This window comes from Panthera tigris, chromosome E3, assembly GCF_018350195.1.
Source record: "Panthera tigris isolate Pti1 chromosome E3, P.tigris_Pti1_mat1.1, whole genome shotgun sequence".
NCBI classification, from domain to species: Eukaryota; Metazoa; Chordata; class Mammalia; order Carnivora; family Felidae; genus Panthera; species Panthera tigris.
The window spans coordinates 18,115,514-18,247,541 of record NC_056675.1 but is presented as its reverse complement, the minus strand read 5'-3'; the positions used below and the strand labels follow the sequence as shown (position 1 = coordinate 18,247,541).

General features: G+C 51.7%; 13 protein-coding genes across 53 annotated transcripts in view; 6 read left to right on the top strand and 7 right to left on the bottom strand.

The window, feature by feature from the left end:
- GDPD3 (glycerophosphodiester phosphodiesterase domain containing 3) overlaps positions 1 to 2,283 on the top strand; it is a 5,319-nt gene extending 3,036 nt beyond the window's left edge. Inside the window, exons 8-10 of one of the 3 annotated variants that reach the window (XM_007093463.3) lie at positions 216 to 275; positions 377 to 428; positions 2,086 to 2,283. In XM_007093463.3, the coding sequence (XP_007093525.2) occupies positions 216 to 275; positions 377 to 428; positions 2,086 to 2,223 (250 nt within the window). In that variant the 3' untranslated portion in view covers positions 2,224 to 2,283. Of the gene's footprint in view, positions 1 to 215; positions 276 to 376; positions 429 to 780 lie in introns of all 3 variants that reach the window. The other 2 variants (XM_042971549.1, XM_042971548.1) reach the window with 2 other exon arrangements.
- Positions 2,284 to 3,761: 1,478 nt separating this feature from the next.
- On the top strand, positions 3,762 to 6,949 carry YPEL3 (yippee like 3). Of its 2 annotated transcripts, XM_042972124.1 has the most exons (5): positions 3,762 to 3,819; positions 4,400 to 4,582; positions 4,675 to 4,718; positions 4,935 to 5,043; positions 6,465 to 6,949. In XM_042972124.1, exons 2-5 carry the CDS (start codon positions 4,466 to 4,468, stop codon positions 6,552 to 6,554), a joined length of 360 nt encoding a protein of 119 aa, XP_042828058.1. In that variant the 5' UTR covers positions 3,762 to 3,819; positions 4,400 to 4,465; the 3' UTR covers positions 6,555 to 6,949. The 2 variants fall into 2 exon arrangements, with proteins under 2 accessions (XP_042828058.1, XP_007093526.2); XM_007093464.3 differs by lacking the exon at positions 3,762 to 3,819 and having other exon boundaries at positions 3,895 to 4,582.
- A 979-nt stretch (positions 6,950 to 7,928) lies between these two features.
- TBX6 (T-box transcription factor 6) lies at positions 7,929 to 12,242 on the top strand. The gene is made up of 8 exons (XM_007093465.3): positions 7,929 to 8,229; positions 8,312 to 8,546; positions 9,440 to 9,707; positions 9,786 to 9,932; positions 10,009 to 10,079; positions 11,229 to 11,302; positions 11,385 to 11,568; positions 11,652 to 12,242. Exons 1-8 carry the CDS (start codon positions 8,112 to 8,114, stop codon positions 11,863 to 11,865), a joined length of 1,311 nt encoding a protein of 436 aa, XP_007093527.2. The 5' UTR covers positions 7,929 to 8,111; the 3' UTR covers positions 11,866 to 12,242.
- A 495-nt stretch (positions 12,243 to 12,737) lies between these two features.
- PPP4C (protein phosphatase 4 catalytic subunit) lies at positions 12,738 to 20,021 on the bottom strand. The gene is made up of 9 exons (XM_007093466.3): positions 19,966 to 20,021; positions 19,556 to 19,723; positions 16,101 to 16,152; positions 15,473 to 15,523; positions 15,153 to 15,254; positions 14,422 to 14,595; positions 14,202 to 14,328; positions 13,185 to 13,374; positions 12,738 to 13,092 (listed from the first exon to the last, which is right to left on the bottom strand). The coding sequence occupies exons 2-9, from the start codon at positions 19,651 to 19,653 to the stop codon at positions 12,963 to 12,965; spliced, it is 924 nt and encodes a 307-aa protein (XP_007093528.1). The 5' UTR covers positions 19,654 to 19,723; positions 19,966 to 20,021; the 3' UTR covers positions 12,738 to 12,962.
- Positions 20,022 to 22,022: 2,001 nt separating this feature from the next.
- Positions 22,023 to 27,487, bottom strand: ALDOA (aldolase, fructose-bisphosphate A). Of its 4 annotated transcripts, none has more exons than XM_007093467.3 (9): positions 27,441 to 27,487; positions 24,750 to 24,876; positions 24,458 to 24,669; positions 23,799 to 23,853; positions 23,507 to 23,667; positions 23,068 to 23,151; positions 22,775 to 22,949; positions 22,413 to 22,612; positions 22,023 to 22,327 (listed from the first exon to the last, which is right to left on the bottom strand). In XM_007093467.3, exons 2-9 carry the CDS (start codon positions 24,859 to 24,861, stop codon positions 22,232 to 22,234), a joined length of 1,095 nt encoding a protein of 364 aa, XP_007093529.1. In that variant the 5' UTR covers positions 24,862 to 24,876; positions 27,441 to 27,487; the 3' UTR covers positions 22,023 to 22,231. The 4 variants fall into 4 exon arrangements, with proteins under 4 accessions (XP_007093529.1, XP_007093530.1, XP_042827124.1 ...); XM_007093468.2 differs by lacking the exon at positions 27,441 to 27,487 and adding an exon at positions 26,198 to 26,389; XM_042971190.1 differs by lacking the exon at positions 27,441 to 27,487 and adding an exon at positions 25,076 to 25,231.
- Positions 27,488 to 27,729: 242 nt separating this feature from the next.
- On the bottom strand, positions 27,730 to 35,352 carry LOC107180655 (keratin-associated protein 10-2). 2 transcript variants are annotated; one of them, XR_006212311.1, is made up of 6 exons: positions 35,302 to 35,352; positions 35,026 to 35,061; positions 34,056 to 34,199; positions 33,708 to 33,863; positions 27,968 to 28,496; positions 27,730 to 27,814 (listed from the first exon to the last, which is right to left on the bottom strand). XR_006212311.1 is itself a non-coding variant. In XM_042971191.1 (5 exons), the coding sequence occupies exons 2-5, from the start codon at positions 35,029 to 35,031 to the stop codon at positions 28,383 to 28,385; spliced, it is 420 nt and encodes a 139-aa protein (XP_042827125.1). In that variant the 5' UTR covers positions 35,032 to 35,061; positions 35,302 to 35,352; the 3' UTR covers positions 27,954 to 28,382. The 2 variants fall into 2 exon arrangements, 1 of the variants encoding a protein (XP_042827125.1); XM_042971191.1 differs by lacking the exon at positions 27,730 to 27,814 and having other exon boundaries at positions 27,954 to 28,496.
- A 6,811-nt stretch (positions 35,353 to 42,163) lies between these two features.
- On the top strand, positions 42,164 to 52,258 carry TLCD3B (TLC domain containing 3B). Of its 6 annotated transcripts, none has more exons than XM_042972233.1 (6): positions 42,164 to 42,285; positions 42,979 to 43,105; positions 47,570 to 47,653; positions 50,198 to 50,432; positions 50,865 to 50,960; positions 51,124 to 52,258. In XM_042972233.1, exons 2-6 carry the CDS (start codon positions 42,981 to 42,983, stop codon positions 51,409 to 51,411), a joined length of 828 nt encoding a protein of 275 aa, XP_042828167.1. In that variant the 5' UTR covers positions 42,164 to 42,285; positions 42,979 to 42,980; the 3' UTR covers positions 51,412 to 52,258. The 6 variants fall into 6 exon arrangements, with proteins under 6 accessions (XP_042828167.1, XP_042828165.1, XP_042828168.1 ...); XM_042972231.1 differs by having other exon boundaries at positions 42,164 to 42,506; XM_042972232.1 differs by lacking the exon at positions 42,164 to 42,285 and having other exon boundaries at positions 42,775 to 43,105.
- On the bottom strand, positions 50,641 to 54,048 carry CE3H16orf92 (chromosome E3 C16orf92 homolog). 5 transcript variants are annotated; one of them, XM_042972238.1, is made up of 5 exons: positions 53,772 to 53,858; positions 53,271 to 53,479; positions 52,812 to 52,970; positions 52,609 to 52,696; positions 50,641 to 50,702 (listed from the first exon to the last, which is right to left on the bottom strand). In XM_042972238.1, the coding sequence occupies exons 2-5, from the start codon at positions 53,332 to 53,334 to the stop codon at positions 50,699 to 50,701; spliced, it is 315 nt and encodes a 104-aa protein (XP_042828172.1). In that variant the 5' UTR covers positions 53,335 to 53,479; positions 53,772 to 53,858; the 3' UTR covers positions 50,641 to 50,698. The 5 variants fall into 5 exon arrangements, with proteins under 5 accessions (XP_042828172.1, XP_007093532.1, XP_042828171.1 ...); XM_007093470.3 differs by lacking the exon at positions 50,641 to 50,702 and adding an exon at positions 52,363 to 52,477; XM_042972237.1 differs by lacking the exons at positions 50,641 to 50,702; positions 52,609 to 52,696; positions 53,772 to 53,858 and adding exons at positions 52,363 to 52,477; positions 53,971 to 54,048 and having other exon boundaries at positions 52,737 to 52,970.
- Positions 54,049 to 59,108: 5,060 nt separating this feature from the next.
- On the top strand, positions 59,109 to 64,301 carry DOC2A (double C2 domain alpha). 2 transcript variants are annotated; one of them, XM_042971449.1, is made up of 11 exons: positions 59,109 to 59,254; positions 59,972 to 60,249; positions 60,618 to 60,697; positions 60,922 to 60,996; positions 61,119 to 61,228; positions 62,765 to 62,891; positions 62,976 to 63,035; positions 63,112 to 63,275; positions 63,383 to 63,464; positions 63,555 to 63,651; positions 63,753 to 64,301. In XM_042971449.1, exons 2-11 carry the CDS (start codon positions 59,985 to 59,987, stop codon positions 63,896 to 63,898), a joined length of 1,206 nt encoding a protein of 401 aa, XP_042827383.1. In that variant the 5' UTR covers positions 59,109 to 59,254; positions 59,972 to 59,984; the 3' UTR covers positions 63,899 to 64,301. The 2 variants fall into 2 exon arrangements, with proteins under 2 accessions (XP_042827383.1, XP_042827382.1); XM_042971448.1 differs by having other exon boundaries at positions 63,383 to 63,651.
- On the bottom strand, positions 64,285 to 73,199 carry INO80E (INO80 complex subunit E). 13 transcript variants are annotated; one of them, XM_042971457.1, is made up of 9 exons: positions 72,536 to 72,832; positions 72,308 to 72,378; positions 72,026 to 72,078; positions 69,375 to 69,453; positions 69,162 to 69,297; positions 68,662 to 68,778; positions 66,651 to 66,749; positions 65,489 to 65,594; positions 64,803 to 64,888 (listed from the first exon to the last, which is right to left on the bottom strand). In XM_042971457.1, exons 1-8 carry the CDS (start codon positions 72,614 to 72,616, stop codon positions 65,529 to 65,531), a joined length of 702 nt encoding a protein of 233 aa, XP_042827391.1. In that variant the 5' UTR covers positions 72,617 to 72,832; the 3' UTR covers positions 64,803 to 64,888; positions 65,489 to 65,528. The 13 variants fall into 13 exon arrangements, with proteins under 13 accessions (XP_042827384.1, XP_042827386.1, XP_042827385.1 ...); XM_042971455.1 differs by having other exon boundaries at positions 65,489 to 65,581; XM_042971450.1 differs by lacking the exon at positions 65,489 to 65,594 and having other exon boundaries at positions 64,285 to 64,888.
- An 11-nt stretch (positions 73,200 to 73,210) lies between these two features.
- On the top strand, positions 73,211 to 75,964 carry HIRIP3 (HIRA interacting protein 3). The gene is made up of 7 exons (XM_007093471.2): positions 73,211 to 73,395; positions 73,473 to 73,593; positions 73,709 to 73,823; positions 74,058 to 75,046; positions 75,147 to 75,315; positions 75,399 to 75,497; positions 75,581 to 75,964. The coding sequence occupies exons 1-7, from the start codon at positions 73,331 to 73,333 to the stop codon at positions 75,742 to 75,744; spliced, it is 1,722 nt and encodes a 573-aa protein (XP_007093533.2). The 5' UTR covers positions 73,211 to 73,330; the 3' UTR covers positions 75,745 to 75,964.
- A 1,030-nt stretch (positions 75,965 to 76,994) lies between these two features.
- Positions 76,995 to 95,284, bottom strand: TAOK2 (TAO kinase 2). Of its 8 annotated transcripts, none has more exons than XM_042972538.1 (19): positions 94,448 to 95,273; positions 91,229 to 91,395; positions 90,970 to 91,041; positions 90,770 to 90,871; positions 90,227 to 90,272; positions 89,998 to 90,094; positions 89,736 to 89,849; positions 89,539 to 89,630; positions 87,397 to 87,490; positions 87,216 to 87,297; positions 86,284 to 86,451; positions 85,847 to 86,125; positions 85,518 to 85,679; positions 83,662 to 84,027; positions 83,376 to 83,579; positions 82,846 to 83,085; positions 79,507 to 79,719; positions 78,357 to 78,539; positions 76,995 to 78,264 (listed from the first exon to the last, which is right to left on the bottom strand). In XM_042972538.1, exons 2-19 carry the CDS (start codon positions 91,358 to 91,360, stop codon positions 77,743 to 77,745), a joined length of 3,168 nt encoding a protein of 1,055 aa, XP_042828472.1. In that variant the 5' UTR covers positions 91,361 to 91,395; positions 94,448 to 95,273; the 3' UTR covers positions 76,995 to 77,742. The 8 variants fall into 8 exon arrangements, with proteins under 8 accessions (XP_042828472.1, XP_042828474.1, XP_042828475.1 ...); XM_042972540.1 differs by having other exon boundaries at positions 85,847 to 86,107; positions 94,448 to 95,272; XM_015542595.2 differs by lacking the exon at positions 76,995 to 78,264 and adding an exon at positions 78,677 to 78,784 and having other exon boundaries at positions 78,448 to 78,539; positions 94,448 to 95,270.
- Positions 95,285 to 96,043: 759 nt separating this feature from the next.
- On the bottom strand, positions 96,044 to 107,183 carry TMEM219 (transmembrane protein 219). Of its 5 annotated transcripts, none has more exons than XM_042972544.1 (6): positions 107,079 to 107,183; positions 105,806 to 106,028; positions 105,539 to 105,728; positions 98,753 to 98,982; positions 97,175 to 97,344; positions 96,044 to 96,143 (listed from the first exon to the last, which is right to left on the bottom strand). In XM_042972544.1, the coding sequence occupies exons 2-5, from the start codon at positions 105,968 to 105,970 to the stop codon at positions 97,207 to 97,209; spliced, it is 723 nt and encodes a 240-aa protein (XP_042828478.1). In that variant the 5' UTR covers positions 105,971 to 106,028; positions 107,079 to 107,183; the 3' UTR covers positions 96,044 to 96,143; positions 97,175 to 97,206. The 5 variants fall into 5 exon arrangements, with proteins under 5 accessions (XP_042828478.1, XP_042828477.1, XP_042828479.1 ...); XM_042972543.1 differs by having other exon boundaries at positions 105,806 to 106,004; positions 107,079 to 107,165; XM_042972545.1 differs by having other exon boundaries at positions 105,806 to 106,007; positions 107,079 to 107,162.
- Between the last annotated feature and the right edge of the window lie 24,845 nt (positions 107,184 to 132,028).

Here is a 132,028-nt window from a genome sequence, read left to right as displayed (position 1 = left end):
ACTGAGTTTCCTCCTCTGTACAACAGCGAGGGAGGGCACACTCTCAAAGTATGGAGGCACAGATGTGCACATAGAAGAATCTCACTAAACAACAGGTGACTTTTTCATATGGGCTTCTAGAGGCGCCAGGGTAACACCGGTCAGGGGTCACTACCACCCCACTCCTGTGACAGAGTGAGACGCAGGGGGCTGATCATGATTCCACCTCTCTGCAGGACCTACTTCCCGTTTTCCTGCTCTGGGCTGAACCAGCTGGCAGCTGTGATTTCCAAATGGTGAGGGGGTGAGGATGCTGGGTGGCGTGTCCCCGTGGAGACCTGCCACTGCCCTTCTTAGGCCCCTCTCATCGTGGCCTTTGCCACCCTCTCCCCACTAGGTTAATCATGAGGAAAAGTCTGATCCACCACCTGGAGCAGCGAGGAGTGCAGGTGAGGCTTGACCTCCACGCCCTCAGCAAGTGGGTGATTCACAGTGTGGGCCTAGCACAGCGTTCCAGTGAACAGCTCTGCTACCAACTAACTGGGTCCCCTGGGCAGGTCACCTTCGGAGTCTCAGTCTCTTGATTTGTGAAATGGGGGTGATGGTACATTTAACTGGTACTTAGTAATGGCTTGACAAGTGTAGCCATTATCGCGATGATGCTGCATTGAACCTACTGTCCTGATTCCTGAGGAGGGGGTGAGTGGGGCTGGGAAAAAAAAACCGGCCCGGCCCCTCCCCTGAGCATCCACTTTGATCATTTAATTAGCAAACCTTTGTTGAGAATGGACTACATTCCAGGCACTGTGGTACCAGGGATGGAGCAGGGAGTCAAATCAGGGGCAGAGGAAGGAAACGGGCACTCACAGGCACCAAGTGGACGGAAAGGAAACAGCACTGTGGTCTGTGGGGTCACAGGAGGCCCTCTGGAAGAAATGAGGAGCTGGCTCGCACGGAGGGGGAAAGGAGAGCATCTCAGGCAGGCTCCGCCTGTGGGAAAGCTGCGGGGAGCAAGAGGCCACGGCAGGAGGAGGAGCTGAGAGAGGTTCCACCAGGCCGCTGTGTGGGGCGAGGGGAGCCGGAGGAGGCGGCTGAGGCTGAGGCAGGCGGCCTGTGAACCTCAGTAAGGAACCTGGACTTCAGCCTGGAGGACGGGAAGCTTTGGAGGGCCTGAAGCAGGGCAGAGACCTGATCCAGTGGAGTCTGGGATTAAGGGTCACTCCGGCCACCGATGTGGACAAGCGATCATGGGCGCCAGGGTAGGAGCAGAGAATCTTAGGAGGCAGATGCCGGCGCTGACTGGTCCTGGGCTGCGGCGGCAGCAGTGGGATGGGTGGACCAGCTGGCTGACGGGCCGGCAGCACTCCACAGCCCGGAGGTGGGGGTGAGTGAGGCATGGGGAGGACGCGCCTCTTTCAGATTAGCGCCTCCACAGCGCCTCCACTCCGTGGGCCTTCACCACGACTCTGGAGGTTGGCCCATCGTTCCCATTTGTCACGTCAAGAAACCCAAAGGTCCAGTGACTTGCCCAGGGTACAGACACCATCTCTACCTACCGCCATGCCCGCGAAAGAGGATTCAGGCGGCAGGACAGACACAGAGCAGCAGCAGACACGGGCAGGCCTGGAGATCTCACAGCCGGCTTTCCAGGGGAGGGGGAACAAAATGCTCTGATTTGAGCAATAGACGATTTATTTCCCTGGTTGTGCATCCTCTCACCTTGTCCGATTTCAGGCCACCAACATGAAGTCACTGAGCACAGAGTTGGGTAGTAGTTCCACCTTACACATTCAGCAGATGCGAACAGCCGCCAGAGCGTAGGTAACAGTAAAATGTAGTAAAATCATTAGGAAGTGATGAGTTTTGAGTATTTATAACCTTCATTTTTAAAGTAATTTATTGAATTACACGTTTATATAATTTAATACTTAATAATGGCTGTGTTTAATAACCAGTTTGCACAAAAATCCAGACTAACAATCCACTCCAGCCAGCATCCCGCTGCTGGGAGGTCTCCACAGAGGAGGAGAGCTCCCACCATCTGGATTCAAGGGGAAAGTCCAGGTAAAGTTGTTTGAAACTATGAGCCCCTCCCTCCCCACGCAGGTGGTCTTTTGGTGCCTTAACGAAGAGTCGGATTTTGAAGTGGCCTATGGCCTGGGGGCCAGTGGCGTCATGACAGATTACCCCACAGCCCTGAGGCGCTACCTGGACAACCATGGAGGAGCTGCCCAGGCCTCCTAACAGCCCGGAGGCCCTCACCCTCTCCTCTATTTCTCTTCTTCAATAAATATTTTCTTTTCAGTCATGTGGTGGTGTTTGGGGGGCATGGGTGGGAGGAGGTCCTAGCAGACTGCAGAGGGCAACCTAGGGCAGAAGAGGCCAGCCTAGGGTCAGAGTCTGGGGCCCTGACCACCTTGACCCACTGGTTCCACCACATTCCAGGCCGAGTAATGCCACACCCTGTGCCAACCTGGCCTCCACTCTCCTCAGGAATGTCCCTTGCAGGAAGGAGCAAGGCTCCTGCCCCTTCAGGGCCACAGGTTCCATTCTCTTGAGGCTATGAAGAGCCTTAAGACACAGGCACAGGACAAGGGACTTCATCTGCCCCTGTGCCTCCTCATGGCGCCGCAGATGGTGGACATGGCCTCGGAGGCTGAGTTTAGGGTTTGCTCATCTGCTGCTTCAGCCTTTCCAACCTTCACTTCCAGATCTACTCCAGAAGTTCCCCAAACTCCTCAACCCTCTCCAACCCTAGAACCTTATGCATTGAATGAATCACATGTTTCACAAACCTTTGTTGACTCCTCTAGGCCAGGCTTGGTACTGGGGCCACTGCAGGGAACAAGACAAGTCTCCTAGGGCAGATGCACACATTTTCCCGTTCAGAGTCACGTGAGAAGCCCACAGCAGACACCTAACTCAGCCTGCAGAGGCTGGGGCATCAGAGGAGGCTGCCTGGAAGAGGTGATGCTCAGCAGTAGGAACCGGCTTGTTCCCAGGCTCTGGCTCCCAGAGATCTAACACAGACGGACGGGCACCGTTAGCTCTTCCGTTCCAAGAGCCTGTCCCGGGTGCTATGGCAAAGACGGTGGAATCGGACCAAAGTGAGAATTCCAACTTTGCCTCTTCCCGGCTGGATAACCTCGGGAGCGTAGCTAGACCTCTTTGACCTCTGTTCCCTGTAAAATGGGGAACAAAAGCTGCCTCATAGGATTGCTGCGGGGATTAAGAGAGTGGGGCACGGGGTGGTTAAATGCAGATAATTATGGCTATTATCTCCCCGGGGACGTGCGTCCAGACACCTAACCCCGAGCCAGGTCTGGCACCGCAGATCCTCGCCCCTTCAAGGACCGCGGGAGGCCAGAAGGGCGACGAGACCCGGGCCGCGGGGTTGTCTGGCTGGCTTGCGGGCCGCAGCCGCATTTCCGGGCCGGCCGGAGCCCGGAGCAGGGGGAAGGGCAGCCGAGGCCTGCGCTGGCCGCGGTGTGACGCGCCCCCTCATTTGCATGCGCCGCGCCGATTGGCCACGGCGGCCGCCGGGACCAGAGGCCGGCCCCCTCCCCCTCCCGCCGCAGCGGCGGCAGCAGCTGGTCTCGGTGTAAACAAGTCGCGGCGGCTGCGAACCCGGGCCGGGGGGGACGGCGCCCACCAGGAGCGCCCCCCACTCCCAGGCCAGGCCACCTCGGCGGACCGGGCCCCCGCGCGCCCAGGCGAGGTGAGGCCCGCATCGTCAGGGCTGCGCGTCGCCCCGAGCCCCCGCCCCGCCAGCGAGGACTGCCCCCTTCCCCCGGCGCCCGCCCCCCACCCCCGCGCCCCAGGTGAGCCCCGGGGTCTCAGGTAAGGCTCCGCGATGCAGGTAAGAGCCCCTCGGCATAGACAGGGCCTCTGCGCCCCCCACCCCCCCGCCCCACGTAAGAGCCCCTCCCCTCCTAGGTGACCCTGCACCTTCAGTGAGGGCCTCTGCCTCTTCCAGGTGAGGGACCCTCTCCCCAGGTGAACTCCCTTGTACCTCAAGTGGAGCTGCTAACCCCCCACCCCGCCCCGCCCCGCCCTTGGCAGTTCAGGTGAGGTCCTAAGGACCCTCCAGCTCCTAACCCCTCCATACTCCCCCTAAATGAGAACTGACAGCTCATCCACGCCAGAGCCCCTTCCTCCAGCTTCAACTGCCAGGTCCGCAGGGGTGAGGCCGGAATTAGATGAGTGACTCACCTCAGGCTTCTCCAAGCCTCAGTTTCCCCGTGATGCAACTTGAGGCCTCCTCAGTGAGTCAAAACTGAGCCGGTTCCGGCCCCTGGAGAAGCTGCTGCCTCTGGGGAGAGGAGACAGCAGCCAAGTGTGATGGAGAGAGTCCCCATGGCCCTGGGTGTGCCTGCGTATGTGTGGCCCTGGTCCTGACAGCCCACTCCCTCCCCGGCAGGCACTGGGCTCCCTCTGCTCCCCGTGGGCCGCTCCCCGGGTGGGGCCACTGCCCCCGGCCCCCGCCATGGTGCGTATTTCAAAGCCCAAGACGTTTCAGGCCTACTTGGATGATTGTCACCGGAGGTATAGCTGTGCCCACTGCCGCGCTCACCTGGCCAACCACGACGACCTCATCTCCAAGGTAACCAGGTCCCAGTTGGAGGCGAGAGGGGCTACCTGGCAGCTCTCCCACCAATGGCCCTGACTCCCTTCCTTTCTCCCTCCACACTTTAGTCCTTCCAGGGCAGTCAGGGGCGTGCCTACCTCTTCAACTCTGTGTGAGTATTTGGTCCCCCTTCTTTCTTTCCCTCACCTCTGTTGTGACCTGTGCCCCCTGGCATCGTGCTGAGACTCCCAGAGTCCCCTGATTCAGGTTGGAAGCTGATGTGATCGCCCTTCCCTTGGATGCTAAGAACAGACACAGTTGGATACAAGCTAGCGGGGGGCTTTGTGATGGCGGGACCCTCCCTGGGACTGCCCCCATGTCCCTGCAGGGTGAACGTGGGCTGCGGGCCAGCCGAGGAACGGGTACTGCTGACAGGCCTCCATGCTGTGGCTGACATCCACTGCGAGAACTGCAAGACGACTTTGGGCTGGAAATATGTGAGTCCGTGACCCCTGACCCCAGGCAAGCCTTTGACTCAACCTCACTTCACCTCCTCCTCACAAGCAGTCATCTGGTAACCTTCCGGAGCGTACAGGCCCAGCTCACTCAAGTCAGACTGTCTTTTCATCCCCTGACCATGTCCTCTTCTGTCACATCTTGCAAGGGCTTTTAGAATTTTTCTCTCCACCCATCCCTCACGTGCACATGCGTCCCATTTTAGAGATGAGGCGATCAGCAGAATGACCATTTATTGAATGCTTTCGTGCCACGCACTGTTATGTGCTTGGCATATATTATCTCATTTCATTGTTACAACAATCCTGTGGGTAGAGTCTGTAATTATCTCCACTTTACAGAAGAAAGGAAGGCCCAGAGATGGTAGGTAACTTTCCCAAGGTCACACCACGGGTAAGGAACAGAACAGGTACCAGAATCCTGGTTGCGTGTTTTGTTGTCTGTCTGTTTTTAACTCCAGATCCTCGGCCACCGGCTTCCATTGTCATTCAGAGGTTCAGAGAAGTTGCCCCAGACCCCACAGTGACATGGAACTTGGGTCCATGAGCTTCCTTTTCACTGCCCTCATGGCCACAGCTGCTATCCGGGGTCTGATTTCACTACCTGAGTCTCATTTCCTTATCTGGCTGTGGAGGATGAAGCCACCACCTGGCACCCAAAATTGTCATGGGGATCAGATTGGATGCAGCAAAAAAGATGCTCTTGGGAAACTGTAGGGGACATGGTTGGTTCCTCAGGCTTCACTTGGAGTTTTGGTGCCTCTGAGAGGTGGATGCCCCCAGCAGAGGCAGGCATCCCGCCCTCATGTGAGTTCACCCCGGCCTTGCCACAGATTTGTGCTTTGTGTCCCCGGACAGGTGGCTTGGCCTCTCTGGACGTCTGTAAAATAAAGAGATGGCCTAATCCAGATGTCAAAAACTCAAGGGTTTGCAGGGCCAAGCGCATACTGTGGGTCTGCAAAAGAGGCACCATAGATCTGGGGTAGTGGGGGAGGAGGGTCTGTAGCAAACTGGAGTAAGCATGGCCTGCCTATATCCTAGTATTTTAAAGTTATTTTTACTAAACTCTCTGATGGCCAAATAAAACACCTGCGTAGGCCAAAACTGCCCTTCAGGCTACCAGTTTGTAATCCCCGGATCTTTTAGAAACTTCCATATCCTCTCTGTTGGAGCCAACATTAGTACTTAAAAAGTACCGGTGATTCAGAGAGCTCTGTCTGTCCCATTCGTGAGAAACCTGGCTCTGTCATTTACCAGCTGTGTGTCTTGTGGGCAGGTGGTTTGGCTTCTCTGCATGACAGTTTCCTTATATGTAAAATGGGGCCAGTCATATCTATTCCCCAACCCGATCCCTTTTGGTAAAGCCCTTGCTCCAGAGATGCCGTCCTCTCCCCTCTTTTCAGGAACAGGCCTTCGAGAGCAGCCAGAAGTACAAAGAGGGGAAGTACATCATTGAACTCAACCACATGATCAAAGACAACGGCTGGGACTGACCCCTGCTCCTGCCGCATGTGGCTCGAGCCCGGCCTGACCGCCAGGGGGCGCCACTGGCTTCCCTCCACGGGAAGGGAGCTCTGGACCCTCAGGGCTCCTGCAGAGGACGGATCCAGCTCCTGTACATATATTTTATTGCATGCACTGTGACCTTGGGGGGAGCTCAGAAGGAGGACGACACCCCCGCACTTCCCTGCGATCTGGCTGGCTTGGATCTCGTTTTTAACCCCTTCCTGCCCCGCCTGCCCTATAGATATGGCCTGTGTGCTGCTCTCCTGGCCCCAGTGCACCGTCTGCCCTGTGAACTTCTCCCACCGGGCCCCTTTTACCCCACGCGTGTCTGCTCCCCTTGTTCTGTAGCGTTTGTACATAATAAAACAATGGAGTGGAGACAGCCCCAGGCTCACGTGGAATCCGGGAAAGGGGGACTCAAATGCAGATTCCTTCCTCCGTCGACCTGTTCTTTTCTGGGCCCCCACAAGGCATGGAGTAGGCGCTGCGGTCAAAGCTGGGAGTCTGCCCTCCGGAGACTCAGCCATCTGAGACCCGGGACCGATCTCACTGTCCGTGCAGATTCCCGAGCCCACTCTGGCTCCCTAGGCCTTGACCTCGGCTGATCTGCGCCTTCTCAGCTTTAGCGTTTTGCCGCCGCCTAGGGGCGAGCTCTCCTGGGAGGCAACCGCGCAGCCGGCTTCACCGCCCCTCTCGCCGCCACTACAACTTCCAGCGGCCCCAGCCGCGTCCGTCCGTCTCCTCCGCACCGAGTCTCGGCGCTGCGCCTGCTGGGAAGCGTAGTTCCGAGGGTTCCCCAGCGCGGGACCTTCTGGGAAACCCAGGCGCCAGCCGTCAGAGGCTGTCGAGCGGTGGGTGCTTCGGCACCTCGGAGGCTCGGCGGAGGGTGGAGGTTTTTCAGAATGGGAAGCAGGAAGCACTACAGGGTTCAGGCCTCGGAGTCCTCGAGGTCCCCAGTGCCCCGCGTGACAATAAGCTCAGGCCGCGTCCCTCCAGCCCTGCTCTTTCCCTCAGGTCATGCTTCATCCCCTCCAAGCTCTGGCCTCCAAGAGAAGGGGGATGGCGGGGGGGTGGGGGGGTGGGGGGGGGTCACCTGCTAGAAAAGTGTGGGGCGCCAAGGTCTGCCCCGGGACTCTATGGACTCCATCCCAGGGTCCAGGCCCCGCCCCTCAGTAGCTTATCCCTAGCCGGGGCTCCCCCCGTGGGAACGGGGACCAGCTGGCCGGAAGCGCCAAACTGCGTCCCTGTCGAGCCCCGGGGATCAATCAGGCCGAGGAGTTAATTATGTAATGAGGGGGCAGGGGGTCGGGGCTAATGAAGCCTGGGGTGGGGGGAGAGAAGGGGAGGGTACCCAGGTATCCGGCCCCCTCTTGGACCCCTTCCAGGCCCCAGGGGTCTCCACCCAGCCCAACTCCAGGGCCCCAAATAGGGGAGGGGCTGTGATCCTGGGTCTGGAAGGGGCTGAGCTGTGAGCTATAAAGGGGGCATCTCTCAGCACCCGGGGACTCTAGGCAGCGTGACCTGAGGCCAGACAGGACTACTCCATGTACCATCCACGAGAGTTGTACCCCTCCCTGGGGACAGGCTACCGCCTTGGGCCCCCCCAGCCGGGAGCAGATTCCAGCTTCCCGCCTGCTCTGGCAGAGGGCTACCGCTACCCTGGTGAGCATGGGGGCCAGCTCCGGTGTAGAGGCCGTGGGGGGCTGTGGCCCTCTGCTGGCTCTCATTCCTCCCCCATCTCCAGATCTGGACACTCCCAAATTGGATTGCTTCCTCTCCGGGATTGAGGCTGCTCCCTGCACCTTGGCCGCTCCCCCACCCCTGCCCCCGCTGCCCCCAGCCCTGGGCACTGAGCCGGCCCCCCCAGCCCCAGACGCCCTTCATTCGCTCCCTGGAGTCAGCCTGAGCCTGGAGAACCGGGAGCTGTGGAAAGAGTTCAATTCCGTGGGAACAGAGATGATCATCACCAAAGCTGGGAGGTGAGGGGCTGGGCCAGGGTCAAAGGGCCCAGTGTGCTCCTGGTGGGGGTCTTTTGGGAAAGGCAGAGTTCCTGGTGAAGGGGCTAGGTTTGGGGGTTCCTAGAGGGTCTAGAGCACTGCCTAAGTTCAGGGTGTGATTGTGGCCTGGGTCACAGGTTACTCTACGGCAGGATCAGGGGTCATTCTGTGGCAAAGGTCAAGGGTCAGTCTGTGGAATCTGTAGCTGGTTTAAGGACCAACCTACGGCAAGGGTCTTAGGTCAGTCTGGGCCTGGGTCAGAAAGTCCGGCTGGGTTACAGTAAATTCATATGTGGCCCAGATCAGGGGTCAGTCTGTGACTGGAGCCAGGGTTCAGGCTACGATTGGAGTCAAGGGCCAGCCAGTGACCAGCATTCAGAGTAATCTGGCCAGGATCAGGGTCAGTAGGTGACTAGGTCTGGGGTCGCCCTGGAGGCATGGCGTGTGGCCTGTGAGCCAGGAGCTCGGGCCTGAGCGTGGTAAGTCCTCGGTCCCGCTGAAGGCAGGACACTGTTTTCCTGAAGCAGGTGTGTCCGGCAGTGTAGACTGTGGTGCTGGAGACTAGGTGAGGAGACCAGAGTGGGGAGCAGTAGGCTCTTGGCAAGACTTTAGGGACAGAAGCGTGTCACCACTGCTTCTGCAGATGGAGTTTGAGGGTTTAGGAGTCCAGAGTCTGACTCTGCTCCTAATCTGTGTGACCCTGGTCAGATCACCTGTCTGTCCCATCACTTCCGGCTCAAAGACCCTGCCCTCTGGATTCTAATTCCACCTCTCTCAACGTTTCTCTGACGAAACCGGGTGAGCGCCGGTGGTGGCTGCGCCCACCCCTGGCCAGTGGGTCGCGCCAGGCCTCTCCCATCCCCTCCCCTGTCCAGGCGCATGTTCCCTGCTTGCCGAATATCAGTCACTGGGCTGGACCCCGAGGCCCGCTACCTGTTTCTCCTGGATGTGGTTCCAGTGGATGGGGCTCGCTACCGCTGGCAGGGCCGGCGCTGGGAGCCCAGTGGCAAGGCCGAGCCCCGCCTGCCTGACCGCGTCTACATTCACCCTGACTCTCCTGCCACTGGTGCCCACTGGATGCGGCAGCCCGTGTCTTTCCATCGTGTCAAGCTCACCAACAGCACGCTGGACCCCCATGGCCATGTGAGGCCCTGGCTGGGACAGGCTGGGGGTTGGGGGTGGGACCCCAGGCGGGGAGTCATCTCGTTTCTTCCCTCTCAGCTGATCTTGCACTCCATGCACAAGTACCAGCCCCGCATACACCTGGTGCGGGCAGCCCAGCTTTGCAGCCAACACTGGGGGGGCGTCGCCTCCTTCCGCTTCCCCGAGACCACATTCATCTCTGTGACAGCCTATCAGAACCCGCGGGTAAGTGACCCTGCTGGAGGGGGTGGTGGGCCCCACCCAGGCCGTGGGAGCTCTGACCCCGAATGTGTGTCCCCAGATCACACAACTGAAGATCGCAGCCAATCCCTTTGCCAAGGGCTTCCGGGAGAATGGCAGAAACTGTAAGAGGTGGGCATTGCTCATTCATTCACTCGTTCCTTCAGCAAACGGCCCACTGTGTGTCTGGCACTGTGCTGGAAGCCAGGAACACAACAGTAAGGAAAAACACTTATTCGCTCGATGGTCCCACAGATACTTGTCTTAGCACCTGCTGTGTGCCGGGCACAGTTCCAGGCACTGGAGATCCATCATGAAGAAAAGAAATGAAGCCCCTGCCCTTATGGGACTGACACTCTAGTGGGCAGAGTAGACAAGTAAACACGAGAAATAAGTAAAATATAATGTGTTAGGGATAAGTTCTGAAGAGGAAAGAAAGAAAGGAAGACAGGAAAGACTGGAGTGGGGTATTTATTAGATGAGAAGCCTGTTCCAGGTCCTGAAGGGAGTATGGGAGGAAAAAGTCCTGAAGGAAGTGGATATCTGAGGAACAGCGTGCCAAGAAGTGGGAACAGCATGGGCAAGGGCCCTGAGGTAGGAGCACACCTGCGGTGTGGCTGGAGTGGAAGAGGCGAAGAGGCAAGTGAGAGGCAAAGAGGAGCCAGGCTTTGTTGGACAGTGAAGGTTTATTTAGGACTTTGGCTTCTGTTCTGAGTGGAGCTCTCTCAGTCGAGCTGTTCCTTGCCCTCAAGGGGTGTACAGTCAGGCAGAAGAGACAGCCGTTAATCAAAGGGTCACCCTAACAAACACACAGCAGAACAGTTGACAGATGCTATGAGGGTGGTGGTGTAGTGCCGTGGGAAGTCAGAGGACTTCCTTGAGGAAGTGAGACGAGAGCGTGAACTGAGCCAGGGATGAGGTGAACAGGTGAGCAGGGGCAGACGAGAGGATTCCAGAGGATGGCTGCCAGGCAGCCGGTGATGGGGAGGTGGCCTCAGCCCACGTCCTGGCCTTCTAGCTTGGGAAGGAGTTTCCCAAATGCAATGGAGGCAATAGGAAACCACTGGAAAGGTTTAAGTGGAAGATACTTTGCCCTTTCTAGTCCCTTAATTCTCTGGCCTTGAGTTCCTTCATCTGTAAAATGGGTATAATAATGGCACTTCCCTAACAAGGTCCCTGGGAGGGTGAAAGGCCTGGCACCTGGTAAGTGCCATTATTACCACCATCATCATCATCATCACTATCATCATCATCATCATCATCATTGTCACTGTCCTCTAGGGAGCGAGATGCCCGTGTGAAGAGGAAACTGAGGGGCCCAGAGCCAGTGGCCACAGAGGCCTATGGGAGTGGAGGTGAGCGTAGTCTCAATGGTGATGGGGGCCAGTCCTCAGATGCTGTTCCTCCTCAGCCCGACCTCTCTTCTGTCTTCCCCAGATGCACCGGGGGGCCCCTGTGATTCCACACTGGGGGGGGACGTCCGTGAGTCAGATCCCGAGCAGGTCCCAGCCCCCCGCGAAGCGGCCCAGGCCCCGGCTCCTCCGTGTGGCGGCTCCAGTGCCGAAGCCTACCTTCTGCACCCTGCCGCTTTCCACGGGGCTCCCAGTCACCTTCCAACCAGGCGAGTGGGACGAGGGCGCAGAGTTGGGCTGTTTCAGGTCGGGGAGCCCTGCGTCCTGTCCTGACACCTCCTCTTTACTTCAGGAACCCCAGCTTCCCTGAGGCTGCGGACTCTGGGCGCCCGGCCCCCTACTCGGCCGCATTCCTGGAGCTGCAGCCTGGGCCCGGGGGCTCAGGATACCCAGCAGCTGCACCCCCAGCCCCCTTCGCCTCGCACTTCCTCCAGGGGGGGCCCTTCCCCCTTCCCTACCCCGGCCCTGGGGCTTACCTGGACGTGGGCTCCAAACCTATGTACTGAGCTCTTGCTGGGCCCCTCTGCCTCCCTCCCTGTCCTCGGTCCCAGACCTCCGCCGCCCTTCCCCCAGGCCTGCAGCCCCATCACTTCCACTGGCCCCATCCCCCACACCAAATGGCGGCCCGGGGGGGCCTCCCCCACCCCACTTCACACTTTGATTTCACTCCCACCCACCCTGGCTTCAAAGCTCTGGCTAAGCTGCTGGGAGTCCAGCTGGGGCCAGCTTCCCCTTCCAGGCTCTCACCTCGGTGTGAATGGAGGGAGGCTCTGCCTGGCCAAATGGGGCCACTGCCCAGCACCCCCTCCTCCTGGGCCTCAGCCTTGGGCTCTGCAAGTTCTACCCCCTCGCCCCAGGACAACCCACACCAGTTTGTTCTCAGGACCGGAGTATTTTTGTTAATAAAACTCAAAAGACCTCAGTGCTCTGGAAACATTGGCTAATGGTGTTTAGCCCTGGGCAGGGCTGGGTGAGCAAAGGTTTTGTGGGGAGACCCGAGCCCCAATTTACACTTGCCAGTTTCCGGCTGCATGACCTCGTGCATGTAAATCAACCGGCTTTGGTGCTGTTTCCTCTTCAGGGAAGTGGGGAAACGTGAATGTCCTGACCCTCACTGTTTTGAGAATTAAATAAGGCTGCTTCTGAGAACCCAGCCCTCTGCCTGGCATGGCGGAAGCCTTCCCGGAAGTCACTGTCACTGGATGCAGACCAGGAGGCTCTGGGGCAGTCAAGGTCCTCAGGTCTGCCCCAGGCCCCAAGGCCGGCATCGCTGCTCAATACCAATCGAGTCTGACACAAACCCAAAGACCATTTTTCTCCTTTTATTAGAATTTTTCTTTCTCTCAAAATTTTTTTATCTAAAAACAAACAAAAAAAAAAGGAAAAAAGAAAAACAAAAAATTATTGGAAACATCATGGTTCAAGTGGGGAGAAAGGAGAGAAGCGTGGAGCGGAAGCTCCAAGCGTCTCCAGAGAAAGTCCTCACCCTCGAAGTGCCCTCTCTGGGGGGAGAGCAGAGCCGAGACAGCCCCCCAACACCCGGCCTCCGTCTGGAGAAGAGGGCAGAGTCACAGTGGTCCGAGGGCCAGAGGGGCTGGAGGGATCACAGGAAGTAATCGGCCACGGGTTTCTTGGAGGGGATGCCCCGGGTCTCTTGGGGCGCAGCCTCGAAGATGATGAAATCTTTCTGGAGATGCTCATCTAGCTCCAAGATGGCTGCCACATTCCCACAGCTAGAAGCGGAGGGCAGTGGTGTGAGAGGAGTGGCTCAGCCGGGGCCCCGGGGCCCCACCCCCACCCCCTCCTCCTGGCCCAGGCAGCTCACCGGTAGCAGTAGTTGGGAGCCGACCACACAGTGAGCACAGTCTCATTGAAGTGCCACTTATAACCTTCCATCACCAGTTGGTGGGCGCGACAGATCATGTCAATGTCGTTGGCTGCATTAAACTGGGCCACCACGTCACTGCCAAACAGGTAGCCAGCCCCACGGGGGCTCACGCCCCAGCCTGTCGTGTCTGAGGCAAAGGAAGGTAGGGATGGGGGGAGAGGGTGTCCTCGAGGTTTCTCTGGTGCCCACCGCCCTTCGAAAGAGACCATCCTGTCCCCCTCTCTCAATCAAGCCCCATGGGGCCAGAGCACACGGCCTGTGTTCTGGGGGATCCTGGAGACAGGACAGCAAATGCTGGAGAAAATCAGCTCCAAAGGAGAAAGAATTTTCTGACGGTTGGAGCTACCCCACAACCAGAGTGACCATGTGACTTACAGGCCAAACAGGTGCACACAAAAGCGAGAGAAGACACTTATAATGACCACATTGGTCCAGCAGGTGACAACAAGGGCTGTCCTGGCCGCCCTGGGAGCAGTGGCCAGGCAGGCGGGCACGGCAGTGAGGGGGCGGAGGCTGTGCGTGTTACAGCAGGAGCTCTGGACTGGTACTTGGGAGACTCGGCGTTCAGTCTTGGCTCTGCTCTGTACCAGCTGGGGAGCCCCACAAAATGAGGGACGTTCGTGGGGCCGTCGTTCTCGGAGTGTGAACTCTGCAGAAGCCCCTTCAGGTTCAGGGGGCCAATGATTTTGTCCCAAACAGGCCTCTGAGCGATGAAATACACACCCATCCCCTCTCCGAGCTCACGAGCACCAGCTGCCCACACTCCTCCTCCTCTTTGAGGGTGCCAGGGGGCAAGCCGGCCAAGTGCAGACGCCAGTGAAGACCAGCTCCGCTCTGCTCTTCCCTAAGCCCGCCTGGCCTGTCTCTTCAAGGCGCTTGCTTTAGCTACAAGACCCCCTCAGTCTCCTGCCACACTAAGGGTAGAGCCACCCTGCCCTGCCTGCCTGCCCTCACCTTCAGGGTCAGACCAGAGCAGGTCACACATGGGCCCGTCATGGGGCACTTCTTGCTTTCGGTCAATCGTCCGGATCTGGTCCAGGGTCTGGATAGAGGGGGAGAGGCCCCCATGCACGCAGAAGATCTACAGGGGGACAAGAAAGGAGTCAAGGCCGGCTGAGCCCAGCGCCTCTTCCCCCGCGAGTCCGATCCCCGCGGGACCCGGTAGCCGGCCCACCTTGCCATCGATGATGGCCGACAGGCTGAGGTAGTCAAAGATCTCAGTGCAGTAGCGCCACACGGTCACCGAGCCATATTTGCGCAGACACTCGTCGTAGAAGCCGTAGACCTGGGTGATCTGGCGGCTTTCGTGGTTGCCCCGGATCAGGGTGATTCGGTCAGGATAGCGAACCTGGAGGGGGCCACCGATCCAGGGCTGGGGGCTGGGCTCTGTCCCTCCCTCACAGCCCCACCGGCCCTTCCCAGATCTCCTCATACTTGCCCACCCTGTCGCCTCATCACTACCCCAGCCCAGAGTCATGCCATCTCTTGCCAACCTCGCAGGCCCCGGTCCCTCCTCCAGGGGATTTGAGGCTGACCCCTCCCCATCAACTACAACCTATCGGTTCCCCTTTCACCACTAAGTCCTTACCGAGACCCTCAGGTGCTCTGTCATCTGGCCTACCAACGGATACCGCACCCAGGTGAACTCAACACCCTGCCACTTTCCGAGCACGGGGAGCCTCCATTCCCTCCCCTCCAATGCCGCAGCTCCGCCTTCTCCTCCAGGAACCCCATCAGATGCCCCCGAGCCAAGGAAAGCTGCTCTGCCCATCCCCGGGCAAGCTGAACACCAGCAGGACGGCTCAGAGCTGGGGGTGGATGGAGAAGGAGACGAGGGCAGGAAGGACACAGACAGGTCAGGCCGGAGGCGGCCCGGGTGTGGGCACCGGAAGCCCGGGTTCCCACCTTAAGTGCCAGCAGCAGGAGGAACGTTTCGACGCTGTAGAAACCACGATCCACAAAGTCCCCCATGAAGAGGTAGTTGGTCTCAGGGACGTCGCCACCCACCTGGGGAGGGAGGAGTGGGGGGAGAAGGGTTTGCTCGATCCTCGCCTGTCCCCCGCTGCGGCAGCCCATGTGCCGGTCAAGTTGAGGCCCTTCTTTCACGGAGGGCCCACCAAACAGGAGGCCTCTCGCTCACCCAAGTCAAAGCTTCCACTCTTAAAATTAAAGGCGTCTTCCAGTCACCCCCCAGGTCACCTGTCCCAGAGTCTCCCCACACTCACTCTGAACAGCTCCTTGAGGTCATAGAATTGCCCGTGGATGTCGCCGCATACCTAGGAAGTGAGGAGAGCTGGGTGGGAACTCGCACAGCCGGAGAGCCTTCGCCTCCAGGGGCTGGCCTTCGGAACACCCGGCGCGTTAGTAGCTCCTTATCGCTCCCGGCTAAACCCCAACTTCTCAGGGCCACCAATCTACTGTCCTACCCAGACTTTGTCTGCTCTGGCATCGCCCCCCATCCCGCACTGAGTGCCAGCTGTTCTGTGGGCAAGAGCTAAAACTAGGGTCTCTCAAGCCAGGCCTGTAGCTTCTGGAGGACCTGGCCCCCTCCTCTCCGTGTTTCCCTCAAGGAACCCGGAATAAAGCTACTAATGACACGGAATACACAGAAATGTGTGGGGTAGAATCACTCACCAGATTCAGAGTCCTTCTGCCCTGACCAAGAGTATCCCCCCATCAGCTCAAAAGACCCTTCCCGTAACATCCATTTCATATAGCAAGGCTCCCTTGAAGATGGGAGAGGGATACACGGGACTTTCCGGGCTCTCAGGGATGAGGGGCAGACCTCTGTAGCCCACAAGATTAAGGGGAACGGCCATGTGCCTAGGCTCTGGAAGGACACGCGGTACTCACTGTGACTGGCGAGTCCACCCTCTGTACGTTGCTCTCCTCTACCAAGATCTCTCTGGGGACGGGAGAAGACCAGGGTCACCACGGCCAGGCCAGCCCAGCTCAGCCCAGCCCAGTTCCCCATCTTTTGGAAGGGAGGATCTGAGGTGGGCCTTGAACCTCTAGGGGGAAGGAGTGAGGTGTGCAATAACATCCCCAGGATGGGCTGACCGCAGGCCTCCCCAAGGCCAAGAGGCCAGAGCCCAAACTCTTGCTGCGGCATTCAAAGCCTTTCCAAGGAGACAGTGGCCTTTCAAGCCCTGACCCTCCCTGTTGCCCTCTTTCCCACATCCAGTGCTCGTTCCAGAGAACAGACCCGCTCGCCACACAGAGCTCTCTGCTCACGCTGCTCCCTTGGCCTGGAGCGCTCCGAGACCGTGCCCCCGGCTGAGCCTCCTCTCCGCCCGGCACGGAGGCTTTCCCCACACGGTCCGAAGGCACCCAGTGATCAAACACACCATCAAAGCGATGCGCTTTTGCCTTATTTAGAGGGAGTGACAACTTTGTTCTTTCGTTCCTCCCTGCAGTGGAGTCTACTACTACTCAAGAGCGCGTGACGTGAAACCACTCTGTCAGCTACACACACACAGCGAAGTAAGCGGTGCCACGTTTCCAGATTTCGCCCTTGGTGATGACGGCAGCGGTGACCACTCCAGTTCACGCCACACCCCAGGACTGTAGTAAGAGCTTGGTGTCGATGACACAAACCCAACGGCCACCCCCCAAGGCGGGCACTGTGATGACACCCGCTGCTCAGGCGAATAAACTGGCCACGGTCATACAGGTGGGATTTAATTCAGGCAGCCTGGCGCTGCCACCTAGTTACTCTGGTGTGGGGGGCGCCCAGGCACTGGCCTTTTTCTGCCAGCCTCCTCCTAGGAGACAAGCAGCTCCCTGAGCTCCGAGAACGGATGCTTTCACCTATGGCCCTGAAGATGCTCTCTATGAAAAAGGTGGCTCGAGGGAAGTGCGCTTGCTTGGCTTTCTGGGAATGGGGGGACGTTCGGGGGAAGGCACCGGCAGTGATCGAGCGGCCATCCAACAACCAGGCCCTCCCGCTAGGAACGCATCTGGCGTGAAACACTGTTCCACATCAACTGCTTATGATGACCTCCCCAATGGACTCAGGGAGGTTCTTTTCCTCCTCGACAGAAAAACCAAGGCTTAGAGAAAAAAGGGGGGCAGGATCACGGTCACGAAGCTGGAGAGTGAATGAACTGAACTCAGGAGCCCAATCTCCTATGAATCTGTGCCGGCCTCATCCACAGATTCCGGGCCCAGCCTCCAAGCCCAGCTCTGTCACTCACAGCACATCATCCGCCCTCTCAGGGGTCACACCCGCCCACCTTTACTTCCACATCGAATGCTACCTTTAGAAAAAGCCTGCCAAAGTGCCAGCCCCTGTCCCTACAGATGCAGAATCTCATCTGAGCTCCGTAAGGACTTCAAAGACTTGGAGAGATGGAGAGACTTGACCAGGATTACATTGTTTATAGGTGATGAAGCTGGGACTCGTATTGAAAAGCACCGGATTCAAACCCTCTTCTCTTTTCCTGTACTGGTATTTTTAGTAGGACTGAGTTCAGTCCACACACTTCACGCCTCTCTAGTTCCAAGAGTTTGAGACTATGTACCCTGTGAGCAAGGGGAGGTTCCTGACACTTTCAGCCTTGGCTGGGCCCCTGGTGGGTCTCCAGGAGGCCATGGCCAGGTGCAAGAGTTGTTCCCCCTTCAGAATGGGCCCAAGATAATACTGGCCAACTTGGGCCTCAGCCCAGTACCTCCCAGCCCCTTCTCAGTTTCAGCTGGATGGGACTCTCCCACTCCTCAGTCCTCTATAGCTCCCCAGTGCTTTGTACACAGTTTAAGTGTCTCTGCTTGGCTGTCAATGAGCATGGAGTACAGTGAAAGATCTGGATCCAAAATGAACCTCCCCTCCAACGAGCTGTGAAACTTCAGGCAAGACATTATCTTTTCAGAGACTCAGTTTCCTCTTCTGCGAAACACTCACGCTTGACCTGACGAAGCCACAGGGCTGCTGCCAAGAGCAATGGAGACGGAATAAATTACCTCTCTGTTATTCTGAAAACTCCACCGTGCTATTCGAGCATTAGCTATCCTCACCACCGAATCAATTCAGGCCCTCTGGGCAAGATGAGTCTAACAGGAAAAAGAACAGTGCCAGGCAACAGTTGGTTTAAGTTCCTAAAAATGCCACTCAAGACAGAGAGAACAGGGATGACTAAAAACATCTTGGGGCTCGTCCAGTCAGGGAAATTTTCTTCAAACGGCAAACACAGTCACAGACAAAAAAGGGCCTTGCCTGTTCACCAAACAGGCCTCATCTCGCTGCTATGAGTCTGTCTGTGTGAAGTAAAACCAAGCAAGAGTCTGAGAGCCACAAGTTCAGAACCTAGCTCCGCCACGTTCTCTCTGGGTGACCTCAGTCATCAGGCCTCCAGGAGTCACGTTAAATGGAGCAAATAGTCCTGACCTCACAAAACTGCTGTGAGGAAGACGGAAGTTCCTTGCCAGTACAAGGCCTGTTGTGGAACCGTGGGCCTGCTGTTCAACAAACATACGGTGGTTCTCCTGGCTCTTTCCCTACAATTCTCCGGCACGGTGCAAGCTTCAAACAGTACCTTAGGGGAGGCAGGTTTAAGTGGTCTCCTTGCTGGTGCCCACACATCTCGGGGCCTCCACTCCTGCCCTCATCCTAGTACGAATGTCCTTCCTCCCTGGCCCTGCTCCCATCAGCCAGCCAAATGATTTTCATCCTTCCAGGCCACCTTCTCTTAGAAGCCTTCCCTGATGACTTCAGTCCCTATCAGCAATGCCCTCTTCCTACACGGTAACAACAGTAACACCTAAGGATCAGTGAGCACTTACATTGTACCCAGGAACTATGCTAAGCCTCAATGCTAAGATGGCTGTGACGAGTCAATAAGTTGGTGCGTGGGGTGGTGAGGTCCCTGACAGTTTCTTCATTTGTAGACTGGGGACCTCAAGATCACCAACACAGCCAGTAAGTGGCAGAGCTCACCTCCCAACCTAGAACCATCACATTCCAAAGCCTGAGCTCCTAACCACTACATCATCCTACTTCCCACAGAACTCAAGGGTTGGGCTTATCCCCAGAGTTCAGCTCCTCCAAGAAACCTCTGTTCCTCCCGCAGGTAAAGTTGTTTCCATGAGCTTCCTAAGTATCTTATGACTCTCTAACGCCACTGAAAACGCGTCACTTCATACTTTCGGTGTCTTTATCCAGGTCTGTCTTCTCCCAACAGGCTGGTTGCTCGAGGGAAGTGGCCCTATTCTGCTCCTCTCTGGGAAAGATGCCAGGATGATCCAGGCCCCAAGTTCTCACTGGCTTTGCCCTAGACCGGAACCCCCTTGGGCAGAGGGACCACCAGGCTCACCTGGCCTTAGCGCACAGGGCCTTGACTTCGCTCTCTTTGATGAGCTCGCAGCGCCGCAGTTGCTCGATCTGCCGGTCCAGGTCGCTGATCTCCGCCATGGCCCACCACCCGCCCCCGGCGCGGGTCAGAGCCGGGGCCGCCGCCCCCTCCGCACCGCACAGGGGTCTCCTGAGGAACGAGAAGACGAGTCCGTGGATCAGAGCGTCCGTAGGGGGAGCGGGGGTGGGAGGGTGTGGGTGGGGAGGCAACTAAATTCTGGAGCTTGCCCGGCCCCCCCCCACCCCCGCCTCCCCTCACATCGGCCCCGGGACCCCCAGCGTCCCACGGCCCTGGCCGTTCCCCGCTAACTCCCGCCGAACCCCGCGATCCCGCGCTCGGGACGGTGGCCTAGAGGGGTCTCAGCCTATTACCGCCGCCGCGACTCCGGCTCCGGCTCCCGGACTCCCTGCCTGCCTTCCTCCTTCCCTCCGCTTTGGGCCGCCGCCACCGCCGCTTCTACTTCCGGCCCCGCCGCGGAAGCAAAGGGAGATCAGTTCCGCCGCGCGCCGGATGTGGCGTCATACACACCTTCCCCCTCGCGCGCCGCGCCCTTGCCCCCACCTCTCGGAGCAGAGGAGCGGGGATGAGCCGAAGGAAGCGGATGTGGGCAGCGTGCGGGCGGAGGTCACCGGGGGCCCGGCGGACCCGCCTCTTGCGAGCTGATGGACGCCTCAGTCCGCCCCACTCCCATCTCCGTTAGGGAAGCAAGCTGAGCCGCGGGGCCGCCGTGTAATTTTGTGACACGCTTTTATTTACCTGTTTGAGTCGGCCTACCCATCCCTGAGGGTCACCCTTGCAGCCCTGGTGCTTAGAACGAGGCCTGGCACAGTAGGCATACCTAAACATTTGTTCAGTGGCTGGAAGAATCCTGTCCAAATCTCTTTCCATGGCCCCAGAGAAATCTCTGCCGTAGAGGACCTCCGAAGTTAGAGGCAGAAAGGAGTCCACCTTGCCCACACCGAGTCTGGGCCTCGGTCAAAATGACCTCCCCGATTCCAGAACAGTACCCCCCGACACCCCTCAGTTGCTTCCTGTTGCCTGCAAGTTTTATTTTATTTTATTTATTTTTTTTTTTTAAGGAATCGGTTCTAGTATCTCCACCTATCACACGTTCTGGAATTCACTGTTAGTATAAAAAGCCCACCCCCCACCACTGGAATTTGGGGAAGTGACTGGTCTGTGAGCATACTTGGTGTCTGAGGCTTTGCACATGCTGCTCCCTTTTGAAAACTCCTTTTTGCTATCTTCTGTTGACCTTCAATTTTTATTTGCTTTAAGACTTTGTTTCAGAGAATTGAGTGAGGCTAGGCACAGAAGTGAGGCCAAAGTTTAGAGAGGCACTGGGAGTGGGGTTGGTTTTGTATGTAGGCAATAGATGCAAATGTGCACTGAAGGAAATGACCAAGTTCTTAAACTCCTAAAAAGTCCTAGGTTAAGTCAGTTCTATGCACATCACTACAGGAATTCAGTAGGTCCAGAGAGATCACAAAAGTCAAGGTTATTTTTTTCCCTCCAGAAGGGAGCTCAGACAGCAAAGGGCCCAGAGGGAAATTCAGGAAGTGGCAGGACTCACTAAGATCCCTGGTTATAACCAGGGCCTTTAACAGCTCAAGAAACCTGATGCAGTTACTGCTACAGCCCAACCTGGGTGACTGGGAAAGGGTTCAAGGTGCGGCAGAGGCATTAAGTACGGGGCCTTCGTTCTGGCTTCATGGAACGCAGCAGCTATGTTGGCCCAGTTCTTAACCTGGAGCCTGCGCCCTGTGTTGTTGAGGGGGCTGAACAATCAGTGTTGTTGAGGGGATTGTTGGAATAAATTCCAGGTTCTTCAGGCAGTTCCATGGTCCAAGGAAGATTAATTAAGAAACCAGTTCTAATCCCATCTCCTGTTGAGATGGGAAAACAGACAAGCTCAACAGTACAGATTAAGGACACAGGCATTAATAATCTCGTCTTCATCAAGAAAGTGCAACCTCAGGCAGCACGGACTTAAGCGGGAGATGGGAATAACAACACCCACTCATACAGATCACTTGCGTGGTGTTGTGTCGTGTCGTGTCACCTGGCTCATACCACTCAGGAAATGTTGGCTTAGGTCAGTGGCTGTTTTTGTCACGGGGGCCTTGTGCACCTGTGAGTTCTGGGTCTAAAAGTGAGACTGAGCCTAACACATACTCCCCCCAACTGTGAGCCTTATCAGGTGCTGCTGGTAAAAGCGGATGGGGAGCTTGATCGTAGGGAGAAAATTTCACGAGCTCTCTTCTTGAAGCCCTGGGCAAGCATAAAACAAAGCAGGAAGGTCCTCTCCCAACCCATTCACTTTTCTCCTGCCCAGGAAGGAAGAACAGGAAACAAGGGATCTTTCTTCTAGGCCCTGCCACCTCCCCTGGCCCTCCCCGGTCCTGAACACCAGACACGAACGGCACACTCCCCCTTAAATAGATGTTTATTGGCAGTGGGCTGGAAAGAGCAGTGGAGTTAGCATATACAGACAACACCACACACCAATGTCACATGGGAGGCAAAAGTGATGGCAAAGAGCAGCCTGGAGCCCTGGGTGAAGTCCCCTCCTCCAGAGTGAGTGTGGGAGGGGACGGGGCCTGGAGTGTTGAGGGGGCAGCCTTAGGACACCTCCGCTTAGTAGGCATGGTTAGAGATGAAGAGAGACTCGCTGGCTGCGGCCCCAGCCTGACCACTTGGGGTGTACTTTCCTTGGCAAGCGAGGCTGTTGGCCTAAGAGGGGAGAGGAGCCAGAGTGAGGTCTTATCAGAATCCCGTCTGCCCCGGCACCCCGCCCGCCTCTTGCCCCCATCCTTACCAGGGCTCGCTTGACATACTCCTCCTGGGCAGCCTTCAGGTTCTCCTTCTTTCCACCCCAGGCCTTCAGGGCAGAAGCCTGCAGGGCTCGGCCATAGGAGAAGGTCAGGGCCCACGGCTTCAGCAGGGGGCATTTGTTGATGGCGTTGAGGTTGATGGATGCCTCCTCCTCACTCTGGCCTCCAGACAGGAAGGTGATCCCTGTAGAACAAGGGGTGAAGGGGGGGAAGCAGATATAGTCATAGACTCAGGGCTTGGTAGGAGCCCCTAGAAGCTGAGCTGGAAGTCAGACCAAATGGGCGTAAAGATTGTGGGCACAGTTCATCTACCTCCCAGAGGTCAAGATGAGGATGTGGGTCTCACCAGTGACAGCGGGGGGCACCGTGCGGCGCAGAGCTGTGACGGTTGCCATGGCAATCTCCTCATGAGAGTATTTATGGGTGCAGGCGTGGCCTGGAGTTACCATATTGGGCTTCAGCAAAGTGCCTTCCAGGTAGATGTGGTGGTCACTCAGAGCCTTGTAGACAGCAGCCAGCACCTAGAGCAGAGCAGGGCCAAAGTCAGTTGCGATCGAGGCGGGGGGAACAGGGGTCAGTCCTACAGCCCTTGGCCCAGTCACCTATCCACCATACTGCCCAGGCAGGCAGGGAACTTACCTTCTCGGTTACATACTGACAGCGCTTCAAGTCATGGTCCCCATCAGGGAGGATCTCGGGCTCCACGATGGGCACGATGCCATTCTGTGGGGTGAGGGACAGGGTGGCCTTGAGGCCTTCTAAGCTGAAGCCCACCCATAGCTCTCCACAGCTATCAGCCAAGATCTTATCTCCATGATGACAGAGACTCATGGCCTCACGGCCCTCAGCAGACTGTAGGGTACAGGCATCTCCTCCAAGACACCCACACAATCCCTATTCTGCTTCTCTGCTCACAGAACCCCCGAGTGTCCTCCACAGGCCCGAGCCTGATGCTTGGGGAAGATCCAGAACAACTGCGCTGGGGGAGGTACGTATCCTGGCAGATGGGTGGCAGGCTAGCTGACACTCTGGAACCAAATGAGGTGGGAGGTGGCCTGCTGGGGAACTGGAGGCCCACCTGCTGGCAGATGCTGGCATAACGGGCCAGCACGTTGGCGTTTTCCATGATGGCAAGGGCTGAGGGGGTGTGTTCCCCAATCTTCAGCACACAGCGCCACTTGGCAAAGTCGGCTCCGTCCTTCTTGTACTGGGCACAGCGCTCAGACAGCCCATCCAGCCCTGGAGAGGGAACAGAATCGTCAGAGCACAGCAGAGGAGGGGGCAGGCGGTTCCCCACTCAACCTCGGCACCCAGAGGGCTGGTGGCCTGCGCGAGTCAGTCCATAGGGCAGGGAGCAGAACGGTTCTCACCTTGGGTGGTAGTCTCGCCGTTCGTTCCTGCCAGGGGTACCACGCCCTTGTCCACCTGTTGGGGCGGGGGGGGGGGGGGCAGCAACAATATAAGACAGGAGGAGTGACCTCTAGTACTCCACTCTGCCCCTCACTTTACTTAACCTTAAGTGATACCTCACGGTTTGCAAATGTTTTCAGTTAGTTACAATACCTGGGCCTAGGAAGGAAAATACACGGGGAGGTTACTGGACAGAGCCTGGACTGCTACCACTTACTAACTCTGCGAGCCAGACACTTCACTGCCTTGAGCTTCTGGGTCTTAGTCTGTACAAGGGAAACGCCTTGCTCTTGGAGTTACGAGGATGAAAAGTGCCAAGCAGGGGTACCTGGCTGGCTCAGACGGGGGGAGCATGTGACTCTCGATCTTGGGGTTGTGAGTTCGAGCCCCACACCGGGTATAGAGATTACTTAACTAAAATATTAAAAAAAGAAAAGAAAAAGAAGCCAAGCAGTTCCCATATGTTTCTGGCTTTTCTCACACATGCTTCGGAGGTGGCCTGGGGCAGACTCCACTCACGTCTCCAGGCTCCCAACCCAATGTCCACCCCCACCCCGGCCTGCCACTCTGATTTCTTTCCCCGAGATCCATCTCATATCCTGAGACCCAGCCCCCTCACCTTGATGCCCACAACACCGCCCTTGGATTTGATGACTTGGGGGAAGGGGCGGCCATCGTCTGTCTTCTGGTACAGTGTCTCATGGAAGAGGATGACACCCCCAATGCAGGGATTCACACGGTCGTCGGCAGTCAGCAGCAGCTGGCGGTAGAAGCGCCGGTTCTCCTCGGTGTTCTCGGTGCCGATGGACTGCAGCCGCTTGGCAATGCTCCCTAGGAGCATCGTATAAAAATAAGAGGATCAGCCTGTCACCCTCAACCCTGGGCCCTCCTCCACTGTGTCCTGCCCGTACCAGTGGACTCATCTGCAGCCAGGATGCCCTTGCCCGGAGCCACAATGCGGTGAGCGATGTCAGAGAGCTCCTTCTTCTGCTCTGGGGTCAGCGCTGGGTATTGGTAGGGCATGGTGCCGGTCAGTTCCTGGCCAAAGGAGGCAGACAGGGGAGGAATGGTTAGCTGGGTCTTCCCATGGTCTCCCCACAAGCAGGGCCCCTTGCCTGGAGGTCAGGACAAAGGTTCCCTCCCCTCCCCTAGTCCACACTGGGCAGGTCTTGGGGCACTTCCTGTGCCCAAGCCTCCCCTACACCCAACTTCCCTGTACTAGGCCTGCCTCCTGTACCTTCCCTAACTTTGTTTGTTGCTGGGTGTTTCCCACCTTAGGGTGGGGTTGCGTACTGGCATCTGTGGTAAAGCAATAGGCCAGAGACATGGAAAGACAGGTCATGTAGAAGCTGGACCCTTCTGGCTTGCGCTCTGCCATGGGGTCACCTTGCCTAGAAGCAGAACCGAACCGGAGTATTTTAGAATTTAGAGGTCGCACATCAGGCAGAGGGCCCAACAGAAGGACCCAGAGAAGGGAAAGCTCTGGGCTTCAAGTCCCACAGAAACCAAGGGCCAGAGCTGAGACTAGAACCCAGATCTTCTGACTGCTGTACGGGATCCACCCAAGATTCCAGGGCCGGCCCAGGCTCCAAAGCCTCAAGGACATCCCAAGGTCAAGCTTCTCCTCCCAGGGTTGGGGGAGGGCCTTAGGAAAAGGGTGTTAGAAAAAAGGGCAGGAGGGTAACGGGAAGCCCAGGAAAGGGCAGCAGAGGAAGCCCAGCCCAAGGGGGAGGAACGGGGTAAGGTTTACCGATCGCATTGCTCATACAGGGTAAGAGAATTGTAGAGAGGCGAGCGGCCCCACCCCTTCCCCTGAAAATGCTCCTGTCTGCCCGCCCGGCTGCAGCTGTTCCAGGCTCACAATCAAGGTCACCAGATAAGTAAAGGCACGGAAAGTGTTAACTGAGCAGCACGCGCCTCCAAGGGGTTTCCCCTCCTCGCCAGGGGGGTCCCACCTCCCAGGGCAGGGACCAACCACGCTTTCGGAAAGCCTGAGAGTATACGAGCTGGCCCCCACCCCCTCGCTGCCTCTTAGGATCACCGCAGAGGCAAAGGGGCCGTAATCCTTTGCACCTGGGATCCCAGCAAGAAAAGGAGAAAAGGAATGGCCCTTCATCTCGTCCTGCTTCCTCCTCCGCCATGACTCAGCGCGCGTAGTCGCTGCATTGCGCAGCAAACCAAGGAAACTCAAGCTGAAGACGGTTGAGGAGTCCGGGCTGGGAGCATGTATGTGGGAGGTAGTGGGGCGCGGGGAGATGCTGGGACGGGGGAATGGGGGTGGGCTCCGACCCGACCGGCCACTGCCCCCAGGATCCTTCTCCAGGGTCCCTGACCTTCGCACACGGCGAGGGGCGCTCACCTGGCACGGGAGGGGGCGGGTTTGCGGGGTGCGGCGGTGGAGGGCGACGGGCCGGCGAGCGGACTGAGGGAGCGAACGCGGCAGTCGTCACCAGCACCCTGGTTCTGCGGCGCGTTCCAAGCGGAACGCAGCCTACTCGGCTCCGGAGGGGGCGGCGCAGGGGGCGGGAAGCAGGGAGGTGGCGCCGGGCTTATAAAGGCACCGCGCCAGCCTCCGCCGGGTTTTTTCCCTTGAAGGGGGCCGGGAGAGCGCTGGCGTCCAATTGCAGGAGAGGAACGGTGGAGAGGCCGCCCCCGAAAGGCGAAGCCCGGAGGCGGCGCTTGGGCGGGGACAGCGCTAGGAGAACACGATCCCTGCCCCCCCCCCCGCCACCCCCCGGCCCCCTAGGACGTGACTCGGGCCACATCCTTCGGGTCGCCTGGGCTCTCCACCCCCCACCCCCCACCCCCCCGTCTCCCTTCTCCCCCCAGTTGGCGCGTTCTGGGGAGCCGTGACTCAGCCGATTAGGGGCCCCGGAGGAGATGGGAAGGGAGGTGGGGGCAAGTGGGTGCAAGAGCCTGAAAGGACGGAGGCTCAGCCTCCCCGTCTAGGCCCAGTCGCGCGGCCGCGGGGCAGCCCCAGCTTCCGGCCTGCGCTGATGCAGCGTGTGTCACACTGTAACAGAACCCGGAGGTTGGGCGTCTGCCGGCCTCGCCTGCAGGCTCGACTTGCGGGCTCTGGCGCGCGGGGCCGCCCCTCCCTGGGTCACCAGCCCAGGCGGAAGAGCGGCGGGGGGGAAAGGGCGGCGAGTGGCTGCCCCGGGAGGAACTCGACGGGGCGGCGGGGCTGGCGGGGGGCGGAGGCCGGGCGGCAGCCGTTCCGGGTGGCCCGCCCGCGCCGGTATAGGCGCCCCAGCCGCCCGGGTCGGGCTCGCGGCCGCGGCGGACCGGCCTCGCCGTGCGTGCGCACGCCCTCTCCGCCCGGGCCGGGGCGGACCCGCCTGCGGCCCCCGCCGCCATCCACAGCCAGACTGCGGCGGAACCGGCCGGCCGCCGCTCGCCCAAGCGAGTCTGGAGATGCAGTGCCACAGTCCCCGCGCAAACGTCTCCCTGGGACCTGACTTCCCCCTCCAGACTCAAACCTGTCCCTAGCCGGTCAGCCCCCAGATACATTCCGAGTCCCTCATCCTACCAGCCAAGCCTCCCCTCCTAATCTGGACCCCTTAGGCCCAACCCCAACCCTGCGGCGTCCTGCTGGCGCCCACCTGCGAGGAGGCTGAAGGAGCGGGCAGAGCCTGGTCAGCAGCGAGTGAGCCAGGCCGCTCCTGGGCTGGGTTATAAGGCAGCTCCTGCCCTCCCCCCAGCCAATGTCCCCAACCTTCTCCGGTGACCCCTGCCCTTTCCTTGCCACGGATCCCCTGGCAGGGTCCTATATTTAGGGAAACCTGAAGCCCCTGACATTCAGGCCAGCGTGGGGCCTAAAGTGAGAGAAGGGGGAGGAAGCTCTGGGCCTGCCCTAGTTGGGGGGCAGGGGGAGGGCCCCTGCCCACTCACCCGTCCATCTGAGGAAATTTCTTCCTTGGAAATCCAGCCTGAGGCCCTCAAAGGTTGTCAAGAGAAATCAATCTTTGCCAGGGATCTGTGGGGAGGGAAGGAGAGGAAAGGGGACTCAGATCTGTGGCCCTCTCTGCCTCCTTCTCAACCCCCTCCCCTCTGGGCCCTGATGATGGCTGTTGTGATTCTCAGGAGACCAAGCTTTTGGCGGGAGAGCAGCTGCAGGCACTACACTCACCTCAAAATAACCAAGAGTCCGTGGACAAGGTGTGGTTGTGGTACCCCTATATCCTGACACTCAAGGCTCAAGTTTGTCCCATAATGTGGTCTGTGGTGAGCAGTGTCTCCCACCCTCACCTTCAATTTTAACAGTTTATGTGGGGAGGAGGAGAGGCGGGGAGGGGCACCTGCCAGAGCACTAGCCCCTCTCCCTCCTGGCCCCCCAAAGGGGTTGCAGTCCAGCGGGCCAAGGGCTCTCTGAGTCCTGCTCTGCAGGAAGCCAGGCTCTCCACAGCTGGTTCCCGGGCTGATGAGCTGGGCAGGCCATTTGTGGTTCCAGTGGTCTAGAGAAAGGTGTCCAGTGGCCCCTCAGGGAAAGGGACATGTGGGCCCAGGAGGTTGGCCGCTCCCCAAAGGGCAAGGACTCCGGGTCCTCATCGGAGCTTGATCTCAAAGCAGAGACAGTTGAGGCTCTGGCAGTCAGGGAGTTGGCACGCACAGGCACAGTCGCAGAGTGGGCAGCAGCGAGGGCAGCGAGAGGCCCAACCCTGAGGGAGAGGAGAAAGGGGTGAGGGCGGTGGGCAGGAGGAAGGGTGACCAGTGCCCTACACTGTTTCCCTCTCAGGGGAGAAGGGAACAGAGAGGCCTGGAGAGTCCCATTTGCCCAGTGGAACAGAGGGTACCGTCTACCATTCTTGGGAACAAATCAATTCCCTGTGCTATTAAATCAGCAAGGAGGCAGTGTTCCAAACAACTGAGTTCAGGCGGTTCTTTCCTTCTTCCTATTTAATAGACAAGGAGACCGAGGACCAAATAGTCCTATTTGATTAAGTCCCAATGTTCAGCTCCAAGAGGATTCTACTATATCCTTGTGGCCTCATTCAATTCCAAGCCAGGAGACCGGGGAAAGCACACATTTTCTGTCCATGATGAAAATGGCTTGGTTTTGTGAATTTCGTCCTTGGCATGAGACCAGATTGTAGGATCTCGTTCATCATTTCTGAGTGCCTGCTCCATGCAAGGCACAGACTGTATTCATGAATGACTTTTAAAAAATCTCAATTGTCTTTGAGAATGGTACTGTACAGATCTAAGAAAATTTTTTAGTGTTTCACACAGAGTCACCTCTCTTTTATGTATCAGAACCTTGCACAGGGGGCCTCTTTACAAACGAGGCAATGGAGGCTTAGAGAGGGGGATACCCCTCAACACCAATGCCAGGAATACCAGCTTCCTTCTGGGTCTGCTGGGACAGGGACAGTTTATCTCATGTCACCACTGGCCTAGCACGGGTACTCGTGCTCAGTAGGTATGTGAGAAACAAATGAATGTTGAGTGAGTGGATAAATCAAATCATTTCCCCCTCTTTGGGCAAAGAAGAAAGAAGAGGGCTTCAGGGAAATCAGAAGGGTCTGTCTCTTGGGAACTAGGAACAGCATGTCCTTAGTGACAAGAACGGAGAACTGTCCTAGGTCTCCCTTCCTGCCCTGTGACAAGGGTGATCTGTGACTGCTTCACGCATGGACTGGAGTCAGGCCAAGTGGCTGGGGTGGGACACACCCAGGACGTGACAGGAGATTGGCTCCTGGAGGCCTGAGGCAGAGCTAGTGACAGTCACAGTTGCACAGCTCAGTCAGACACCAGGCCAAGCCAGGAATAGGGGAATGACCTTTCAAACAGCTGAGGTTTGGGGGTGCGGTGTCAGATGACTGGTGAGATCAGATATCAGTAGGGGCTGCGGTGAGGGGAGGGGATCTGCCCGCCGCAAGGACAGGGGTCTGAACGGGGCTGGTGTAGTGCCAGCAGAATTGTCTCTCAAGAAGGAGGCCAGAGGTGTCATGGTGGAAGGGAGACTGAAGTGGTTCCCTTGTGTTTGATGCTGGGGGTGGTTTGGGGCCTCCCTGGGGAGTCCCAGTCTGGGCATGAAGCGGGCTCTGTGGGTTTTTGGAGGACCACACCGTCCGTCACTCCCTACACAGGACCGGTGGCTGAGAGACGCTCCATTGCCATCACCTCAGAGGAGAGGGTATGAAAAGTATTTCTGGGCTCTGTCCACTGGAAGGGTTTACAGCTAGTCATTTATAACTGTCTAATGGATTTCTCGACTCTCACAAGCCGCCATGAGGCTTCTCAAAGGAATCTGCTACTTCAGTACATTAAGCAAGAATGCCACAAGACCGTTAACCCTTGTGTGTTAGGCTCTTTCCGCTTCGATTTCTCTCACTTTGATTTTGGGAAGGCCAGCCATCTTTAGTGGTTAGCGCTCGGGCCCGGATGTGAATCGAATTCAGGCCCAGGTTTGGCTAATTCATGTTTTGAGCCTCAGTTTTCTCATCCAAATATAATGCCTCCTTCATAGGCTCATGGCGGCAAGCACAATGCCTGGTACACAGTGAACACTCAATGGCAGGCAGATACTCTTGTCCCCGTTCTCTCCCCCAGGTTTTTAAATAGGCTCCGCGCCCAGCATGGAGGCAAACCGGGGGTGGGGGCGGGGTGGGGGGTGGGGGTGCGCCTTGAATCAAGAACTGAGCCGAGGGTGCCTGGGTGGCTCAGGTAGTTAAGCGCCGACTTTGCCGCAGGTCGTGATCTCGCGGTCTGAGAGTTCGAGCCCCGTGTTGGGCTCTGTGCCTACAGCTCGGAGCCCGGAGCCTGCTTCGGCTTCTGTGTCTCCCTCTATCTCTGGCCCTCCCCCACTCGCATTCTGTCTCTCTCTCTCAAAAATAAACATTTAAAAAAATAAATAAAATAAACATTAAAAAAAAAAAAAAAAAGAACTGAGCCGAGATCAAGAGTCGGCCGCCCAACAGACTGAACCACCCAGGCACTGCCCTGAACAATAGTTCTTAACCCTGATGTGCCCCAGGGTTTGTTTAATTAATTAATTAATTTGTTAAAAATGCACAAAATCCAGGGCACTTGGGTGGCTCAATCGGTTGAGCAGTCTGACTTTGGCTCAGGTCATGATCTCACGGTTCATGTGTTCGTTCGAGCCTCGCGTCGGGCTCTCTGCCGTCAGCGCAGAGCCTGTTTCACATCATCTGTCCCCCTCTCCGCCCCTCCCCTGTTCGCACTATCTCTCTCTCTCAAAAATAAATAAACATTTAAAAAAATTTTTCTTAATTCACAAACTCCAATCCCATCCCAGACCTACTGAGCGTGGGGCCTGGACGCGTGGTTTTCTATGTCTCATATGTGCCTCTGATCACACACAGGGCTGAGAACCAACCATTGCGCTGTATGACTTCATTTCTCATGGTCTAGCATAACTGCCTACTTTTTCTTCTCTGCCCTTCATTCGAATAGAAGCCCTGTGCGGCTGGGACCGTGTCCAGCTTGTTTTGCTGAGCCCCTAGGGCCTGGCACAGGGCTTCAACAGTGACTCCATAAATCTTTGGTAGGTGAATACATAAGTGAATGAATAAATGAATGAGTGAATGAATGAGATCCTTGCCACATGCTTGTGAAAGAAGGCAGAGCAGGCAGGTTTGTCTCCCAGAAAGGAAAAGACACCTGGGTTTGTGTCCTGGCCTAGGCCTCAGGTGACTCACTCAAGCCTCCGTAAGCCTCAGTTTCGGACAGCTATAAAGTAGGCAAGAGCTTTGTAATATTTGTGGTCCTTGTTACTATAAGGAAACTGAAGAACAGACACTCTATACTTCGTACAGAGACGGCTCAAGGACAGAATGATCCTGCCCTGCCCTGTGCCATTCTAGAATCCTTCCTTCCTGGCTCTGGCTGAAGCCGGATAGATCAGGCCCTGAGGTCTCCAGGTCCAGAATTCCTCACTCCATCCTCATGGGTCTGACCAGGGAGGAAAGGCCCAGACTGACAGAAGGGGCAAAGGGCAACCCCTCCCGCCCCTCCCCCCACCCCCCCACCCCCCCCACCCCCGCCAGGAGAGGGGGCCAGAAATCACTTTGTAATTCAGCATTTCCTATAAAATAGGAGTTTTTAGGACCCTGGGTCTTCGTTTTCCCCTTTGCCCTCTTACCCCCAGTCCTGGGCTCCTCTCCCGGCTACCCCTCAGAAACCAAAAGCAGATTATTTGAAGGAGAGCCCCTTGCCTCATAATTTATTTCAAAACTCACAACTTCTCCCAGGAATTCAACCAACTAAGGTCCGCACAAGTTGGGAATTTGCTGGGTCTTTTATCCTCCCTCTTTCCTCCCGGGGAAGGTCACCACTTCAAAGGCAAGAGCTTTGCTGTCTAAATCTGAGCCCCAAATAGGAAGGTGGTCAGTTACATTTAACATCGTAAAACCCACAAAGGCAAAAATGGCCTGGCCTCTGGGAGCAAGGCTCCTCCCTGAGGATTCTGTTTCAACACACAATGGAGCAATTTGCTCTGCAAGAGTCCGACTGAACCTCCCGGAGGCAACTTGTCCCCCTGCAAAACCAGGATAAAAATACTTAACTATCTACACACACAGGCATAGCTAGGGGGTCAAGGTGTGATGTCCAGGTCAAAAGGGCAAGTAGCAGTTGTGATGAAACAGTATGTGTGGTATGATCCCATCTTTACCAAATAATGGCATAATATAGCAGGAATAGTACTGCATATTAGTATATGAGGGACGTACACAAAATGTAGCAACCTTGGTTATGGAGCTGGTTTATAAAGTGACTTGTACTTTCGATGTTTTTCTTTTTTTTTTAATTTTTTTTTTCAACGTTTTTTATTTATTTTTGGGACAGAGAGAGACAGAGCATGAACGGGGGAGGGGCAGAGAGAGAGGGAGACACACAGAATTGGAAACAGGCTCCAGGCTCCGAGCCATCAGCCCAGAGCCTGACGCGGGGCTCAAACTCACGGACCGCGAGATCGTGACCTGGCTGAAGTCGGACGCTTAACCGACTGCGCCACCCAGGCGCCCCGCTTTCGATGTTTTTCGACACGCACACTGTAATCAATGCTTTTCATAATCAGTACTATATAGCTTTTTAAAAATACCCAGCGCTCTTGGGGCGCCTGGGTGGCTTAGTCGTTTAAGCGTCTGACTCTTGATTTCAGCTAAGTCATGATTTCATGATTCATGAGATCGAGCCCCACATCAGGGTCTGTGCTGACAATGCAGAGCCTGCTTGGGATTCTCTCTCTCTCTCTCTCTCTCTCTCTCTCTCTCTCCCAAAATAAATAAACATTAAAAATAATACCCAGGAGCGCCTGGGTGGCTCAGTTGAGCATCTCACTTCGGCTCAGGTCATGATCTCGCAGTCCGTGAGTTTGAGCCCCATGTCGGGCTCTGAGCTGACAGCTCGGATCCTGGAGCCTGCTTCGGATTCTATGTCTCTGGCTCTTTCTGCCCCTCCCCTACTTGTTCTCTCTCTCTCTCTCTCTCTCAAAAATAAATAAATGTTTAAAAAATACCCAGCTCTCAGGGTTGCTGAGAAAATAATAATGCCAGTAAAAGTGGCACACTGTCTGGAATGTAGTGCTCACTCAGTGAACAGAAGGAGTGGTGAGAGGGGTCGTTTATATTTCCGTTTTCGGAAGCCATTGTGTGCCCTACATGGTACTCACCTTTCTCCAGCTGCCACCCTATTTTCTTCCGTCAAAGCAGTTTTCAGCACCAGAAAAGTATGTGATGTGCTGTTGATGGTGTCTTGGGCTGTCTCCCACTGAGCCAGGACCCCGAACGGGGCCTGGCCTAGAGCAGGTGCTCAGCAATCAACGTTGTTGAACAACAACAACACAAAAACGCACAGAGCGCGCCCAGGTCGGGGCTCGGGGAGCCAGGGACAGGACAAGAACTCACAGCTTCGGTGGGCTGGGGGCAGCAGGCATCCAGGCAGCGGGCGGGGCTGGGCAGAGGGAAGTCGCAGGCTTCCGCACAGGTCCAGCAACAGTCCTGGGGCCGGGAAGCGCCTTGCTTCCTGCAGGGGGAGCTGCAGTCCGTGCAGCAGCCCTGGGCCTAGGAGATGGAAAGGGCTCAGGATCCGGGTCAGGTGGCATGCGGGAGACAGGAAAGGAGGGACCGTGATAGGTACAGATGCGGGGACTAAATGGCAAAGGAGCCTCAGAGTAAGGGCCTGCAGATGAGGGCACCGACTGACCGCCTCCTCTTCCCCAGAGCCCACCCTTCAGCCTCCACCAGGCCCCTCACCAGCAGGCAGTGTCTCGTCAGCAGCACTACACCGAGCAGCAACAAATAGATGCCCACAGCGATGAAGACGATGGCGGGGATGGGGAGCAGCAGGGAGGGACTGCTGACGGGAGCCGGGGTTGGGTTCCACGGGCTAGAGGAGGCCTGGACAAGCACAGGAGGAAGGGGTGACAAGGAGGTGGGAGGGGCTGCAGGAAGGCAAAAATACCAGGAGGGACACCGGAGGTGGCTGGGAAGAGGGGAGGAACGGCCATCAGATGCTGGGGAGAGAGTCATTGGGACTGCACTATCCTGTTCCCCAAATGTGACCTTCCTCTGTCGTCCCCGTTTCAGCACCATCGGTACCTGTTGATCATTCTAGAATGTTCCAAGATGTGTTGCTCTTCCTCTCAGAATGCCTCTCCATAACGTATCTATTGTCTCTGATTCCTCTGTACTACTTTACTGTCCCTTAGGCCACATTACTGGCCGCTGACTGTCTTCCAACCCACAATTCTGCCTCTTCCCATCCCAGCTGTGTTGTGTATCTGTCCTTTCCTTCCAGTCCTTCAATGGCTCCCAGTGACTCAGTCCAAACTTCTTATCTCAGTGACAAAGCCCCCGAGCTAGCCCTGCCCGCCTCGGCCTCCCTCCTCCTCTCCACTCCAGCCATACTGAAGTCCTAGCAGCTCCCCAAACGCCTACCCTCTCTCCCACCCCCGAGGCTCTGCCCGAGCTGCTCCCCCAGCCTGGGATGCCTCTTCTCCTTGATTACTTGGCAAGCATCTCATCTTGCCAAGAAGCGCGGGAATGTGCGCTCCGTGGGAAGTCTATTCCCGGCACTGTCTCACAGCTCTCCTCCGGAGCTCGAAGGGTCTACGTTGGGTACAGAGCCCCCTGTCCAGTCCGGGCTGGAAGGCAGGCAAAGCCAGGGCGAGTTTAAGGCACTTAGGGGGTCCCTCCGGGAAAGGGTAAGGGGCCTAGGACTCACGGCCATGGGGCAGGACAGCGCCGGTCAGTCCAGGAGCTGCAGAGGAGAGAAAGTCCTGGGTCTCAGAGACTGAGAGGGGCCATTGGACTGGGGTGCCCGATACCCCCCGCCCAGTCTGGAGAAACTGAGGCCGAACGATGGCTACTGGTCGGGACAGTGGGGTCGGGGGTCCGGGGGATTCGGGGCGGCGCCCCCCTCGCAGGCCCCAGCCTGGCCCTGGCCACACCCTTGACTGTCCCCACACCCCGGCCCCCTCCGTCCGCTGGTCCCCAGCACCTGCACCCGCGGGGCCGCGGGCAGTTCACGGATTCCGCGCCGCGCTCATCCAATCCGCCGCGGCGGCAGCACCGCCCAGAAGCTCCCGCTGCTTCTTGCCGTTGCCATGGGGATCCGAGCGCCGCTCCTACGGCGGCCGCCGAGACCCAAATTCCTTCTCCCAGCCGTTCTTCCCCGGCCAGATCCTCTGCGGTCACCAGCTCCTCGTAGCCGTGGTCGACCAGGTTTTCCCGCCGTTACTGAACGGAAATGGCGATTTCCCGCTGCCACCTGCCGCAGTCGGACCCCCATCTTGTGCGGCGTCCGGCGGCGCTGCAAAGAAAAGACTGATACCCGGGGCTACACCAGCAGCGTGCTGTGTGACTTCGGCCAAGTCACTGAGCCTCGCTGAGTCTGTAAAACCGGGAAACGCCTGCCTTACGGGGATGTTGTAAAAATCAAAGCTACTTGTTAACTGTATACCGCTATTCTTTTTTTTTTTTTTTCCCCCAACTTGGCCGCACCCATTTCTATTGACAGTGTCCTAATTTAAGACTTCAGCGGGTCTCTTTAACCTTCACATAATTGTCAGAGTGATTTCCTCCCACCCACATCAGATCTTGTCCCTTTTCCGGGGGCCTGGGGGGCTCAGTTGGTTAAGCGTCAGGCTTCAGCCCAGGTCATGATCTCATGGCTCTGGGTTCGAGCCTCCAGTCGGGCTCTCTCCTGACAGCTTGGAGCCTGCTTTGGGTTCTGTCTCAGGGTCTCTTTCTCTCTCTGCCCCTCCCCTGCCTGTGCTCTCTCTCTCTCTCTCTCAAATATAAAAATAAACATTAAAAAAATAAAAAAAGGTATTTTGTCCCTTTTTTTAAGTTTATTTATTTATTCTGAGAAAGAGGGAGAGAGAGAATGAGTGGAGGAGGGACAAAGAGAGAGGGGACAGGATCCCAGCCGGGCTCCGTGCTAACAACAGAGAGCCTGATGCGTGGCTCAAACTCATGAGCGGTGAGATCTTGACCTGCAGGGAAATCAAGAGTTGGACGCTTAACTGACTGAGACACCCAGGCACCCCAGACCATGTCCCTTTTCTATTTTAAACCTCCGGAGGCTCCCCAGCCGACTCCAGGATAAAGCCCAAGTGCTTAGCTGACAACATCATCCACTCTGGGCCCCTTTTGTCTTCCGTTTGTTCATTCACAGCATATCTAGGTTCTGGGACTCTAGCAGAGAATAAAGCTGACAAATTTCCTGCCCTCGTGTTGCTTACATTCTACTAGGGGAGGGGAATCAGATAATCTGTAAAACCATAACTAAATAACAATATATAATCATTCTTCCAAATTTCTACCATAGGACCTGTTCAAGTTTCCTGAACCAGTGCAGAGGGTCTCACAGCTCCACACATTTGCAGATACTGTTCCCTCTGCCTAGAACACCCTTCCCCTGTTTCCCTCTGAAGAGTTCCCTCATCCTTCCAGCCTCTGCCTCAGGGAGGTCTTCCTGCCAACCTCACGGGGAGGTGGCTGCTTATGGCACCATATATGCACCGCTGTCCCAGCACTGATGACAAGCAATTTGAATTCTCCACTTTGCTCCCCGGTTAGATAGTGAGTACCTGGGTCTGATTCATCCCCATATCCCAAGCCCTGGCAGTTGCTGTGGTCTTGGGGGCCTCGAGTGAGTACTCACTGATTCTATGAATGAATCAAATCCAATGCCATCCACCAATGAAGTGTTGTTATCCAGATGCCCTACCTCCTTTGGCTCTCAAGCCACTCGGGCCTCCCACGTTTCATTCCTGACCTTTCTGGTTCTACGCAAACAATGCTTGCGCTCGTGCACACTCACGGAAGCACGCCTCCCCCATGGAGGCCACAGACTTCCTCCATGATTACTGTATCTGGGCATGTTCCCCTGAAAGCAGTGCCACCGTGTACCTACTTTTGTCCATGTTGTCCACCCCGAAGTACCTTGCCACACTGCTGCCCCTGGGGATCTCCTGCACCACAAGGCAGCCACAGAAATCACCAGGGTCTGTGTCCCTGGTTCCCAAATCTCCCTTCTCACCTTCAACCACACTGACAGATTCCCGCCCAGCACCGCCCCCCTGCCCCCCCCCCCCAGCCCTCTCAGTGGGAGCTTCAAGCCCAGAAGACAGGGGGCTAGCTGTCCCCAATGTCACATTGCTGATTCTAAGTCAGGGGCAGATTGCCTTCTTGGGACTGTCTTCTTGTCTGCCCCATCTTCTTTGCAAAACCCCAAGGCCCGAGATGAGGCCAGTCCCCACCCCAGCCCCAGAAAAGGTCTCAGGTGACACCCACTCCTGCCCTCTGTTCATTTCCTGCCAAGGGAGACGTCAGCCTTGGCAAGGCCTCTGGACACGTCCGTGGCCTGCAGTGGTCAGACTCACTGCTGATGATATTCTGTTCCTACCGGGGGCTCATACATTATGCAGGATGGTGGACAGTGCACCGGGCCTGCTCGCCATAAGACCAACCAATAAGATGGGTGATGTAGGCACCCCACTCTGCCAAGGCCACCTCTGCCCTCCCTACTGGAGGCAGGGAGAAAATGACTTCAGAATAGTCAAATAGCCATAAGGTCTCCTCCTCCCTGAAGTTCAAAGCTGGGGGTGTCAGATATGATCACATGGAGTTTTGCTCTGCCCCCGGGAAGGAGACAAAAAGACGATGTACTCTCAGTCGTCATGGGCTGGGCGGGAGACCTGAGACCCACTGAACACCCAGGAGATGAAGGAAGCCTGGGTGGGCCTGGGTTCGGGCGTGGGAACGGAATCTGGCAGCTCTGATTTTGATCTTGGACTTTCAGCCCCTCCTATGGACATCAGACAATATTGCCTCCCAGAGACTAAGAGGAGGTCCTCAGCCTCCTTCTCAGGAAAATTGAAGGCCTTTGCTCAAGTAGTCACCCTGGGGGAATAAGAAGTTGAAGTAACCAGAGCGAGAGCAAGCATTAATCAAGGCCTCTTCCCAGACTTTATCTTCCTGAATCCTAACAGCAGACCTGAGTGGCAGCAATCATTATTTCCATTGTAGAGATAGAAAAGAATCCTGACCTGGTTGGGAAAGAATTTTAGGCCAGGCGAGATCTAGGTTTGAATTCTAGGTCTGCCACCGTGTGTCTCAGTGACCCTGGGCAAGTCAGCCGACCTCACTGTGCCTCAGTCTTCCTCATCTGGAAAGCGGGGATCACCTAACAGCCTCAGAGGGTTTGTGATGGTTGAAGGAAAGGTATGTAGGCTACCTGGCATAGAAGAAGGGCTCATGAGGGGTGTCTGAGTGGCTCAGTCAGTTAGGCCTCCGAACCCTGATTCTGGCTCAGGTCATGATCTCACAGTTCGTGAGTTCAAGCCCCGCATCCGGTTCTGTGCTGACAGCACAGAGCCTGCTCGGGATTCTCTGTCTCCCTCTCTCTCTGCCCCTCCCCTCCCCCCGTCTCTCAAAAATAAACATTAAAAAAAGAATTTAAAAATATATAACTGGAACAACTAGGAATGAATATCACAGTACTTACAAGGCACCACATAGGAACTGTGCTTTAGACCCTTCTCATGCCCTAATCCTAGCAGCCCTGCTCCTGGCCCTGTCCTCATCCTAAGAGGAGATGAGTCGCTTGCACAACTTCTCCTGGCGACTGAGTGACAGAACTAGGATTTGAGCCCGGGCAATGGGACTTTGTGTGTGTACAACTGAGGCTCAGAGAGGTTCTGACACTTGACCAAGGTCACACAACCCATCTATGGGAGGAAAAAAAAAAAAAAAAAAGCCTGGCTAGACTCTTGGTTTTCTCACTCCCAATGCACCTGTTGTGCCCCTCAGCTTTTTCTATTGCACAGATAAAGGGGGGGGACTGGACTTGCTCAGAGCAGTACCTAGCCTGGGACAGGTACAATAAAAACACTAAATAATAAATGTTCTGGCCCGCTGGGCGGGACTCTTTCCAGAGCACGGGTAGGGGGAATTGGACCCTTCCCTGGGTATCATGTGGGAAACAGGCCACTTCTGGCTGCTTATTGTTTACTTATTCACAGCCTTCGATGATATCACACCTGCACACCTCCCAGGGCCGTCGCGGGAGCCTGAAGTAGCAGGAAACGGTAAACTCCAGGCCCCGGGTGAATTGTGTGACAGGTGTGTGAGGACCGCGTGGGGGCGAGAGACTCACCTGAGGAAGCACGCTGGGCCGGGAGAGCGGGTCCCGCGAGCCTGGCACCCGGGGAGCGCCACCCACGCCGTCCCTCTCGGCAGGCGCTGTCGGAGGCGCGTGGGCAGGGGCCGCACCCCTGCGCGGAACTGGCCAGCGCTGTCCTCCTCCGGGAAGTTCAGGCACTCCTAGAAGGCCCAGGCGAAGGACCACGGTGTGTGGAATGCGTCCCATCTCGGGTTTATTTCCCACGCTACACCCATCGGCAAGAGAGCGCGCGCGCGAGCTCTTCTCTTTCCAACTCCTTTTCAACGCTTCTGATTATTCCAGGAGCAAGTCTCATTGTGCTGCCAGAAGCCCTTTAACACCTCTCTCCGTGCTTATCTTGCCATGTCTTGTCTTTAACAGAGAGAGAGGGTAGGCCTCCGGCTCAGAATTCCGAGCAGGTGAAAATATCGAGCTAGAAGGTTAGAACGAGTTTGGGGTTTTTGTTTTGTTTTGTTTTGTTTTCCATTTCATTTATTTTTTGTTACCTTCTATTTACAAGTGATACTGGTTTTCTATTTTCGGTAGTGAGAAGACGTTTCCCTTTAAAGTACGTGGTTAAAAGCAGGAACTCTGGAAATTAGACTAACTAGGTTCAAATCCCAGCTATGCCACTTAACTGCCGATGTGACCTTGAGCAAGTCTTGCAACCTCTCTGTGCCTCAACTCCCTCCTCTGTAAAGGGAAATGATAATGGCATCTCCTCCTTATGTTATTGTAAGGATTATATTAGTGTATGTAAAGGGCACCGATGGGTGCCTGATATGTAGGCTGTGTAAATGTTTGCTGTTAGGTTAAATAGGGCAAAAACAAACAGACAGACAAAATCCCGAGGTTTAGACACAATTTCTTTGCACCGACCCCACCATTTTCCATGTGAGGAAGCAAAGTTTTGGAGAAGATAATTAAGTGGCTAAGCTAAGATCTCCGCAGGTCTCTGGATTCCCCATCCACTTACCAGCCATTTCAAACTTCGATAATTAATATAACTTCTCGCAGTATTCAGGTGTGCAATGAGACTAATACTATTTCACTGATGCTGAGATGGTGTGTGTAAAGGTGGCTCAGAACACGAGTTGGTGTGATGGCCCTAATGCATTTCAACAAGGGTAATATCGCCCCCAAGGGGACAGCAATAGGTTCTTGAGGGAAAAAAAAAAAAAATTCTTAACTCTTTTTTTTTTAGGGTTTTATTTTTAAGTAATCTCTACACCCACCGTGGGGCTCGAATTTACAACCCCCAGATCAGGAGTTGTACACTCCGCCGACTGAGTAGCTAAGGAAGCAAGAACCATTAACAGAGATAAGTTCTGAAACTGTGACTGGCATGTCCAAGTTATTATTTTTTAATCTTGCAGTTCCTTTAGGAAAATGAGTTTATGGGTTTTCTATATCTGCTTAACATTATAGAGACCAATGCATTCAGAAAATAAGATTTTAAAAATCCCACTTTGTTCACGTCCTGTGTAACTTTGGACAAGGTACCAAACCTGTCTGTGCCTCTGTAAAGTAGACACAATAGAAAACAACTCATAAAGCTGTTCCTTTGTTAATGAGGAAATGAGTTGATATTTTTAAGCGCCCAGATCAGTGTCTGGCCCATAGTAAATGCCATATAAGTAGCATTTAACAAACTGGAATTATTATTATCCCACAAGTGAAGAATTGACCCACAGAAATTGACCCACAATCATTCAGGGAATAGGAGAGCCTAAATTTGTTTTAGCATTTTTAAAATTCCAGGGACGACTGGGTGGCTTGGTCAGTTAAGCGTGGAACTCTTGATTTCAGCTCAGGTCATAATCCCAGGGGTATGGGATCAAGCCCCGAGTCAGGGAGACTGCTTGGGGAGACTGCTTGGGATTCTCTCTCTCTTTCTCCCTCTCTCTCTCTCTCTCTCTCTCTCTCTCCCTCTACTCCTCTCCCTCTCACACGTGCTTGCACGCACTCTCTCAAAATAAAAAAATTAAAATAAAATAAAATAAAATAAAATAAAATAAAATAAAATAAAATTCCAGCTTAATTTAAATAAAGCGCACACCATTTTAAGGGTATGCCTTGGACATGTTTATCCATGTATACACTCGTGATCAACATAAGGGTATTCCTAATCTCTCAGAAGGCTCGCTGGGGTCCCCTCTCATCAATACCTCCCACCAAGTTAAGTGCTGTTCTGATTTTTCACTGAAGATATTCTGCCTGTTTTGAATTTCATCCAAGTGGAGCCATACAGTATGTTTCTTTTATTATACACGGAGCCTGAATGTGAAGCCCAGATGGTCCCAGCCTAGAAATTGCCATCTTAACTCTTATCCTATACTGTACTGCCTTTTAAAGCCACGACTACTTAGGGTGTTATCTTCTCCCTCCCCTTTCCTGACTCCTCTTTTAGCTCTGGGGGAAATGTAGCTGTCCACTGAGCCATGACCAGTTCTAATTGGTCAATTCTGCATTAGAAGGCCCCACAGTCCACCCGCTGCCAGCAAGCAGATGATAGGGCACAGGTGTCAAGAGTGGGCCAATGGGAGGATAGCATGGTCTAAACCGCCCACCAGTCCACCAATGGGAGGGAAGTTCCCGCCCTCTGCAACTGCCTCCCCAGAGCAGAGCCGCCTCAGCCTCGTGCCCTTGCAGTTTGACACTTTCCTTGTATCCTAAAAGAAGTTCCCCTCACTGCTGCCTAAGGGATGCAGGATGGCGGCCCCAACTCCCTGCATCCCCCCTGGGCTTTCTCCACCCCTCCCCTCCCTGGAGTGGACGGGAGGGGAGGCTTTTCCAGACAAAAATAACATATATGTAAATACGTCTGTTTTCAGGGATTCTGTTGTTTCTTGATGTTTTTTTTCCTTTGTCAATGGGATAATGCTTTGGCTTTCCTCTTTCTTTTTTTAAAAAAAGGTTAGTTTTAAAATTCCAATATCTTTACGATGTGAACACCCTCTTTCCTTTTTCTGAATTCCGGGCGCTGATGAGAACCATCAGCCTTCGTCCGTAGCCTCCACCTCGTCCCCTCAGAGGTGAGGACCTAGGAGAAGGGAGAGGTGACCCGAAGAGCTTGGGGATGGGGCAGAAGATGGGACGGGGTAGAGTTAAGAAAGAGCAGGCACATCCTTAGGGTTGAGGATGAAGAGAAGAAATTTTAAGGTGTGAGATGGACTGGGAGGTATAGCACCAGCTTCGAGGGTGACAGGGAAACTGCTTGAAATTGTTCGAACAGGTTGATAAAAAAAAAAAAAAAAGAAAAAAAAAAAAAAGAAAGAAAAAAGGATGTCCAATTGCCCTGGATGAGGGACATTTAAAGAGCAGTAAAGGTCCCGAAGAGATTAGGGAAGAGGGATGCCTGGTGGTTTTTGGTGCTTACGGCTGGGTGGATCCCATGGGCTGTTGAGGTATTGGGGTGAAAGGGGTGTCTGGGGCTGAGGGACACCGACCGTGCTGAGGCGTTCTCATGGTCACTTTTCTCACCTTCTCTACCCCTCTCCTCCACAGGCATGCCCCTGCTCTTTGTACTGGGCTGCATTTTCTTCCCACTGAGCTTCACTGTCCTCTGCTGGGGCCTGCAGCACCACTCCCACCTGCGGATGGAGAGACCAGAGGCTGTTTTGGTGGCGTCCAAGTAAGAGGACAGAGTGAGGGCATCCTTCCTGGGGCCAGGGCTGGTGGAGCTGATCCCCTGCTTTCAGGAAGAGTCAGTGGTGAGAGCAGAAGCCGAGTATGCGCGCGTGCGCACGTGCGTGTGCGTGCGTGTGCGTGTGTGTGCGCGCGTGCACGCGCACCAGGGGAGGTGAAGAGTCAAAAAAAAAAAAAAACAAAAAAACTGGCTCTGGGATCTTTTGCAAGTCATTTCACGTCTCTGAACTTCAGAGCCCTCACTTGTAAACGGGCTTACTAAGAACACCCACCATCCAGTCCTTGTGGAGACGTTGGGTTGAGTTGAGTCGGTTGAGTTCATATCTCCGAAGTCGGGGCTGAGACTCCTGCAAGTCACACAAAGGCCACAGGCTCCGTGAGGACTGGTGAGCTCGTCAAATGGGGCAGCGGCTGCTCAGCTCCAGCCAGATAGTATGGACCTAGAACGTGGGCTCCATGTTGTCTGGCCTTTGGATTCTTTCCTAAAGGAAGTTGAGCTTTGGTGGGAAATCTCCTAATTTTCAAACACTGACACATAACTTGGAATTTCAGAAAATTCTGTATTGGCAACTCTATACTAGCCGAACAAAGCATGCCTGTGGGCTGGATTGGGGCCCTTACACTGCAAATTTATGACCTGTTTGACACAGCTTAATGTACATGTGACCTATCATGGAAACTTAGGTAGGAGAGAGAGCAGGCAGAAGGCAGAATTCACTTGGGTGTCTAGGCGAATTCTTGGAGGACAGAAAAGTGTCTCTGCCTGCTGTAATTCATGTCATCTGCAGAGAAGCCATAACTTGGCCAAGTTTTTTGTCCTCAATCCAGTAGTTATGGTGCCCTACCATCCCCCAGGATGGTGCCCATCCTCCCCCAGACTCAGTGGCTTTACTCTTTGCCTTTGGAGCTATCCAGTTTTGCCAGTTTTCGTAGCTGTGTTATCTTGCTCAAGTTTTTTTTTGTCTTTTGTTTCTTAAATCTCTAAACCTGTTTCTTGTCTATCAAACATATATTACCATCTTGGGAGATTAAATAAGAATGAACATAAATCACCTTGCCTCATGCCCAGCACACAGTGAACACTCAAGAAGTTGGGTTCTGGGGCATCTGGGTGGCTCAGTCGGTTAAGCCTCCGACCCTTGATTTCAGCTCAGGTCATGATCTCGCAGGTCATGGGATCGAGCCCCACATCAGTCTCTGCGCTGATAGTGCTGAGCCTGCTTAGGAATCTCTCTTCCCCTCTCTCTGACCCTCCCCCTGCTCTCTTTCTCTCTCTCAAGATAAATAAATAAACTTAAGAAAAAAGTTGGGTTCTTTTCCCCCTGAAGGGAAGCCCTGGAGTCAGGAAACTGGGTCCACTATTGTCTCTAAATTGTCCCCAACTTCTGCCTAAGGCCAGAGACCTCTCAGGATCTGTTCCTTCCTCGTGCCACTAGAGGGCAGCATAAAATTGCAAATCCGGCCCTTTGCCTCTCTTTTGGGGAGGAAATGGAATGGTCTGAGGACAGGCAAAAGCAAATCGTAGGGCTGCTAATTGAGGTGCACCTTAGGGCAGGCCTGGAAACGAAAGTATGGTGTGGGTACAGGCCCCACATCATGCAGAAGTCCGTAGGACAGTTGGGTGCAGGCCAGGAAGGCCAACTTCCAGGAAGGCAGCACGAAAGGGTGAGAAGCCGCTCAGAGGTTTCCAGCTGGGCTTTGGACACACAAATCGCTGGGCCTTGATTTCCTTGTGCTTGAATGAGGGGCTCGAACCAGCTAATCCTTGAGGTCCTTTTCTGGGAAACTGGGCTGTTCTGTGAAGTCGCAGACGAAGGGGAGCCAGGAAGATGATAAACCTGAAGAAAAAAGCAAAGTGACTAGTGCTTAGGGGAGGCCAGGAGAGGCCAGGCAGCCTGAAGGACAGGGGCAGGGCGTTCTTGTGCTCCAGGTGGGTTTTCAGAGAGGCAGGTGTTCTTCTTCAAGCCCTGCAGCCACTCTGACACCCAGCACGAGAAGGTTCCTGCCTCTTCTTAGCTATGGGACCTTGGGGAGGGCCACTGAAGGCTTCAGGACCATTTCTTGACCTGTAAAAAGGGGACAAGTGCTGTCACCTCGGTGCTATTATGATAGTTAGACAAGATTACAGGGCAGTCTTGCAGCAGTCAGGAGACACCTCATGTATACCTAGAATTTTCTTCTTCCCACTGGAATGAAGGATGTGTGTGTTGGGGGGGGGTCTCAGAGCCTGAAAGGATGCTGTGATGAGGTGTTTTTATTCCCATGCATCCTTAAACTCATCCTTCAGAGACAGCAAGATGCACCACTTTGTCTTGCTCCCTCCTCCAGGGAATCCTCTTTTTCTCTTTGCTGGAGGGACACCCCTAAACTGGGACCCCAGCGGGTCACTGAGGGACAAGTGTCGGGAGGCATTGGCAGCGGAAGAAATGGTAGGCATTTGCAAATGTACTGGTGGGAAACAGGGTCGAGCCCCCATCTGACGGCTCAGAGCCCCCTCCCAGCTAGCCAGGGAGCCCAGGGCCACCTTCCTCCCCAAGAGGAGAGCTGACCCTCCCCTGGCCCTTGTCCCCAGCAGCCCCCTGCGCCGCAGCTGCTGTCTCTTTAAGGGCCTCCCCCTCCCTCTTTCTCTGCTCCCCCCATCTCTGTCGCAGCCGCTGCTGTGGCTCAGAGCTGCATGGGAGACGCGCTGCAGGTCCGGTTTCTTGGTGTCTGGTCGGTGCCATCATTCCCCACCCCTCCCCCGCCCTCCCCAAGCTGGTGACTCCCCCTCCCCCTCCCCCTCCCCTCCGAGGGGGCAGGGGGCTGGGCACGAACTCTCTATAATGCCCCGTGCAGCCTCCGGGGCCGGGCAGCGGGGACCGTGGCAGCAGCAAGAGGCGGGAGAGCAGTGCTGACCGCTGACCACTTGCCCGGCCACTCCTCTGTCTCCCTCCCTCCCACCTCCCTCCCTCCCTCCCTCTCCCTCCCTCTCAGGGCTGGCACCACAGTCCCACCCCGCCTTCTCGGGTCCTCGCAGCCTCTCCACGTAAGCCCCCCCTCCCCACCTGCCTCTTCTCTCCCTCCCCTCCCCCACCCGCATCCTCCTCCTCCGGTACCCTCTCCCTCTCTGTCCTCTGACCAAGTCCTCTCCTCCCTTCTCGCTTCCAGCCCTCTGGCCAGCTTCCTCCTGCTCCCTTTCCCAGATCCTCCCTCTCCCCAGCCTCTCCCCATTTCCCCAGTCTCATCTAACTCCCATTCTCCCTTCCTCTGGTCTGACTCGCCTGCCCCATCCCGTCCCCGCCCTGTCCCCTTTGTGCCCCTTTTTCTTTTTCTCTCTCCTTCCCTGGTTTGGTGTCCCTTCTCCACCTCGAACTCCCTTCAGCTCGGCCTCCCTGCCCCCTCACGGCCTCTCGCTTCCCTGCCTGAGGCCTGAGCCACCATGCTGACCCCAATGGTGGCTGGGGGGGTGGTGTTCCCCGGTCTCTTCCTCCTCTCCAAGAACACGCTCCAGCGGCTGCCCCAGCTGCGCTGGGAGGAGGCCGACGCGGTCATTGTCTCAGCCAGGTAAACTGCCTCCCTTCGTCTCAGCCCCTCTCCCCTCCTCAAGCATTATGGGGGTGGAAGGGATCCCATCCTTCCCTGGACCCTTGGCTCATGGGGGATTGGGGGTTCCTGAAGTGATTGGTGGGCTTTATCTCCAAGCTTCCTTCCTCCCTCACTGCCTTACTCGCCGTCCCAGGAGACCTCGTCCAAACCCAGCCATCTGGTCTACTAGTATCCAGACTGCTTTTCCTTCCTTTCCCCCATTCACCCTCCCAGCCTCCAAAACAGGGCCAGCGTGTGACTGAAACATTCTTCTAAGATATTAGGGAATAAGGCAAGGGGCAGAGAGCTGTGTATTTATTGTTCAGGGCATATGTTTGAGGGCACAAGGGACAGAGGAGTGAATGGTTCAACTCAGTACAACCCCAGAATAAGGGCCAGAGTTGAGGAGGGGAGCACGGGGGCAGTCAAAGAGTGAGTGGGAAAGTGGCCAGGGGGAACTTGAGGTCACTGAGGGGCCAGGTGATGAGTGGCATGACTGGGTGGCTGAATGTTGCAAGAACAGGCCCAGGGCTCCCCCTTGCCATCCAGTGCTGTCCCTTTCCTGCCTCTCCCTGGGAAGAGACCTTGTTATCAGCACCGTCTCACCTCAAGATGACCTCCCTGGTCATGAGAAGAGGGCGACTCAGTGTCCACAACTGAGGGAAGGAAGATGGCCGTGAGGAGTTGGGCGGACTGAGGAGTAGCAGCTGGGCAAGTCCCCTAGCCTGAGGCTGGGGGAAGCCCTGGGCAAGCCAGCCTCAGGCAGAGATGGGCAGAGAGTGGCCCGAGAGGTGACCCGAGTCCGAAGTGCAGTAAGTGGACAGTAAAGAGGAGAAACTGAGATCTGCGTCTCCTTTGTCTACCACGGCTCCCTCTTTCGCCCTAGGCTAGTGTCCTCTGTCCAAGCCGTCATGGCCTCCACAGCTGGCTACATCGTCTCCACCTCCTGCAAGCACATCATTGATGACCAGTAAGTGCCATGAGACCGCCTTTGCCCAAGTTTCCGGCAGCCTGTGTGTGTGTGTGACTCCCGAGTACCCCAGGTCTTCTACGGGACTCATTCAATGGTCCCCGAGCCCTTCACTTGGGACTGAGCAAGTTAACTGCATTAGCTGCAACTCAACACCCAGGGATAAATTTATCCCTGTCCTGTCCTTAAAGGTCAGAACTAGGAGGAGAAGGAGTGGCGATCAGAAAGGATTGTCAAAGCAGCCCCTAGGCTTCCCGGCCTCTCATACCCTCATACTAGTAGGTCCTGTGTGTCCTTCCCTCCCTACTTCTTCCCACCCTTACATCCCTCAGACCCCTTTTCTAACCAGCACCCACATGGGGTGCCTTCCTCCTCATGCTGGGCTCACCCCTCACCTCCTCCCAGAACCCAGGTGTCCAGTCCAGAGGAGAGAGATGACAGAGACAAGGCCACTAATGGCTAGGCAGTGGGGAAGGGGGAGGAGAAGGGTGAAGAGGCCAGAATTTGGCACTGGTAGCTGCTGCAGTGCCCGGTGCTTGCCAAAAAAGCCCAGGACTGAGGAGGTGGGGCGGCCAGAGGAAGGAGAGGGGCCCTGTCCGTGGTGCTGACGGGCCGGCTCCAGGCGACCCACGGGCTGCTGCAGAATTGCCTGGGAGGGTGCTGAAGACCCCCCACACCTGACTTCTGGCCCTGACCCCCTTCTCTGGTGACTGTGGGGCCACAGGAACGTCGTCTGGATGACCCTGACCTGGCGTGCCCCTCTTTCTCTACAGACGAGTTCCCTTATCTGTGGGGTGAGATACATCCCTTCCGGGAAGCGCTGCCATGAGGAGGAACTGAGCTGTGTGTCAAATGCCTAGAGCAATTCTGGCTGTCGCACAGTGGGTGCTTAACTCTTCCTTCACATCTTGGTGACTTGGGTTCCTCTTGCCCTCCTCACTTCTTCCCCACCCCTGGGTCTAAGATGAGCCTGGATTCCCAGGCTTAAACTGCTCTCGCCTCCTCACACAGAGGTCACCTTTCGGCTCTTACATTTCCTTCCCCCAACTCAGGTCTGTTCTCGTCTCTCCCCCTTTAATCCTCAGGTGGGTGTCCAAGATCAGGGTTAATGCGGGGACAACAGCTGTTCCTACTTCTGAGCACCTAACTGCTGAGAGGGTGGGGATGGGCTTAACTCTTCAAGGTGCAGCCCGGGTCCTGGCCCTCCCTCCCCACAAGCCACTCAGCTCCTGGGGCCAGCTCTCCCAGCCACTCCCACTGTAACTTCTCTTGGGACAGTTTGGGCTGCCTGTCCCCCTCCAGGCCAGTCTCGCCCAGGGCTTGCATTCTGTTTTCTGTTTTCATCTCACCCCATCCTTCGCTGCGCTACCGCCCCCCGTCCCCCACCCCCCCCAGGCCTCATTCCCCTTCTCCCTTCAGCAGCTCCTCATATTTTGTCTCCACTCTCGTTCTGCATCACTCTGGCTGACTTTGCTTTCATCCCTCCGCCTTGCTGGGCGAGTTCCCTGGGCCCTACCTCCCTGATCTCCCACTCCCACCTCAGAGCTGCCACAGGGCTACAGGATTGAAGAGAGAGTGTCCAACATGCTGAGTCAAGAAGAAAAATGCAATGTTGCACATTCATGCACTTTTCATTTTTGTTTACTCCCAAAGTACACAGAACTTTCTCTGCTCTTGGCTCCTTTCGCTCAGCGTTTTCGCCTTAATGCTTCGCTGTACCTGAAAAAACAAGAGGTTGGACCACATTCAGGCAGAACAACCGGCACTGAAAGCACCACCAGATCCCTAGCAAAGGCCTGTCTGTGACACCTGTCTCGAATCTTCTAGAGACAGTGGGGCTCTAGGCGAAGGCTGTGGAGCCAGACTTCTCTCATGGTTATTCCTTGGCCGAGTTACCTAATCTCTCAGTTTCCTCATCTGTGAAATGGGGGTGATAACCATACCTACTTTGTATGAAGTTTTTTGTGGGGAGGGAATAAGTTTATGTATGTGAAAGGTTTTAGCTATTAGGACAGCGCCTGCTTGTAATAAGCAGTCAATGGATGTCGGCCACTATGATCCCTCTCCACTGCTCTTGCCTCTTCTGCTGTTATTTGTCCTAACCTCAGCTGTCTCTCATATCTTGCCGGAACTTGCTTTCTCACTCTCACACTGCCCTATGGTCTGTGGCTGTCTTTGGGTATCTTTTCCCTTTTCTTGCCCACCATATTGCAGAAAGAGAGAGAGAAGAATGAATGAATGAATGAATGAATGAATGAATATGAAAAAGGGGTGGGTTCTGAGATCAGACAGTCTGGGTTTGAATTCCAACACTACTCCCTACCAGCGGTGTGATGGTGTGACCTTGGGCCAGTTTCTTGCCCTCTACCCTTGGGTTCCGTCATGTAACTCGAGAGTCCACTCTCGCCTCAGGGTTGTTGTGAATATCACTTAAGATCTGACTCATGTGGCACGTCCAGTGCTGACTGTGGCACCTGGTGGCTGCTCTGTGCCTCTCCTTTCCTCTTTGATCTCTCTCTCTCTCTCTCTCTCTCTGCCCAACAGACACTGGCTTTCCTCTGCCTACACGCAATTTGCAGTGCCCTACTTCATCTATGACATCTACGCCATGTTCCTCTGTCACTGGCACAAGCACCAGGTCAAGGGGCACGGAGGGGACGAAGGGGGGGCCAGAGCCCCAGGCAGCACCTGGGCCGTGGCACGCGGCTACCTGCACAAGGAGTTCCTCATGGTGCTCCACCACGCCGTCATGGTGCTCGTATGCTTCCCGCTGTCGGTGGTGAGTCGGGGTGTAGAAAGCCAGGGTCTCCTGTCCTGCTCATGCCAGCAGGAACCGGGGAAGCCCTGCGGCCAGGTCTCAATAGCAGGACAGGTTGGGGAGAGTCTCCACAGAGGGTTTCCTGAGCACCAGACTGGCCCCAAACAGCGTGAGGGTGTGGGGTCAGCCTGGCCTGGGCTGGACATGCCCAGCCGTGGTGCTTGGGACCTGTGGCTGCATGTCTCTGAGCCTCAGTTTCCTCATCTGTGATATAAGGGTGAGCGATCTCACCTGCAGGATGACGGTTGGAGGGATACAGTGAGTGATGCTCGCAGCTTTGCTGCTATACGCACGTGTTCAGACTTTCAGGGTCAAGCATCTCCGCAAGTGGCCAAGAGGAGACAGGGAGGGAGTCCAGGGTGAGGCCAAGCTATTTCCTTCCTCTCCTCGCAGGTGTGGCGTCAGGGCAAGGGAGATTTCTTTCTAGGCTGCTTGCTGATGGCTGAGGTCAGCACCCCCTTCGTCTGCCTTGGCAAGATCCTCATCCAGGTGAGAGGGTACCTGAGGGTGTAGCGGGCCCCACGGGAGGGCAAACCTGGGAGGGGCTGCAGGCTGGGGTCTGGGGAGGCAGGGCTCTGGGGGGCTGAGTGGGGGCAGTGGGCCGAGGGTGGAGCCCCTCGCCCCGCTCACTCTGCCCCCTGCCCGCCCGCAGTACAAGCAGCAGCACACTCTGCTGCACAAGGTGAACGGGGCCCTGATGCTGATCAGCTTTCTCTGCTGCCGGGTGCTGCTCTTCCCCTACCTGTACTGGGCCTACGGGCGGCACGCCGGCCTGCCGCTGCTCGCCGTGCCCCTCGCCATCCCGGCCCATGTCAACCTGGGCGCCGCGCTGCTGCTGGCCCCCCAGCTCTACTGGTTCTTCCTCATCTGCCGCGGGGCCTGCCGCCTCTTCAGGCCCCGGGGCTCCCCTCCGCCCTCTCCTTGTCAGACCCAGGACTGAGGGTGGGGCCAGGGGACCCTCCCCATCCCACCCCTTGGGGACGGGGCTCTGGGGCCGCTGGGCAGGGGGTGGGAGCCAGGGGCCTCTTGCCCTGACAGCCCGGGGACTGACAGATGGACTCTGAAGGGGCCGAGGGGCGGGACATCTGCCCTCAGGGGCAGAGGGTCAGGGACCAGGTGAAAAGGAAGGCAGGGAGGGGGAACCTCTTCTCCCAGCAGTGCCTGAGCTGAGGGTAGCAGGCCCCTTCCTGCGCGGCCCCCCTTCTCCCGTCACCAACCCTGGGGCTCTGGGGGGAGCAAAGGATCAGAGGAAGGGGGCATCACTTCCTATCCACTGAGGGCTAGAGGGCCGTGGGGAGACTGACTCAAGGGGACCAGGACTCGGAGAATGTGGGGGAGGCCCTGCTGTCAAGGCCATCCCAGCCCCCCTGCTGCAGACTCCTCTCGGTTCCCCACCATCTGGGAGGAAGGGGACACCCTAACTATCCTCCCCACCCCCACCCCAGGCCTCGCTTGGGGCTAGCTGCCTCCACTGCTCCTCCCTAGGGAAGGCCAGCCTAAGGAATCTTATTTATTTTATTTATTCGCCCAAATTCATACTAGTTTGTAGGGATGGGGGGAGGGAGGTGGCTGCTACCCCCCAACCTTCCCAGTGCTGAGCAACCCCGGGGGCGGGCGAGGGGCACCCAGTCCCTTCCCCATTAGGCTGCACATCTTGCCCTCGGGCCCTGGCATGTCCCTGGTGCTACAGACCTCTCAAGGCTTCCTCCAGTCTGGGGTCAGGGGACCCTGGGAGGTGCTTTACAGACCGCTAATAAAGACGATCTGCGTGAACGCCACCAAGGCCCTCTTCACCCAGTTCTTTGGTGCTGGGAAGGGTGGGGGGGTCTGGGGACAGAAAGCACAGATGACCACAGGACGGGGCAGGACCCCCTGGATGGCTACCGAGCAGTCAGGGAAGAAAAAAACAGACTTTTATTCATCAGCGGGAAAGGAGGGCAGGTTTGGGCACTCAGGGCAGAGTGCAAGGCCCTTGTCTGGCTCCTTAGGCCCCTTTTTGGCAGCTCCTATGGGGTATGAGATCAGAAGTGGGAAGCCACGCCCTGCCTCCCTAGGCTTTGGGGTCCTTCAGCCTCTCCCAAGGAAAGCTGGGGTGAGGCGGGAGGCCGGAAGGGGCCGGTGGGGGGGGGGGGCTTACATGTGTGTGCAGAACTGGAAAAGGAGGAAGAGGAAGGCCACTACCAGAGCACCCACTAGGATGTGATAGAAGAACTCAGAGTTGTATCCTGTTAGACAAGAAGGGGGAGATGGGGACCCTGGACTCACCTCCAATTGGAGGGCCAAGGGCAGCTCTCCTCCAGACCCCGGCAAGGAAGGAGGCTGTCTCAAGCTGGTTCATACCTGAGTTAACAAAGATGACGGGTTTCTCTCCAATAAACCGGGCCACGGCCAGGAGCCTGGCTTGGTCTGAGTCTGGGTAATCAAAGAAGTCAGGTCTGTCCAGGAAGAGCACAGACTCTGCTCCCCGGGTCAAGGTGTTGGCCCTCTGTGGGCTGGGTGCTAGGGAGCAAAGTCTACCTCAAGAATCCAGCAGACCCATGCCCTCTACCCCAAGAAGCTGAAGCCAACCTAGGACCCTGTCAGGCCACATGGCCTTAGCATGGCTATGGAGGGGCTTGATTTTGTTCCAGGAATCTCTCAAGGATCAACTGAGCTCTCCATGAGAAGGCCCATGCTGGATGGAGAGAAATGTGGAGGGCAAGAGGAAGGCCCAGCCTTGGCCACCCAGCTCCTCGGGCAGATTGGCCCTTTAACCCCCAAGACTTTCTCCTTCCCGTGGCTCCCGGGACAGCTTCCCACCTGTTTCTATGGCCCCCAGCCCCAGCAGCCACACCCACACCCAAGCCCACAGCCACAGCCTCATGACTCCTCTCCTCCTGTGACAGGGGTGGGGGCTCTGTGATGTCACAGCCTGGAGCCATTCTGATCAGGAACTCTGGGTTGAGGGGAGAAAGTACTGGAAGCTGGGACGAAGAAGAGGTGCATTTGTGTGTGGCAGGCAGTTCTTCCTGGAGGGAGGGCAGGGATAAACACCTCCAGTTACCCCTGGATCCACCGCTTAACACAGACGACTTATTTACCCATCACAGCAAGCCTGCCTGCATTATACAGAAAAGGGAACCGGGACAAAGAGGAGCAAAGAAAGTAATTTAGGCAATGCACACTTCCCAGGGGTGTGCATCTTTCTCTCGGACGCTCCCCTTTGCCTTGTGTCACCAAATTCAAGGGCCTAGGGATCTCTTAGGGGTCCGTTGAGGAAGACCCTGGGGTTGGCAGCCAAGAGAAATAGCAGGCTTTTACCACTAGGTGGCAGCAGCGTCCACGTTTGTCTGTTTCCCTCCCACCCGGGAGGGCCCGGCTCCAGCCCTTCCAAGCCCTCCTCCCGCCTCTTCCCGCAGGTGCTGCAGGAAAAGGTACTGCAGGCGCGGGGGTTGTCAGAGGAACCCCCCCCGCTCCCCCTCCCCCCGCCCATCTCGACGCGGGTCTCTTGGTCACCCACAGAGCCCTCGCAGGCTCCGCTCTCTGGGTGGGCTCCCCCAAGGGCCCTCCCATTTCCCATTTCCAGTCCCTGCTTTTCTCTATTTGTCACTTCCCAACAGCCACTTTCCGTCCTGCAGGCCCGTCTCAGCCTCTAAGAGTTAGCTCCCCTCGGATTGGCAGGTGGGCCTGTCTGTCACAGATGCGTCCCGCCCCACCCGAGCCCAAGGACACTTCAGGGTCTCCTCAGTTCCGACTACACAATTGCCTGCTCAACAATCTCTGACAGTGGCAGTTCCAGGACTTACCCCCACACCAGGCATGGGTCTGTGGTGGGTTGGGACGTCCTCTGCCCTACGATGGAGGCACCCCCCTCCACTGGATCCCCACCCCTCATCTTTCTTGCCCTCAGGGTCTACCCATCTAGTCTCCTCCCCTTAGTCTTGGGAGGTCCTTGCCAAGTGCTCAACTTCTACTTCCTAAACCATAAAGCCCAGAGAGAAGAAAATGGGGGGGCGGAGGGGGGGAAGAGGCAGACTAACATCTATGGGACCTCCTGTGGGACTGTTTCCCCTTCACTTCTCTCCCCAAAGTCACAGGCATGGGAGGAGCAGGGGGATGGCTGGGGGGAGGAGTGGGGGGGTGGAGCAGGGTTCCCACCCCAGGCCTGTGTGCAACTGCTCCCCACCCCCTCCCTCGTTTAGTTGGGAGAAGGGGTCCAGAGCCTTTGGCCATTGGCGTGGATCTTACAGTTTTCTCAATTGCCCCAAAAGGATACAGCTGTCCTCTCGACCAGGAAAGGCCCTTTAGACACAGGCAGTGAATTATCCCTTCATTTATTCATCCAATCATTAGGTACATGTATTGAGCTCCTGCTATGTGCTGGGCTCCATGTATGGCTTCAATAGAAATCGCCAGGGCACGGTCTCTGCCCTCAGGGATCACAGGGGAGAGAACTCAGAGTATAGACGGACAACCCCTCAGGACTGTCTACACTCGCTGTCTCTGCTCCCTCACCTTTAATGTATTCTTCAACCCCTCCCAACCTGGTTTGGTCCCCACCACTCCACTGAGGCCACTTTTGCAAAGTCTACAAATGACCCTTTAACTTGCCAAATCTAAAGGTTACTTCCTCTGTCCATTCTGTCTCTCAGTAGGGTGCGCCTGTCCCTGCCTCACCACTTTTCAGGGTTCCTCCTTCTCCAGCCAGCTCAGCCTTGGACCTTCTTTCTGTCTATATTCTCTCTCCCTAGGTGATCTCATTCAGTCTCATGGCTTTAAATACCATCTATATGCTGGTGACTCACAAATGTATATTTCCAGCCTAGTCCTCTCCTCTGGGCTCCAGCCTCCTCTACCCAACTTCCTGCTTCATGTCTCTGTACGTCCAAAACCATCTCGAACTCAATAGATCCCAAATGGAATTCTTGGTTCTCCTATCACAAACTGGCTCCTGTTTTCCATCGCTGCGAACGGTCTCATTGTTCATCTAGATGCTCTGCTCCACACAAACACCCAGGAGTCAGTTCAACCCCTCCCTCCGTCCCCCCCCCCCCCCCCGCCTCCTGACAAAGCCATCATCAGGACCTGTTGGCTCAATTTTCCAACATGAATCTCAAGTTCGCCCACTTCCCTCCCCCTCCGCTGCTGCCCACTGTCAACCCCATGCCTCCTCTGGTATTTCAACAGCCTGTAGACTGGTTGACTTCTGTTCACTCTTCCCTCAGGGAGAACAAACCAGAACACTCGGATCCACCACTTAAAACCCTCCAATGGCTTCCTGTGATGCCTAGTGAATTATGAACTTCTTACCCTGACCTGCAAAGCTCTTGCCCAGCCCTGTCCACTCCCCACCTCAGCTCTTGCCGCGACCTCCCTCCCTTGGCACATGCCACCCTTTGCACACGCCTGTGCCTACGACACGCTTGCCCTCGCACTTGAACCGGCCGACTTCTCCTATCTCCCGGGTCTCAGCTGAGAAAACAGTTCCCCTGGGAAGGGAACTCCCACGGCCTTTTGACCGTCTCCCGTCACCGCATCAATCTCACTGCACTGGAGGTGTCTCTTTGTCCGTCTCCCCTACAAGGCCGTGAAGCTAGAGATCATTGATCTTGGTCACAGTTGTCACCAGAGTATACAGTAGGTGTTCAATAAATATTTATTGGCTAAATGGATGGAAGAAAACCTTTCTACCTGTGAACATGCCGGGGCTCAGCACTGTCTGCCATTTCCCCTGCTATGGGCTTGAGCTCCAGCTTTATCCCTGTGTTCCTCCAATAAGGCTTTGTGTAGCTGGGCTTCTGGGCCTGAGCTAAGCTGTGAAAAGGGGCCACAGTGGAGGAGGCAGGACCGCTGGCTTCTTGTCCAGCTTGCCCCTCCTCTCACGCAGACCCAGGTCTGCCTCACTCCAAACCTGCCGGCTCTGGTCCTGGACAGGGTCTCCGAGTCCTACTTCCTCTCTGATCTTGGACATCCCTGAAGGAAGCCTGATGGTTGCCTTTAAATACATATTATTTTGGGGCGCCTGGGTGGCGCAGTCGGTTAAGCGTCCGACTTCAGCCAGGTCATGATCTCGCGGTCCGTGAGTTCGAGCCCCGCATCAGGCTCTGGGCTGATGATGGCTCGGAGCCTGGAGCCTGTTTCCGATTCTGTGTCTCCCTCTCTCTCTGCCCCTCCCCCGTTCATGCTCTGTCTCTCTCTGTCCCAAAAATAAATAAAAAACGTTGAAAAAAAAATAAAAAAAAATAAAAAAAAATACATATTATTTTAATGTATTCTTCTGAATAGGCAGGATATGTGCACGGTATAAAATTCAAAAGGTACAAAGGATGGAAAGTAAGTCTTTCCTATTCCTGCCCAAACCTCCCTCGCAGCAATCTCAGAGGTCAATGTAGTTACCACTTTCTTGGGCAGCCTTCCAGAGATAAGTTAGGCACACATAAACAAACATATATGAACTCTCTTCTCCTCATTCTGTACGTGCTGCCTTGCACCTTTAAGTTAACCTGAGACCGCATGATGACTCTACAAGTACAAGCACAGGGGCCTCTTTCTTTGTCCTGGCTGCATACTATTTCATCGTATGAAATTGTGTCATCCCTGATTGAATGAATCCCCTGCCTGTGGACGCTTAGGGTGCTTCCAGTCTTTTGCTGTTGTAAACGCGCTGTGGTTAATAATCCTGAACTCCAACGGTTTTGCTCATGGGCCAGCATGAGGATAAATTCTAGGATTTATCTATAGGATAAAATTCTAGAAGTGGAATCTCTGGGTGGAAGAGTCTGTGTATTCGTCATCTTGGTATCCACCGTCAGAATGGCCTCCGCAGAGGGGGGTGCCCATTTACCCACAGCGTTGCACACGTTGTGTGTTAACAGATGCTTTGAGTTTTGTCATCTGGTAGGTGCTAAGTGCTATCTCAGTGTGGTTTGACTTTGCTTTTCTCTCATTAAAAAAAAAAAAAAATCGTGCATTAAAAAAATACACATAACGGTCTTTCTTTCTTTCTTTCTTTCTTGAAGTAGACTCCATGCGCAGCATGGGGCTCAATCTCACGACCCCGAGATCAAGAGTTGGATGACCTACCAACTGAGCCAGCCAGGCACCCCAACAATATTTCCATCTTAAGCATTTGCAGGCATACGGTTGAGTACTGTTGAGTATATTCACATGACTGTGCAGCCACGTTTCTCTTACTTTAAAATCACAATACTTAGGGAGGCCAATTGAGTGCTAGGCCTGCTTGGGGCCGCCTCCATGGCATTCCCTGGTGGGGGGTGGGGGAGACAGAACTGTACACAGGCATGACAAACCAGGGTGGTGAGAACTGAGTCTAAGATAGCACATTGGGAGCTAGGGGGTGTGGTGGGGATGCTCCAGAAAGGCTCCAAGGAAGAGGTGACCCAGGATGACCCCTGAAGGAAGGGAAGGTCTTCCAGGCAGTGGAGGTCCTGTGAGCAAAGGTCGAGAGACCTCAGGGATCCAGGTGTGTTCTAGGAACTGCAAGAACATTCCTGCCAGCCAGCCAAAGGTCATGGAGGTGACAAGATGGGAGAAGCCAGGGTCTTGGGCTGAATGGCCTTGACGGCCACCGTGAGAACTCTGAGGACTCAGTCTTAGGCAGGGATGGCAGGGTGGGGTTGGGGGATGGCGAGTTCGGGGCAAAGAAGAGCAAAGATCTCAGGCTGGAGTTTGACAGGCAGATGGCAGGGTTCAGGTGGGAAATGGCAGGCTGGTGTGGAGCTGAACTGCAAGGCTCAGGGGCATTCAGAGGGAAGCCGGACGGCCCTTCCCGCCTGATGGACAGAATCGGAGATGGCAGGGGGTGGGGTGAGGGAGGGTGGATCCCCAAGGGAGATGCCATCCCTGAGAAGGGGACCCCGGCCCTCAGAGGCTAGGGTGCGCCACAAGGAGAGACGCCTGAATGGCCACAGAGAAGAGGCTCGGACCTGTTTCCTCCCTCAGACGGTGAGGCTCCCCAAGCCTGGCTCGGGGACCCCCAGATCCCAGGCCAGCGACAGCGGGCGGATCAGATCCCCTCCCCCTGCCCACCCCTGGGTCACTGCGGAACTCTAAGCCCCGCCCCTACGGGTCTGGGGATGGGGGGGTCTGATTACCCACTCCCTCCCCGACACGCTCTCCGTGGGGGAGGGGCGTGAAGCTACTCGGGGGGAGGGGGGAGGAGGAGCGGGCGTCGCCATGGCAACCAGGCGGGTGGTCGGGCCCCGCAGACCCGGCCTGGAAACGAGGAGAACACAGGGCAGAGAGGGCCGCGGGCCCGGCGCGGGGGCGGGGGCGGGGGCGGAGGCCCGGGTCCCCGGGGAGTTGGGGAACACCGGGCAATTCTCGCTGCCGGTTCCCGGTGGCGCAGGGAGCCCGTGTGTCTCCGAGTGTGTGCATGCGAAGTTCTCCGGGGTGGGTTTGTGCATGTGTGCGAGCGTGCACACGTGGGCGCAGCGTGTGCGCGGGAGTGCCCGTGTGTGTGTGTGTGTGTGTGTGTGTGTGTGTGCACTGGCGTGCTCCCCTAAGTGTGCCCGGCGGACGGCGGCGGGAGAGTCCCGCCCCCTCCCCAGCCTCCGGCCGCCCCTCCCCGCCCCCCGCCGCCTGCGCCGGCTGCTTCCTCGCCTCCACCTCGCTCACCCCCTCCTCCTCGCACTTTCTCCTGCTCTCCCTCCCTCCCTCTCGGCTCTCACCACCGGACTCCGCGCTCTTCTCGCTGGCCGCCCCGGGAATCGCCGGCTGCCACCGCCCAGCCTGTACCCGCCATCCCCCCAGTGCTTGGGCACCTGTTGGAGGCAGAGACACAGGTGCAGAGGGCTGGGCCGCCGGGGGGCGTGAGGGTGACAGCGAGCGTGTGTGTTAGCTTCTGTGCCGACGGGGTGTTTAGCTCCCCGGAGGCTGCAATTTCTGGCTCCTCTTAGAGAGCCAGTCTCATGAGGAGACATCGGAGGCAGGGGTCCCGGGGTTGGGCTGCAGGGTTGGGGGGTGGTACCAGGCAGGCAGGCAGGCCGGCAGGCAGGTCCTGGGGCTGAATGAAGGGGCAGTGGGCAATGAAAGCCTAGAGGGGAAGGTGACACCCGGTCCAGAGGAGCTCCTGGTGCAGAGGGATGGACAGAGCTTAAGAGAGGTAGAGGAGGGGGCCTGTGGGGCTGCTTCCCTGCAGGCAGAGCCCAGAGGTGGGGTGGGGGGGCAGACGGCCGACCAGGAGGAGGGGCAGGAGCTGGGAAGATGACATAGGGACAATCCAAAGGCATGTGGGCATGGCTGAAGTGGCGCCAGGACTTATGGGGTGGGGGGGAGGGCTGGCAGGCCAGCCCCTGAGGAGCAAAGCTTGGGGTCTGGAGGGCCCAGGCCTCCTGCCTGCCCACCAGCTGGCACAGGCCACCCTCTCCCTGGACACCTGGGAAGGGAGGCCGGTGAGGGCCCCACCAACTGGGGAGGTTGCCGCCTGGCCCTCAGCCAGCAGACAGCAGGTATGAGGAGTCCGTCTTGGGCTCATGCTCTCCTGGACCTCCCTCCCGCAGCCAAGGGTGCTGCATGAGGGGCCGCAGGGGCGACCGCATGACCATCAACATCCAGGAGCACATGGCCATCAACGTGTGCCCCGGGCCCATCCGGCCCATCCGGCAGATCTCTGACTACTTCCCCCGCCGGGGACCAGGACCCGAAGGCGGGGGCAGGGATTTCAGGGAGGCCCCTGCTCGTCTGGCCCCCCTGGCCCTGGCCCCCCCTGCAGCCCTCCTTGGGGCCACCACGCCCGAGGAGGGAGCCGAGGTGGACAGCTACGACTCGGATGATACCAGTGAGTCTGGGGGCTTGAAGGGCCCTGGGACTAACGGGGGGGGGGGGGGGGGGAGGGTGGGGAACGCCTCAGGGCTGTGGAAAGGGGCTGGGGGCCCTGCTGGGCGCATTGGGGGAGGCAGGCCCACCACGGCTGCAGTCAGTGTGGAGGCTACAGTTTCAGCAAGGCTCAATATTCAATATTTCTGCTGAGACACTCAACCACCCACACAGCCCCAGTCACGGCCCAGCCAGGGACCCAGATGCGCGCACACACTCGCAGGCTGACAGACACAGCCGGGCACACACCTTCACCGCCAGCGCAACAGCCCGTCTGCCCACCGGTCTCACACACCTGTCTTCACACACTGACTCTTCCCTCTTCTGCAGCCGCCCTGGGCATGCTGGAGTTTGACCTTCTCTACGACCAGGCCTCCTGCACTCTGCACTGTAGTATCCTCAGGGCCAAGGTGGGTTCTCCCCGCCCCCCAAGCCCTGGCCCTGTTTGCCTCGCACCCTGGGAGGGGTGACTTTCCACCTTTCCTTCCCTGGGCTGGATCCCTTCTCCTTCCCCCTCCCCCTATCCCCCAGCACCCTTCTTCTTGACTCTCCACAACCACTCTGCAGAGGGAGGGAGGGAAGGAGAGAGGGAGGGCTGGGAGCCTACAGCCCTCTTCCCTCCGCTCCCCTGCAGGGCCTCAAGCCCATGGATTTCAATGGCCTGGCCGACCCCTACGTCAAGCTGCACCTGCTGCCTGGAGCCTGCAAGGTAACGTCCTCCTTCCTCCCCTAGCCTGACCCGGCCTGTGGGTCTGCCCCCAACCTTCCCCTACCTTCAGCCTCCACGGGTCAGGGGGACATGTCCTGAGAACGTTTGCCCCCACACCTCAGGCCAATAAGCTAAAAACTAAGACTCAGAGGAACACGCTGAATCCCGTGTGGAATGAAGATCTGACGTACAGTGGGATCACGGATGATGACATCACCCACAAGGTGCTCAGGTGAGCGCTCCATTCTCCCTGTTACCAAGGATTCCATCTCAGCTGTCCTCTGGGACAGCTGTTATTGGCACCTTCTTTGGTTGATCTGCCTCCCATTAAGTGCCTCTCAGATGCTCAAGAACAATCACGGGCTCCCCATCCCCTTCGGCAGTAGGCCAGAGGTTTCCCTGGCATTCCTGTTCCCCAAATACCTCCTCCTACTGCTGCTCCAACAGAGGACTGCTGTCTTCGGAGTGGTCAGGTTCTATGCTCCTGACCTTTGCCTGTTGTGTCTCTTCCATGGAAGGTGCTCCCCGCTTCCTCTCTCTTGGCCAGACTAAATCCCACTCAAAATTTAGGCTGTGCCTCTTCCTGGAAGCTTTCTCTGGTCACCGAGACCCCTCCTCAGAGCCCCTGACAAGTCAGACCTGTGTAGCAACCATGCTGTTGCCTGTGTCTCCCTAACATCCATCAGGACAGGAAACCTGCTCCATCACCCCAGGAGAGGGAGCTGTGGGGGGTGTAGTCCCCGACCTGAGTGAAGGGCAGCAAAACCCAGGCTTGGGAGACCTTTATCGGCGCTCTTGGCAAATTGGGAAACCAGGGGAAGGTTTGTACTGGGGCAGGCGCACAGTCAGGGTTGTGTTTTGGAGATCGCCCTGATGTTGGCTGTGAGGCAGAATGGAGGGAAGAACAGACCTGACTCCAGGAAGGCTGGCCCATCTTTCAGATGGGAGAGAATTAGGCCCAATAACTGAGTGCTCACTAGTGCTCCCAGCCCTGGGCTATGCGTCTTTATATTTATTTCCCTTGATCCCAATAGTTGTGGGAGGTAGGTACTCATTATCTCCATTTAGAGGTGGGAATTGAGGTAGAGGGAGCTTAAGTGACTTGTCCAAGGTCACATAGGTGGCCAGCAAGTGGCAGAGCTGGGGTATAAATATCCCTACATGACATAGCTCCTCGAGAGCATCAGGACAAAAGAAAGTGCAGGGGGCTGCAGAAGGGGACGCATGGAACTAAAAGCAACCATTGCTTCATGGCTGGGCTCCCGTATCCCTCCCAGGCTGGCTCCCCGGCTCCATGCAGAAAAGGACAGGAGCGTCAGAGGAGGTGTGGGATCCTTGTCCCGCTGCGCAAGGCTGCTCAAGGCCCTTCTAGCCCTCACATACTGAATCTGTGACCCACATCCACCAGTGCATGCCCTGGGCACATTCAGTTGGATCCTGTCCCCAGGCTCTTGAGTGGAGGCAGTGGAGGGTAGTGGGCCTCAAGATCTGAGGGCTTCCTACGGTGGCGGCGCAGGTCCTGATGGACCGGGGATGGCCTGGGCAGCTGGAAAGGGAGGGGTGGAGGAACAGGGCAAATCAAAGCACCCTTCTCAAGCTCTGGGCCTGGTGCTCACCACACGGCCCGTGAGACAGGCGAGGCGCAGAGTATTTAGGGTACAGCTAGCACTGGCTTCAGGTGCTCAGACTTTGGTCGGAGGACCCTTCTCTTCACACTGGAGCAGGTTCAGGTACGCCAGGGGGCCCTGACCCTGCAGTTCCCTGCCAGGATCTCCGTCTGTGACGAGGACAAGCTGAGCCACAATGAATTCATTGGGGAGATCAGAGTACCCCTCCGCCGCCTCAAGCCTTCACAGAAGAAACATTTTAACATCTGCCTTGAGCGCCAGGTCCCGGTCTGTGTGGGGCTGTGGGGTGCCGGGTGGGGGGAGCGGGCCCTGGGGAGGCCAGTTTCCAGAACCTTCTCTCTGCCCCCTCAGCTGGCTTCACCCTCCTCCATGTCAGCAGCGCTGAGGGGCATCTCCTGTTACCTGAAGGAGGTGAGGCACCTCACAGGGACCGCATCTGGGTGGGGGGTGGTGAGGATGCAGGCTGACCCCTGCGTCTGCCCCACAGCTGGAACAGGCAGAGCAGGGCCCCGGGCTGCTGGAAGAGCGTGGGCGCATCCTGCTGAGCCTCAGCTACAGCTCTCGGCGCCGGGGGCTGCTGGTGGGCATCGTGCGCTGCGCCCACTTGGCCGCCATGGACGTCAATGGCTACTCCGACCCCTACGTCAAGACGTGAGCCCACCCCTCCCTCCCCAGGGAGCCTGACCTCTGCCCCATCCTCCCCCGGGGCCTCTCCTGTCCCTAACCGCCCCACTCCACTGCCACCCCCTCCTCGGCAGGTACCTGAGGCCTGACGTGGATAAAAAATCCAAGCATAAAACGTGTGTGAAGAAGAAGACTCTCAATCCAGAATTTAACGAGGTAAGTGGGGCAGGGCTCAGAAATCAAGGGGGGCTGACGCTCGGGACAGGGGCCAGGGCCTCAGGGAAGATGTGGCCTGCTCTGCCCCAGGACTTCTTCTACGAGATGGAGCTCTCTGCTCTGGCCACCAAGACCCTGGAAGTCACAGTCTGGGACTATGACATTGGCAAATCCAACGACTTCATCGGTGAGGAGGGAAGCCTGCTGGGTGGCGCTGATGGGGGTGGGGGGGGCGCAGACCGGCAGTGAGATGGACCCTGCTTTTGCCTGCCTCTCCCTGCTTCCCAGGTGGCGTGTCCCTGGGGCCTGGGGCTCGGGGAGAGGCCCGGAAGCACTGGCGTGACTGTCTGCAGCAGCCGGACGCAGCCCTGGAACGCTGGCACACCCTCACCAGCGAGCTGCCCCCTGCGGCCGGGGCTCTGCCCTCGGCCTGAGCGGGACCACACCTGCCCAGCACAGGGCCCCCCCCCACCCCGGGGCCAGGTCCAGTACCCAACCTTCGCACGAGTGTGTTGCACGTTTACACGGGGTGGAAGCCCCGCCCCCCACTACCTGTCTTATTTTGTGAGAGTCTGCGTGACCGTGGGTCTGTCTTCTCGTGAGGGACCGTGGAGATCTATATTCACATATGCAAACTTCCTCCTGCCTGACTCGCTACTACGCAAATATGCAAACACCCATCCTGTGCACACCTGCAGGGGGCTGCGCTCCTCTCTCCTGCCTCTCCAGGCTGCCCCGTCCCCCTCGGCCCGCAGGGAGGAGGGCGGATTGGGGGGGGGGTTTGGAGGAGGAGAATGTTTCCAAAAAAGAGGACGAAAAACAAAAAAGAGCCACTCCTTTAATACAGAATCTTCGTTAAAAACCAACCAACCAACCAACCAACCTAGCCCTGTACAGCTGCCCTTTTAAGTGGGGGGCCACTGCAGGGTCTCTGCCTCTTGGAGAGGTGGCAGTGCTCCTGGCCACTCATTTAAATAACTGTCCCCTGGGTGGGGCTGGGATGTGAGGGCAGGGCCTGTGCCCTCCCCAATGGGGACCCACCTTCCAGGGGACGTTCGTGCATGTTTACGCCTTTTCTGATTGTGTCAGTGGCCGCAGCATGGCAACTGGGCGTCAATAAACGTCTCTGCGGAAGCTGGGGGCTCGTGTGTGCTGGCATCGGGCACGGGGCAAGGGCTTGGCCGGGGGTGGGGGTGGGGGTATCACTCCGGGATGTCGATCACCAGGTCATCATCCCCGTCCAGGGCATCGTCCCCGCTGCCCGCGTCGCTGAACATCTGCCGAGGGACGGCGCTGAGGATCGTGGGGGGAGGCATCTTGGGGGGCGGCAGTGGGGCCAGGGCTGCCCCCACCCCAGCCCCAGAACCCCGGCCTGGGAAAGTCAGCGGCCCTCCCACAGGGCAGTCAGGCGGTCCCACGGCCATCTGCAGCAGGGGGAAGAAACACAGGGTGGGCTTGTCAGGGAGGCACTGGAATCCAGGGGGCTGGCAGTGCCTCCTAAGGCAGTTCTGGGGGATGGGGAAGGGGGCAAAGGTTCATTCAAGGGGTAGTGGACACAGCCGGGCTGGCCAATGCTGGAATCAGGGGCCTGCCCCACCTCAGCCCCTTGAGCCTCGAACCAGCAAGTGCCTGGAGGTGAGGGGTGGTGATGGAGGTGGTGATGAGGGTGGTGGTGGTGAGGGGTCTTACAGAAACCAGGAGGGGAAGGCCTGGCCCTTCCCTCTCCAGGGAGGCACCTTGGCTGCCCCTGTGTCGGCACTCACAGCCAGTCAGAGTCAGCCTCCGGTACCTGCCTGCCCGCCCGCCTCTGGGCACCCCAGACCCCACTTTGCCAGCACTGGCCTCCTCTCCTCCTCTTACTTCGGGACTCACTGGTTAGGTGGAGGGTGTCCGAGGTTCTGCCCCGCGCCCCCCCGCCCCCCCCCCCCACCGTGGGAGGTTTCTACCTCTTATATCTTGGATGGGCCCCTCCTTGGGATACCCGCAGCCGCTGGCCCAGGCCAGGCCCTCCTCTCACAGCTCACCTGGGCTACGGTCCCAGCCTCCTAACTGGACTCCCTGCCTTCAGCCTCTCCCAGAGCCAGCTCTTCCTCCACACTGCAGCCAGAGTGAGCTCTCTAAAACACAAACCTGAGCACGTCACTCCTCCACACAAGGGAAAGGCTCCTCGCTGCCCTTGGGACAGGTGGTAAGGCGTGCCTGAGAACAGGCCGGTCCCTCCACCTGGAGTGCCTTTTTCTATTTACCAAAAGTCCTGCTTTGTCCTCTGAGGCTGAGAAGTGGCCTCTGTCCTGCCCGACCCTCCAGCCTCACCGTCGCCGGATGCCCTCCCCACAGAGAGCTCTGGGGGGGGCGGGGGGGGCGGTCTCACCCTTTGCCCGTGGGCACAAACTGAGCACCTGCTCTGTGCCAGGTGATTTCCATGAACGGTCTCTGACCACTCCGAACACCCTCGAAGGGAGGGGAGGTCATGGGCCAGAAGAGGAATCTGAGACTTGCAAAGGGAGACTTTTAAGGCACAGGGCTCCTGGGACCCCAGTGGGCAGTGTGTCCCATCTGGCCCCAGGTCGGTGTGGCAGGAAGCGCTTATATGTGTCTTTACGGTGTCCCTGGGATTGCTTTCACACCTTCAGCCCTCAGGCTGCTGTCCTTGGGGTGGCGGTGGCTTTTACCTCCTGGTCGGTGCCTCCAGGTACAAGAGTCTGCTGGGACCAGTGATAGACAGGAGGCCCAGCTCCATGAGGAAGCCTCCTTCCTCTGGCTGCCACCACTGGATCCCCACCCTCGTCCCCACAGCCCACACCTGCTTGGCCTTACTCAATGGCTGCCTCTGTGTGACCGAGAGCACTCCTGTTTACCCACAGCTTACCAGGGACCGTGCACTGGGCTATGTGTTTTCTCTTCTTTAACTCACTTTATCCTACACTAACCCCACTGAACAGAGAAGAAAGTCGAGGCTCAGAGGGGCAAATGATTTGCTCAATGTCACAAGGTGGGTGCTTGGAGGACCTGGGACTCAAACCCACTCTGTCTGACTGAGGCCAGGGCTCTTAACTGACCTGTTCCTGTCTTTGTGCCTGTCTCTTGTCTCCTCAGACGAAGTCACCAGAAAGTTCAGTGACCCCCCCACCCCTTAACAGGACATCCTGGCTCTGGATACCCAGGCCTTCTGCGGCCCCACCTCACCCTGTCTTTCCTTCCGACGTCCTTCTCTCTTCTCACTCCTGCGTCAGCCCAAACAATATTCTCACCATGTCTCTCGTCTTCCTTCCACTCCTGCTCAGCCTGCAAATTTCCAAATCTCACTTTCCCTGGGCCCAAATATGACCTCTTCTTGGAGGCCTTCCCCGACTTATCCCTTCCTCCACCACAGCAACAGATCCCAGCCCCTCTCTCAACCAACCTTCTCGCGCCGGTATGATCAGAACTTAGCTCTTCAGGACCCAGCACTTTAGAAAGCCTCAAACCGCCATGCCACACCCCTACCCATCCGCTCCAGGCTTCGCTGACCCCTGCTTTCTCCACCATCCTGCCCTACAGATAAGAAGCAAAATCCCTGCCAAGGAGATCGAAGGGCCAGCATTATCACGCATTATCTACCCATTTCTCAGGCTCAAGACCCAAGGTCACCGAAGGAGTAAGAGACACAGCTGAGATGTGAACTCCAAAACCCACACTCCTAATCGCCACAAAGCGACCTTTCAGTTTGCTCCTGGCTCCAGGGCCTTGTGTCTACAGTCTACCCACTTTGAAAGCTGTCCTGCCCAGTCTGAATTCCACTTGGATTCAGAGCTGGGAGGGCACTGTGTCCTCTGTGCCCCATCTCTCCTGGGGCTCAGTGCACAGGCCTCTTCTGTTCTCCATCCACGTTCTCACCCAATAATCGCGCCCGCCTCCACGCTGATGACTTCAAAACGCGCACCCACGAGCCCCAGGCTCATGTTCCTCTGTTGTCTGGCTGGCATTTCCAGCCAACATCTTGATGCATCCACAACCAAACTCGTTTTCCCTCCCAAAGCTGCTCCTCCCAGATCTCCTGGTCCCAGAGAAAGGCTAGCCCACTTCTTCCCTGGCTCGGGATCCACACCCTGGACTCGCCCTTGCCTTTGCTCTCTCCCACAGCCTGTGCTGGTCTTCCCATGGCTCAATCTTTGAAATCAATCCAGCAGCCACTTCTCAGCGGCTCTACCCGCTTCCCCGCAGGAGCCTCCCCGGAGGTCTCCCCAATTCATCCTGACCCAGCCCCTCCCCAGTCCACTCTCCACACAGCAGCGAACCACGTAAACTGGAGCAGATTCCATGGCTCCCCGCTTTATTCGCAGCACAAGTAAAATCTTTACGATACCCGGAAAGCTCTCCACAATCCTGCCCCTTGGTTATTTCTCTGATCTACTCACTCCCCCACCTACCCCTCCTTTGCCTCCGACCACACCGACCTCCTTCCTGGTCCCTGAACAAGCCAAACACCCACCCTCCACGGGGCCTTCGCGCTGCCTGTTCTCCCTGGAACACTTTCCCAGAGAGCCGCATGGCTGGTTCTCCTTTCTTTTAAGCCTCTGACCGAATACCGTCCCAGACCAGACCCCCATTAAGTACCCGCTCCTATCTACCCTGGAGTTTCCCATGCTCTTCACCTGGCTCCATGTCTTAGCACTGCCACCGATTTATCGGGTCTATTTTCCCCCGCTCTTGCTAGAACAGGGATTTCTTGTCTCTTTTGTTTACTACTGCATCTGCAGCACCTAAGACAGCACCTGGTACATAGTTGGTGCTCCAGAAACCCTTGTTCGTCACTCATTCATTTACAGATGCAAAACTGGAGATCTAGAGGGTCAGAGAGACCTGCTCACGGTCACGTGGTTTTTAACTGGTGCAGCCTTGACTGTCCACAACTTTGCCTGTCCCCTGGGACTGCCTGGCATCACAGAACAGCTATGAAAAACGAGACTGGCCTCCAGGAGTCTTCACTCTGAGTCCCACAAGGCTGGTCCTACCCCTCATTTTTCTCCTCACCAAGCCTATGGGCCAGCACTTCTCTGACCTGGCCCTCGGCGCCCGGCCCTGGGTTGGGCCCCCAGCAGCCCTAAATCAATCCCTGGAAGTTTTTGGACCGGCCCCAGCCCCTGTCTTGAGCCTCCCTCAGCTGGCTGTCCTCCTGCCATCCTGGCCCCTCCCTAACATTCCCCAATCAGGGTACCTTGAGTTTCCGGGGCAGGCGGGGCCGTTTCTCCCGCTTGGGCCTCAGGGGGCTGGGCTCGGGCAGCTGCAGGGCCAGGTAGTCGGAAGGGAATGGGGGGTAGGGGGGGGAAGCCAGCTGCAGGCAGGAGTCAGGGGGATGGAGATGGGAAATGGAGTGGATGGGGTGGGGGGTGAAGGGAAGAAACGCAAACAGGAGGAAGAATGGAAAAACAAGAGATGGTGATGAGTGTGGCTCCTGAGAACAGAAGGGGAGGGGACAGCAGCAGGACTTTGTCCTGAGCTCTGCTCTCCTCAGTCACGTCTGTCCCCCATTCCTATGCCAGAGAGAAGCGGGCAGCCGCGACTCACACCCCTCCAAGGAACGCTTGCTGGTCACACCCAGACAGACGCCCCCAGGGCTGGGCCGGCCTCACCCTTCATGAGGCCCATCTGCCCAAACGATGCCCACCTTCTTCCCAGGCATCTCACTTATACTTCCCACCCTTGACCCCAACTCACCGAGCTCAGGTATGGGGAGGGGGCCCCCGAGGCCTGAAGGGGAAACCCTGTTGAAGGAGGCAGGGAGAGGCTGGAGGGGGAGGGGACACCCCCCAGTGGAGGGCTTCTCTTCCTGGAGAAAGGACAGGGGAGGGGGCTGGTCAGAAGCAGCTAGGAAGCCCAGGTACCCGCCCTACCCTCCACCCCCAGAGAAGAATGATGGCTTCTTCTCACCTCTTGGGGGCTGGCGTGTCCGACAACTTGGGTGTTCCCTCTGTCTCGCTGTTATCTGAAGATGCAGTGGCATCTGAGTCTGTGAGGGGGGAGGGCTGATCAGTGGGGCAGCGGGGGGAGGGGGGTTCCAGTCTACCTCAGAGAGGTGCAATCTCAACTCTATGGAAGGGGCCCAGGGAATCTGACTCCCCAGATGGCACATACACGCTATGCTGGGAGGCCCACAGCCTCTCCAGCTTCCTGAAACGTCCTTGACAATGGACTTCCTGACTGGACTCCATCATAACACATCTGTCAAGCACTTAACTGTGTGCCAGGCTCTGAAAGAGTGTTCTGGGTCACTGCTACTCCCTGTCTTCATAACCAACCAAGGGGGAAGACGAGGGCATCACATCCATTTTCCATAGGAGGCCACTGTGGCTCAGAGAGCAAAGTGTAGAGCTGGGACTTGAACCCACATCTCTGACTCCTTGACCACTTTAGACCACTGGCCTTTATTAGGTCGGGCCACCATCAAAATCACCTCTAAGCAATCTCACCTCTCCCTCCACCCACTGAGTACTTCAATTCCAGAATGATCTAAAGGTAAAGTCGATCACGGCCTTCCTGGTGACGTTCCCCACTGCCTGCAAGCACTCGGAGTGCTTCTTAATCTGGTCTCAACCTACCTTTCTGGTCTCCCAACCAAACTGTACTATCCACATCATGCCCACCTATGTTCTCAAAAAGAAATTCATCTCTCGGTTCGGTACTTCACCTCGAAGGCCCACGGTTCATTTCCAAATAACTGACAGGCGCACCTGTGTGGCTCAGTTGGTTAGGCAGACAACTTCAGCTTGGGTCATGATCTCACAGTCTGTGAGTTCGAGCCCCCACATTGGGCTCTACGCTAACAGTGTGGAACCTGCTTGGGGTTCTCTCTCTGCCCCTCCCTACCTCTCACACGAAATAAACTTAAGAAACAAAAAAACCCCTGAGACCTGTGATCATATGCTGTTCCCAATTTCCCTGCTCAGAGAGATCCTTTAGGAAACGGATTAAATGCTACCTCTCTGGGAAAAATCCTTCTGGAATCCTTCAGGCTCAGTTAATTGCGGGCTCTCCCACAACTCGCTACTCTCACTTGTCATGGTTTTCCTCACACTGTGTTAAGATGTGTCGTGTGTGGGTGTCTCCCTGACCAGACTGTGGGCTTTTCCCGGATAGGAGTGCTGGCTGACAGCTGTGGCTGTCACCCCTCAGATTCACTCCACTGTGACCGTGAACTTGCTGGTTTTCTCATAGCTCCTGTCCCGAAGTCCCCCACAAACAGCAAACTAACTGGAAGATCTCAGGAAAGGAGTAGACAGACAATGAGAAACAAGAATAAAAAGCCAAACGTTTTGCCTTGACCTACACGAGCTGGCTCCTGCCTGTTTCTCTGATCTCACGCATCATCCGCCATCCTATCATACATAAACAAATGGGCGGCGTGTGTTCCAATAAAACGTTACAAAAGCAAACAGCCTCGTTGACTGTTGCTTGCCCACCCCTGCTCCAGACCAGTGTTTAAAGGCACCATGGGGAAGAGGTGACCGTATTTCAAATGAGTTACATGGACCGGACCCTGGAACGGGACCACAAACGCCCACCTTTATACTTTTTCAAACTGTGGGTCTCAATCCATTAGTGGGGTCATCAAGTCAATTGACTGGTTTGCAACCAGCATTAAGTTTAAAAAGAAAGAAAGAAAGAAAGAAAGAAAGAAAGAAAGAAAGAAAGAAAGAAAGAAAGAAGTCTACACACCAACAGAACAAATTGTATACAATGATCTTAACACTGTTTCATTAAATTGTTTTATAAGTAAGTATGCACGGGGGACCTGGTCTGATGTAATGAGTCCCAGGCTCAAAACAAAGTCTGGAAACACTACATGCTTCAGCCCTGCTGCTCTCCAGACAGCCTGGTCCGTTCTTCCCTCTGCCTTTGTCATTTCTTCCACCTGAAAATCTCTCCCTTCTATCTTTCCAAGATTGATTTCTGCTTCTTATCTCGGTCTCAGCTCAAATATTACTTCCCGAAAAAGGCTTTTCTTGAGCACTGTGGACGCTCCCTGTCACCTGCTTTTACACGGTCTGCAAACTAAGAATGGCTTTTACATTTTCAAATGGTCGGGGGCAGGGATAAAAAAAATGCTATTTATGACATGTGAAAATTACATGATATTCAAATTTCAGTGTCCATAAATACAGTTTTATTGAAACACATCCAAGCTCATTTATTTACAGATCACCTCTGGCTACTTTTGCACCACCACAGCAGAACTGGGTAGCTGCAACAGCTCTGCAAAACCTGAACGATTTATTACCTCGTCCTTTACAGAAAAAGCTTATCAACCCCTGCTCTGCTCCAATCACTACCATACAACCCTGATTTTATTCCTTTCACATCTGAGACCCTAGCTGCTTTGCTTTCCTATCACCCTCAACCAGAATGCGAATTCCACTGTATCCCCTGTGCAAAGCAATAAATGCTTGAGTGAAGGATAACCGATAGATTTAAGAACCACCGGAGGTTTTTATCAGCCTCCGCAGCCTAAAAGGAGGGGCCCAGGAGGCTTGCTGAAGTGCCAGGAGCCATGTCCTCCAACAATTTTTCATGACCTTGCTCACCAGAAGAATCTTCATCCACGTTCTCGTACTGCAGAAGTCGGTCTAGGAGGAAACTAAGGGAAGAGGCGGGGAGAACAAGAGTGTTGGTTGCCATCTCAGTAACATTCTCCCGGAACCCTGTCCCGTCCAGCCGTCCCGTTGGATCCTTGCAACAGCCCCAAGGAAGGCGCCATGCATTTGTGGCCTAATTCCAAGGACAGGGTCCGAATGTAGATCCACAAGAGCCACATCACCCGCAGGCATTCCCCTTCCCCCCACTCCCCCACCCCCACCGTGTCCCACCTCTTATCCCGGGACACCTTCAGCAACTTCCTCTGCGCCTTCCTCAGTTCCTCCTGGAAGCACTCGTGTTCCTGTATCACAGGCAAGGTGGGGCGCTGAGCCAACGGCCACCCGTAAAGACGCCCGGGACCTGGGGACAGCTCACTCCACTCCCCTTCACACGTGGGTAAACTGAGGTCCTACAGACTCCAGGCCTCACCCCCCACAACCTCTCACGCCAGCACTCACGTAGATGAGGAACTTGAGCTTCCGCTTCAGGTTCCGGTACTTCTTCTTGTAGTCCACTTCGCCGTCCGCCGGCCCGTTCATGACCTGCCGCGGGAGCAGTGCCCCAGCAGTAGTCGGGCGTCCCGCTACCCGGAGCCTGCTCAGCCCGGGTTCTCACGCCTCCACTTCCGGAGACTCCGCAAGGCTGTGTCCGCTGGGACTACAACTCCCGGCGTACCCTGCGCCCAGGGATCTTAACCACAGGGGCTGCCCTCTTAGGGAACACCGGCAAAGGAACGTTGCTTCCAGGGGCTACGCTGAAGATGGCGTCGCAGCGACGCGATGAGGTCATAAAGATGGCGGACGACGGAGGCACGTTTACTGATTCCAGATGTGCTTAGCAATCGGAAGCCGCAAGACTTGCCTCCAGGGATTCCTAGTTTTCAGGCGAGGATATCCTTTTCCATCTGTCTTTCGAAATCACAGTCGCCTAGCTAGGGCCTGTGACCACGAGAGGAGGCAATGTCGCAGGTTGATTACGTTACACCCAAAGGTTGCGGGCGCCCAGTCGGTTTCTAACGAGAACTTGAAAAAAACGATTGGTCCTAAGAAAAGGAGCCGCGAGACCCTCCAACTACCCGAGGAAAACAAGTTTTGTCTGGCAAAGTTCTCGGTCCAAGCGACCCGCCACCGACCCCCAACCGTCCCTCCCCTCACCGCGTCACGACCCTCCCGAGTGCGCAAGCTCCTGTCAAACGCGGTGACGGAGGCCGAGAAGAAAAAAAGGCGGGAGCCACCAATCCCAGGTGGAGCAAAATGGCGCGGGAGAACGAGATGCAGGAGTTCATCCGCAGCTTCTTCCGAGGCCGCCCGGACCTCAGGTGCACTAGAGACTGGAATTGGGGTTGGAAAGGGCAGGGGCGGGACGGGGACTCCGTCTTGACACATGTCTCCTCAGCACGCTCACGCACTCCATAGTGCGGCGGAAGTTCTTGGCTCACGCGGGCCGCGACCACCTGGAACCCGACGAGAAGCAAGCACTAAAGCGGCTGGTGGAGAAGGAGCTGCTGAAAGTGCAGGTGTGGGCGCGAGCCTGGGCCGCGGGAGGCGGGGTTTGTTGCTGAGGAGGAGGGGCCTGGGATGGCGTAGGGAACACAACCTTCCTACACGTTTTGACCTCTTGCGCCCACGCAGGTGGATGAAGCAGGTGCCAGGGAAGAGAGGCCAGATCTTGCCAAGAAGGCTAAGAGGCCTCCCACCCCCAGCAGTGGCCCTGGGAGAAAAAGGTTCCGTTTCAATTCGGAGTCAGGTTAGTGACTTTTGTATAGTTGGTTTATTCAAAAAGTATCGTGCATGCATTATATCCCAAAGCATTAGATGAGGGCACGAGGCCAGTGAGTCAGGAACCAGGAGCAGGGTGGACCGATTGATAGCTGTGTTTTCTGTTGCCCTTCCCTCCATCTGTCAGAGGTAACCAATACCAAGTGAAGGGAGAAGGGACAGGAGGAACCCATCCCAACCTTCTTTTCTCTCCATATTCCAGAGCCCAGCTCTGCAGCCTCCAGTCCAGACTGTTTTGGCCTCTCAGCAAAGAATGGGATGGCAGCAGAAGTCAGTTCAGCAGAGGAGGAGAGTCCAAAGCGAGCCTCAAGGAAAGCAGTTGAGGAGAGCAGTGATGAGGAACAGCAGAGGGACCTGGCTGCAAAGACTGGATTAGAGAGGGAGGTGAAGGAGAGCAGTGGGGAGGAGGAAGAGGGCTCCGCCAGAACAAGTAAGGTCTCAAAGGAAGAGAGCAGTGAGGAAGATGAGGAAGGGGACGAGGAGGAGTCCAGAGGCAGGATTGGGAAGAAACCTGTGACAAAGAAGAAGCAGGCACCAGGCAAAACCTCAGCCAGTAGGAAGCAGGCCAGGGAAGAGAGTGAGGACAGTGAGGAGGAACCTGCCCAGAGGACAAGAAAGAAGGCGGAGGGAAAGAAAGGTGCTAAAAGCCACCAGGAAAGTGCAAAGGACAGTGAGGAGGAAGACACCATAGCCAAGAAGAAAGAGAACAGAGAGAAAGAGGAAAAGGATTGGAAAGCTGGAGCCCGGGGCAGTGGAGGGAAAAAGTCAGCTTGGGAGGAGAGGAGCCGCGAGCAGAAAAGCAGGGCAGCCAGGCTACTAGGAGACTCGGGGGAAACAGAGGAAGAAGAGGAAAAAGCAGCAGCAGGCAGTGGGGATAACAGCGGGGGAGATGAAGAGCCCCTGGTGCAGAGAAAGAGCAAGGACAGGACCCTGCAGAAAGGTGGGAAAAGGCAGAGTGGAAGCAGCGAGGATGGGGAAGACAGCTGGAGAAAGGTGAAACCAACTGCTGAAGGTGCTGCAAAGACAGCCAAAGAGGGCGGTATCAGTGGTGAGGCGAGTGACAGTGAGGCAGAGGATAGCCCTAAGGGGGAGAGGGGGAACCGCTCTTCCAAGAAGAGCTCCAGGAAAGGCCGGGCACGAAGCTCCTCCTCCTCTTCCACAGACGGCAGTCCACAGTCCAAAGGCAGGAAGGTGAGGGTGAAGATGGGCTGGGAGGCCACCTTTAGGGAAGACGGAGACCTTGTCTCAAACTCTGAAGGTTTGGCCTTCAGCTGCTGTTTTTCCTTGCCAGGCTGGCTCCGGTCGCCGTGGTGAGGACCACCCAGCCGTGATGAGGCTAAAGCGCTACATTCGGGCCTGTGGTGCCCATCGAAACTACAAGAAGCTTCTGGGCCCCTGCCGCTCACACAAGGAGCGCCTCAGTGTCCTCCGGGCAGAGCTGGAAGCCCTGGGCATGAAGGGTGAGGCCGGGTGTGCCCTGGGGGCTGTGGGAGAGGGCCTTGGCTGCTGGGGAAGAGAGGATCATGAGCCTCTTCTGCCCCAGGCAATCCTTCCTTAGAGAAATGTCGGGCCCTGAAGGAGCAGCGGGAGGAGGCGGCCGAGGTAGCCTCCTTGGACATTACCAACATCATCAGTGGTTCAGGTGAGGGATTTCCTCCCACTCCCCAAGAGATGGGGCTAGGGTTTTCTCAACTGATCTCCTGCTTTTCCTGCCCCCCAATCTAGGTCGGCCACGCAGACGCACGGCTTGGAACCCTTCAGGAGAAGCAGATCCCCCAGGGGAGCTATACTGCCGGACTTTGGGCTCAGAGGATGAACAGCCCCGCCCCCCACCCCCAGACTGGTCACATATGCGTGGCATCATCAGCAGTGATGGGGAGAGTAACTGAGCTGCTCACCTTCCCCAGGAGGCTTTCCACTTGTAGAAAGCAGATATGCCGCCCGCCAACCCCCCCGCTCCAATCTGTGCCTGCAGAGCAGAAGCTGCTTTCTTCAGAGGACTTTCTTCAAGGACACAAATTGTTGGGATCCTACTTCTCAGCTTCACGTTCTCAGTTTAAGGTGTTTACAGGGATTATTTTTTAAGACTCAATAAAGGAGTTGTTTGAATCACTTGGTCAAAACTGGTCCCCACTCGGGGGGTGCCTGGCTTAGTTGGGAGGAGCAACTCTTGATCTCGGGGTCATTGAGTTCGAGGTGTAGAGATTACTTAAATAAGATTAAGTGACTGACTCTTGGTTTGGGCTCAGGTCATGATCTCATGATTCATGGGATTGAGCCCCACGTAGGGCTCTGTGCTGACAGAACAGAGCCTGCTTTAGATTCTTTCTCTCAAAATGAATAAATAAACTTAAAAAATAGTGAAACAAAAAAACGGTCCCCTCTCTTACCCCTATACCGTGGGCCAGGAAGGTGAGTAGCCATTGCCTCCCTACCCCACCCCATTCCCTTTCATTTCCCTCAGGTTCTCCAAAGGAAGTCCCAGCCTCCAGACCCTGCCATCCAATCTGCCACCAGGCTCTATCAGAGAAGAGGGTGGCTCCTACCCTTCTTCCTCCAGCCTGACCAGCAGGGCCCTCATTATCATCACGCTTTTAGCTATCATAACCTAATGCCTAGTTGGGAGGAAGGTCTGAGTAACTGGCCTTAAGAAGAATGTGAGGAACATAATGATAGAACTTGGGACAGCTGGTGTGTACGTCTTCCTTTTCCCCCTGGAAACAGCCATTTAGTCCCTGAGCCAATTCTTTTAGCCTTTAAGGGGTGGGTACAGGGCGTAGACCTGGTCAGGAGTACCCCAGGCCTCTGGCTACAGACTGAGCCAATGAAGTCACTTTAGGACTTTGCTGGCATTCTTGCTGTTGAGATTGCTATGAAGATACAGGCTTGGAGCTGCCAGGAGCCTGGTGTGAAGTGAACCTTTTGAAATCTTTAAAGTCAAAACAAAGGGAAGCAGAAGTCAGGGGATGGATGACCTCCTTTAAAGTTGTGGATCCAGTCCTACCCGAAGTCATTAAAATCACTGAAATTTTTAGTTACACATCCCAATAAATTCTCTTTTTAAATACAAATGACACTATCACCTCCCATGAACAGTCCTTAATACACACTTTAGACAGAAAGGGTGAGTCCCGGGGTCTGTTAGAATAACCAACAGTTTATTAAAAGCTTGCTGTGGGGCTCTGTGCCAACCCCATAGCTGGGAGGGGTTCCCACGACTGCCCCCAGGTCTGGAAGCAGCCCCTTCCAAGGTCCTTCCCTTGTTCCCCTGCCCCAGCTCTGATCTCAATAAAAAAAAAAAAAAAGAAAAGAAAAGAAAAAGAAAAAAGATAAAGGACAAAACGGCACAGGACGTCAGACAGCAACGGGGGAATGGAGAGACCAGGCATCCTGACCCCAAGACAACATCCTGATCCTTTCCTAGGAAGGCCTTTTCCTTCTGTTCTCCCCACCCAGACCTGCTCTGCCACACCTCAGGTCTGGGGGGCCTGGCATCCCCAGTCCATGGCCCCATTACAGGGGGTAGTATAGTTCTCTGAATATAATATATCTAGACCCACCCTTCCCCTCCCCCAGGGGACCAGATGAATATTTGACACGCACATCTCCCTCCTTTCCCAAGGCTGTGATGGAGAGAGTCCCTGGCACCATGGTGGGGAGGCAAGGGCTCCTGGTCAGCCTTGAGGCACCGAGGCCCAAGCTGGCCCTGGGCCACTGGCCAGCCCAAGAAGCTCATGAGATGAGGAGGTCTAAGGGGAGCTGGAGCCAACATCCTGTCCCCCACCTGTGGGTGGACCTCAAGCTTACAGCCCTCCAGGAACCGGCTCCACCCACCCCTGGCCCTGCCCCTGCCCCTGCCCCATTCATCTGCTCATCCACCCTGCACTTCAGGAATAGAAGTGGGAGGAACCATTGAGGATGTGGGAAGCGACACTGGTGCTACGGCTCAGAGGCCCAGGCACCGCAGCGGCAGGTGGGCCCACGTTGTCGGTGCCACTGCCCCCTGAGGCTGCCCGCCGCAGGGGCTGAGGGCTGTTTCTTAGCAGCAGCAGGGCTCCACCACGAGGTGTCCCACTCTGTGTGGGGGGCCCCAGCCAGTTTGGGGGACCCGGAGGAGCCAGCAGAGAGGGCTGACGCCAGGCTGGGGGGGGCATGCCCGGTGGAGGAGGGCCATGGCTCCAGTGTGCCCCTGATCGGGGAACAGGACGGGAGGGCCAGGCAGGGGCAGGAGGTGGAGCAGGATAGCCCTGTGCAGCAGCCTCGGCTGGGATGCCCCCCAGAGCCATACTGGAGAAGCCCAGCCTCATGCTCTCAGCATCGAAAGCCTCGATCTCACGGGCCTGCCGCTCGAGCAAACTCCGGATTCGCTCGGAGCGCCCTGTCTGCAAGGCCAGCAGCTCCTCTTCCACCTGGGACACCCAGAAAAGAGGTTAGCGCATCCGGGGGCGGGAGGTGGGGAGCCTGCCCTCCCCAGCGCCTCTTGGTGCCGGAGCCCCCTTACCCGCTGCTCCAGCAGCGCCCGCCTCAGAGCCACCCTCTGCTCCAGCTCCCGCAGCTCCCGCTCATGCTGGCTCTCGGTGCGGATCTTGATCTTGCTCTGGTAGGCGTTTAGCAGCTCCAGCTCCTGCTGCAGCTGCTGCCGAAGGGCCTGGAACTCTGCCTCCTGGGTCTCATCAAGCCGTAGCTGGCAAACAGGGAGAACTAATTTTAGGGGCCTCCTCCCCCACCCCCGCAATCCTCCCCTGCCCCAGGTAGGCCTGGGCCCTAAGGTTTCAAGAAGCAGCCAGTCTCAACATCTATCAAAATGAAAGGTCGCCATACCCTGTGACACAGCAATTACACTTCCAGGAATTTATCCCCCAGGTATACTTGCACATGTGCTCGAAGGTGTTCACTGAAGCGTTGTGATAGCAAAATACTGGAAACAACCTAAATGTCCACCAATAAGGGATGGGTTAAATAAATTATGGTACGTCCATACCATGGAAAATTCTACACTGTTTAAAAAATGAGATAGGTGTACTGACATGGAAAAATGTCCAAGAAATACTAGGTGGAAAAAGAAGAGAGCAGTATGTACAACACAATCCTACTTTTGTTTATAATTTTGTGTAATCTTTCAAATATGCATAGGGAAAAAACCTAAAATACAATTATTAATAGTTAACTGAGATTGGGTCAGAGAATGGGACTGGGTGAGAGAATGGCAATGAATAGGGGCACTGTCACTTTTTACGCTATGGATATTTTTTAATTGGCCCATTCCAGTGTTGTTGTGTGATCACTTTTAGAACAGCAATCTTCAAAATCCTCAGAAGTCTGGGTAAATCGGCCCAAGGGCCACGATCATTTTGATTTGCTCCCTGTTCACACATTAAACTAACTCAGGCCCAGGAAACAATTATAGCCACTCTTTCCTTGATGGTTCTTGGTAGAGTAGTCAGGCTGGCTTTGTCAAGACCTTAAGAAAATACTCAAGAGAGATAAAAAACCATTGTGGAGAATACTAACAGCGGGAGAATATCCAAGTTTCCCCCAAGAACAAAAGCCCCATCTTTCCCCGCACTCCCCCACTTCCAACTTCCCATAACCAAGGCGGGAGTACAAAGGCCAGCCTCCACCACGCTCCCTCCCTGGACCCCAGGCCTCACCGCCTGCGAGCTGAGCATCTCTGAGATGGACTGGTCATACTGCTCGGCTAGAATCGCCAGCTTGCGGGTCTGTTCTTCCTTGAGCCGCTTAAGGAGGCTCTTGTGCTGAGCTTTGGGTGTGGTCTCCAGCAAGTGTGCCCGCAGGGCCTTGTACTGCCGAGTCTGGATCTTACACGTCTCCTGGAACTGCTTCTTGATCTGCAGCTCCTTAGACTATGCAGTGGACGGACCAAGGGGAGATGGGGGCAAGGGAGAGGAGGAGGAGGAGGAGGAGGAACAACCAGGGGAGAAGGGGAGAAGAGAGAGAGGAGGAGAGGAGACAGAAGCAGAGACAGGGAGAGGGAGAGAAACAGAAAACATGTTAGACAGAGGGGGCGGGGGGAGCTGTATACAGACAGACATGGAGAGATGGGATTGTGCCGAAGAGAGATCAGGAAGGTTCTCAATGGGCAAGAGATACAAGTAAACAAGAGCATGTTCCAAGAGCATGTTCAGGGTTGGGTAGAAAACACAAGAAACAGCAGGAGAATTCGTGGACAGAGAACGGAGAATCTTTAGGGTACGGAGTACACACAAGAAGCTCTGACCATGCAAAGACAGAGGAAATACAACCCAGAGACAGAAACCAAGTGAGCAGATACAGAACGTGCACAAGAGTGAGAAAACCAAGTCACATAACACACCCATGGAAGAGAGCGACACAGCTAAGGAAAGACAGAGAAAGCCCCAGGTTCAACACCTTAGGGTGGGAGGGAGGGAAGGAGGATAAGCTCCGAGCTGAGAAATGGATAAGATGGGGTGGCCCCATCTAGGGCCACGTAAGGGAAAGGGGCAAAGGAGGTGGCCAGAAAGGGCCTGACAGGTTCAATGGGCCAGCAGCTGCTACCCTGACCAGATCTCCACGTCCCAGCCCAGCCCCTTATACACTCAGCTCCCATTCCAAGCCCACAACCAATCCCATTTCCATGCCCCCACTCTCTGCCTGGCCCCCCAAACTCACCACCCCCTACTGTGGTTTGCAGTCCCTTCCCCAAGCCCTCTAGGGTAAAGCCTAATTAATGTCAGGGGAGATATTCAGTTCCCAGAAGGGAACCACATAGGGAAGGGGCTGGGACAAAAGGCAGGTGATAAGGACAAAAGGCCCCGGAACCTAAGGACACTTTCTGGAAAAGAACCCACCAACAGGGGAGCTGTGGGGCCAAGAAGTTCTGTGGAAGCTCAACAGGGGCCCAGATCTCTGAGCTGGTGGTGGTCATGGTGCAACGAAGCTATGAAGGCAGAGAGGATGAGGCTGAGGAGTGAAAGGGGTTAAGATAACGTAGATGGGGGTGAAGAGGTCATGGAACTGGGGGCCAAGGGTCCAGACTGGGGGCATACCGGGGAGGCTAGGCGGCAGGACAAAGCAGACAGAGGCAGCCTGGGCCAAAGGTACAGTTCCGCTCAGATATTTTATTTGTGTTTGTCTTTTTCTTTTTTTGGTGGGGGAAAGGGGACAGGTTGGAAGGGAGACAGAAAAACAAAATCAAAGAGAGAAAAAAAAACCATGACTTCCCACCCACCGCCACCCCTGGCCCCAGGCCTGAGTTGATGAGGGTGAGGATGAGCACACACACAGCGGGAGAACAGCAATAACTTAGGGTGGGGAGGAGTGTCAGGAGAACACAAAGTGTAACTTCCGGACTCCTGGTGGAGGAGGCTGCCTGTCTAGAGGTCCAGAGGACTGGGCTGAGGTGGGGAAGTGTACTAAGGAGGGAGGGGTGAAAGGGAGGAGAGGACTGGAACTGGAGAAACCTCACTGAGTAGTGGGAAATAAAGTGCTCGATGCTCTAAGATTCGGGCAGGGGAAGAGCTAGTTGGTTACCTCCAAGGAGGCAGGGCCCGGGACTGGCGGGGTCGGGATCGCCGCCCAATTAGAGTCCCAGGCGCTGATTGGCGAGAGGCAGAGGGCACTAGCCGGCGCTGGCTACGGGGCAGCAGCCGGGGGATACGGCTGGGCCTCTCACCTCGGAGCAGGCCCCAGCTGGCCAGTGTGTGGATAGCCCAAGGGGGCAAGTGGGAGGCTAAACCCTGGCTGGCCCGTGCCAGGCGCCAGTTCCAGCCCTTGCACAGGGTCCAAAACCTCGCCAACAGGGCTAGCGGGTGTCGGGCAGTGCGGGGATTACCCCGCCGAGGCCCAGGAACGGGCAGACGGCTGCGGAAGCCATCCTTGTTGGTCTTGGGGTAGAGTGCAAATAGGCCTCGGTCCCCCACAGCTCCACAGCCCTGTAGGGCACAGAAGGCCACAGGCGACAGGCGCAGCAGAGCCCGCAGCCAGAGTCGAGAGATGCCCCGGCGCATCCGGGGGCCCTGCTCCCGCACCCATTTGCCCCCAGCTGCCAGAGCTGCCAGAGGTAGAGCCAGGCCTGGCCAGGCTAGGAGCCAGGCAGCCCCAAGGCCCAGAGGGACACCCATAAGGCCACGGCGCCAGCTCAAACCCAGGACAGCCCCCAGTGCAGTGCCCTGGGCCAGGAGGAGGAACAGACTGGGGGGCAGGTGCAGAGCTGTACAAAGAAGTAGGTAGGAGGCCCCCAGGCCCACCAGCCCGACCTCAAGGGCCAGGAGCGCTGCCTGCAGGCCTCCCCCACCCTGGGCTGCCAGCAGTGGGAGCAGCAGCAGAAGTAGCAGGGGCAGGAGGCCAGAGGAGGATCCCACTGCAAAGGAGAGGCCAGCCAGGAGGCCATGGGACAGGAGTCCAGGGAGCTGGCTAATAGGGCCATGCCTCAGACGTGTTGGAGGGGGTTCAGGGGGGATGTCTGGTGAGGGACAGCCATCTCCAGGATCCCTCAGGGTCCTAATTGGCGCCCCCTCTTCCTCTTCCTCATCTTCCTCGGGGACTGGGGTCAGCGCTGGGCCCGGGATCCAGCCAAGCTCAAATTCCTCATCCAGGAGGCTCCCGTCCTGCTTCTCCCATAACCTCCATTCCCCAGCTGCCTCCTGGCCCACAATGCTCCTCTCTTGGGGCGCCAGGGATGGGACCCTAAGCTCTTCTATCTCCTCCTCAGGCAGACCCCAACCTTCCTCATCAATCAAACTATGTTTTTGTGGGTTGGGACTAGGGGTTCCTGATTCTTCCCCCAATATCCTCTGTTCCTCTGGCTCCAGGGTAGCCCCTTCCTTTCCCAGAATCCTTCTCTCTGGAACTGCTTCCTCCTCCTCCTCCTCTCCCAGAATTCTTTGGTTCAGGACTGCCTCCTGGCCAGATGAGCAGGGCTGCTCTTCTCTAGGGGTGCCTGTGCTGGGTGGTCCCAGAGCCCCAGGAATGGGGAGCGGGAGGCCCGGGGGACGCTGGCCTGCACGTACTTTGAGGCTCTTGGGCTGCTGGCGAACCTGGGCTGCATGCTTCTGCCGCAACTCTTGCTCACGCCGCTTGTTGTACTCCAGCTGGTTGCCCAGCTCTGTCTGGTGCTGCAGGCGGGTGAGTTCGGCCCGTGTGCGCTGGACGGCCTGGAGCTGCCGTAGCTCCAGCTCTCGCGTGGCCTCATGCTGCCGCAGCAGCAACGCACACTCCAAGTCCTTCTGGGTCTGCTTCTTGTTCAAATCCTGAGGCAGAAGGGAGGCAGGGCCCAGAGCTCAGTCAGGAAGCCTCGTTGGTGTCAAGAGAGCCCCAGAACTCCCTGGCAGAGGGAGCTGAGCATGGGGAGCTGAGGGGTGTAAAGGAGCCAAGCTGCTGACTGGCCTGGGAATGGAAGCCCGGGGAGCTCTAGCAGCGTCTGACAGGCACGAGGAAACAAGGGGTGTGGAAGAGAAGCCAAACCACAGCATGAAAGAGGGTAGAGGGAAAAACAGGTGCCTGTGCTGTGGGGAGGGGGATGGAAGGTGGGGTGGCCTACCTCCCGCAGCAGGTCCTGGTCCAGGCTGTGACGGGCCAGCAGCATCTTGCGCTTATACTGGCGACACTGAAGCTCAAAGTACTGACGCTGTCGCCGCAGCAGCCCCGCCTCCTCCTCTGCCTGGCACTGCTGGAGTTGCTCCTTCTGCCGCAGAAGCCACTCGGCCTTCTCCCGCTTGGGTGTGCTGGGGTTCTCCTGGAGCTCCTGGGCAAGGCCATGGGGAGGGCAGGGAGTCAGGGCACCTCACCCACCACAGGCCCTGTCTGTTGCTGCAGCCCCATCTCACCTCCTTTAGCTGCTCCTTCCGAAGTTTGTAGGTTCGCTTCTGTGCCTCCAGCAGGGCCGCTAGCTCCTTCTTCTGCTGCCCAAGGATGTGCTGCTGGAACTTTCGCTCCTCGGCCTGGGCAGCTCGTGCCTCCTTCTCACCAATGGCCTGGTGCCGCCGGGACAGTTTTTCTGCCTCAGCCCCAAAGCCAGCCCGCTGTGCCTCAAGCTCCCGCTGTAGCCGTGCGCTATGCTCCTCACGTTCACCCCTCAGCCGTGACTCCAAGGCCAGCAGCTGTTTCTGGTGCTGTCGTCGCATCCGCTTATAGCCACTCAGCTGCTCCCGCAGGGCTGAGTCCTGCTCATGCTCCTGGATCTGACGGCTGACCTGGGGCAGGACAGAGGATGAGAAGTGGGGCTCAGTCCTGGCCTCATCTCATTACTCACACGGTTTTCATGCTCTATTGGTGAACACGGATTTGAGACTCATGGGTTCGGTTCTCATTTGGTGCCTTCATCACACGTAGCCCCTCTGAGTCTCCCACCTCCACTGGATGATGGAGATACAGTCTATTTCACACGCTGATATCACTGAATGAGTCGATAAAAGGTGCCGCGCGCAGGGCCCGATGCAAAAGTGGCAACAATTCAGGTTAGTTCAAAGTCAAACATATCTGGGCCCAACCCCCAGCTTGGTCACTTATTAACCAGGTAACCTCAAGCAAGTTAATGACACTAGCCTCAGTTCCCTTATCTGCTAAATGGGACAATACTACCTCCTTATAGAAAGCTGTGGAGATTACGCCTGATACATGCATAATAGCGTCTAGAACACTCTGAACTAACAAACACTGTTTTTCTTCCCCTTCAGCAAACACTGAGGACTCATTACAGCCCAGGTATGCAGCTGGGATCTGGGCCCTGAGATGTTGGGAGTATCAAGAACACTGGGCCTGGATGTTCACATCTGAGGTTTGGAGCTCAGGTCCCATTGTCAAGTGGGCACAACTCCAACTAGTCCAGGTGGCCAAGTCCCTGGAAATCAGGGACCGGAAATCAGGTCCAGGAAACCCTGGACCTCTCTACACAGTACAACAAAGCACTAAGGATCTGAAGAGCTGTCCCATAAGAATATACTAGACCAATCACTGGCCCATAACGGAATTAATGTTGGTGCTCGCAACTAAGCAAGAATGAAATCTAAAGGTTTACTCAAAGTATGGATGGAAGACTGTGTTTTATGAAAAGTCTACCCATCTTTTCCTGTGAACTGAGAAAAACATTACTATGACTTGATCTTAGGAGAACCAGTCTTGCTTAATTTGAGAATATGAAAACCACCAAAGGTGTTTCGGCAAGTGCCTTGGACAAGCAGAATGTCTGAGTCACCACTGCCTCATCTCTCAACTGGGATCATACCCTCTCTCTCCAGAGGAGCTGGAAGGATGAAATACTCAGGCATGTGTGTGAGCCTGAGAGCCAATCATGGTAGGAGGCAGACACTGGCCACTATTCCTGCCCTCCAGGAGCATAAAATCCAGCACACCTATCGTAATGTCATTTAGGAGCACCACAGCACAGGGATGTGATGCACCTGGCTGGTCAAGGGCCTGGGAAGGCACCCCAGGACATGCTACTTAAGCCTAGCCATGAAAATGGAGGAAGAGTTTATCAAACTAGGAATACCCACATCAGGCAATGTGACCAAAACAGTCCGTTGGGAGAAGAGAATGGAGAGGGTCAAGGAGAGGAGAAAGTGAAAGACGGCAACAAAAAGAGCGGAATCTGAACTTAATCCAGTGCCAGAGGGGAAAAACAAATCATCTCTGGACTTAAGAGTTTGGGGCATCCAGGCTGAGGGAGGATGGCTACACTTACCAGGGAGGCAGTACGGATGGTGGCAAAGTGATCCCTGTTGCGGCAGTAGGCCCGGCGGCGGGCAGAAGAGGTGGTAGAGGTGGGAGCTGGGGCTGCGGGTGGCTGGAGAGGACCTGGGGTCATCTCCGGCTGGTAGGGGTCATCATACAAGTTGTCAGAACCCTAGAGGAAGGGAAGGTGAAAGGGATGCCCAAGGTTCAGAGGCCACTGGGCCCTAAAGGAGATCCCTGGAGACCCAGTCTGACTTAGAGGAGGAGCAATCACACTTGGGAGGGAGAGCTGGGGCTCGGCCTTGTCACCATCAGGCCTCCTGAGGGTGAGCTGCATACCGGCAGTCGGTGGATGATGGAACTATGGGAGGTAACTGTATGCTCCCCTTCTTGCATCATGGCCATCTCTCGGGCTTCAGGGCCTTCCTCTTCCTCCTCTTCCTCTTCCTCCTCCTCCTCTTCCTCCTCGTTGTCCGAGGCATCAGCTAGGCTATTGACTGAACTGCTCTGGCTGGAGGCGCTGATGGACATGCTTGGCACTGAGTGGCTACTCTCTAGACTGGTCAGCGTCCCAGCCCGGTGCATGTAGGGCTCGGCCTCCTGTGGACAGGGCGCAGGCTGTTGGGCAGGGAAGGGGAAGGATAAGGGGTATGTATATGGAGATAGCACAGGGAGACAGAGGGCAGGAGGAGGGAGAGGGAAGGTGAGCCAAGCAGCTGCTAGGAGGCAAGCAAAACACAGTGGGGAAAAAAGGGTGGCAGGGTAAGCTGGGTCACCTCCTCTTCCTCTGGGGCTTCAGCACCAGGGCCATTGGGTGCTTCTTGGAACAGTATCTTCTTCATCTTTCGGTACTGCAAATTGTCCAGCTCCCGCACAGCATCCTTGGTCCTCTGGATCAGGTCCATGATGACTGTGGGTGGCCGCTCCCGGAGCACAAAGCGGTGCTGAGGGGAGAGAACACTGAGGCCTGCTGCAGAGCACCTACCCCCACCCCAAATATCCCATGGGCCCTGACACTCCCTCTGGCCTGAGGAACTTCCCGGGGGCCCATGCCCACCAGGAGCTGATGCTGGCCTTGTGCTAGGTAAGCCCTGCCCCCACATTTTCACCACCCAATCACCCCTCCCCAGACAGGCTCCTGTTCCTCCAAGCACAGCTGACAGACAAGAACAGTCAGGAGATCTGGATTCTAGTCCAGGTCCTCTATCAACATGCTGTGTGCCCCTGGACATGTCATGAGGCCTCTCTGGATTTCATAAGGTATCCCACAATTATAAAACAAGTAGGTCAAACTAGACTGTCTACATCAGTTCCCAACTAGGGCTCCTTAGGCCCCATGGATCTGTGAAGGGAATGGGGGCCCCTCTACTTTTGATATCTCAAAACACACCTAAGGGAAATCATACATTTACCCATGACAAGGCTACCCAGGCTTTTGGCTTGAATTACATCAGATCAGTGTGGTAACCCTGGTTATCGCACGCAGACCAGAAGCTCTGGCTGGCAATTATATACGTCTTTGATTAATAAAAGATGGGAAAACAAATTATTACTTAATAAATAAAGACAGTCTGGTAGACAAAATCTTGCAAAACACAGAGTCCATTGGGCACTGGGAATGCGGGTGGGAATTCATACATGAAGTTCTTGGTGGAGGAAGAGCTGGGAATCACTAATTTCACTGAAGGGTAGGCCAGTGAGCCCTTACCTTCAGAAGAACCTCTGAGGTTGGTCTGTCTTGAGGGATTTTCTGAAGACAGGAGTCAACAAAATTCCGGAAGTACTCAGACCTAGAAGTCATGGGAGGATGAGGAAGGCGGGGGGAGGCCATGAGCCAGGTAGCCTTACCCTATGGCCTAACCCCTGGGCCCAGGAATCCCAGTCCTCACCAGTGTCCTGACTGGAGCACGGGGGACTCGTTCTGTGCAATGTGGTATAAGGCACTCATCGCATTCATGTTAAACAGCGGTGGTTTCCGTTCCGCTACAGAGAAAGGTCAACAGGGAGAAGGTGAGAGGTGGCAGATGGGCAGAGGAGTGGAATGGAAATCAGAGGATTTGGGTTCACACCCCAGCTCCCTGACTTCCTTGCTGTATGGCCCTGAGCAATTCTCATCATCTCAATTAATTTCCTCCATAAAATGTAACACCTATCCTCTCCCCTGTACACAGTGGAATAGAGATCAAAGACAGAAAGAAGCCGTTATCAGCCCAACTAACATTCTATTAGGTGCCAAGTAAGAGCAAAAACTTGCTAAGTGTTAAGGGAAAGATAAGGAAAAACAACAGACAGGCTCTGTCCTCAAGGAACCTCTAGCCTAACAGGAAAGATTAAGTAAAACTCAACAAGTACTATCAAGTTACAAGAGGGAGACAGAAAAATGGTTGGGAAGCTGGGAGTGCATGTGGGTTCTCAAGCTGGTAGGTGTGCAGGGGATTAAGGGCAGGTCTTTTGGAAAAAGGGATATTGGAGCTGGGCCTTAGATTAGCAGTTGCAAGCCAGGAGCTCCTCGAGGCCCAGACAAATGTTTTGTTATGTTTTTGGCCCAAATAGCGATTTTTAAATTACATTCCAACCGAGCAATTTAGTAATAATAATCTAAATGTCCGGTTTCTTCTAAAAACTTAGATGTGGTGAAAAGGAGCCGACACTTCCGCATAACGATGGACTAGAGCAAAGCAATAGCAGTCTCCAGTTTGCCGTAATCTTTTTCACATTACTTCTTTGATACGCACTATCTGCTTATAACCAGGACTGGTGGTTTCTTTTCAATAACAGAGAAATATTTCTCGGCGTCCACATCTCTACCAAAAAGTAGGAATAAAATGGACAGCTCTATATTTTTCTTCTACCTGGCTTGTTCCAATGTATTTGCATCACCTGCCCAGCTGTGGTCTCGAGTGACGAATGCACATATGTGGACATGGAGGGAAAGGGCGTGTCCAAATCTCGGACTTCGGGCAGAAGACAAAATACAAACCAAGTTAAGAAAAGTGGAAAAGTTCATGGCACACTCAGGGTGTGGAGCTTACAAAGGTGAGAGTCAACTTTCAGAAAGCGGGGCTTTTAGCTTGGTGGAAGGAAGCACAGGGATGGCATAGGTCTTGAAGGGAATGGGGAGCACTGATGGCTCTGAGGAGGGGGGTGAAGCAACAGCACCCGGCTAGGGCGGCTCTCTCTGACATAAGAGAGACTGGAGGAAAGAAGAGACTGGCGGTAGGAAAGATCATGGCAGGAAGTTGTTGATAAGAGAGACTAACAGCATCTCTTTTCTTGGGCAACTGTCTGTGCCGGGCACTGTGTTGGAGGCTTTACAAACATTACCTCACTAATAGTTAATTTCAGTAGCGTAGGCTGGCAGAGACGAGAACCCAGACAGGCTTCAAGGCCTCATGAACTCACGTAAGCCTTACTCTCTGGCCTTATCATTCACTGCTCTTTACGTGGCATTACCTGCAATATTTCAAACAACTGAAGCCAGTCTCAGCTCCGCATGCCTGCTCTTACCTATCTGGAATGCTCTTCCCTATAGTCTTTCAAACAGCTATTATCTACTTTATGGTTCTGCTTAGATATCTGCTGTAAGATATTCCTTAGCCCCTGAAATAGATCAAGTCTCTCGTTTTATGGTTGTACTGCTCTTGTAACCTCCATTCAGCTTCTGTCCCAGTAAGAGAAAACACATCTGTTTCCCCAACTGGAATGTAAGTTCCACAAGGCCAAGAACCTCATTCACTGCTATACCCCCAAAACCTGCTAGCATAGCGTGGTACATAGCTAGCACTCAAAAAAAAAAAAAAAAAAAAAAAAAGTAAAACTAGAGTAGTGGACAGGAAAAGAATGCTCTGATATCCTTAGGTCTAAGAACTGGCAGGATTTGACAGCTGCCTGACTTGGGGGTCAAGGGTACAGTCAAAATGGACAGGAGCTTGGAGGCCTGAGGATGAAATGGTATGGGGATGGAAAGAGACAGAGAAAGAGAAAGCAGTGGAGAGAAAAGAGGATGAAGAAACAGAGGATGTCGTCCTTACCCAGCTCGATGCAGGTTATCCCCAAGGACCAGACATCCACTTTGCCATCGTACTGCCCCTCATCCATTGCGAGGATCACCTCTGGAGCCATCCTGGGAGAATGGTCAGGAGAAAGAGGCTTATCACCTGCCCAGACTCTGCCAACTATTGCTCCCAACATCCTAGGGGCTCCCTCCACTCACCACCATCCCACTCACCAGTATGGGGTGCCCACAAAGGAGTTGGCGGGTGCCATGATAGATGCAGAGCCGAAGTCCCCTAGCTTCACCAAGCCTGGCTCTGATAGCAAGATGTTTCCAGCCTTCACATCCCTGCCGGAGATGAAGCACAAGGATGAGGCATACACCTCAGGAAGGCTGGGCAAGGGGCTTTAGCACCAGGTTTCCAAGAAGGCGCAGCCCAGCTGAATAAGTGGTGTAGAGCGCACCCCCTCCCAGCCATTGTCAATGTTCCTTGTACCTATGGATCATGTTGTGGGAGTGCAGGTAAGCCAGGCCCTGAAGGGCCCCATGGGTCACAGCTGCAATCTCCACCTCCTGAAGGGGCTTCTTGTGCACTGGGGAGTGAGGGAAAAACATCAAACTGAGGGAGCCCAAGGGTGGGGCTGGAACAAGCTCCCCTGATCCCTTTCCCTACAGCTTCTTTGCTCTTCTCACTTCTCCCACTTGTTGGCCAAAGAGCCACTTACCTTCTAGAAGGTCAGAAGCTGAGCCCAGGCAATACTCCATCACCAGCTAAGAAAGGGTGAAGGGTCAGAGATAAGCACATCTGGTCACCCCTGGCCCACCTCTCTTGGGCAGAGATCCAAACAGAGAGCTTCTCTGCCTATCCTTCACTCAGGCATTACCTCCAGGGTGAAGACAAAGAGGAAGGACAACTGAGAAAACGTGGTGGTGGTGGTGGGAGAGTTCCTAGTCAGGGCCTCCCCTAGGAAGGGGAGACAAGATACCACAACTCCCATCTGAATCCTTTCAAAGCCCCATTATATCTCCATTTCCTCCAGCCCATATGCCCCTTTCCAACTACTAACAGTTTATGACTCTCTTCAAACCAGCCTCTCTTTCTGGAGACACTGTTGTCCATGGGTTTGCCTGAGGACTAAAGAGGTTGGGAGAGACTTCCTCCCTTCCAAGGTCCCCATAATGGCACCTGGAACAGGGCCCACCTAAGAGACTGGACCAGGACAAGGATGGGGGGCAAAGATCAGGCCAGATTCAGTGGGCTAGCTCACCCAAGCCGTGTGCTCCCTCAGGTAACAGCCCCGGTACTGAATGGTATTGGGGTGCCGGAGCTTCTGCAGGAACCGCACCTCCTTGATGATGTCCTGCCACTTCTGAGAGGAGGTCAGGGGAGAAGAGGTTTACTCAGCCCGCACATTGAGCCTGGGATCCCCTGCTCTGTCCCTCACCATTCTTGTCAAACCTGACCCACCTCATTTGACTGCTTCCCACTATAGGACATCTTCTTGATGGCCACCACCTCACTATTCCGGACATCTCGGGCCTAGAAGACCAGACCAGAAGCTGGTGAAAGCCCTTGGTGAGAACTGGGCAGCGGGAAGATTTTTTGGCCCAAAAGGAGAGGGCGGGAAAGGCTGGTGTGGTACGGCAGCGCAGAAGGAGGCTTGGAGGTCCACAGGGGGAAGAATGCAGTGCCCATCCCTACCCCATTCTCCTAAGCCCCAACTTACAAAGTACACGGCTCCAAAGCTGCCATGGCCAATTTCCCGGAGATCAGAGAAGAGCTTTTCAGGGTCATCCTTGAAGAAGAGCTCAGCCACATCAGGGTCCTTCAGGCTCCCGGCCCGGCCCCCAGCTGGCATGATGGCCCCTGGGGGCCCTGAGAGTGGGGCCTGACCTGGAGAATGAAGAGGGGACCCTTACAGCGAAGATGAGACACTCAGAGAGAGGCAGGGACCCCTCAAATTTCTGCCTTCTCCTCCCCTAGTTCCCTGATGAGGGGGAGGCACTGCTGAGGAAGGGCAAGGGGGAGATTAGGAACAACATCAAAGCTCCAAAAAAATTAAGTTGCCCTAGCAACCAGAGCACGGGGGCCGGGTCCCTGGAGTCCCTAAAACTGCTAGGAAGACTGAGAGCTAAGCATCCTCACCACCCCCCTCAGCCCTCAGTAAGATCCATTTCCCTACAACCCCCCTACTTCTCCCCTCAAGAATAAAAGATCCCACCTCCTAGCCAGAACCCCAGATTCCCAAGTGTCCTGTCCCACAAGTCCCATACCCCAAATATTTCCAGGCACCTTCCTGTTCCCCTTGGCGTCGAGGCCCCCTCCTCCCTCAACCTCTCACACCCTGGAAGAGAGCAGGAAACGGCCAGGCCGGAGGTAGTGGAAATCCGGCCATTGTTAGAAGTGGGTATTGGCCCAGAAGGGCCAGAAGACTTGCTCTCAAAAAGGGCTAGGGACATTGTGGCAGGGAGGATGGGAAGGACAGGGACAGAAATGGTGGCTGGCTTTGGGGACCTCTCTGTGACCTGGGCTGTCTTACTTGACCAGTCCAATTGCATATGCATCACACACAGGTACAGGACATTTGTGGTGTACAAATAACATTTATTGAGCATGTACAGTAAGCACCTTACATGCATCTCTCTCATTCAACCCTTGCCACAACCTTGTGAGGTATTACTATCGGGGTACCCTTATCTTGCAATGAGGAAACAGGCTCAGAAAGGTTAAGTGACGTCCAAAGCTGGTCCTCTACCACTGTTTTTAAAACAGTGCTATGAAACAAGCAGGGCAGGATAGTGATCACCATTTCACAGATGAGGTGACTGAGGCATAGAAAGGAAGGAGGACTTCTTCAAGGTCAGAGAAGAGGACCTTCTCTCCAGTCAGGCCTGTGTGCTTATTACTCTCTTAGCCCCCTCCTGCAGGAAGCCTCCCTTGACCACTCCAGCCTTTAGGGAGAGCTCCTAGAGCACCCAGCCCAACACCCAGAGAAAGAGCCTGCAGTACCAGGTAGCCAAGGACCCCGCCCCCTTTCCCCAGGGAATGCCAGGCCAAGCTCCTGGCTAAGCACTTGTTGGAATTTAGGCACAAAAGAGCCTTCAGCAGAGCTGGACTCCCAGGGCAGAGTTCTAGCTCCTTTAAAGCACCTAACAATTTAGCATGTAATTATATTCTGTCGGGCATTGTTTCCTGTTGTGTTGTTAATTTTGTCTCAGCCCAACTGGAAGCTGGAGGGCAAGAAGTAAGCCTGACTCTCCGGTGGGCCCCCAGGGTGCAGAGGGCTCAGAATAGCCTAGGAGATTGATTGATTGCCCTCAGCCAAGCCCTCAGCAGCTCCCAAGCTGCTCAGAATCGGCCCCCTTCTCCATTCTCCTGCCAGCAACCCTGCCAAGCACCCCTCACCCCCACCACACACCCACACACAAAGGCAGGTGCTCACAACTTGCCAAAGGAATCTTCTTGACCTCTTTACCAGCACCCAGCCCAGAATGCCAACCCAGGACCATAGGCCACATGTAAGGATGCCAACAAAATATCACACGGGGCCTCTACCTCAAATAATGAACATTTGAGCAATTACCAAGGTCTGTGCTAAATCACAGCCACCTTCTCAAAGGGACAATGTTATCACCATTCTGCAGATGGGGAAACACAAGTCTGTCTGTCCCTAAACTACACTAACAGTACATCTCATCGGCAACATACAGCAACAGGGTTTTGAGTAAGTTCCTTATGCTTGGTCTTCTCTTCAGTAAAACGGATTACAGCACAGGGCTGTTGTGAGATTTTTAATGAGATCTCATCCTTAAGAACACTATGCAGACACTCAGCATATGGATTTTTCCTTCCCTGCCTCCAGGGTCACCACAAAAAGGACTTAAGACTTTGGGGATCATCCTATCCCAGCAGCTTGGCTTTAACTGTGAAGAGACACCACTATGGCTATCATTTGTCAAAAGACAGAACCCTCTCAGGAACCCAGACCAAAGACTGGAATCAGGGTAGAGATGAAGGTCACAGTAGGGAGAAAAATCCATGAGACAGAAGACAGGAGCCAGAGCTTCCCATCAGGGAAAGCTTCTGAGTACAGTCCTCCTAAAAAGGAAGCTCTTCTCCCCACCCCACCCCCCATTCTTCTATCTCACCCCAACTCATTCCCCTTTGGACCCCTGGCCAAGAAGAGATGGCAAGAGACAGGTATGGAGCAGGGGCAAAACTTCATCAAGAACCTGGGTTCAAATCCTGATTCTGCTACTGTGTGACCTTGAGCAACCTCTCTGAGCCTCAATATTCTCAACTGTAAAATGGGAAGACGGCAATAAAAGAGGCCCCCACAGGGTGAATGGGGGGGGGGTGTCACATGAGAGAACAGATATAAAACACTTGTAAATGACAGACCACTTGACAAATGTATCACCATCAGCAGGAGGTTCGAAGGTAACAATACAGGTGGGGGAAAATATTGCCAGGCATCCCCAAACACAAATGCACACACACACTTCCTTCAAAGGACAAGAAATCCAACCAGATCATGCCTAAAAAAAAAAGCTAAGTGGACGCATCATAGAGATCAGAGGCAAGGGAATCAACACCCCAGAGCAATCAGGAGAAAGAGGTATAATGGAGAACAGGTAGCTGTGAGGGACAAAGTGAACATGGGAGAAGAGCAAAAGAGTGCAAACCCATCTAATTAGCTCAAGCACCTTAGGGCGTGACCCCCATGACATCAAAGCCCCTGTCACCTGAGGTCCCCCATGAAACAGACATTATGAAGGAAGAGGAACAAGGTGGCAGCAGAAGGCACGGCTAGCCAGAGGCTGACCACTGGCCCACTGGGCTTCATCCTGAGGAGAGGGCCTACCCAGGCCCAGTTCCTCAAAAAGGAGCACGCTTTCTTCTCAATGCTAGACACAGGGACCCGCGCCCCTGCACCCCGTCTCACCTGGTAGGGGTCACTATGGTGCCCCAGCGCTTCCGCCTCCTCCTGGGGTCCTCCAGCGGCTCTGCCAAGCAGGGAGAGGGGCAAGGAGACCTTTCCCCTTGCCACCTCTTCCTCGGCTTTCGCCCTTCCTGAGGGGCGGGCCCGGGAAGCCTCCCCTGGAGGGGAGGGGGTGACAACCTGATCTGACCTCGCGGTCCAGTCCTCCTCCTCCGCGAGGGCGACAGTTGCTGAATCCCGGATTTCTGATTGTGGGGTCTGAACCCCAGATATTTGAACGAAGGGAGGCTGAATTTGATACCTGAACGCGTGGGGAATGAACCCCGGATACTGGTGCACGCAGGGACCTGAACCCGATATTTGAAATCCTATGAAACGGAGCCCCAGGTTTAGAGAGGTTAGGACCCGAGTCCGGGATATGTGGGATCTGAGGGGCTGATACCCGGATATTTGAGAAGCGAGGAGTCAAGCCCGGAAATTCACGACGGAAGGGCCTGAGCCCCAGGTCTTCGGCCACCGACAGGGGGCCCACCCCGAGGACGTCCGGCCGCACGGCCCCTCTCACGCCGGGGTCCGAGGGTGACAGCCCTCACTCCCGCCCCGGTCTCCTCCCTTTCCCCCTTCCGCTCCTGAGGGCAGCTGAAAGATTGTAGCTAAGGGTGGTCCCCGCGCCTTCTCTCCCTCTCCTCTTCTCAGCCTCAGCCTCTCTCCGCACCACAGCCCCGGTCTCGTCCCGGTCTCCCTCTCTCTCTTCCTCCCAATTCCAAGATGGAGACCGGGCGGGAGCGCGCAGGCGCGGTAGGGACGCCGGGCCAAAGGGGGCGGAGCCCTAAGTGAAGAGCCCCGCCCCTCTATCCTTACTGCCGCGGCCAGGGAGATGTGCAGCCACCAAGCCGGAGTGCGCGCGCGCTCCGCCACGCGGACCCTGGGATGGAAGGAGGCGGGGAGAAGGGCTAGGCTTGGAGGGGGAGGAGCTCAGCGCGCAGTCCGACAACTGGCGGTGGAGAGGGCTTCGGCGCATGCGTTCGCTCCGCCTCAGCGCAGAGCCCGAGCTTGTTGCTAGGGGAAGCTTTGAGGGGGCGCGAGTAGAAGCAAAGAAGAAGCCGTGATCTGCGCCTGCGTGTAGGGTAGCTGTTGGGAGGGGCAAGGGAGGGAGGCTTGCTGGGCTCGGAAAAGGCGGGAAAATGGACTGCTCTGGTTAGTAACCATACAGCCAGGACGTGGGGTCCTAAGTTCGAGGAATCTGCTAGGAAAACTCAGTCTGTCAAATCCCTTCGGGAAGCAGGCATCTCACAATTGCATGACCTGCCCAAGGTCACAAAGCCTTTATGTCAGAGCATTTCCATGACCACACCCACCTAATTCTATCAACTAGTGGGAACTATCAACCTTATTTCATACAAGAAAGCAAGACATAAAGTGGCAGAGCTGCGATCAAAAGGTGTTTTCCAAAGGCAAAAGGAGGATAGAGATGCAGTAATCCACGCCCTTTGCCAGCCTCTATCCCAAATTGAAGATTCAACAAGGTAAAGTCCCCCAAACCTGTCTGCCCTGAAATTCCCACCTCCATCCAATCCCCAATAAACACCCTGGGCGACATTGGGCAAAAAAGCCTTTTATTTCCCCCCACATTCCAGCTCTCCATTTTTTGTAACATCTCTTCGAACTCAGAACAAAGGCCAGAGAAGTTGATTCACACCTGGAGAAAAAGAAAATTAAAAACCAGGGCAGATCACAGGGCCCCTGGGGGAAGCTCTGGGATGGCTGCAAAGTAAGGAGCAGAGGCAATGGCAGCTAGAGATAGGTACAAGCACTAATCTTGACTGGGGTGGATGACTTCAGGACCTCAGGATCTGCCAGGAGCCAGAGAGGCTTCCTTTCCCAGTCCACTCAGATCTAAGAAAGGCTAAGAGAGTTCCACCATCTCCCATCCCAGGCAGATGGATAGGGCAGTGAAGTCTAGCCCTGAGCAAAATAAGCAAGGCTGATTTTCAGCAATCCAGTTCCTTTGGCCAGAGCCCCTCCCTGGGCTTGGGCAGTTGCCGCTTCTCCCAAGGTTATTTCCTAGGGCACAGCAGCCAGTTGTTGAAGCTGAGAATAGTTTAAGAGTTGGCTGCACAATAGGTAACTCTCATATGAGATCCATCTGACAGAGTGAGACTTTTTTACAGAAAAAATTTTTTTCTTTAATGAGCTGACACATGAAATGGTTAGCCAATATGTCCCCCACCCACTGCTACCTTTGTGAGGTGTGTTCCTCCAAAGATCCTGTTAGCAGAATCAACTTTTTCTAAATGCAGTGAAGGCTGATGGGAAAGAGGTGTATGTAAAATGCTTGGGCACAAAGTATGTGCCTAGTAAATGGGCATCACCAATCCTTTTGAGCTGTTCAATTTGAGTTTTACAAAAGCTGCATCATAAAAATGGGTATCAGGATGTCAGGACAAAAGCAAGACAACCCTAATTCGCATCCAGGATGCATCATCAAATTTGAAGCCTCTTGACTCCCACTGTTACCAAAAAACTTGGATGTGAACTACAGCTATGCATGAAATCTTAAAAATCAGAATGTTAACTGAAAGTCAGTCACAAAAGAATGCATGTGATTCCATCTACATAAAGTTCAAAAATAAAACCAAACCATATTATTAAGGAATGACTCTATCTCAGTTATAATTGCCACCCCTACTCCATCCCCTACTCCCACAGGACTGGGGCAAAGAACCTTACCTGAGAACAAGTTGGGAACTAGGCCAGCGCCCTCAGAGCCGGGTTCTAGACCAGTGGGATTCCCGGCGCGGGTGAAAGCACACAGCAGTGAGACAGCAGAGAAGGCCACAGAAGAGAAGCAGGAAGGAGCCCAAAACAAACAGTCTGGAGCCACACAGAGCCAGCTCCTCCTAGGGATGGGCACAGAAAGGGAAGGAGGCATGAATGAGAGAGGGAGGGTGGAGAATCTTCCCCTGGGAAGACGTCTTATCCCCAGGCCAAGAACTACAGAGAGAAGCCCCCATGGGGGAGAGGGCTCTCTACATCCAGGAGAGAAGGAGAACCCAAAGAGAAAATGTAATTTCTGCATAAGCTAATTGTCTCGATGGTCTACAAACTGCTTTCTTGCCCAGCCATTTACGTGAAATCCCACAATGTCTCCAGGAGGTAGGAAAGTCCACTACTATCCACGTTTTAAATATGTTCAAGTAGGGCCAGGTCTGGAAACAAGTATTTTCTCTGGTTCTAAACTCCCAGGTGATGTTCCTCACCAGGGTCCTTGCAAGTGTGAGGAAAGAGTACACAGCAGCCTCCTAACTGGTCTCTCTCCTTCCACACAGCACCACTGGACCCCCTGGCCTACAGTGTCAAGTTGTAGCATTTTAGCCTGGCATCACGGTACCTCATAATCAGGCCTCTGCATCCCTTCTGTCTCTTCCCCTCAGTCATTCCTAAGCCCCTCAGCATGGAGTGCCCTCGAAGGCCGAGCACTTTTCAATCTCTAGGCCTGTGTTTGTGCCGGTCCTTTTGCCTGAAATGCGTTCCCCCTCTCCTGAACCCCCTCTATTGCATTCTCTATCCACATCTTCCTCCTCTTCAAGGGTCACCGTGAAAGGGCAGACAAAGCCTGGGACTACAGTCAGAAGGCAGACATTGCAATCCTGTATCTGCCACTTAACCAGTTGTGTGGCCTTGGGCAATTCGCTCCCTCTAAGCCTGTTTCCTCATCTGTAAAATGGGATAATAACAGCTACCTCAAAAGGCTATTTTAAGATCAAATGAGATAATGAACTTGAAAGCGCTTGGTACATTATAAATTACTGTACACAATTCCCTTTCTTAAATGCCACCTTCTCTGTGAAGCACTCTCCATAAATGTTCAAGTTAGGGTTAATTGCTCCTTACTCCATGTCTGAATAACACTTTGCTCACATCTCTATGATAGCAATTAGCCCATTCTGCCCCTTCTGACAGCTTCCAAATTCCTGTATTCTGTTTAAACACAAGTTAATAGTAATAGCTGTCATTTATCCAAATCTCTGTTATGTACCAGGCATTGTCCTGAGCACCTGACATTAATTCTCATTCATCTTTATTTGTTGGAATCAGGAGATAATATTATGTTTTCCATTTTACAGATGATGTTTCCATTTTTACAACTCAGAGAGGCTCAGATGCTTGCTCAAGGTCACACCCCCTCTGAGGCAGAATTATAGAGCCCTACACCTTTTTCTGTTAGGTAAAACTGCCTCCAGAAGCCTTCAAGACACAGCGTTCAGCACGGCAGTCTATGAAACCCCAACAACCTGAGGTTCTTACCGACGTGAGCAGCTTGGTGAGCACAAGGCCTTCGTGGCTCCAGACCCTGACACACTCCTCAGCCATCCTAGAATTCAAGGTGGCATTTCCTGCTCCCTCCTCTGAGCAGGATATGGGGGGCTGGCTGGCGGGCAGGATTCCTGGGGCAGCACTAAAATACAGGCAGGTTCCTGGGGTCCTCTCTGCGGTCACCCTGGCTGTAATGACGACCAGCTCTGTTGCAGAGGATCCTATGAGAGACACAGGAGAGGGGTTGGAAGAAAATGGAGGGTGGGTTGGAAGCCATCCATCTTCAGACTTACATTCATTTCTAAGGCTTCCTACAGTACTGGGTGTTTTGGCATTGAGGCTATTCAATAAAGTACTCTATGTGCCATCATCCTGTCATTGAGAAATGACAATAACTGTGAACCAATATAAACAAAAAATTAAGTTAGCTTACAATCAATAAAATAATCATACCAGTACTCACAAAGTTGCAGTGAAACTGGGGCAGATACACATTGCCAATGTCAGTCTGTATAAACTAGTTTGTCCTTTTTAAGAAAGTAGCTTTCTACTAGGTACCAAAATCCATTGAAAGGTTCACACCCCATTTCAAATTAGCGGGAAAAGGATGGCCTATTTAGTCAGTGAATTTGGAACGATTTCCATTTGTGGAAAAAAAAAAAAAAGTTAGACTCATCTCACACTATAAAATAAAGTACAGATGTGCTAAAGACCTATATTAACAAACTAAACAAAACAAAACCCAAAGAAAATACAGAAGAATATTTTCTAATTTTAAAGTGAGGAAGGCCTTCCTAAAAAAGACACAAGACCTAAAAGCCTGAGTAAAGAATGAGAGCAATAAACAACTCATAACAGTTAAAGACTTCTCTACAGTGAAAGAGAACTTAAAAAAAGTAACAGAGGGGCGCCTGGGTGGCTCAGTCGGTTAAGCGGCCGACTTCGGCTCAGGTCGTGATCTCGCGGTCCGTGAGTTCGAGCCCCGCGTCGGGCTCTGTGCTGACAGCTCAGAGCCTGGAGCCTGTTTCGGATTCTGTGTCTCCCTCTCTCTGACCCTCCCCCGTTCATGCTCTGTCTCTCTGTCTCAAAAATAAATAAACGTTAAAAAAAAAAAATTAAAAAAAAGTAACAGAATGGATGAAAATACCTATGTTTAACTGACAAAAAGGTTTACTATACAGAATGTAAAAGGATCTTCTAAAAATCAAGAAGGTAAAGGTAAACCATTTTTTTCTTTTTTTCCCCCCCACAAAACTGCAAGACAAATAAAAGTAAAGTGGGCAAAGGATATGAACAGGAAATTCAAGGAGGCACAGAAACGGCCAATAAACCAAAAGATGTTCAACCTCACTAATAATCGGGAGAAAGTAAATTAAAACAATCAGGTAATTCCTTTTCTCATTAAGTTGGTAAAAATTAAAAAGACTGATAATAATAAGAGTTGCTGAAGATGTGGGGAAATGGGCAGTTTTAATGAGTGACACCTTTCAGAAAAATACAATTTGGCTGTTTCTGTCATAATTTCAAATGGGTACAGAGAGGGACTAAGAAGATGCCCATCAAACTGTGGACTGTGCAGGGGAGATGAGGAGGATTTTTTGTTTTGTTTTTCTGATAGAGAGAGAGTAGGGGGTGGGGGGGACACAAGGGAGGAACAGAGAGAGAGGGAGATGGAGAATATGAAGCAGGCTCCATGCTGACAGCATACAGCCCGATGAGGAGCTCAAACCCACGATCTGTGAGATCATAACTTGAGCCGAAGTCAGTCACTTAACCAACTGAGCCACCAAGCACCCTGAGGCAAGGAAGATTTTTACACCTGCTTTGTATACTTCTATGTGCTCTAAATCCACAACAAAATGAATTTGTCCATTAAAAAAAAGGTCCATACCCTTGGACTCAGTCATACCACTTGCAGAAACTAATCCTAAGGTAAGGATTCAAAAGAAAAATGCCACGTATACCAAGATGTTTATTGTGATTTCACAAAAAATGCCAAAAAATAAGAAACAGTAGAGATGTTTAACACTAGGAAAGGCATTACAAGTGATGGCCTAGCCACTTAATGGATCACCTTACATCCATTAAAATAATAACATTCAGGCCGGGCAGTAAGAAAAAAGAATGATGTCATAAGGAGAAAAAAGAGAAATAGAAACCAGTACATGTATCATAATGAGAACTGAAAAATGTACATGTAAAATTTTCTAAGAGAATGCCCCTTTTTCAGTGTTTTCCAGATCAAATTAATTACCAAAGTCCTGTCAATCCCATACTGCCAATGTCTCTTAGATCAGTCCCGGTTTTTCACAGCATTGTTTTAGCTCAGTTTTTCTCATCATCTTCTTTTTTTTTTTTTCCAAAGATTTTATTTAGGGTGCCTGGGTGGCTCAGTCAGTTAAGCATCCGACTTTGGCTAGGTCATGATCTCACGGTTCATGAGTTTGAGCCCCGCATCAGGGTCTGTGCTGACAGCTCAGAGTCTGGAGCCTGCTTTGGATTTTGTGTCTCCCCCTCTCTCTGCTTCTCTCTCACTCTGTCTCCCCAAAATAAATAAATGTTAAAAAAAAAAAGATTTTATTTAATTTTTTTAAAGTAATCTCTACACCCATCATGGGGCTTGAACTCACAACCCCTAGATCAAGAGCCGCAGACTCCACCAATTGAGCCAGCCAGGTGCCCCTTCTCATCATCTTTCTATTGCAACCACCTCCTAACTGATCCTCTGCCATCTGGGTGCATTCCTACCAGACAATCAGCCAACAGACTGTGATCTTTTAAAAGAACAACAACAAAACCCTACTATTTTTCTGCCTAAAATTGTGAGTTTGCCCAACGTACTAAAGTTCAACTACCTGGGCTTGGCACACAAGACCTTCCATAGGATTCTGTCTGCTCTCTCCAGTCCATCTGTTGCCACTCACTCAACACGCCTTCCCCTGCACCAAAATGAACCCCTTGAAGTTCTCAAACATGCCATTACGGTCCCCATCTGCATACTTTTGTATGTGCTTGTCCCTCTGGCTGGAAGAGCAAAGCCCTAAACCTCCCTCAAGCCAGCTCAGGCACTGAATCCTTGGAAAAGCCTGTTTTCACTATCCCTGCTTGGCAGGCTCCTAACTATTCCCACTGTATCTTGTGCGCTACTACATACATTGAAAGGTATTTACTTTGGGGAGCCTGGGTGGCTCAGTGGGTTGAGCATCTGACTCTTGATATCAGCTCAGGTCGTGATCCCAGGGTGGTGGGATTGAGCCCCAACTTGGCTCAGCAGGGAATCTGCTTGAGATTCTTTCTCTCCCTCTGCCCCTCCCCCACTTGTGAACATGCTTTAGCTCTTTCTCAAATAAAAATTAAAAGGAAAGAAAAGAAAGAAAGGTATTTACTTCTGTTCATGTCTGTATCCTTGCTAGACTGTAAGCAGCTTGGAGTGAGGACCCGGGTCTTACACATCTCTATATTCCCCATGCTTGCTACATAATAGGTGCTTAATAATTATTACTTAGGTGATGCAATCATAGGTGGGTTATATTTTATTTTTTTCCAGAGTAATCTCTCATGATATTATTCTGGTTCTAACCATTATAAAAATAACAAGGGCTTGTTTGCAAAAACAGAACTGGAGAAGTTGATCCTAAAATTCATATAGTAATTAAGGAATCTGGAATAATGACAATTTTTAAAAAGAAGAACAAAGTTGAAGGACTCACATTTTCTTTTTTTTTTTTTTTAAGGTTTATTCATTTTTCAGAAACAGAGAGAGACAGAACTTGAGGCGGGGAGGGGCAGAGATAGAGGGAGGCACAGAATCTGAAGCAGGCTCCAGGCTCTGAGCTGTCAGCACAGAGCCTCACATGGGGCTCGAACTCACAGACTGTGAGATCATGACCTGAGCCGAAGTTGGATGCTCAACTGACTGAGCCACCCAGGCACCCTGAAGACTCACATTTTCAGATTTCAAACTTAATACAAAGCTACAGTAATTAAAAGAGTGTGGTGCTAGCATAAGGATAGACATATGGATCAATGGAATAGAACTCAGAGTCCAGAAATAAATTCATATATACATCCATGCTCAGCTGGTTTTCAATAAGGGTGCCAAAATTATTCAATAAGAAAGAATAGTCTTTTCAACAAAACATATTGGGACAACTGAATAGCCACTTGCAAACAATGAAGTTGGATCCCATCCTCACATCATTCACAAAAATTAACTCAAAAATGGATCATAGAGCTAAGTGTAAAGTCAAAACTACAAAATTTTAGTAGAAAATATACAAGTAAATCTTAGTGAGTTTGAGTTAGGCAAAGCCTGCTAAACCAACACACTAAAAGCACACGCAACAAAAGGAAAAATTGATACACTGGATTTCATCAAAATTAAAACCTTCGTGCTTCAAAGAACACCATCCACAAAATGAAAAGACAACCCAGAGAATGGGAGAAAATATTTGCAAATCATACCTCAGATAAGAGACTTGTATCCAGAAAATATAAAGAACTCATAGGGGCACCTGGGTGGCTCAGTCGGTTGAGCGTCCGACTTCGGCTCAGGTCACGATCTCACAGCTTGTGAGTTCGAGCCCCGCGTCGGGCTCTGTGCTGACAGCTCAGAGCCTGAAGCCTGCTTCGGATTCTGTGTCTCCCTCTCTCTCTGCCCCTAATCCACTCGCATTCTGTCTCTGTCTCTCTCAAAAATAAATAAACATTAAAAAAAATTAAAAAAAAAGAACTCTTATAAGTCAATAATTATAACACAAATTATCCAATTATTTTTTCACAAGCAAACTCCAAATAAACATTTCTCCAAAGGAGATAGACAAATAAGTGCATGAAAAAAAGACGTTCAGTATCATTAGCCGTGTCAATCAGAACCACAGTGAGATACTATTTCCCACTGCCTAGGATGGTTGGAATAAAAAAGACCGACAATAACAAATGTTGGTGAGGACGTGGAGAAATTGGAATTCTCATTCACTGCTGTAAAACAGCCTGGAAGCTTCTCAAAAGATTTAATGGGAACACCTGGGTGGCTCAGTCAGTTAAGTGTCTGACTCTTGATTTCAGCTTAGGTCATGATCACAGAGTCGTGAAATCAAGTCCTGTGTTGGCCTCCAAGCTGAGAATGGAACCTGCCTGGGATTCTCTCTCTCCCTCTCTCTTTGCCCCTCCCTTGCTCATGCGCGCTCTCTCTCTCTCTCTAATAAAAATTAAGATTAAAAAAAAAAGATTAAACATAGAGTTACCGTATGATCCAGCAACTCCACTCCTTAGTATTTCATTTTCCTCAAGAGAAATGAAAATGTATGATCACACAAAATCTTGTATGAGAATGTTCATGGCGGCATTGTTCATAATGGTAAAAAAGTAGGAACAATCCAAATGTCAATGAACTGGCGAATGGATAAATGAAAGATGGACGATTCATACACTGAGCGCTATTCGGCAATAAAAACATGAAGCACTGGTAAGTGCTACGACATGGATGAACCTTGAAAACATGCTGGTTGAAAGAAGCAGTCACAAAAGACCACATATTGTATGAAATGTTCAGTACGCAAATCTACAGAAAAAGCAAGATTAGTAGTTGCCTGTGTCTGGGAGGTTAGGAGGAAAAGGGGAGTGACTGATAATGGGCTTAGGATTTCTTTTGGAGGCAATGAAAATATTCTAAAATTGACAGTGGTGAGAGTTGCCCACTTTTGTGAGTATGTGAAAAGCCATTTAATTGTACATTTTAAAATGTGTGAATTTTGTGGTATGTGATCATATCTCAACAAAGCTCTCGTATATATATTTAGAAAATAAAAAGCACAGGAAAAATCACCCCAAGTCTGTATATATCAGACACCTGCCTTTATTCTCATCCTTTGATCACACATATGTATACCTGGACATAAGAGACCTCCCCCTGCGACACACTCAGCTACATATGTAATTCACAAGAGATGCTTAGAATGATAGTGTCGAAAAGGACCTCAGAAGCCAGACAGTTCCACCTTTCTCTCCTCCCTTTTCATCTCCCCAGTTTCAGACAAGGAACTTGAGGCCAAATCTCATGCAGGAATAAACTGACACACTCTCTCTCTCTCGCTCTCTCTCTTATCATTTTCCCAGATGACTCTAAGCTCTGTGGGAATGGAGATGCCTAATTTTTTCTGTATTGTCCATAGCACATAGAGCTGTGGTAAGAACAAAGCAGAAACTTAGGACACTTGCTTAATTGAAGGAGGACATGCTTCTTGAATATCCCCTAGGAGAAAGAAGGTAGCCTCCAATAGGAGAAAGCGGTAGAGATCAAGAAGGATGAGAAAAAACATTAGGTCAAATCTATCCCATCTCATTACACCTCCAAGGATGGAACCAAAAAACCTCAGGGGCACCTGGATGGCTTTGTCTGATTTGATTTCAGCTTAGGTCATGATCCCAAGGTCATGGGATTGAGCCCCATGTCAGGTTCTGCACTCTCTGTGTCAGAGCCTACTTAGGATTCTCTCTCTCTCTCTCTCTCTCTCTCCCCCCCCTGCCCCCGCCCCCACTCATATTCACTCTGTCTCTCAAAAACAAACAAACAAACAAACAAACAAACAAACAAACCCACCTCAGAGCCAGAACGGGAGAAAGAAAACACTTGTTCACTCAAAGTATCTAGCCCTTACTACAGCAGAAGTGACTAAGGCCAAGGGATATGCCCAAGGTCACCAGGTTGGGGAGGTCAGAGACAGGGCCCACCCCTAAGTGTTCTGATGCCCAACCCCTATTCCTCCTTGATCTCACCTTTCAATCCAATATGACTACCCAGGACCTGGGTTTCGAATGTCTGGGTCTTGTTCCTGTCTGGACCATCTCCGAAGTTCAAGGTGGTCAGTAAGCCTACAACGTGAGATCCACGCGACTTCCGTGTGGCTGTCCCATTCACGGGGCACAGGGTCAGCTGGCCAAAAGATCTCAGGAAAGAGACCCAGTCCTGTGTGCAAAAGGAAGGTGAGAGGTGAGACATTAGCAGCATGAGCAGACCTGTATGGAAAGGATGAAGGTACTCACCTGAGGGATGTCAGGGCTGCGCAGGCCAGTCCTGTGGGTGAGGAGGAAGCTGCCAAGGCCCAGGCCTGAAAGGCCAAGAAGCAGCAGGATCAAAGTGGCACAGACCAGAGGTGGGTGGTGGGCGAGACAGAGATGCAGGTTGTGCCCTGCCTGGCAGCTGCCCATGGGGAGGAGAGGGGTCCGGGCCTCCACGGAGAGCCTGCTGGAGGACAGGAAGGAAGAACTGGACAAGAGCCTGAGAGTCAGAAGGCACTTACCCATTTTTATTCAAAGGTAAGCTAAAGCACTGAAAAGACAGGGGACTCGCTCAAGGCTCCACGGCCAGTTAGTGGCAGAGCCAGGACAAGAACCCAAGGCTCTTGACTCCAAGTATTCATCCCCCTGCACCACTCAAAAAATGTCCGCTGTATTTCATTTCTGATGTGATCAATGCAGAAGCAAAGTAGAGCACACTGTGCTCGAAAACGGAACCCAAATGGAGAGTTCTCAAGGGGAGAAATTGAGGAAGCAGCTGTTCTGGGGCTAGGGTTTGGCTGAAGAACAATTCCAGCCAATAGCCTAGACAAAGGAAGTGTCTGATGAAAAGAACTCCACTTTGGAGCAAAACGGTTCAGTCTGAAGCCTCCTCTGCCACTCACTGGCTATGTGAGAAAAACCAGTTAACCTTTGTGAGCTTAAGGATCTGTGAAGGGAAGGAGGGTGAAGGGTGGTTCTAAGAACACCAAATAATGAGGACTAAATGTGACAAATAAAGCAGTTTGCACAGTACTTGGGCCTTGCAGGGACGCAACAAATGTCCATTTTCTTTCTATTTCTCTGTGTCATAATGACCTTTAAAACTAGGTGAAGCAAAGCAAAAAACACTGTGGTGGAAACTGAGGTTCGGGGACTTTAACAGAGGAGGGGCAGGGCCAAGGTCTGAAACCCGTTTTCTGCTTCCAGGTAGAGAGAGTGCCCTTTGCCAAGCAAGAAGCAACAGTCTGATGAAAAGGAACATCTGGAAGACGGGATAAACATATTGGGTGGGGGGAGAAGGAAGGCTCCAGGGAAATACAGGTGTCCCAAAAGCCCAGCCCCTGCCCTGCCTCCCGTCCCGGCACATCTGGAAAGAGGGAGGAAGCGCGAAGGGGGAGGGCAGAGCCTGAGGTCAGCGGCTGGTGGTGCCCCTGGGCCTCCCCTCCCCCCGCCCCAAGCCCCTCCTGCATGAACTCAACACCCGCAACATCCCTTTCCCGGTCTTGCGGCGTCGGTTCCGCCTGCCGCTAGCTCTCACCGCTCGGAGCCGGGCGGAGGCCGGCGCCCCCCGCGACGTCACGCGTGGAGCAGCGAAGGGGCGGGGTCCGTGCTCCCACTCACCCACCCCCACCCTCGCCGTGGGATTCGCATGCGCAGTGGCCACGCGGGCGGCCGCCCGGCCTCTCCCAGACTGGGCGGGGGCGTACCAAGAGGAAAGGCAAGGAAGGGGCAACGGAGAAGAAACTACCCCGCGGTAGGTGAGTGACAGGGAGAGAGGCAAAGGCGCTGACTCCAGGGACGTTGTTAGAACTGGAAAGCCTCACTCCGGAGACACTGTGGGGCATTTCAACGACAATCCGGTCGCGGGCATTTTTCTGTTGCTGGTCCCCCACCCGCGCCAGTCGCACAGCCCAGCCGCGCCCAGGTTCCGGGTAAGAATTTGGGGTCCGCCCGGGGGCGGGACTCCAATCCTAGGACTCTGGCCTTCTGGGCTGTTTGGGTTCGGCTCTTCTCTGCAGACGTAACGTCTACACTTCACGCTTGGACTGTGGTTTAGCGACTCCTTAATGCGTAGGATCCTATAGCTGCAGGGCTGCTCAATAGAGACCGTCTTATTTCACTTCTGCCCAGATTTTGGAGATGAGAACACCTGAAATAGCGAGACGCATGGAGCCAAGAACCGTGGGTTCAAATCCTAACTTTGTGCCTGCCTCTGCATAAGCCATAACCGTGCTCTTTTGGGGAGCCGAGTTTGTTAAAGGGGTTCATCCTGGGGTGCCTGGGTGGCTCAGTCCGTTAAGTGTCCGACTTCGGCTCAGGTCATGATCGCACGGTTTGTGAGTTCGAGCCCCACATCCGGCTCTGTGCCGACAGCTCAGAGCCTGGAGCCTGCTTCAGATCCTGTGTCTACTTCTCTCTCTACCTCTCCCCTGCTCGTACTCGGTCTCTCTCTCAAAAATAAATAAACATTAAAAAAAAAGGGGGTGGGGGTTCATCCTACCTACCTCACTGGTTGGATGGGAAGCTGAAGAGGCAAAGTGTGGGAAAACATGGGACAGGTGTGCACTGAGCGTTCAACTGCACTCGACAAATAAATGCTCCGTGAAGCAAAATCTTAATATTCAACTCTCCTGACGCTCTGTTAAGACAGAGACCATGTCATTCCTGTACCACCCCCCTTCCCAAAAGTTTATAGCCCCAAACCCTTTCCTAAATCGTAAAATAATATCCAACAAGGGTGCAAAGACCATTCAATGAGGAAAAGCTAGTCTTCTCAACAAATGGTGTTGGGAAGACTAGAGACCCACATGTTAAACCCTTACCTTACAGCATATGTAAAAGTTAATTCAAAATGCACCAAAGAACTAAATGTAAGAGCTGAAACTATAAAACTCTTAGAAGAAAACATGAGGAAATCTTCGTGACCTTGGATTTGGCAACAATTTCTTGGATATGACACCAAAAGCACAGACAACGAAAGAAAAGATGAATCGGACTACATCAAAATTTAAAACTTCTGGGGGCGCCTGCATGGCTTAGCTGGTTAAGCATCCAGCTCTTGGTTTCAGCTCAGGTCATGATCTCATGGTTGATGAGTTCTCAGGCTGGACACTGTCAGCACAGAGCCTGCTTGGAATTCTCTCCCCCCCCCCCCCCACCCTGCTCGCTCGCTCTCTCTCTCTCTCTCTCTCTCTCTCAGAAGAAATAAACTTTAAAAAAATTTTTTTAAACTTTTGTACATCAAAGGACAAAAGAGAGTGAAAAGCAACCCACCGAATGGGAGGAAGTATTTGCAAATCACGTATTTGCTAAAGACTAAATAATATCCAGAATATATAAAGAGCTCTTACGGCTCAACACAACCACCACAAAAACCCTGGTTTAAAAAATAGGCAAAGGACTTGAAGATGTTTCTCCAAAGATATACAAACGGCCAATAGGCCCATGAAAAAATACTAAACATTACTGATCATTAGGGAAATGCAAATGAAAACCACAATTAGATACACTTCACAGCAATTAGTATGGGTACTATTAAAAAAAAAAGAAGAAGAAGAAGGGAAAATAAGTGTTAGCAAGACTGTGGAGAAGGAATGCTTTTGTGCTGTGGGTGGGAATTTAAAATGGTACAACCAGTACAGAAAACAGAATGGTGGCTCTTCAAAAAATTAAAAATAGGGGCGCCTGGGTGGCCCAGTCAGTTAAGCGTCCCAACTTCAGCCCAGGTCATGATCTCACGGTTGGTGAGTTCAAGCCCTGTGTCAGGCTCTGTGCTGACAGCTTGGAGCCTGGAGCCTGCTTCGGATTCTGTGTCTCCCTCTCTCTGCCCCTCCCCAGCTCATGCTCGCACTCTGTCTCTGTCAAAAGTAAATAAACTTGAAAAATGAAATTAAAAATAGAATTACCAGAGGTGCCTGGCTGGCTCTTGATCTTGGGGTTGTGAGTTTGAGCCTCATGTTGGGTGTAGAGATTACTTTAAAAAAAAAACCAAAACCTTGGGGTGCCTAGGTGTCTCAGTCAGTTAAGTGTTTCACTTCAGCTCAGGTCATGATCTCACGGTTTGTTAGTTTGAGCCCTACATTGGGCTCTGCACTGACAGGGAGGAGCCTGCTTCACATCCTTGGTCTCCCTCTCTCTCTGCCCCTCCCCTGCTCGAGCTGTCTCTCTCTCTTTCTCTCTCCAAAAGAAACATCTTAAATAAATAAATAAAAATAGAATCTTTAAAAAATAGAATTACCATATTATCCAGCAATTCTAATTTTGGGGTATATACCCCCAAAGAATTGAAAGCAAAATCTCTAAGAGATATTTGTATACCCATGTTCATAGCAGCATTATTCACAAGGGCTAAAAGGTGGAAGCAACCCAAGTGTCCATCAACAGATGAATGGATAGATAAAATATGGTATATACATACAGTGAAATATTTTTCATTCTTTAAAAGGAAGGAAGTTCTGATACATGCTACAACCTGGATGAACCTTGAGGGCATTATGCTGAGTGAAATAAGCCAGTCACAAAAAGGCAAGTACTGTATGATTCCATCGATTTAAGGTAGTAGAGTAGTCAAATTCACAGAGAAAGAAAGTAGAATGGTGGTTACCGGGAGCTGGGGGGGAAATGGGAATGGGGAGTTACTGTTTAATGGGTACAGAGTTTCAGTTTTGCAAGATGAAAAGAATTCTGGAGGTGGATGATGGTAACGAATATACTTCACACTACTGGATTTCTGCACTTAAAGATGCACAGAAATGGTTAAGATGGAGGGCCCCTGGGCAGCTCATTCAGTTGAGCATCTAACTCTTGATTTCCGCTCAGGTCACGATCCCAGGGTTGTGGAATTGAGCCCCTAGCATGGAGCCTGCTTAAGATTCTCTCTTTCTGGGGCGCCTGGGTGGCTCAGCCAGTTAAGCATCTGACTTTGGCTCAGGTCACAATCTCATGGTTCATGAGTTCGAGCCCCACGTCAGGCTCTGTGGTGACAACTCAGAGCCTGGAGCCTGCTTTGGAATCTGTGACTCCCTCTCTCTGCCTCTCCCCCACTCTTGTTCTGTCTCTGTATCTCAAAAAATAAATAAATGTTAAAAAAAATTAAAAAAAAAAAAAAAGATTCTCTCTTTCTACCCCTGCCTCTGCCTCTTCTTCCCCCAACCCCAGCTCATGCATGTGCTCTCTCTCTCTCTCTCAAAAAAAAAAAAAAAAAAAAAAAGGTTAAGATGGTAAATATGTATGTTATGTATATTTTGCCACAAACATAATTAAAAAAAAAAAAACCCTTGGTGTGTGTGTGTGTGTGTGTGTGTGTGTGTGTGTGTGTGTGTGAATTTATGGCACAGTCTCCTAGAGTATAGTGAGTGACGAATCCATTGATCAACTTAATTGAAATCCCAAGCATAGGAAGTATTTTCTTCTCAAAGGAAAAAGAAGTGTGGCCGATAGAGAATTTTAAAATCTAAGAAGCGGAAGGCACTCAATAACTGAACAAGTTCCACAATAACCACCCCCACTTCCACTTTATTTTCCGGGTGCTAAACTGATGTCTGGAGAGGTTAAGGGACTTGCCCCAAGTCTCCCAACCAGTTAAACCTCAGCCAGAACTAGAGCCCAAGTGTCCCAACACCGAATCTAGTCCTTTCTCACCAAATCCTCCTTGCTAGATCCTGCCAAGGGATCTCTCCTGAAAACCTGTAAAAGTCTCTGCCCATCTGACTCTCAGCCACACCCAGCCCCGTTGGAGCCAGTGAGGTCACCATTCCCTAGTCTCAGTTTTGTCTCCCCAGCCACTACCACAGTTCTTGGAATTGTATGCTCTCACAAGCCCCAGTTTTCATAGTTTGAGTACAGTATTTACTCAATAAATATTTATTGACTAATGTATTGAAACAGCTTCTTGGGTTTTTTTTTTTAATATTTTAATGTTTACTTATTTTTGAGAGAGAGAATACAAGCAGAGGAGGGGCAGAGAGGGAGGGAGACCCAGAATCTGAAGCAGGCTCCAGGCTCTGAGCTGTCAGAGCCTGATGTGGGGCTCAAACTCATGAACTGTGAGATTGTGAGCCAGAGTCAGATGCTTAACCCACTGAACCACACAGGCACCCCTCGAAAACAGCTTCTTACAGGCCAATTTCACCGAGAACTCACCAATTTTCGGTTTCATTTTAAGGTTGGGAGCACATCTGCCCATGCTGAATGGTTGTGAAATTTAGGTTAAAAGATAAAAGAAAGTTTATTTAGTCAACAATTATATTTTAGTGTCTACTGGGGTCCAGGCACAAAATTAGTATCCATATAGCAAAGACTTTGTCAATGTTTCTACTTAATGACAAGTCTAATTTGCAGGGTTATAAGATAAGGCATGAAAGTGCCCAGTGTGGTACACAATAGGAAGTCAACAAATGTGAATTTCCCTTTATTATTCTTGTACTGCAGAGTAATAGGGTATGTTTGGACAGCAGTTCTTGTAAATGACCATAATTAATATTTACTTATGTAGTCCAATCAACCAATTCTACGGACCAGTAGAGGCAAACTGGTTAAAGCATTGAACTGCCTCAAGGCCTGAGAATCAGGGTAAATGGATGTAAACAAATGTCTTACACAGAAAAAAAAAAAAAAAAAAAAAAAAAAAAAAGTTGGGGCGGGGGTAGCCCAAGAAGACACACAATTGGTTGTGCACTGTAATCCATCAGCATTATAGTTCAATTCTAGTTTAGTAATCCACTCATCAGGCCCTTAAGGTGAGTGTTACTGGGGAAAACTGGTCCTAGACAGCTTTAATAATTTAACCAGGGTCACACAGATAGTGGGAGGCAGAAGTTGGCTTATGATTCAAGCCTGAATACAAATGTAAGAATCTACAAATGTGAGAATCAGAAAGCCACTTGAGAAGGGAACCACCCACTCCTTTGAAAGGAATCGAGGGAGGGGTTCCTCCATCACTCCATAATGATAGATTCCTCTCCGAGCTCTGGCCCAGGTAAAAGCTCTTAGGGATCTGTTTGATTTTTTTCCTTCTATATTATTGAGCTCTAAAACTTTATGGAGTCACAGGCTGCTTTGAAAATCTGATGCAAGCTTTCATTCAGTCAGATATTCATTCAGTAAACATCTCTGAGCGGCCAGGCACTATTCTCCAGGCCGGGAATACAATGGTGGATCCCTGACTTGCTAGAAAGTAAAATCCGCCAATGGAAGTTCTCCCTCGAAAAATGAGCTTTTACCTGAACATTTGCAGTTTCAATCAGCAGAAACTCAGTTCTCTTGGAGCCTATCCTCGGACAGGAGACCCTACAAATTTAATAAGTTTCCTTCTACCCTAGTTTGACTTCAGTTTAGTGTTTAGTTTCATATCAGGACTGCTTGATAAAATTAGCCCTTCTTTCTCTTTTACTTCTTGATTTTATCTTGTGTTATTCACCTATTCAATCAACTCATTCATTCATTCAACAAACATTTGAACACCTGTTAAATGCCAGGTACTTGGTTAGGCACTGAGGAAGCCACATTTCCTACCAATGAAAATCCTTACTAAAAGAGACAGATACACAAAGAATTATGATAAAACGTTAAATACCATAAAAGATAATACCATAATATAAAATAACAATAGCTACCCTTTTCTGAATAACTTCTAAGTGGGTCAAGCATTTAATGGCCTTCAAAAGTTATCTAGTTCAAACTTATCAATAGCAAAAGCAAATCAGCATTATCCCTACTTTACGATGAGAAAGCCAAGGCTTAGCAATGTTAGGAAGCTTGCCCATGGTGTTCAGCTGGTCAACAGCTACATGTAACACATACATACAAGCACACACACACGTATTCATGATACACATATTGGAAAAAAGAATATTTGCAAACTTGGAATGAGATACTTTCTAAAGTAAGGCAAATACCAGAAACTATAAATGGAAAAATGGATAAACTTAGCTATTTTTTTTAGTTTTTTTTTCTTTTTTCTTTTCTTTTCTTTTTTTTTTTTTTTTTTTTTTTGAGAGAGAGAGGGCCGGCGGGAGTGGGGGGAGAGCAGCAGGGGGAGAGAGATAGAAAAAATCCTAATCTTCATGCTCAGCACAGAGCCTGATGAGGGGCTCAATCCCATGACCCTGGGATCATGACCTGAACCAAAATCAAGAGTTGGATGCTCAATGGACTGAGCGAGCCACCCAGGCACCCCATGAATCAATTTAACTATTTAAAATTAAAAGCCTCTGCAGTAATCTCTTGGACATAGCAACATATTGGCCTTAGCAACATATTTATGGATATGTCTCCAAAGGCAAGGGAAACAAAAACAAAAAAAAACCTATTGGGACTACACCAAAATAAAAAGCTTTTGCACAGCAAAGGAAACCATTAACGAAACAAAAAGGGTACCTAGTGAATGGGAAAAAATATTTGCAAATGATATGTCTGATGAGGGGTTAATATGCAAAATATATAAAGACCTTACACAACTCAACACCAAAAAAATTTCAATTTAAAAATGAGCAGAGGACTTGAATAGACATTTTTCCAAAGAAGACATCAGATGGCCAACAGACACATGAAGAGATGCTCAACATCACTAATCATCAGGGAAATGTAAGTCAAAACCACAAGGAGATATCACTCCACACCTGTCAGAAAGGCTAGTATCTTAAAGACAATAAATAACAAATGTTAGATGTGGAGAAGATCCAAAGGATGTGGAGAAGAGGGAACCCTCGTACATAGCTGGTTGGAATGTAAATAGGTGCAGCCATGTGGAAAACGGTATGAAGGCTCCTCAAAAAATTAAAAACAGAAATACTACACAATCCAGTAATTCTACTACTGGGTATTTACCCAAAGGAAATGAAAATGCTAATTTGAAAAGATACACGTACCCCTATGTTTATTGCAGCATTATTTACAATAGCAGCCATGATACAGAAGCAAGTGTCCATCAGTAGCTGAATGGATAAAGAAGATGTGCTATATAAACACAGTGGAATATTAGCCTTAAAAAAGAATGAGATCTTGGGGCGCCTGGGTGGCTCAGTCGGTTAAGCATCCAACTCTTGGTTTTGGCTCATGATTTCATGGTTTCATGAGTTGGAGCCCCACCTTGGGCTCTGCACTGACAGTGCAGAGCCTGCTTGAGATTCTCTCTCTCTCCCTCTCTCTGCCTCTCCCCAACTCACGCTGTCTCTGTCTCTCTCAAAAATGAATTTAAAAAGGGGCGCCTGGGTGGCTCAGTCGGTTAAGCGACCGATTTCGGCTCAGGTCATGATCTTGCAGTCTGTGGGTTCAGGCCCCACATCAGGCTCTGTGCTGGCAGCTCAGAGCCGGGAGTCTGCTTCATATTCTGTCTCTGTCTCTGCCACTCTCTGTCTCTGTCTCTGTCTCTCTCTCTCTCTCTCTGCCCCTCCCCCGCTCATGTTCTGTCTCTCTCAAAAATAAACATTAAAACAAATTTTAAAAAATGAATTAAAAAAAAAGAATGAAATATTGTAATTTGCGACAACATGGATGGGCCTAAGGGCATTATGCCAAGTGAAATAAATCAGAGAAAGAGAAATATCATATGATTTCACCTAAATGTGAAATTTAAAAAACCCCTCAAAAACCAGAGTCTTAAATACAGAGAAGAAACTGGGAATTGCCACATGGGAAGTGGGTGGGGAGATGAGCAAAATAGATTAAGGGGATTAAGAGGTACAAAAAAAAGTTTAAAGCCTATATATGTTAAAGGACTTCACGCAAGTGAGAAATAGGAGAAACTGTATATATTAATAGTCAAATGATTAGTAGCAGCTAATAGTGCCCCCCCAGCAGGTGAAATTTACATGAAGTGCACAAATCTTAAGTATAAAATTTCATAAGTTTTGACAAATGTAATGCCCATGTAAACACCCCAATCAAAACATAAAACATTTCCCGTCACTCCAGGAACTTCTCTCATTCCCCTTTCCAGTTATTCCCCATCTCCTCTGTCCAAGGAAACCACTATTCTCACGCTATCATCAAATACTTAGTGTTTTTTCCTTAAATGTCCAAATTATCTTACTAGGTTGTAAGTTTTTTTGGTTTGGTTTTGTTTTTTTTAGATTGCAAAATCTTTAAATGAGGACCTACCTGATTTTTTTGCTTAGTTTTCCTGATTTTTTTTTGCTTAGGGTTGTTTTTGTTGTTGTTGTTGTTTGTTTGTTTGTTTGTTTTAGTGTAATAAATTACATATAATAAAATTTCCCAGTTTATTTTTTTAATTTTTATTTTTTTTCAATGTTTATTTTTGGGCAACCACAAGGGGGGGGAAGGACAGAGAGAGGGGCACAGAAGATCTGTGCAGACAGGCTAACAGCAGCGTGTGGGGCTCGAACTCACGAACCATGAGATCATGACCTGAGCTGAAGTGGATGCTCAACTGACTGAGCTATCCAGGTGCCCATAAAATTAGCCATTTTAATCATTTTAAAGTGTACAGTTCATTCACAATGTTGTACAACCATCACCACTGTTTATTTCTAAAACTTTTCATCACCCTAAACAAAAATTCTGTAACCATTAAGCAACAGATCCCCACTTCCCCCTTGACCCAGATCCCCAAAACCGCTTTTCTGCTTCCTATTTTTACAAGTTTGTCTATTCTAGGTATTTCATATAAGTGGAATCATATGATATTTGTCATTTTGTGTCTGGCTAATTTTAATTAGCATAATGTCTTCAAGGTTCATCCATGTTATAGCATGTGTCAGAATTTCTTTACTTTTTTTTTTTTTTTAATAGAGTTCATTCCCAACATGGGGCTTAAACTCATGACCCTGAGATTGAGAGTTGCATGCTCTACCAACTGAGCCAGCCAGGTACCCCAAGAATTTCTTTCCTTTTTAAGGCTGAATAATATTCTATCGTACATACACACCACATTTTGTTTATTCATTCATTTATAGATGGACACTTAGACTGTTTGCACATTTTGGCTATTGTAAATAATTCTGCTACAAACATTGGTGTACAAGTAACCGTTTGAGTCCTTGTTTTCAAATCTTTATATGCCTGGTAATAGAATTGCTTGGTCATAAGGTAATCCTGTGTTTTGTTTTGTTTTTAAAATTTTTTTTAATGTTTATTTATTTTTGACAGAGACAGAGACAGAATGTGAGTGGGTTAGGGGCAGAGAGGTTGGGAGACACAGAAGCAGAAGCAGGCTCCAGGCTCTGAGGTGTCAGCACAGAGACCTATGCGGGGCTCAAACTCACGAGCTGTGAGATCATGACCTGAGGCGAAATCGGACGCTCAACCGACTGAGCCACCCAGGCGCCCCGGTAATCCTGTGTTTAACTCTTTGAGAAACTGCCAGACTGTTTTCTGCCATGGCTACACCATACTACATCTCCACCGGCAATGTGTAAGTGTTCCACTATTGCCACATTCTCAGCGACACTTGTTACTATCTTTTTGATAATAGCCATCCTAGTGTGTTGGAAATAGTGTCTTGTTGTGGTTTTTATTTGCATTTCCCTAACAACCAATGGTGTTGAGCATTTTCCATGTGCGTATTTATCATTTGTACATGTTCTCTGAAATAAATCAAATCCTTTGTCCGTTTTGGAATTAGGTTGCTTGCGGTTTTGTCATTTGAGTTGTAGGGTTCTGTATATGTTCTGGAAATGAATCTCTTAACAGATACGTGATTTGCAAATATTTTCTCCCGGTCTGTGTTTTGTCTTTTCACTCTCTTGATGGTGCCCTTTTTGATATACAAGTTTTTCATTCTAATTAAGTCCAATTTTTCTACTTTTTTTCTTTTGTTGCCTGTGCTTTGATGTGATGTTTAAGAAATCATTGCCAAGGTCATGAAGATTTATCCCTATATTTTCTTCTAAGAGTTTGGTAGTTTTCGTTTTTACACTTAGGTCTATTATCTACTTTTAATTAATTTGTGTATTTGGCATAAGGGTCCAGCTTCATTTTTCACCATGAGGATATCCAGTATTTATGGCACCATTTCTTTTTTTTTTTTTCAATATATGAAGTTTATTGTCAAATTGGTTTCCATACAACACCCAGTGCTCATCCCAAAAGGTGCCCTCCTCAATACCCATCCCCACCCTCCCCTCCCTCCCACCCCCCATCAACCCTCAGTTTGTTCTCAGTTTTTAAGAGTCTCTTATGCTTTGGCTCTCTCCCACTCTAACCTCTTTTTTTTTTTTTTTCCTTCCCCTCCTCCATGGGTTTCTGTTAAGTTTCTCAGGATCCACATAAGAGTGAAAACATATGGTATCTGTCTTTCTCTGTATGGCTTATTTCACTTAGCATCACACTCTCCAGTTCCATCCACGTTGCTACAAAGGGCCATATTTCATTCTTTCTCATTGCCATGTAGTACTCCATTGTGTATATAAACCACAATTTTTTTATCCATTCATCAGCTGATGGACATTTAGGCTCTTTCCATAATTTGGCTATTGTTGAGAGTGCTGCTATAAACATTGGGGTACAAGTGCCCCTGTGCATCAGTACTCCTGTATCCCTTGGGTCAATTCCTAGCAGTGCTATTGCTGGGTCATAGGGTAGGTCTATTTTTAATTTTTTGAGGAACCTCCACACTGTTTTCCAGAGTGGCTGCATTTATGGCACCATTTCTTAAAGAGACTCTTATTTTCCCCATTGAATGATCTTAGCACTCTTGTAAAAAAAAAAAAAAAAAGTCAGTTAACCAGGGGCACCTGGGTGACTCAGTCAATTAAGCTTCTGACTTTGGCTCAGGTCATGATCTCACAGTTCATGGGTTCAAGCCTAGCATTGGGCTCTGTGCTGATAGCTCAGAGCCTGGAGCTTGCTTTGGATTCTGTGTCTCCCTTTCTTTCTGCCCCTCCCTTGCTTGCACTCTGTCTCTCTGTCTCTCTGTCTCTCTCTCTCTCTCTCTCTCTCAGAAAATGAATAGACATTAAAAAAAATTTTTTTTAAATCAGTTAACCATACAGAGGCATGGCCACTAGCCAATTTTCAAGACTTGCAAAATACGGATCTAATCATTTTTCACAACCTTTTTTTTTTTTTTTTTTTTTTTTTACTACAAGAAAGTTTTTTGTCATCTACCTTCTCACTGGCTTCATTTAATTTACATACAAATATTTATCTCTATTCATTAACAATATAAAAACAAAGCAACCCTGAATTCCTTTTATGAAAACCACCCTGTCAACAACACCATTGTCTAAATCTTTTTTGATTGTACACTTCTATTAGGAAGAACTTTTGAGCCTATACCTTTAATACATATGTATTTGTTTACTTATAAAGTTTTTATGATATTGTTCTACTAATACATTATTTATTGTATAAAACATGCAAAAATAGATAATTCGATGGTGTGAAAAGTCAATTGACTATAGATGTGAAGGTTTATTTCTGAGTTCTCAATTTTATTCTATTCATCTATATGTCCATCCTTATGCCAACACCACACTGTCTTGATTACTGTAGCTTTATAAGAAGTTCTAAAATCAGGGAGTATGAGTCTTCTAACTTTGTTCTTTTTCAAGATTGTTTTGGCAAATGGCATTGTTTTCTTGACTTGCTTTTCAGATTGTTCATTCCAAATGGTCAACTTTTACTGAAAGTTTACTATGTACCAAACATGGTGCTATGGTCTTTTTATGGGATTGTTTCATTTAAATCTCAAATAAAAACTACACAAGAAATAAACTATTTATTATGAGCACTCCACTTTATAGATGAAGAAAGTAAGAGTAGTTTATAAAAGCTACACATTTAATAAGTGTTGGGGCAAATATTTGAACTGAAGCAGTCTAAATCTAGATCTGTGTTTTTAACATCTGTAGTATATTGTGTCTAGAATAATATCTTGAATATATCATATAAACTTTGCTGATATCTTTCCAAGATAAATATTTAAAAAGCTATTGCCAAATATCTGTGTATATATAAGATATACTTTTTTTGAAGTTTATTTTTAGAGGGAGTGAGAGAGAGCAGGGGAGGGGCAGAGAGAGGTAGAGACAGAATCCCAAGAAGGCTCCTCACTGACAGTGGGGATTGAACTCACAAACTGTAAGGTCATGACCTCAGCCGAGATCAAGAGTCAGATGCTTAACCAACTGAGCTACCCAGGTGCCTCAATATAAGTTATAGTTTTATATAAAATTATATATGTACACACATTTTATGTAAATATATATAAATATATAAATATAAATATAAATATATATATATATATATATATATATATATATATATATATATAAATTATATACACATATAGTAAAAATAGATAGTACAGGGCACAGGACCAGTCATTAACTTTAGGGGGGCAGGTGACAGTAGTAATTTTGTTTGTTCTAAAAAAGAATTTCTTTAATACTGATGTAATTTGAAAACAGCTTCTGTTTCATCAATGGCTTCAATCACCATCTATACATTGATGATTCAAAAATCCCTATCTTTAGGTCATACAGACGCCAAGTTTAAGGTTCATATTTTCAAATGTCTTCTTAAAATCCCCATTCATTCAACAAACATTTGTTGAGTGTCCCCTTGTACAATGAACTTCTAAGTTCTGGGGATCTAATGGTGTGGACAGATCTCTGGCTTCAAGAGTTCATAACATTCTCTACTCTTGGTGTCATACAGGCACCTCACTTAGTATATTTAAACTGAGCACATGGAACAACATCAGTGAGAAGGGCAGGGTAGAGACCTCTAGCAGCCCGTTCTCCCCAGAACTAGCAACAATTGTCAGAATGAACATATCAGAAGTCTGGACGATAGCAAAGGTTTACAGCAACTATGTGAATGCTTAACCAAAAGAAAGGTCACAGAAACCAGGTAGGAGAACTTTGTGGTGCTTTAACGTTAATGTTACTCCATCCCCATCCTGCATAGTGACAGTCTTGAAGATTGTGTTTCTGGTGTGGGTACCTGGTCCCAAAGGGAAGAGAATGGATCTCATTCCTAAGGAATTATATTTGTGTTTTGACCTGCCTATGGGTTCCCTGAAGGACTGATGAACTTGTTTTGTCTAATTCAGAACACTCTCAGGACAGAGAAGTGGCTATAGTGTAGGAGGACCTTCCCAGAACACAGTAAAAGCTAAATTAACAAGCCAGTGCCAACTGGGGGGAAAGATAATGGGAGAGGCAAACTATAGGTATACCAAAAGCCAGGGAGAGAAAAAAAAACACAAAAAACAGGAAGTGAGACTCTTTGGAATATAGGGCTTTGAAAAGCTCCCACCTCCAGGGCTCAGAAAATAACCTGAGAAGACCATAAGTTTCACTTCTGGCTGGTCTTTAGGTTCTGCACAAGCAGTAAGTGAAGCCTGAGGCAGAGTTGTGAGTGGCCTGGCTAAGTGTTGAAGGAGTGCTCTAACACAGAGACAATCTCCAAAGACCTGGAAAGTATTTTTAATTTTATTTTGCTCTCCTCTCTTCTTCCCCTCCTCTCCTTTTCTTCTTCCTTCCCTCTCTCCTCTCTCCACATCATATTTTCAAAACGTTCAGTTTTCAGAAAAAATTACAAAGCATGCAAAAAAAAAAAAAAAAAAAAGCCCACAGTAAAATATGGCCCACTCACAGGAAAAAGAAAGTAATAGAAACTGTCCCTGAGGAAGCACAGACTTTGGATTTATTAAACAAAGACTTTAAATCAACTGTCTATAATGCATTCAATAAGCTAAAGAAAACCATGGACAAAGAACTAAAGGAAACCAGAATGATATCTCAACAATAGAGAGTATCAGTAAAGAGATAGAAATTATAAAAAAGAACCAAATAGAAATTTAGTAACTGATAAGTACAATAATTCTTAAATTTTTTTTAAGTTTATTTATTTTGAGAGAGACGGAGACAGAGAGAGTGGGGGAGGGGCAAAGAGAGAGGGAGAGAGGAAGCCCAAGCAGGCTCTGTACAGAGCCCGATGAGGGGCTCCAAGCCACAAAATCACAAGATCATGACCTGAGCTGAAACCAAGAGTCAGATGCTTAACCAACTGAGCCACCCAGGTGCCCCAATTTTTTTTTAAGTACAATGATATTTTAAAATGTACACAGAATTTGTTTTTATCAGGTATGATAAGATATTGAAATTAAAGTCATGAAGGAAGAAATTTCTACACTCAGAGATACCTAGAAGCAGGAGGCACAGCACAATATACAGGTCAACATGGAGAAGTACCAGGACAAGTGCCTTTATTGTGGTTTTACCCATGGGAAGGAATGGGTAAGACAGGGTAAGCATGCTTAGGATTGGCTAGTTTGAATAATTTCAGTGGGCCCTGGAGTGTTGAAACTGTCTCTAGTTGTATCTAGCCCTGGGGTGATTAGGGCAGGGGCATAATGGCATGAAATGTAGGAGGTTGGTAAAGGAGGTGGTTGGGGATATGGGCTTTGGGTTGTTTGGTTTGCATATGAAAAGCACACTTGCAGATGAATCCTTTACTATTCCTAGGAATTGACTAGCCCTGGGAAGAGTGGCCTCTCTCAGGTTAACAAGTCTCCATATATGAAAGCATCAGGAAAAACAGAAAAAAAATTTTTTTAATGATTAATAAAATGAAAAAGAAAAATTTACTAGAGGGGTTCAACAGCAGATTTGAGCAGACAGAAGAAAGAGTAAGTGAACTTGATGATAGATCAAATAAAATGATCCCAATCTGAGGAGCAGACCGAAGGAAAATAAGAAGAGCCTGAGAAACTTGTGGGACACCATCCATTGTACCAACATAAAAATAATAGGAGTCTTAGAAGGAGAAGAGAGAGAAGGGAGAAGAAAGAATATTTGAAGAAATAATGATTGAAAACTGCCCAAATTTGATTAAAAAGAAAAAAAAAAGATATGAATCTACACATCCAAGAAGCTTGATGAACTCCACATAGGATGAACTCCAAGTAAAATAAACTGAAAGAGATCAACACTAACACATTGTAATCAAACTGTCAAAAGCAAAAGCTAAAGAGAAAATCTAGAAAGCAGCAAAAGAGAAGCCACCTGTAGTGTATGAGGGATCTTCAATAAGATTAACAGCCATTTTCTCATCGGAAAACTTGGTGGTCCGTGGAATAACATGTTTAAAGTGCAAAAAGAAAAAGAATTGTCAAGCAAGAATTCTATATCTCACAAAACTGTTCTTCAAGAATGAAGGTGAAATTAACACTCACACATAAACAAAAGCTGAGGGAGTTCATCACTGGCAGACTTGCCTTACAAGCAGTGCCAAAGAGAATCCTTCAGGCTGCAATGAAAGGACATGAAACAGTAACTTGAAGCTATCTGAAGAAATGAAGAATACTGGGAAAGGTAACTACATAGGTAAATATGAAAGTCAGTATTAGGGGCGCCTGGGTGGCTCAGTCGGTTAAGCCTCCGACTTCGGCTCAGGTCACGATCTCGCAGTCCGTGAGTTCGAGCCCCGTGTCGGGCTCTGTGCTGACAGCTCAGAGCCTGGAGCCTGTTTCAGATTCTGTGTCTCCCTCTCTCTGACCCTCCCCCGTTCATGCTCTGTCTCTCTCTGTCTCAAAAATAAATAAACGTTAAAAAAATTTTTTTAATAAAAAAATAAAAAATAAATAAAAGTCAGTATTATTGTATTTTTTATTTTGTAACTCCTATTTTTTCCTATATGGTTTAAAAGGCAAATGCATAAAACAGTAATTATAAATCTACATTAATCAACACAATGTATAAAGATAGAATCTGTGACAATAACAACATAAAAGGGAGGGGGAGAGCTGTATTGGAGCAGAGTTTTTGCACATTATTGAAGCTACATTGGTATTCACACTAGGTTGCTCTTAGTTTAAGATGCTAATTGTAATTCTGAAGGCAACCACTAAGAAAATAATCAGAAAAAAATAGAAAAGGAAGTGAGAAAGGAATCAAAATGTTACATTACTTAAAAAAATCAAATAAACTTAAAAAGAAGTTAGGAGAAGAATGAAGGAATTGAGAAACCAAAAAGATATGACATACAGTACACAAATAACAAAGTGGCACAGGTAAGTCCTTCCCTATCAGTAATTACTTTAAATGTAAATTAATTGAACTCTACAGTTAAAAGACAGAGATGGGAAGAATGAATAAAAAAAGGAAAACATCTATGTGTTATTTACAAAAGACTCACATTAGATCCAAAGACACAAAGTTGAAAGTAAAAGGATAGAAAAAGATATTCCAAGGGTGCTTGGGTGGCTCAGTTCATTGAGCATCCAACTTTTTATTTTGGCTCAGGTCTTGATCTCACAAGCCCCACATTTGAGCCTCACGTCAGGCTCTGCACTGACAACGTGGAGTCTGCTTGAGATTCTCCCTCTCTGCCACCTGCCACTCTCACTCTCTTTGTGTCTCTCAAAATAAATAAATAAATAAATAAATAAATAAATAAATAAATAAATAAATGTAAAAAAAAGATATTCCATGCAAATAGTAATCAAAAGAGAGCAGGGTGGCTCTGCTAATATCAGACATAAAACTTTAAGTAAAAAATTGTTTCAAGAGACAAAGGGCATTACATATTGATGAAAGGGTCAATTCATCAAGAAGATACAACAATTACAAAGATTATACACACCTAACAACAGAGTCCCAAAATATGAGAAGCGAAAATTGATAAAATGGAAGGGAGAAAGAAACGGCGTTTAAATAATAGTTGGAAATCTCTATATTTTCAATAATGGCTAGAACAAATTGAAGATCAATAAGGACATAGAGAATTTGAACAGCGTTTTAATTTAACAATTAAATCTAACACACATTGAGACATTCTACCCAACAATAGTAGAATACATTCTCCTCAAGTGCACGTGTAAGATTCTCCAGGATAGACTGTATATTAAGTCACAAAACGAATCTCAACAAATGTAAAAGATTAGGGTCATACAAAGTATATCCTCCAACCACAGTGGAATAAAACTAGAAATCAATAAAAAGAAGAAAACTGGAAAATTCGCAAATGTGTGGAAATTAAACAACACACACATAAATAACCAATGATTCAAAGAAGAAATGACAAGAGAAATTAGAATACTTTCAGATGAATGAAAATGAAAAAATATATGGAAATATATACATTCCCAAATATATATGGAAATAAATATATATATGGAAATATATATATATAATATATATATAATATATATATATAATATATATATATGTATTTCAAAATTTAAGTTTCACATCTCCCATAAGGGATGCAGAGAAAGCAGTGCTCAGAGGAAAATTTATAGTTGTAAACATCTACCTACAGTAAAAAAAAAAAAGTTCTCAAATTAATGACCTATTTTAATACCTAAAGAAACTAGAAAAAGGAGAGCAAACCAAGCACAAATCTAAAAAAAAGAAGGAGTTAATAAATTTTAGAGTGGAGATAAAATAGAGAATAGAAAACAATAGAGAAAAACAATGAATACATAAGTTGGTTCTTTGAAAAGTTTAACAAAATTGACAAACCTTTAGCTAAATTGACTAAGGGGGAAAAAAGAGAGACACAACTCAAATTACTAACATAAAAAATGACAGTGGGGACATTATTGGCAATCTTACAGAAAGAAAAAAGGGGCACCTGGTTGCTTGGTCAGAAGAACATGCAACTCTCGATCTTGGGGTTGTGAGTTCAAGCCCTATGTTGTGTATAGAGATCATTTAAACAAACTTTTAAAAAATAAAGAAAAAAGATTATGAGAATACTACGAACAATTGTACAGTAACAAATTAGAAAACCTAGATGAAATGGATTAATTGCTGGAAACACAAATTATCAAAATTGATGAAAAAGAAATAGAAAATCTGAACAGAACTATAACAAACAGACTGAATTGGTAATTAAAAAAAAAGTAAAACCTCCCCATGAAGAAAATCCCAGGACCAGATGGCCTCGCTGGTGAATGTTACCAAACATTTAATGAAGAATGAACACCAATCCTTCAGAAAGAGAAGAGGAGAGAACACTTCCTAACTCTTTCTGTGAGGCCAGCTTTACCCTGATACCAAACCCAGACAAAGGCATCACAAGAAAACTACAGACTAATATTACTTTTGGATAATGACAAAACACTAGCAAATCAAATCCAGCAGCATATTAAAAGGATTATATACCATAACCAATTTGGATTTATCCCAGGAATGTAAGGGTGGTTCAACATACAAAAATTGATCAATGTAATATACCACATTAAATAAATAGATACAAATATACAAATATAAAGTATAAATAGGATGGAACTAGAGTGTATTATGCTAAGCAAAATAAGTCAGTCAGAGAAAGACAAATACATGATTTCACTTATATGTGGAATTTAAGAAACAAAACAGATGAACATAGGGGAAGGGATGGAAAAATAAAATAAGATAAAAATAAAAAGGGAGGCAAACCATAAGAGACTCTTAAATACAGAGAAGAAACTAAGGGTTGCTGGAGGGGAAGTGGGTAGAGAGAGGGGCTAAATGGGTGATGGGCATTAAGGAAGGCACTTGTGATGAGCACTGGGTGTTATATGTAAGTGATGAATCATTAAATTCTCCTGAAACCAACACTACACTATATGTTAACTAGAATTTAAATTAAAAAAAAAAAAAAAAAGAACGGGGCATCTGGGTAGCTCAGTTGGTTAAGCCTCCGACTTCAGCTCAGGTCATGATCTCATGCTTCATGAGTTCGAGCCCCAAGTCAGGCTCTGTGCTGACAGCTCAGAGCCTGGAGCTGCTTTGGATCCTGTGTCTCTTTCTCTTTCTGTCCTTCCCCCTCCTCCTCAAAAATAAATAAACATCAAAAAAATTATAAAGGTCATAGAAGAATAACCCACAGCTAACAATATGCTGAGTGGTAAAAGACTGAAAGATTTCCCCTAAGATCAGGAACAAGACAAGGATGCTTACTTTGGCCACTGCTTTTCAACACACACTGGAAGCCCTAGCCAGAGCAATTAAGCAAGAAAAAGAAGCAAAATACTTCCATGTTGGAATGTAAAAAGTAAATTTATGTCTTCCTACAGATGACTACAAAAAATTTTTAGAGCAAATAAATGAATTCAGCAAAGTTGCAGTATATAAAAACACATAAAAATCAGTTGTATTTCTACATATTTGCAACAAACAATCTGAAAAAGAAATTAAAAAAAAATGATTCCACTTGAAATAGCATCCAAAAAATTCTTAGGAATAAATTTAACCAAGGAGGTCAAAGACCACATACTGAAAACTACAAAATATTTCTGAAAGAATTTAAGGAGACCTAAGAACATCCCCGTTCATAGATTGGAAGACTTAATATTGTGAAGATGACAATATTACCCAAAGCAACCCCCAGATTCAGTCCCTACCAAATCCCAATGGCATTCTTTAGAGAAATAGAAAAACCTATCTTAAAATTCATATGGACTCTCAATGGACCCCAAATAGCCAAAACTGTCTTGAAAAAAAAAAAAAAAAAAAAGGAAAGAGCAAAGTTGAAGGATTCGCTGTCCTGGTTTCCAAACATACTACAAAGGTACAGTCATCAAAACAGTGTGGTACTGGCATAAAGATAGACAGATAAACCAGCGGAATAGAATAAAGAACCCAGAAACCTTTACATACATGTTCAATTGATTTGCAACAAGGGAGCCAAGACCATTCAATGGACAAAGGACCAACCTTTGATAAGTGGGGAGAGGAAAACTTGATCTCCACATGCAAAAGAATAATGTTGGACCCTTATTTTACACCATGCACAAAAGTTAACTCAAATGGATCAAAGATCTAAATTTAAGTGCTAAAACTATAAAAATCTCAGAAAAAAATAGGAGGGAATCTTTGTGGTATTGTATTTGTCAATGATTTCTTGAGTATAACACTAACAGCAAAGCAACACATTTTTTTTTTAAGATAAATTGGCTTCATCAAAATTTGAATATTTTGTGGGGCACCTGGGTGGCTCAGTCAGTTAAACATCTGACTCTAGATTTCGGCTCAGGTCATGATCTTGTGGTTGTGGGATTGAGGCCCACATCAAGATCTGCACTGACAACATGGAAACTGCTTGGGATTTTCCCTTTCCCTCCCTCCCTCCCTCCCTCCCTCCCTCCCTCCCTCCCTCCCTCTCTCTCTCTCTCTCTGCACCTCCTCCGCTCACGTGCACATGTGCATGCTCTCTCTCTTTCTCAAAATAAACTTTTTTTTAATTTAAAAGTTTTGTGTATTCAAGAACACCACCAAGAGAGTGCAAAGAAAACCCACAGGAGAAAATATTTGCAAATCATGTATCTGATAAGGGGTTAATATAGGATATATAAAGAACTCCTAACAACTCAACAACAGCAAAAAACAGCCCAACTTTTAAAATGGGCAAAGGGCTTGAATAGACATGTCTCCAGAGGAGATATACAAATGACCAATAAGCATGTGAAAAGATGCTCAGCATCATTAGTCATTAGGGAGATGCAAATCAAAATCACAATGAGATAATACTTCACATTCACTAGGATGGCCATAATAATAATAATGATAATAATAATAATAATAATAATAATAATGATAATAATAATAAAAGGGAAATAACACATGTTGGTGAGGATGTAGAGATGTTGGAACCTTGTACATGGCTAGTAGGAATATAAAATGGTGAAGCCACTGAGGAAGTTAATAAATTAAACATACAACTACCATATGACCCAGCAAATCCACTCCTAAGCATATACCCTCCAAGGTTGAAAACAAGTGTTCAGACAAAAATCTGTACACTAATGTTCACAGTGTTTCTATTCATAATGGCCAAAAGGTGGAAATAACCCACATGTCTATCAGCAGATGAATGGATAAACAAAATATGATGGATATATAAAATGGAATACTATTTAGCCTTAAAAAGGAAGGACATTCTGACGCAGACTGCAACATGGATGCACCCTGAGAACACTATGCTAAGTGAAATGAGCTAGTCACAAAAAGACGCATACTGTATGGCTCCACGTATATGAGGTACTAGAGTAGCCAAATTCATAGAGACAGAAAGTAGCATGGTGTTGCTAGGGGCTCGAGGGAAAGGAGAATGGGGAGTCATTATTCAATGGGTACGGTTTCAGTTTGGGAAAATGAAAAAAGTTGAGGTGGACAGTGGTGGTGGTTACACAATGTGAATGTACATAATGCCACTGAACCTTGCCCTTAAAGATGGATAAAATGGTAAACTTTATGTTATATATTTTTTAACACAATAAAAAAGATGGGGAAATAAAGAATGAAGTACTGACATGTGACACAACATGGATGAACCCTGAAAACATTATGCTGAGTGAAAGAGGCCAGACACAAAAGGTCACATACTGTATGATTCCATTTATATGAAATGTCCAGAAGAGGCAAAGCCATAGAGACAGAAAGTAGACAAGTCGTTGCCAGAGGCTAGGCAGAAGGGGTCTAGGGAATAACAGTTTAATGGATGTGGGATTTCCCCTAGGGTGATGAAAATATGTTGGAATTAGATAGAGGTAATGATTGCACAACATTGTAAATGTACTTAATGCCACAGATTATGCCCTTTAAAATGGTTAAAATTGTATGTTATATGTATTTTACCATAATTTTTTTAAAAAACTGAGCTTATTACTTTTGCTTATTATACCTCTCTTACTGTATCTTCATCTCAAGTAACAGTATCATTATCTACCCAGTCTCCAAAGCAAGAAACCTCTGAGTCAACCTTGACGCCACCCTCCCCCTCACCCCCCACACTCCATCCATCATCAAAACTGGAATCCCTCCCCTTCTCTCCATGCCTACTGCCTTTGATTTCTTGAGGCTGTCATTAGCTCTCATTGGGACTACAGCAGCCAGGTGTCTCCTCACCCTTCTCACTGCCTCCAGTCTCTCCTCCCTTCGAACAATCAGCCACATTGCCTACTGGGTTAGCTTCCTAAAAGAACAATCCCAAGATTCCACTGCTCTGCTAAAGACCTTTGCTGACTCCAGGAGAAAGTTCTAATTCCTGGTACATATAAGATCCTTTACAACCTAGCCTCAACCCTGCTTTCCAACAACGCCTTCCATTTTCCACTCCAGCCACATAAACGTCTTGCAATTCTGCTATTCCCCACCACCATACTTTTGGCTAGCACTGTTCTGTCTTCCTGGAACACACTTACTTACTTCTACCTGGTACACACTTTCTTTCTTCAAGACCAACCTCTAAGGGCACAACCTCTGTAATGTTTTTTTCCTACTCTCAAGAGTCCCCACCCTCATCATGCCTCTCTGCAACACTCCATCCATTACCATACAGAGCATCCTGCATTCCAACCTTCTTGTAGAAAGTCTATCTCCTTTGAGTTGCACATTTCTGAAAGCAAAGACTGTTTCACATCCTCCTTATCTCTTATACCTCAACACTCATCTGGTAGCTGGCATGTGGTAGTCTCAAAATGTTGGGGAGTTCCCTCTCCCATTCTCCTCAGTAACTGTTCCAAGGCTCTCCCACTCTCCTTCAGATCCTTTACCGAACCTCTGAAACTTCCATCTGAGTTGTCAACAGGTGACCAGAAAGAAGCCATCAGCCATGAAATCCTTGGACTCCATGCCCTTGCCACACACCCACCATACCCCACAAACACACTTGCCTGCATACCCATCTAAGCTTTTCTCCCTGACTCTGTCACAGAGGAGCACGTATGTGTCCCTCATCCAGCCCAAGGCCAATCCCCTCATTGTGCTCCAGATCCCCTCTCAACTCCTCAGTGCTTTCTCCAACATCTTTCTCTCCTTTTCCACCTGCATTCATTCTACAAAAATTTACAGAGCAACCCCATGTGCCTGGATGCTAGGATTATAGTGGGGAACAAGTTCGATAATGCTCCAGACCTCATAAAGCTTCCATTGTAGTGAGAAAGATAGACCATTAGCAAGTAATTTTGAAATGGATGTGAAGGAAATGAATATGAAGATACAGGGAATAAGAGATGGGTCACTTTAAATAAGGGGGTCAGATAGGTGTTTTTTGGGGGGGGTGTTTTTTGGTGTGTGTGTGTGTGTGTGTGTGTGTGTGTGTGTGTGTGTGTGTGACATTTGAGCTGATACCTGAAGTTTGTTGTGTGAAAGTCTGGCAGATGATCATTCCAAGTAGAAGGAATAGCAGTGATAAACCCAGAGAGGAAAGGACTGGCTTGTAGGGAGTCAGGGTGACCAGAACATGAAGGAGGGGAGGGTGGTATGAAAAGAAGTTGGAGAGCTACTCCAGGGCTGGGGCCTTGTAAACCATTGTAAAGAGACTGGAGTTTATTATAAAGAGAAATGGGAAGCCAATGGGGATTTTAAAGGAGAATAATATGATAATATATGCATTTGTAAGTGATCACTCTGGCCTCTGGAAGGAGAATAGACTGAAAGGAGGAAATAGAGGGAAAGGGGAAATTAGGAAAAATTCCCAAAGTGCAAGGAAGATATGATGAGCTAGTACCAAGGTCATCACATGGGGTTGGAGAAAAGTGGTTGAATTGAAGATACCAGAAGCAATAGGACTTGGTGATGGAGGGAAAGAGAGAAATCTAAGACTATCCTCTACTGGTTCCCTTCCCTCACCCAAACACACTCATACCCATGGTTTTAACTATCCTTTGATAACAATTAGTTATCAAAGGGATCCAAAATCCTAAGAGCAAACCTTTTGGTTGATATATCTAACATCCAACTGTCACCTCCAACTCAACATATCTAAAAGGACTCATGATGAGCTCGTGTTCTATCTGCAACTGCTCCTCTCTACCTCCACTGTTCCCTGTCTTGATTGACACCACCACCTGTACTCTTATCAAACCCAAAATCTTGGAATCCATCCTTGCCTCTTCCTGACTCCTGAACCTTCCTATGCAATCAATCTGAAACTCTACCGCCCTATAGGTATTTCTCAAATTCACTCTTCCCTCTGCCTTTCCACTGCCACTGCCTTGGTGCCAGCCCTCAACACCTCTCTTGCCTGGTCGAAACCATTTCCAGACTTGTTCCCCAGAATCCTTTCTCTCAGATGAAGAATGATCATTCTGAAATACCAGTTTCAGAAGTTGAAGTTTAAAGAAGGTAAAGTTGGGGCGCCTGGGTGGCTCACTCGGTTAAGCGGCCGACTTCGGCTCAGGTCACGATCTCGTGGTCTGTGAGTTCGAGCCCCGCGTCGGGCTCTGTGCTGACAGCTCAGAGCCTGGAGCCTGTTTCAGATTCTGTGTCTCCCTCTCTCTGACCCTCCCCTGTTCATGCTCTGTCTCTCCCTGTCTCAAAAATAAATCAAACGTTAAAAAATTTTTTTTAAAAATAAAGAAGGTAAAGTTGAAGTTTCTTGGTTTGTCCCATACCCTTGGCAGTCATGCTCCTGCTGACCTCTGCAGGGCTATCCTCTGTTGCTGTAACCCCCCTTGTACTTTAAACCCCAGTGAAAACTGAACACTTATGGTTCCCCAGACATAAGTTGCTAATTCAAATATTTATGCCTGTGCTCAAGCTGTTTCTTTCACTAGATCACTCCACACCCTTATCTGCCTCAAAACCC

Excerpts from the sequence above, each read along its gene's own strand:
- TAOK2 (XM_042972536.1), bottom strand. The coding sequence starts at position 91,360 with ATGCCAGCTGGGGGCCGGGCCGGGAGCCTGAAGGACCCTGATGTGGCT. Across the intron at positions 87,491-89,538 it reads GATAACCTGCATCGAGCTGG|CGGAACGGAAACCACCGCTG; the intron begins GTAAGGACGACA and ends CTTTCTCTGTAG. Across the intron at positions 87,298-87,396 it reads GTGCTCCAGTCAGGACACTG|GTCTGAGTACTTCCGGAATT; the intron begins GTGAGGACTGGG and ends CATGACTTCTAG.
- TLCD3B (XM_042972233.1), top strand. The coding sequence starts at position 42,981 with ATGCCCCTGCTCTTTGTACTGGGCTGCATTTTCTTCCCACTGAGCTTC. Across the intron at positions 47,654-50,197 it reads AAGCACATCATTGATGACCA|ACACTGGCTTTCCTCTGCCT; the intron begins GTAAGTGCCATG and ends TCTGCCCAACAG. Across the intron at positions 50,961-51,123 it reads TTGGCAAGATCCTCATCCAG|TACAAGCAGCAGCACACTCT; the intron begins GTGAGAGGGTAC and ends GCCCGCCCGCAG.
- TBX6 (XM_007093465.3), top strand. The coding sequence starts at position 8,112 with ATGTACCATCCACGAGAGTTGTACCCCTCCCTGGGGACAGGCTACCGC. Across the intron at positions 9,933-10,008 it reads CAGCCTATCAGAACCCGCGG|ATCACACAACTGAAGATCGC; the intron begins GTAAGTGACCCT and ends GTGTGTCCCCAG. Across the intron at positions 10,080-11,228 it reads AATGGCAGAAACTGTAAGAG|GGAGCGAGATGCCCGTGTGA; the intron begins GTGGGCATTGCT and ends ACTGTCCTCTAG.
- CE3H16orf92 (XM_042972237.1), bottom strand. The coding sequence starts at position 53,334 with ATGAGGCTGTGGCTGTGGGCTTGGGTGTGGGTGTGGCTGCTGGGGCTG. Across the intron at positions 52,971-53,270 it reads GCTGGGGGCCATAGAAACAG|CACCCAGCCCACAGAGGGCC; the intron begins GTGGGAAGCTGT and ends TTTGCTCCCTAG. Across the intron at positions 52,478-52,736 it reads CCTTGGCCCTCCAATTGGAG|GAGCTGCCAAAAAGGGGCCT; the intron begins GTGAGTCCAGGG and ends CATACCCCATAG.
- PPP4C (XM_007093466.3), bottom strand. The coding sequence starts at position 19,653 with ATGGCGGAGATCAGCGACCTGGACCGGCAGATCGAGCAACTGCGGCGC. Across the intron at positions 15,255-15,472 it reads ACCTCAAGGAGCTGTTCAGA|GTGGGTGGCGACGTCCCTGA; the intron begins GTGAGTGTGGGG and ends CTCCCTCCCCAG. Across the intron at positions 14,596-15,152 it reads TCCTGCTGCTGGCACTTAAG|GTTCGCTATCCTGACCGAAT; the intron begins GTGGGAACCCGG and ends GGCCCCCTCCAG.
- LOC107180655 (XM_042971191.1), bottom strand. Across the intron at positions 33,864-34,055 it reads TGACGAGACACTGCCTGCTG|GCCCAGGGCTGCTGCACGGA; the intron begins GTGAGGGGCCTG and ends TCCATCTCCTAG. Across the intron at positions 28,497-33,707 it reads GCCCCCAGCCCACCGAAGCT|GGTTGGGCCTCTCGCTGCCC; the intron begins GTGAGTTCTTGT and ends CCTCTCCCTCAG.
- TMEM219 (XM_007093479.3), bottom strand. The coding sequence starts at position 106,066 with ATGGGTAAGTGCCTTCTGACTCTCAGGCTCTTGTCCAGTTCTTCCTTC. Across the intron at positions 105,729-105,805 it reads GCAGCCCTGACATCCCTCAG|GACTGGGTCTCTTTCCTGAG; the intron begins GTGAGTACCTTC and ends TTTTGCACACAG. Across the intron at positions 97,345-98,752 it reads TCACCAAGCTGCTCACGTCG|GAGGAGCTGGCTCTGTGTGG; the intron begins GTAAGAACCTCA and ends GCCCATCCCTAG.
- DOC2A (XM_042971448.1), top strand. The coding sequence starts at position 59,985 with ATGAGGGGCCGCAGGGGCGACCGCATGACCATCAACATCCAGGAGCAC. Across the intron at positions 60,698-60,921 it reads GTAGTATCCTCAGGGCCAAG|GGCCTCAAGCCCATGGATTT; the intron begins GTGGGTTCTCCC and ends GCTCCCCTGCAG. Across the intron at positions 60,997-61,118 it reads TGCTGCCTGGAGCCTGCAAG|GCCAATAAGCTAAAAACTAA; the intron begins GTAACGTCCTCC and ends CCCACACCTCAG.
- ALDOA (XM_042971190.1), bottom strand. The coding sequence starts at position 25,216 with ATGGCAGAGCGCAAGCCAGAAGGGTCCAGCTTCTACATGACCTGTCTT. Across the intron at positions 24,877-25,075 it reads AACAAACAAAGTTAGGGAAG|GAACTGACCGGCACCATGCC; the intron begins GTACAGGAGGCA and ends TCCTTTGGCCAG. Across the intron at positions 24,670-24,749 it reads GGCTGCAGATGAGTCCACTG|GGAGCATTGCCAAGCGGCTG; the intron begins GTACGGGCAGGA and ends CGATGCTCCTAG.
- INO80E (XM_042971450.1), bottom strand. The coding sequence starts at position 72,616 with ATGAACGGGCCGGCGGACGGCGAAGTGGACTACAAGAAGAAGTACCGG. Across the intron at positions 72,079-72,307 it reads AAGGTGTCCCGGGATAAGAG|TTTCCTCCTAGACCGACTTC; the intron begins GTGGGACACGGT and ends CTCTTCCCTTAG. Across the intron at positions 66,750-68,661 it reads GCCTGCCCCGGAAACTCAAG|GCTGAGCAGGAGTGGAAGGA; the intron begins GTACCCTGATTG and ends GGAAATTTGCAG.
- HIRIP3 (XM_007093471.2), top strand. The coding sequence starts at position 73,331 with ATGGCGCGGGAGAACGAGATGCAGGAGTTCATCCGCAGCTTCTTCCGA. Across the intron at positions 73,824-74,057 it reads CCGTTTCAATTCGGAGTCAG|AGCCCAGCTCTGCAGCCTCC; the intron begins GTTAGTGACTTT and ends TCCATATTCCAG. Across the intron at positions 75,047-75,146 it reads CACAGTCCAAAGGCAGGAAG|GCTGGCTCCGGTCGCCGTGG; the intron begins GTGAGGGTGAAG and ends TTTCCTTGCCAG.
- YPEL3 (XM_007093464.3), top strand. The coding sequence starts at position 4,358 with ATGTGTGGCCCTGGTCCTGACAGCCCACTCCCTCCCCGGCAGGCACTG. Across the intron at positions 4,583-4,674 it reads ACGACGACCTCATCTCCAAG|TCCTTCCAGGGCAGTCAGGG; the intron begins GTAACCAGGTCC and ends TCCACACTTTAG. Across the intron at positions 5,044-6,464 it reads CGACTTTGGGCTGGAAATAT|GAACAGGCCTTCGAGAGCAG; the intron begins GTGAGTCCGTGA and ends CCCTCTTTTCAG.